We start from the raw sequence: 127,123 nt of genomic DNA, 5'->3' as shown, positions 1-127,123 counted from the left end.
CAGTGAGCTGAGATCCGGCCACTGCACTCCAGCCTGGGCGACAGAGCGAGACTCCGTCACCAAAATAATAATAATAATAATAATAATAATAATAATAATAAATAAATAATAAAATAAAAATAAATAAATACAGGTTGGGTATCACGGCTCATGTCTGTACCCCTAGAACTTTGAGAGGCTTAGACGAGAGGATCTCTTGAGGCCAGGAGTTCAAGACCAGCCTGGGCAACGTAGTGAGAACCCCTCTCCATCTCTACAAAAAATACAAGAAAAATTATCCAGGTGTGATGGCATGCCCCTGTAGTCCCAGCTGGAGGCTAAGTCAGGAGGATCACTTCAGCCCAGGAGTTTGAGGTTGCAGTGAGCTATGATCACCCCATTGAACCGAAGCCTGGGCAGCAGAGTGAGACCCTGTCTCTATAACAACTAAAATAAATAGGCCGGGCACAGTGGCTCACGCCTGTAATCCCAGCACTTTGGGAGGCCAAAGTGGGTGGATCACCTGAGGTCAGGAGTTCAAGACTAGCCTGGCCAACATGTAGTGAAACGCCATCTCTACTAAAAATACAAAAATTAGCTGGGCGTGGTGGCACACGCCTGTAGTCCCAGCTACTTGGGAAGCTGAGGCAGGAGAATTGCTCAAACCCAAGAGGTAGAGGTTGCAGTGAGGCGAGATTGTGCCACTGCACTCCAGCCTGGGCGACAGAGCGAGAGTTCATCTCTCAAAAAAATAAAAATAAAAAATAAAATAAAATAAATGAAACACAAGTTATAACATGACACAATTGTATTTAATTGATACAGTATCAATTTAGGGCGTTAGTGCTTGCTTGCCACATTGTCCTTTGAGTGACACATGGATTATGGGATTGAGAAACAATGTTCATGTGGCCATAATAATATAAATATCCTTGACTGGATTTCAACTTTCAGAGTCAACCTGTAGAAAAATCCAGAAGACTCAATGGCAGCAAAGACTGCAAAGACCCACAATTTTAACTTTTTTTTTTTTTTGAAATGGAGTCTCATTCTGTCACCCAGGCTGGAGTGCAATGGCATAATCTCGGCTCACTACAACCTCTGCCTCCCAGGTTCAAGTGATTCTCCTGCCTCAGCCTCCCGAGTAGCTGGGATTACAGATGCACACCACCATGCCTGGCTAATTTTTGTATTCTTAGTAGAGACAGGGTTTCACCATGTTGGTCAGGCTGGTCTCAAGCTCTTGACCTCGTGATCCACCTGCCTCGGCCTCCCAAAGTGCTGGGATTACAGGCATGAGCCACCGTGCCCTGCCTTTGACTTTTGTCAACATGAAGCTGAGTAAAGGTCACATGTGGAAGTGAGGAAAGAAAGAGGAATTGCAAGCTGTTTCTCTCACCAGAGAAATGATAAAAATAGGTGGAATAGGCCGGGTGCGGTGGCTCACACCTGTAATCCCAGCACTTTGGGAGGCTGAGGCAGGCAAATCACGAGGTCAGTAGCTCGAGACCAGTCTGGCCCACATGGTAAAACCTGTCTCTACTAAAAATACAAAAATTCACCAGGCGTGGTGGCACACATCTGTAATCCCAGCTAGTCAGGAGGCTGAGGCATGAGAATCCCTTGACCTGGGAGGCGGAGGTTGCAGTGAACTGAGGTCATGCCATTGTACTCCAGCCTGGGCAACAGAGCAAAACTCTGTCTCAAAAAAAAAAAAAAGATGGAAGAACAGAGGTTTACTGATATATAACCAAAATAATTAATATTAAGGTAATATAGTCATCACTGGGGAGAGAAATGAAAGAGACAACGTGGCCGGGCGCGGTGGCTCAAGCCTGTAATCCCAGCACTTTGGGAGGCCGAGACGGGCGGATCACGAGGTCAGGAGATCAAGACCATCCTGGCTAACACGGTGAAACCCCGTCTCTACTAAAAATACAAAAAACTAGCCGGGCGAGGTGGCGGGCGCCTGTAGTCCCAGCTACTCCGGAGGCTGAGGCAGGAGAATGGCGTGAACCCGGGAGGCAGAGCTTGCAGTGAGCTGAGATCCGGCCACTGCACTCCAGCCTGGGTGACAGAGCAAGACTCCGTCTCAAAAAAAAAAAAAAAAAGAAAAAAAGAAAAAAAGAAAGAGACAACGTGAGTTTAAAAATTCATGTTTTTGGCTGGACGTAGTGGCTCACCTGTAATCCCAGCACTTTGGGAGGCCGAGGCAGGTGGATCACGAGGTCAGGAGTTTGAGACCAGCCTGAGCAACATGGTGAAACCCCGTCTCTACTAAAAATATAAAAATTAGCCAGACATGGTGGTGCATACCTAATCCCAGCTATTCAGGAGGCTGAGACAGGAGAATGGCTTGAACCTGGGAGGCAGAGGTTGCAGTGAGCCGAGATGGCGCCACTGCACTCCGGTCTGGGTGACAGAGCAAGACTCTGTCTCAAAAAATATCAACAACAACAAAATTCACCTTTTTTATACACATTCTGCTTATGTAACATTTCATGTTTTATATTAGAAAGTCAGTATTAACTAAACTTTATATATAAAGAAATAGAGGCCAGGCATAGTGGCTCACACCTATAATCCCAGCACTTCTGGACGCTGAGGTAGGCAGATGGCTTGAGCTCAGGAGTTAGAAATCAGCAATGAGGTGGGCTGGACGCGGTGGCTCAAGCATGTAATCCCAGCACTTTGGGAGGCCAAGGCGGGTGGATTATGAGGTCAGGAGATCAAGACCATCCTGGCTAACACGGTGAAACCCTGTCTCTACTGAAAATACAAAAAACTAGCCGGGCGTGGTGGTGGGCGCCTGTAGTCCCAGCTACTCGGGAGGCTGAGGCAGGAGAATGGCGTGAACCCTGGAGGCAGAGCTTGCAGTGAGCAGAGATCGTGCCACTGCACTCTGGGCGACAGAGCGAGACTCCACCTGAAAAAAAAAAAGAAAAAGAAAAAAGAAGAAAGAAAAGAAAAGAAAAGATGGAATTTCACTCTTGTCACGCAGGCTGGAGTGCAATGGCGGATCTCAGCTCACTACAACCTCTGCCTCCTGGGTTCAAGCGACTCTCCTGTCTCAGCCTCCTGAGTAGCTGGGATTACAGGCACCTGCCACCACGCCAGGCTAATTTTTACATTTTTGGAAGAGATGGGGTTTCACCATGTTGGTCAGGCTGGTCTCGAAATCTCCACCTCAGGTGATCCACCCGCCTCAGCTTTCCAAAGTGCTGGGATTACAGGCATGAGCCACCACGCCTGGCCTCTACTTGATTTTTATTATCAGGTGAATGTGGCATTTTAATTTGTAAAAAGAAAAAATTGTACAGCAGGAAGCCTGCTGAGGATAGGGAAAGTCATTACCCACCTTGGCCAGCGTGTGATCACACCTGCTAAAGGAAAAAAACAGAGATTGGAGCCTTGGAGACAGCAGATCATCCTCAGATCCTTTAACTTTGGCTTGAAAAATTAATTCAATACAGTTAACCTTTTTGTTCTTGGTTTGCGGCCAAAGTTAAAATTAACTTGCATTTTTTAGGACACTGATAGGAAGTAACTTGGGAAACATGTAGGAAAAATACTGAAAGGAAACCTGCCAATATTTTTTATTCCTGCCTTTTTACACTTTTCTTACTTTTCACATTTTTAACCATGATTCTAAAGGAAAAAAAAGGCTTTATCATTTTGTTTTTTGTTTTTCTTTTTGGATATCCAGCTTGATTAATATCCCTTAAATGTAAGGCCATGTGTGGTGGCTCACGCCTGTAATCCTAGCACTTTGGGAGACTGAGGCGGGTGGATCACTTGAGGTCAGGAGTTTGAGACCAGCCTGGCCAACATGGTGAAATCCCGTCTCTACTAAAACTACAAAAATTATTCGGGTGTGGTGGCGCACGCCTGTAATCCCACTTAGGAGGCTGAGTCAAGAGAATAGCTTGAAGCCAAGAGGCGGAGGTTGCAGCAAGCCGAGATCCCAGCTACTTGGGAGACTGAAGCAGGAGAATCGCTTGAACGGGGGAGGCAGAGGTTGCAGTGATCTGAGATCATGCAATTGCACTTTAGCCTGGGCAACAAGAGTGAAACTCCATCTCAAAAACATCACTTAAATGCAAATAAAGAATTTCACGGCCGGGCGCGGTGGCTCACGCCTGTAATCCCAGCACTTTGGGAGGCCGAGACGGGCGGATCACGAGGTCAGGAGATCGAGACCATCCTGGCTAACATGGTGAAACCCCGTCTCTACTAAAAATACAAAAAACTAGCCGGGCGAGGTGGCGGGCGCCTGTAGTCCCAGCTACTCGGGAGGCTGAGGCAGGAGAATGGCGTGAACCCGGGAGGCAGAGCTTGCAGTGAGCCGAGATTGCGCCACTGCACTCCAGTCTGGGCGACAGAGCGAGACTCCGCCTAAAAAGAAAAAAAAAAAAAAAAAAAGAATTTCACGTAGTCTGTAAGGGTAGGGACTGTGTATGTTTTGCAGGCATTGTATTTCCAGGGCCAGCAAAAGTTTGTTGAATGAATAAATATGGCCTAGCCTCCCCAGTCTGGCAGTGACTACTGAATATGGTGATACTAGCAAACCTGAGAGTGGACAATGACCATCCTAGTTTGCCAGGGACTGAGGAGGTTCCCAGGATGAGGGACTTTCAATGCTAAAACCAGGACAGTTCTGGAAAAAACCAGGATGAGTTGCTATGTGCCACCATCCTGGGCTCTTCCCCAGACTTCACCTACCATCTCTTCACTGATGACCCTTCTGTCCTCTTCTCCCCACTTCCTCAGTGAACATGGACTCCACGTGGTTGGCCATCACCACAGGTCTCTCTTGTACTAAATCCAGCAGATGCACCTTGGCCCTCATCTTACTTACTTGCAGCCTCTACGATTATTTCCCGCTCTCACTCTGAAACCCTCCTTCCTTGGCCTCTTACCATTCTGGCTTCTAGTTTCCTTCACTGGTTATTTTAAGAACATAAATGTGCTATATTTAAGCTGGTTCATTCATTATATTACCAAGTTTGGTATCACAAACAGACTTCATATAGAAATGTTATCATCCTTCCTTCCCCTCCTTCCCTGCCTCCCTCTGTTCCTTCCGTTCCTTTCTTTCATAATAAGATATTCCAGCTGCACCTTGTACTTCCTCAGCACCAGCCCTGAGATCAGAAGCCATTTCTTCAAGGAATGGTGCCCTTTCACGGAAAAGGATATTTAGCCACTAAGATCTGGGCACTGGGTAAACTCAGCATTCCTGGAAGTGACGCCTTTCAGCAGACAAAGATAGGATAGATACATATTGCATAAGTTCACAAGGACAGTCTCATTTTGGTCCAACATCACAATATTCTGCCTCACATCCCCTGTCCCATGTACGTATCCCCTGTGTTAGTCTCGATGACAGTGCTATGTTTCCATCATTGCATTTCTCACAACTCACACTTCTGGTCTCCCTCCCTCACTCAACCGTGAAGTTCCACTGGTTCACGGGCCAAGTCTGTCATGTAGACCGTTGTTTCTCTGGTGTCTTGCTTAGTGCCTGACGCACAGTAGGCACTTTATGTATTTGTTGAATGAATGGGTGATCCCAGGGAATTCCCCAAAAGACTCTACCTGGGCCTTCTCTCCCTGGTTAGGGGCTCCCTCTGATCCACAGATGCCTGTTTTTGCCCTAACCACACCACTATCTCATAATGTTACCATCTGTGCTCATCTGACTCTCCTACTGTCATGTCATGGGGGTGGGGACTGTGGTTTACTCATCTTCGTTCCCTAGAACCTGGCTAATGCCTTACCATAGTAGTTGTTCAATAAATATTTGTTGCACGGAAGAGTGAATGATTTTGCTCAAATGCCACAGCCAAGATATGGAGGCACCAGAATTCAAACCTGGGTCTCCAAAATGACCTCCTGTCTCCCCACATGTTCCATTCCCCTCTGGACGAGGGAAGAGAAGACCCAGCCTGATGACAGGGCAGGGCTTGGCGGGCAATTCTGAGCCTGACCTTTTTTTTTTTTTTTTGAGATGAAGTTTTGCTCTTGGGATTTTTTGTTTTTTTTTTTTTTTTTTTTTTTTTTTGAGACGGATTTTCACCCTTGTTGCTCAGGCTGGAGTGCAGTATTTTGATCTCTACTCACTGCAAACTCCACCTCCCAGGTTCAAGCCATTCTCCTGCCTCAGCATCCCAAGTAGCTGGGATTACAGGCATGCGCCACCATGCCTGGCTAATTTTGTATTTTGTATTTTCAGTAGAGACAGGGTTTCACCATGTTGGTCAGGCTGGTCTCAAACTCCTGATCTCAAGTGATCCCCCCGCCTCGGCCTCCCAAGGTGCTGGGATTACAGGCGTGAGCCACTGCAACTGGCCTGAGCCTGACTTTCATCAGCTCCTTTGCCTTTGTACCTTCTCTGACTATTCCAGTTTCCTGGGACACAAGTTTCCTACCTTTATCCTCAGCTCTCCATCCATTTCTTTTTGTTTGTTTATTTTTTGGAGATGGAGTCTTGCTCTGTCACCTAGGCTAGATGACAGAGCGATTTCGGCTCACTGCAACCTCCGCCTCCCACATTTAAGCGATTCTCGTGCCTCAGCCTCCCTAGTGGCTGGGATTACAGGCATGCGCCATTACGCCTGGCTACTTTTTCTATTTTTAGTAGAGATGGGGTTTCGCCATGTTGGCCAGGTTGGTCTCAAACACCTGACCTCAGATGATCCACCCACCTCGGCCTCCCAAAGTGCTGGGATTATAGGCGTGAGCCACCACGCCCGGCCTCTCCATCCATTTCATATCTGCCTCCAGGTAAGATTCAGCCCAGCGCCAGGGCTGAGTATCAGAAGGGGCCATATTCTGGGGACTGGGAGGGGGGTGTACCCTGAACACTCTGCTTGACCTGGCTCTTGGGCCTGTAGCTCACACCTGGCCGTGGTGGTGACTTGGTGCTTGGCCTGATGGCAAATGTGATCTATCTGGTTTGGCCCCTGGCTCTTGGTGCCTCCCTTGGCTTCGGCCCTGGGCTGCAGCTTGACTCCATTCTAGCCTGGCTGTGTTGGCTTGGACTGTCTGGCTTCCCTCCAAGCGGGAGTGTGGTAAAAGCAAATACAAGTCCTGATAGCTCAATGACAGTTGCCTCAGACCCTTTTGGGAAGTCAAATGTAAACACACAAATCAATAAAAAACAAAAACATTGTGTCTGCCAACAGCCATTAACCCTTTGGCCAGTGGTGGATGAGAAATGGGTAATCTGGGTTCTGGTCCGCACTGGCTTCTGGCTTTTGGCAAGGCCTTGATTGGGCACCCCAGCTCTCTGGGTCTCACATGGAAAAACGGCCTAAAAGGAAATCCAAGGCTGAGCACAGTAACTCACGCCTATAATCACAGCATGTTGGGGCCGGACGCGGTGGCTCACGCCTGTAATCCCAGCACTTTGAGAGGCCGAGGCGGGCAGATCACGAGGTCAGGAGATCAAGACCATTCTGGCTAACACGGTGAAACCCCGTCTCTATTACAAAAAATTAGCCAGGTGTGGTGGCAGGTGCCTGTAGTCCCAGCTAATCGGGAGGCTGAGGCAGGAGAATGGCGTGAGCTCGGGAGGCGGAGCTTGCAGTGAGCCAAGATCGGGCCACTGCACTCCAGTCGGGGTGACAGAGCAAGACTCCATCTCAAAAACAAAACAAAACGAAACAAAAACAACATGTTGGGAGGCCGAGGCAGGAAGATTGCTTAAAGCCCAGGCATTCAAGACCAGCTATCTGGAGCAACATAGCCAGAACATGTCTCTACAAACAGTTTAAAAATTAGCCAGACACAGTGGCCTGTCCCTGTAGTCCCAGCTACTTAGCAGGCTGAGGTGGGAGGATCCTGTGATCTCATGACTGCACTCTAGTCCGGGCAACAGAGCAAGACTTTGTCTCAAAAAAAAAAAAAAAAGAAAAGAAAAAGAAATAAAGGAAGGAAGGAAGGAGAGAGAAAGGAAGGAAGGAAGGAAGGGAGAGGCTGGGCGCGGTGGCTCACACCTGTAATCCCAGCACTTTGGGAGGCCGAGGTGGGTAGATCACCTGAGGTCAGGAGTTTGAGACCAACATGACCAACATGGAGAAACCCCATCTCTACTAAATATACAAAAATTAGCTGGGCATGGTCACGCATGCCTGTAATCCCAGCTACTTGGGAGGCTGAGGTAGGAGGATCGCTGGAACCTGGGAGGCAGAGGTTGCAGTGAGCTGAGATCGAGCCATTGCACTCTAGCCTAGGCAACAGAGGGAGATTCTAAAATATATTATATATCATATATATCATATATGCCATATATACAATATGTCATATGTAATATAAATGTCATATATAACATATATCATATGATATAATATATACTATATAACATATTATATGATATGTAATATGTCATACATGTCATATATCTGTCATATATTATATATTTATATCACATATATAATATATATATGACAAAACCAAATGCATACATGCAGCTATGAAAGAAACAAGCTCTGAGGCTGGGCGTGGTGGCTCAAGCCTGTAATCCCAGCACTTTGGGAGGCCGAGACAGGTGGATCACGAGGTCAGGAGATCGAGACCATCCTGGCGAACACGGTGAAACCCCGTCTCTACTAAAAAATACAAAAAACTAGCCGGGCGAGGTGGTGGGCGCCTGTATTCCCAGCTACTTGGGAGGCTGAGGCAGGAGAATGGCGTAAACCCGGGGGGCGGAGCTTGCAGTGAGCCGAGATCCGGCCACTGCACTCCAGCCTGGGAGACAGAGCGAGACTCTGTCTCAAAAAAAAAAAAAGAAACAAGCTCTGAGATATATTGTTAAGCAAATAAAGCAAGAATACAAAGACACATGTAAACATACACTCATAGAGCTCTTATTTGCACGGCCTATGTTTCTGGAAGAAGACACAGAAACTGGCCTCTGTGGAAGAGAAATTGGGTATGTGGGGTCTGGTGAGAGAGAATTTTCACCATACACTCTTATTCCCATATGTATGTCTCATTCATTGTAAATAAACAAATAATTAATGTTTTGCAAAGAAGAAGGGAAAAATCATTTTTGGAACCTCGGAGGCGGAGGATGCAATGAGCCGAGATCGTGCCATAGCACTCCAGCCTGGGCAACAGAGCAAGACTCCGTCTCAAAAAAATAAAAAAGAAAAGAAAAGAAATCTGGCTGGGCCTAGGCCAAGCTAACTATGGGAGGAATTTAGTTTATAGTTTAACGTTGAACAAGGATGACAGCAGTCCCTTCCCAGAGCTGACCCCTCTGGGGACTAAAACCACCTTTTGTAAGACTAATGGAAGGCCACAATGATAGGATTATGGGAGGGGCATGAATTCTGCTAAACGTAGGCATAGTTAAATGATAACCAGCCATTCTTCTATCATTCCTTGGTGTTCAGGGGTCATGTAGCCAGACAGAGGTCACAAGATTTGTAACTTCCCCAGTTGTTTCTATAAATAACATCACTATTATCAAAACCTAAGATTGGTCTTTTTCAGATATTTTTCAGACATTTACATGTGGGCAGACCAACGGAAGCCACCTGGATTGTGACTTATACCAAGAAGCCAACTCAGCCCATCCTGATGAGGTGGGATAGTTCCCTTGACCCCCCTCACAGGCAGGAACTGGAGTGGCTCCTTTAACTCAGCCTGCCGCTGGTCACTCCTCGTAGGAGGGGAGCACGTGAGCAAGTGAGTGCGGTAACTGGAACGAACAAATGCTGGAACCAGCCAGTCACTCCTTTCTGGTGGGAGCAGGCTCTGTACCACCCCACAACAGCATCCAAGAGTGTTACAACCAATGCTTTTTCAACTCTGCCATCCAGGGACAGCCAAATACCAACCAGTTCGGTGGAGGGTCAAGGTGGCAGCCCCTGCCCGCTCAGCACTCAGGTTCTGTCCATCCAGCAGCCAGGAAGAATCAGGCCACTTCCTGAAGTTAGCCGCGTCTGTCTGTAGTCTCTGGTGCTCAGATGCTGCTCTGCTCGCCACTCAGCTGCTTGTATCCTCAATACTTAGTTGTTTGTGTTGCTCTGCCAGCTGAAGTCTGTTATGGGCACAGGATAGGGGCGGAGCAGGCCAAAAAGGCAACATTTGGGTGGGAAAATAGGGTCAGCTGTTTTCATTTAGGGCCAGAGTTCCAGGCTTAAGGGTGGGGTTTATCTGGGAGCCCAGCCCTTCTGTATCACTGTGACCCCCACCCAGAAAGTGACTCAATGCGGAGAAGACAGTTTGGACACTTCCATTATTTCATACCCAACCAGCAGCGCCCATTCCCTAGCTCCCAACACCACATTATTCTTAAAAACCCTAACTGCCAACTTCTTGGGGAGGTGGATTTGAGAAAAATCTCCTGTCCTTCCACTTGGCTGCCTCATGATAAACTCTCTGCTGCAACACCACTGTCTCAGTGAATTGACTTAATCTGTGCAGCAAACAAGAAGACTCTGTTAGGCTGTAACACTGAGACAAGTAGGACTGAAGCCTCCACCTCTGTCCTTGTCTGTGCCTGAATTGTTAGGCTTTTCAGTTGAAATCAACAAAAAGTATCCCTAGACTTAAACAGAAAAGGAGGTTATTGAAAGGCCACAGGTGCCTCCCAGAACTATCAGGAAGGCAGGATAACCAGGCTCAGGAAAAAAGCTGGGTTAAGGCAACTGCAGCATGAACAGGGGCCAAAGCTCACTGTAGAGCTGGTCTGGTGAGGACATAGCCTCTTCAGGCCCTGCAGGACAAACACTCATGCCAGGACAGCCAGCATCACTGGCCCTGCATGCTGGAGTCCGCTGCCACCCCTAGGATTGAAGATCTTCTTGTTATTTCCTTGTTGGCCTCACCTGCCCCCAAATCGAGGTCTGAGGGGCTTGGTTTCCCAGTTTATCCTTGGTCACAGGCTCCCCATCAGCTGCAAGGAATGCTGGGAAAGTACAGTTCTGGCTTTGGGGCCCCTGCAGAGGGTGGAAGCCTCTACCCCCTGAAAACATGCATATGACAGTCTAGGGACCAAGGGAAACTAAAATCAGCTCACAAAAGGTAGATTAATTGGAGAAAAGGCATATAAATGTTATTAAAGTGTACATGGGGAAGGACCACAGAGTGATTGCCCACCTCCCAGGGTGGTTGTGAAGCTTACATACCGTACTGGCAAAACAGGTTATGGGAGGAGGGAGAAGAGGAGTTCTGTTGAGGGGAATACTAGGAAGAATGAATGGATCGGGGAACAGAGATGAACTCGTACATTATTTTGTGAAAGAGTTTGTTCCCGTTAGGTTACATTCTTGGTTTACAGAGAAGGGAAGAAAAAAACAATTGTTCCTTCTGGTGGGTCTGGATTTTAGGCAGATAAAGGAACTCCACTTTGGGAGAGATAGTGGTGAGCGGGGAAGGTCAGAGAGATCTTGCAGCTCCTTGAGTTCTGTGTGTCAAAGCACCATATGCTGGTCTAAGTGCACTGGTGTTTACAACTAATCGATCACAACCAGTTGCAGATTTATTTGGACCTCCTCCACTCCCACTGCTTCACTGACCAGCCTTAAAAAATAAAAAATAGGCTGGACACTGGGCTCATGCCTGTAATCCCAGCACTTTGTGGGGCCGAGGCGGGTGGATCACCCGAGGTCAGGAGTTGGAGAGACCAGCCTGACCAACATGGAGAGACCCCATCTCTACTAAAATTACAAAATTAGCCGGGCGTGGTGGCACATGCCTGTAATCCCAACTACTCAGGAGGCTGAGGCAGGAGAATTGCTTGAACTGGGGAGGTGGAGGTTGCGGTGAGCCGTGATCACACCATTGCACTCCAGCCTGGGCAACAAGAGTGAAACTCCATCTCAAAAATAAAATAAAAATAAATAAATAAGTAAATAAATAAAAAATAGGCCAAGTGCTGTAGCTTATGCCTGTAATCCTAACACTTTGAGAACCCAAGGAGGGTGGATCGCTTGAGCTCAGGAGTTCAAGACCAGCCTCAGCAACATGGCGAAATCCAGTCTCTACAACAAATACAAAAACTAGCTGGGCATGGTGACACATGCCTGTGATCCCAGCTATTTGGGAGGTTGGGAGGTAGAGGTTGCAGTGAGGCAAGATCGCACCACTGCAGTGTAGCCTGGGTGACAGAGCGAGACCTTGTCTCAAAAAAAGAAATTTAAAAAGCCATTTAAAGTAATTGTCCTAAGAGGATACTGCAAATTAAGAAACATTTATTCAAGAAGACTGAATAAAGGCCAGGTGTGGTGGCTCACGCCTGTAATCCCAGCACTTTGGGAGGCCGAGGTGGGTGGATCACCTGAAGTCAGGAGTTCGAGACCAGCCTGGTCAATGTGGTGAAACCCCGTCTCTCCAAACACACAAAAAGTAGCCGGGCATAATGGTGGACAATGCCTGTAATTGTAACTGCTCAGGAAGCTGAGGCAGGAGAATTGCTTGAACTCGGGAGGCGGAGGTTGCGGTGAGCAGAGATTGCACCATTGCTCTCCAGCCTGGGTGACAAAGTGAGACTCTGTCTCAAATATAAATAAATAAATTAAGAATAAAAATAAATTTAAAATAAATTTTAAAAAATTTAAAAAGCATCACATGCTGGGGTGTTGGTTTCTGGCGTCAACAATAGGAAATTCCCTAGATATTTGGATCAGATTCAGGGCAGCCAGATGACACTGGTACCCACACTAGTGGCAGCTTTGTATTTGGGCTTCTGGTGGATGCCAAGGCTTGTTTGCACTTTGTATGTTTGTTTGTTTGTTTTTTGAGACAGAGTTTTATTCTGTTACCCAGGCTGGAGTGTAGTGGTATGATCACAGCTCACTGCAGCCTTAGACACTCAGGCTAAGTGATCCTCCGACCTCAGCCTCCTGAGTAGCTGAGATTATAGGCATGCACCACCATGCCTAGCTAACTTCACTTGTTTTTTTTTTTTTTTCTGAGATGGAGTCTTGCTCTGTCACCCAGGCTGGAGTGCAGTGGTGCCATCTTGGCTCACTGCAACCTCTGCCTCCTGGGTTCAGGCCATTCTCCTGCCTCAGCCTCCCGAGTAGCTGAGATTACAGGTGCATGCCACCACACCCAGCTTTTTTTTTTTTTTTTTTTTTTTTTGAGACAGAGTTTCACTTTTGTTGCCCAGGCTGGAGTGCAATGGTGTGATCTTGTCTCACTGCAACCTCTGCCTCCTGGGTTCAAGTGATTCTCCTGCCTCAGCCTCCCGAGTAGCTGGGATTACAGGCGTCCACCACCACGCCTGGCTAATTTTTGTATTTTTAGTAGAGACAGGGTTTTGCCATGTTAGCCAGGCTGGTCTCGAATTACTGACCTCAGGTTATCTGCCTGCCTCAGCCTCCAAAGTGCTGGGATTACAGGTGTGAGCCATTGCACACGGCCTGATTTTTGTATTTTTAGTAAAGACAGGGTTTAGCCATGTTGGCCAGGCTGGTCTCAAACTCCTGACCTCAAGTGATCTGCCCACCTTGGCCTCCCAAACTGCTGGGACTATAGGCGTGAGCCACCGAGGCGGCCCTAGGCCATCTTAATTACAATAGTTTGAAAATAAATCTTGGCCGGGGGTGGTGGCTCACGCCTGTAATCCCAGCAGTTTGGCAGGCCGAGGTGGGCGGATCACCTGAGGTCAGGAGTTCAAGACCAGCCTGGCCAACATGGTGAAACCCCGTCTCTACTAAAAATACAAAAAATTAGCCGGGCGGGGTGGCGGGCGCCTGTATTTCCCGATACAGGCCTGTAACCTCAGCACTTTGGGAGGCTGAGGCGGGGGGATCACGAGCTCAGGAGATTGAGACCATCTTGGCTAACACGGTAAAACCCCATCTTTACTAAAAATACAAAACATTAGCCGGGTGTGGTGGTGGGCGCCTGTAGTCGCAGCTACTCGGGAGGCTGAGGCAGGAGAATGGCGTGGACCCTGGAGGCGGGGCTTGCACTGAGCCAGATCGCACCACTGCACTCCAGCCTGGGTGATAGAGTGAGACTCCGTCTAAAAAAAAAAAAAAAAGAAAGAAAGAAAAACTGAATAAAATTTGTTAAGAACAATGAGAGGCTGAAACTTGCTCCATAAGTTACTCTCTATCCACACCCCACACTCCCACTAAGCTCTGTCTGAGGGAAGTGCCAGTCTGCACAGGTGTGAGCAAAAAGATACGGGTGCCTCTCCCCTCAACTCCCAATCAGGGGATACGGTGGACAGAGGCCACCTATGGTGGCCAAGAATACTGGAACCCTGGCTGGGCGCGGTGGCTCAAGCCTGTAATCCCAGCACTTTGGGAGGCCGAGACGGGCGGATCATGAGGTCAGGAGATCCAGACCATCCTGGCTAACACGGTGAAACCCCGTCTCTACTAAAAATACAAAAAAAAAAAAAAAAAAAACTAGCCGGGCGAGGTGGCGGGCGCCTGTAGTCCCAGCTACTCAGGAGGCCGACGCAGGAGAATGGCGTAAACCCGGGAGGCGGAGCTTGCAGTGAGCTGAGATCCGGTCACTGCACTCCAGCCTGCGCGACAGAGCGAGACTCCGCCTCAAAAAAAAAAAAAAAGAATACTGGAACCCTGATTGTCCTTGCCCCAGCTCACTCACTGGGCAGAGGCTCTGTGCCAAGGAAAGGCAAGCTAAGAAGATCATGGCTACCACCCCTGCCCAACATCCAGAGTAGTGGCTCAGAAATTTTGCCTAGGGGGAGAGGCAGTTCATAAGAATGTGAAGATCTGATAGTGTCTACAAACAAACTGACTTTATTTGAAATAGAGTGGAGGGAAGATCAAGTCTATGGATGCATGCTAAAATAATGGAGATTTTGGTGATAAGCAGATAAGAGAAGGCTGGTACAATTGACCCTTGAACAACATGGATTTGAACTGTACAAGTCCACTTATATGTGGATTTTTTTTATTTTTGAGACGGAGTCTCACTGTGTCGCCCAGGCTAGAGTGCAGTGGCACAATCTTGGCTCACTGCAACCTCCACCTCCCGAGTTCAAGCGATTCTCCTGCCTCAGCCTCCTGAGTAGCTGGGATTACAGGTGTGCACTACCATGCCTGGCTAATTTTTTTTTTTTTTTGCATTTTTAGTAGAGACAGGGCTTCACCATGTTGGCCATGATGGTCTCGATGTTCTGACCTCGTGATCTGCCCACCTTGGCCTCCCAAAGTGCTGGGATTACAGGTGTAAACCACTGCACCCAGCTATATGTGGATATTCTTCTGCCTCTGCCACCCTAAGACAGCAAGATCAACCCTTCTTCTTCCTCCTCTTCCTCCTCAGCCTACTCAACGTGAAGATATGGATGAAGACCTTTGTGATGATCCACTTCCACTTGATGAATAGTAAATATATTTTCACTTTCTTATGATACCAGAGGGCTGGAGGAGATCCCCAAATGCTGGTGGGACCTTGACCCCAGCCAGTATCCAGGCTTTTGACATCATTGAATTCAAGGATGAGTTGGAAAATAGTGAAAGTGCGGAGATGTACATGCTCAAGAAAGGGGAAGACAGGTGTACTCATACAGAGTCTTGAGTAACCGAGTTGGGGACTGCTACCTTTATGGATTTCTTTAACCAAGGGGTGCAATATTCATGAATTTTCAAAAAAAGGTGGAGATTTCTCAGAAATGTGATGCTACCCATTTTTACACCAAATATGGGTGTTCTCAAAACTGTTCCAGCACTGGTAGGTGTGTGTTTAGTACGTTAATGAGCATATAATGAGGTCCTAGGTGAAACCTAGGTTGAACCCAGCACCATGTTGGGTCCAGTCTGTCTTAGCCAGCTTGGCCCACACCCTGTTTTTTAGGGTCTTATCAGCCCATAGCCGCTAGTCATCTGAAAATGCTGCCTGGAATTTTTTTTTTTTTTTTTTGAGATGGAGTCTCGCTCTGTCGCTCAGGCTGGAGTGCAGTGGCACAATCTCAGCTCACTGCAACCTCTACCTCCTGGGTTCAAGCAATTCCCTGCCTCAGCCTACCAAGTAGCTGGGATTACAGGCTCCCACCACCACATCCAGCAACTTTTTTTTTTTTTTTTTTAGTAGAGACGGGGTTTCAACATCTTGGCCAGGCTGGTCTTGAACTCCTGACCCCGTGATCCATCTACCTTGGACTCCCAAAGTGCTGGGATTACAGGTGTGAGCCACCATGCCCAGCCTGCCTGAAATTTTTGTTCTCCTGTGACCACATTGTATTATTCCTGTCTCTTATATTTTTCTTTTTTTTTTTTTTGAGAGGGAGTCTCGCTCTGTCGCCCAGGCTGGAGTGCAGTGGCCAGATCTCAGCTCACTGCAAGCTCCACCTCCCGGGTTTATGCCATTCTCCTGCCTCAGCCTCCCGAGTAGCTGGGACTACAGGCGCCCGCCACCTCGCCCAGCTAGTTTTTTTGTATTTTTTTTTTTTTAGTAGAGACAGGGTTTCACCGCGTTCGCCAGGATGGTCTCGATCTCCTGACCTCGTGATCCACCCATCTCGGCCTCCCAAAGTGCTGGGATTACAGGCTTGAGCCACCACACCCGGCCACATTTTTCTTTTTTTATTTATACACACACACATACACACACACGCACTTGCACACACACATGCACACACACGTATATATGTTTCGGTTTGTTTGTTTCAAGAGACAGGGTCTCACTATGTTACCAAAGCTGGTCTCAAACTTCTGGGCTCAAGCAATCCTTCTGCCTTAGCCTCTTGAGTAGCTGGGATTATAAGCACATACTATTGTTCCCAGACCAAACTGAGGGTTGGGCTGCTATTTCTCGTGGCCCAGTAATGAGATGCAGATGAACTGGGGAGGAAGAGAGTTTTTATTTGTGCAACCTGTTACAGGGAGAAGGCCTGGAAATTATCACCAGACAAACTCAAAATTACAAAGTTTTCCAGAGTTTATATACCTTCTGACCTATATGTCTACGTGTAAGTGTGCATTCATCTAAAGACATACGTGATTAACTTCTTTATGTATATATTTTTGAGACAGAGTTTCACTGTGTCGCCCAGGCTGGAGTGCAGTGGCATGATCTCGGCTCACTGCAACCTTCACCTCCTGGGTTCAAGTGATTCTCCTGCCTCAGCTTCCTGAGTAGCTGGGACTACAGGCATGCGCCACCATGACCGGCTAATTTTTTTTATTTTATTTTTTGTATTTTTAATAGAGACAGGGTTTCGCCATGTTAGTCAGGCTGGTCTCAAACTCCTGACCTCAAATGATTCGTCCATCTGGGCCTCCCAAAGTGCTGAGATTACAGGCATGAGCCACCATGCGGAGCCGGTTAACTTCTTTTAATCTGTAACTAAGGTCTGAGTCCTGAAGACACTCCTCTGGAGCCTAAGTAGATTTACTTAATCTAAATGGGTCCAGGTGCTGGGGCGATTAACCTTATCTTGTTTCCTGCTAAATCACGGAGGTTTGGGGAGTTCCTTCAGACCCCCAGTAAACTTTTTTGTGGAGGCCTGGAGAGTTTCTTCAGATCCACAATAAAATTTATTGAATCCTAAATGGGTCCTGTTAAGAATTCCTTCGTGATTTTGTCATGCTTTAAGACCCAGGAAAGGCCTAGGCAAAACTCTTGGTGGGCTTTTGTTACATTCCAGCCTTTGTATAAAGGCACTGGCTTTTAATATTTAACTTAACCACTCAATCAGTACAGAACCAGTTGTTATGGAGGCCTGCGTGAGTGAGACCCGGCTTGCCACAGTACCACCACGCCCAGCCCTTATGATTTTATCTGTCACACAGGCTGGAGCTTGGTGGCACCAACATATCCTACTGCGGCCTTGAACTCCTGGACTCAAGTGGTCCTCCTGCTTCAGCCTCCAGAGTAGCTGGGACTACAGGCACATGACACCATGCCTGGCAAATTTTTAAATTATTTGTAGAGATGGGGTCTTGCTATGTTGCCTAGGCTGTTCTCTAACTCCTGGGCTTGACCGATCCTCAAACCTTGACTTCCCAAAGTGTTGGGATTACAGGCATGATTTTCTTAATAGCATTTTCTTTTCTCTAGCTTAATTTTAAGAATATAGCATATATATAAAACACAAAAAATACATGTTAGTCTGCAATGTGATTGGTAAGGCTTCCAGTCAATAGGAAGCTATTAGTAGTTAAGTTTTTGGGGAGTCAAAAAACTTTCTTTTTCTTTCTTTTTTTTTTTTTTTTTTTTTTATTGAGACAGGGTCTCATTGGGTGCGGCGGCTCACACCTGTAATCCCAGCACTTTGGGAGGCCAAGGCAGGTGGATCACCTGAAGTCAGGAGTTTGAGACCAGCCTGACCAACATGGAGAAACCCCGCCTCTGTTAAAAGTACAAAATTAGCTGGGCATGGTGATGCATGCCTGTAATTCCAGCTACTCGGGAGGCTGAGGCAGGAGAATCACTTGAACCCAGGAGGCCGAGGTTGCCGTGAGCCGAGATCGTGCTATTGCACTCCAGCCTGGGCAATAAGAGTGAAACTCCATCTCAAAAAAAAAAAGAGAGAGACAAGGACTCACTCTGTCACCCAGGCTGGAGTACAGCGATGCGAACATGGCTCACTGCAGCCTTGACCACCTTGGCTCAAGCAATCTTCCTGCCTCAGCCTCCTGAGTAGTTGGGACCACAGGGGCATGCCACCACGCTGAGCTAATTTTGTATTTTTATGGAGATGGAGTCATGCCTTGTTGCCCAGGCTAGACTCAAACTGCTGAGATCAGGCAATACACTTGCCTCAACCTGCCAAAGTGCTAGGATTATAGGCACAGGCCACTATGCACACCCTTTTTTTTTCTTTCTTTGTTTTCTGTTTGGTTTTTTTTTTTTTTTTTTTGAGAAGAGGTCTGGCTCTGTTGCCCAGGCTGGAGTGCAGTGGTGCAATCTCGGCTCACTACAACCTCCACCTCCCAGGTTCAAGCAGTTCTCCTGCTTCAGCCTCCCGAGTAAGTGGGACTACAGGCACACACCACCATGCCTGGCTAATTTTTTTGTTTTTAGTAGAGACGGGGTTTCACTATGTTGGCCAGGCTGGTCTCGAACTCCTGACCTCATGATCCACCCACCTCGGCCTCCCAAAGTGCTGGGATTACAAGCATGAGCCCGGTTCTTTGTTTTTTCATTCTGTTTTGTTTTGTTTTGTTTGCAGGTGGGGAGAAGGAGTCAAAAAGTATACATGGGCTTTGTGCAGAGGGGTCAGTGTCTGTAACGTTAGACACTGGTTCTTCAAGGGTCAACTCTAGTTTCTCTTAAGAGCAACAAGTTAAGCCATAAGCCAGCTAGTTCACCAGAGAGAACCAAGGGGGAAAGATCCTAAGAAGAGCGGTCTTGGGGTCAGAACAAACCTCAAAGATTGGCCTCAGAAACCATCCCTGCCAGAATTTAATTGAATCAGACTATGGAGGAATTTATGCCCCAGGACATTGTCAAAAATAATAGAGCAATCAGCTTGCAATTAGTGGAGCTTAACAGCTGGGTGTGGGGAAAGAGACGAAGAGAGTCCTGCTAAAACCACTATTCTCTTACTGTGACTATAGGTACACTCAAGGCTACATCCTCTGAAGAATGACACCAAAGACTTCACAATATGGGGGAAATAGACTTCACTTCAATAATCTAGCCAAGTCACTAAGCAAACAAGCAAATAACAACAGAAACAAGCCCTACACAGAGGAAAGATAATTAGAGTTGCTAATATAATATTATTGTTATTATTTTGAGACAAAGTCTCACTCTGTTACCCAAGCTGGAGTGCAGTGATGTGATCTCAGCTCACTGCAACCTCTGCCTCCCAGGTTTCAGTGATTCTCCTGCCTCAGCCTCCCAAGTAGCTGGGATTACAGGTGCGCACCACCACACCCGGATAATTTTTGTGTTTTTAGTAGAGATGAGGTTTCCCCATGTTGGCCAGGCTAGTCTTTAACTCCTGACCTCAGGTGATCCGTCCACCGTGGCCTCCCAAAGTGCTGGGATTATAGGCATGAGCCACTGTGCCCAGCCTAATATATTATTTTAAATGTCCAGTTTTTGACCAAAAAAATTATAAGATTTGCAAAGAAAAAAGAAAGTGTGACCCATACATAGGCGCAAAAAAATAGGCAACAAATACTGCCTGTGAGAGAGTCCAGATATTTGATTTAATGGAAAAGATTTCAAAGCACTTATTATAAATATGTTCAAAGAACTAAGGAAACCATGCTTCAAAAAGTAATGAAGACCAGGCATGGTGGCTGATGCCTATATTCCCAGCACTTTGGGAGACCAACACAGGCAGATCACCTGAGGTCAGGAGTTTGAGACCAGCATGGCCAACATGGCAAAACCCCATCTCTACTAAAATACAAAAATTATCCAGGCGTGGTGGTGCATGCCTGTAATCCCAGCTACTAGAGAGGTTGAGGTGGGAGGATTGCTTGAACCCAGAAGATGGAGGTTGCAGTGAGCTGAGATCGCACCACTGCACTCCAGCCTGGGCGACAGAGTGAGACTCTGTCTCAAAAAAACAAAAAAACAAAAAGAAAAACAAAAAAGCCCAGAAATTCTATGTGTGAACATATTGACTAAATTCAAAAGGGTATTATATGGTTTTTCTGTAAATTGAGCATTGAAATAAAAGCACAACAAGGTACTCTTAGGGCACTAATCTGCTCTTTAACAAAATTTGTAAAAGGTTATAAAAGGTTTTTGCTTTTTTAAATTTCTGAGTCATTTTGGCAAAATAAATAACTTGTGGTAATTTGGAATTCTATTTCATAACATCAAGTGTTTAAACCTCTAACATATTTAACAGGCTTCCCAAAATTAAACTTCAGTTACAAAATTGCCTTTCCTGATGCCTGGCTTTTGAATGCTACAGAGAGCACCTGGAGTATCCAAAAGAGAGGTAAACAGAATTATTTGACATGTTTAGTTACATGAGATTGCCAAAATGGTGTTCAATCTTCTTTAGGTTATATTCTGGTGAATAATACTAATGTATGTTCCAAAATTGTGTGTGATTTCTAAAATTCTAATGTCTAAAGCATATGCTATCAGTCATAATTAAGGTTGTTAAGTTATTGTAAATATAACAGAGATAATCAAGCTTCTTTGTCAATTGTGTTTCTAACTGTAACTACCCTGGACATTTTGTTATTCACAGACAATTGTCTTGTTTTGATCCTTTTCATAAGATGGTTTAAGTTAAGCTATAGGACTCTGCAGCCATAAAAAAGAACGGGTTCATGTCCTTTGCAGGGACATGGATGAAGCTGGAAACCATCATTGTCAACAAACTAACACAGGAACAGAAAACCCAACACCACATGTTCTCACTTATAAGTGAGAGTGGAACAATGAGAACACATGGACACAGGGAGGGGAACATCACACACTAAGTCCTGTCAGGGGGTGGAGGACAAGGGGAGGGAGAGCATTAGGACAAATACCTAATGCATGCAGGGCTTAAAACCTAGATGATGGGCTGGGCACGGTGGCTCACGCCTGTAATCCCAGCATTTTGGGAGGCCGAGGCGGGCGGATCACGAGGTCAGGAGATCGAGACCACCCTGGCTAACATGGTGAAACCCCGTCTCTACTAAAAATACAAAAAATTATCAGGGTGTGGTGGCGGGTGCCTGTAGTCCCACCTACTGGGGAGGCTGAGGAAGGAGAATGGCGTGAACCCGGGAGGCGGAGCTTGCAGTGAGCTGAGACCACACCAGTGCACTCCAGTCTGGGCCACAAAGCGAGACTCCATCTCAAAAAAAAAAAAAAAAAAAAAAAAAAAAAAAAATTGAGTAGGGTATACTCCTGTGAACAAAATTTGGAGCATGTTTGTTTCTCTCTGCCTGGTTCCTCTAGAATTTAGAAACTATCTGTGAGTATTTGTAACCTATGACAATATAGTTGTTCGCATCAGTGCAATAAGAATCCATTTTCTTTTGCAACAGGATGCAATTGGAGAAACTGGTTGTTTCACCAAGGCTTTAACTGGAATGGTATGCTTCCCTTTAAGGGGTCAATCTCAACTTGCTTGAGGCACCGCACCTAGCCGTTCTTTTCTTTTCTTTTTTTTGAGACGGAGTCGTACTCTGTCACCCAGACTGGAGTGCAGTGGCCGGATCTCAGCTCACTGCAACCCTCTGCCTCCCGGGTTCAAGCAATTCTCCTGCTGGGATTACAGGCATGCGCCACTATGCCCAGTTAATTTTTGTATTTTTAGTAGAGACGGGGTTTCTCCATGTTGGCCAGGCTGGTCTTGAATTCCTGACCTCAGGTGATTCACCAGCCTCGGCCTCCCAAAATGCTGGGATTACAGGCGTGAGCCACCACTCCCAGCCAAGGCCTCAGAATTTTTGAGCTGTCCTTAACCCCACCTTATTTTGCCTTGATACAGGTTTTCTAATAACCTGGTTTGTCTCTTCTCGGCTTCAGGCCATCGAACTCCAGATGGTCATGGAACCGGAGCCTCAGATGATGGCGGCTCCTTTTGCTAGGGACCCTCAGATAGGCCTCTGAGGGAGCCATATTCCCCAAACAGCGCCTCCTGTCAGCAGGAAGTAGTTAAGATCTGTCTTGGTCTTTATCCTTGTTCTAACAGCAGTCAGATGGACTTCTTTAGAGCGGGGAACAATGATAGATGCAGGAGGCAGATGAGCGGGTGGGTCCCCAGACAATCTCCGACCGGCCTAGGTACTGGAAGAATGTGGTGGAGCCATGGAAGTTCAGGCCGTTTGCATCCGGGAGGAGCCTGGCCTCTTCAGTTCCTGTGTGGTGGCCTGGGATTAAATCTGTAAGGTGGGGGCCTCCTAGCAGGACCGCCCTCTTACTTTGCTGAGAGTTTGTCTTTCTTTTTTTTCCTTTTCACCCCATAAACCCTGCTCTACCCACCGTTCAATGTGTCCGTGTGCGCACATTTTCCTGATCGTGTGATAAGAACCTGTTTTTTCTGCAACAATATCACCTAATAGAAGAAAGAATTACAATTAAAGAGAGAGCATAATATTATGCAATCCAAAGAATAGAAATAAAAATAATGAAGAAAAGGCTGGGCGCGGTGGCTCACGCCTGTAATCCCAGCACTTTGTGAAGCCAAGGTGGGCGGATCATCTGAGGTCCGGAGTTCCAGACCAGCCTGTCCAATATGATGAAGTCCCATCTCTACTAAAAATACAAAAAAAAACAAAAACAAAAACAAACAACAACAACAACAAAAAAAAACTGGGCACGGTGGCATGCCCGGTGGCATCTGTAATCCCAGCTACTCAGGAGGTTGAGACCGGAGAATTGCTTGAACCCAGGAGGCAGAGGTTGCAGTGAGCCGAGATGGCGCCACTAAACTCCAGCCTGGGCAACAGAGTGAGACTCTGTCTCAAAAGAAAAAAAAAGAAAGAAAAATAAACAGAGCCTTAAAGAAACGTGAGACACCATTAAGTACACCACCATACATGTAAGGGAAATACCAGAAACAGAGGAGAGAACGAGCAGAATAAAAGTCAAAGAAATAATTGGCTTGAAACTTCCCTAACTTACTGAAAAACATTAATGTACAAATCCAGAGTTCAACAAATTATGCAGAATAGACACAAAGAGATCCACACTTATACATATTAGTTTAAAAATAAATAAATAAATAAATAAATAAAACTAGGCTAGGCACAGTGGCTCACGCCTGTAATTCCAGAACTTTGGGAAGGCTGAGGCAGGTGGATCAGCTGAAGTCAGGAGTTCGAGACCAGCCTGGCCAACATGGTGAAACCCCATCTCTGCTAAAAATACAAAAAATGAGCCAGGCGGGGTGGCGCATGCCTGTAATCCCAGCTACTCGGAGGCTGAAACAGGAGAATTGCTTGAACATGGGAGGCCGAGGTTGCAGTGAGCTGAAATCACACCACTACACTCCAGTCTGGGTGACAGAGTGAGACTGTCTCAAAAAAAAAAAAGAGGAAACAACCCAAAGTCCATCAACCCCTGAATGAATAAAGAAAATACAGCATATTCATATACAATGGAATACATGACAACAAAAAGTGGTGAATTGCTGATATAGGCTACAAAATGTATGAATGTTGAAATTATATAAGTGAAAGAAGCCAATCACAAAATACCACATATTCTACAATTCCATTAATACGAAGTGACCAGAATAAGCAAATATAAAGAGACAGAACATGTTCATGATTGCTTAGTGCAGGGCTTGGGGGCTAAACAAAATGAAGCGTTACTGCTAATGTATACGGCTTTTTTCTTTTTTTTTTTTTCTTGAGATGGAGTCTTGCTCTCTCACCCAGGCTGGAGTGCAGTGGTGCCATCTCGGCTCACTGCAACCTCCGCCTCCCGGGTTCAAGCAATTCTCCTACCTCAGCCTCCCAAGTAGCTGGGATTACAAGCGCCCACTGCCAAGCCCGGCTAATTTTTGTATTTTTAGTAGAGGTGGGGTTTCACCATGTTGGCCGGGCTGATCTCGAACTCCTGACCTCGTGATCCATCCACCTCAGCCTCCCAAAGTGCTGGGATTACAGGCATGAGCCACCGTGCCCGGCTTCTTTTTTCTTTTTTTTTTTTGAGATGAAGTTTCACTCTTGCTGCCCAGCCTGAAGTGCAGTGACGCGATCTTAGCTCACTGCAACCTCCACCTTCCAGTTCAAGGGATTCTCCTGCCTCAGCCTCCTGAATAGCTGGGATTACAGGCGCCTGCCACCACACCCAGCTAATTTTTGTATTTTTAGTAGAGATGGGGTTTCACCATGTTGGCCAGGCTGGTGTCGAACTCTGACCTCGTGATCTGTCTGCCTCAGTCTCCCAAAGTGGTGGGAGGATTACAGGCGTGAGCCACAAAGTGGGGCCAGTATATGGGGTTTCTTTTGGGGTGATTAAGCTGCTGTAAAACTGATGGTGGTGGTCATACAAGTCTGAATATATTAAAAACCATTGAAATCTACACTTTAAATAGGTGAATTGTATCATGTATTAATTATATCTGAAGAAAGCTGTTATGTAAAGAGAATGAGTGCAATAAATGTATCATCAGATAAACAAAAGCTGAAAAAGATTAAGACCAACACAACTCATTACAGGAAATTGTGGGACATGCATCAGACAGAAGAAACATGATCCCAGATGAAAGAAAATTTGAGATGCAAGAAGGAATCATGAGAAAAGATACTGAGGCCAGGCAAGGTGGCTCATGCCTATAATCCCAGCACTTTGGGAGGCCGAGGCAGGCACATCACCCGAGGTCGGGAGTTTGAGACCAGCCTGACCAACATGGAGAAACCCCGTCTCTACTAAAAAATACAAAATTAGCTGGGCGTGGAGGCACATGCCTGTAATCCCAGCTACTTGGGAGGCTGAGGCAGGAGAATTGCTTGAACCTGGGAGGCAGAGGTCGCGATGAGCCAAGATCTCGCCACTGCACTCCAGCCTGGGCAACAAGAGTGAAACTCCATCTCAAAAAAAAAAAGAAAAAAGAAAAAATAGATATTGACAGATATCTAAGGAAATCTAAACAAACTTTAATAGTAAAATATAATGTCTTATTTATGAGAATTGTCACAGTACAAATACTAGACAGTAGTTGCATTTAAAGTGTTCAGAATTGAAGCATTATAAGATCTTAGTATGACTGAGCAAGAGAGTAACTGTATTTTTAAACTATATTTTATCTTATTTTTATTTATTTATTTGATTTGATTGTGATTGATTAGAGACAGGGTTCACCCTGTCACCCAGGCTGGAGTGCAGTGCCATTATCTTGGCTCATGGCAGCCTCGACCTCCTGGACTCAAGTGATCCTCCTGCCTCAACCTCCTAAAGTGCTGGGATTACAGGCATGAGCCACTGCATCCAGCCTGTATTTCTGACTTTAGACTTTAACTTATACAGCTTAAAATAATTTTGATAAAAATTTTAAAAATAAAACACAAAAAATAAAATAATAATTTGGGTAGTCACACACAAAAAACAGATATAAAGCATAGATTTTAAACATATAGTGAGAAAATAATGAGAAAAAATATTAACCCTCTGGAAGGCAAGAGAGGAAAGGAGAAAAAGTGAGAAAGATAACTATGAAGTAAATAAGAGAGTAGAAACAAAATCCAAATGTATTAGTCGTCATACTAAATGCAAGTAGACTAAATTCTCCAATAAAAGGACAAATGGTTGTAAGAAGGTATAAAAAACAAAAGTCCATGATACACTATTTATAAGAGGCTTAAATGTAAGGATACAGAAATATGGAAGAATAATATGCTTGAAAAATACCAACTGAAAGAAAAACTGGTGTAGCTATCTTGGATAAAATTGACCCTAAGTTGACCAGGTACGGTGGCTCACGCCTATAATCCCAGCACTTTGGGAGGCCGAGGCGGGTGGATCATCTGAAGTCAGGAGTTCGAGACCAGCCTGGCCAACATGGTGAAACCCTGTCTCCACTAAATACACAAAAATTAGCTGGGCATGGTGGCAGGTGCCTGTAATCCCAGTACTTGGGAGGCTGAGGCAGGAGAATTGCTTGAACCCGACAGACGGAGGTTGCAGTGAGCTGAGATTGCACCACCACACTCCAGCCTGGGCAACAGAGCGAGACTCTGTCTCAAAACAAAAACAAACAAACAAAAATTGACCCCTAAGTTAAAAAGTACTTCTTGAGATAAAGAGGATTGCTACAATGACAAAAGATTCAATTCACCAGGAAAGTATTAGTTTTAAGCTGGAATGAACTAAAAACATTAAGCATACAAAGTAAGACAAGTAAGATGAAATTGAACAATTGGCCAGGCCCAGTGGTTCATGCCTGTAATCCCAGCACTTTGGGAGGCAGAGGTGGGTTTATCACCCTGAGGTCAGGAGTTCAAGACCAGCCTGGCCAACATGGTAAAACCCCATCTTTACTAAAAATACAAAAAAAAATTAGCTCGGTGTGGTGGCGCACACCTGTAGGAGGCTGAGGCAGTAGAAGTTGTAGAATCATGGGAACCCAGGAGGTGAAGGTTGAGGTGAGCCGAGATTGTGCCGTTGCACTCCTTGGCGACAGGAGCGAAACTCCACCTCAAATAATAATAATAATAATAAAAACAAAGGCCGGGCGCGGTGGCTCAGGCCTGTAATCCCAGCACTTTGGGAGGCCGAGACGGGTGGGTCACGAGGTCAGGAGATCGAGACCATCCTGGTCTACACGGTGAAACCCCGTCTCTACTAAAAAATACAAAAAACTAGCCGGGCGAGATGGCGGGCGCCTGTAGTCCCAGCTACTCGGGAGGCTGAGGCAGGAGAATGGCGTGAACCCGGGAGGCGGAGCTTGCAGTGAGCCGAGATCGTGCCACTGCACTCCAGCCTGGGCTACAGAGCGAGACTCCGTCTCAAAATAATAATAATAATAATAATAATAATAATAATAATAATAAAAACAAAAATGAACAACCTAGCTGGGCGCAGTGACACATGCCTATAATTCCAGCACTTTGGGAGGCCAAGGAGGGAGGATTGCTTGAGTTCAGGAGTTCAAGACCAGCCTGGGCAACATAGTGACACCTTGTCTTTACAAAAAATGAGATCAGCCAGGCATGGTGACTCACACCTGTAGTTCTGCCTACTCAGGAGCCTGAGTGGGAGGATCGCTTGAGCCTGGGAGGTTAAGGCTGCAGTGAGCCGAGATTTTACCACTGCACTCCAGCCTGGGCAACAGAGTGAAAACCTGTCTCAAAAAAATTATATATATATTCTCAGGATGAATGAAAAAATGGAGAGAGGGAGAGAAAGAGAAAAAGAGAAGATACATACATACAGTTGATTTTTTTTTTTTTGAGACGGAGTCTTACTCTGTTGCCCAGGCTGGAGTGCGGTGGCCGGATCTCAGCTCACTGCAAGCTCCGCCTCCCGGGTTTAGCCATTCTCCTGCCTCAGCCTCCCGAGTAGCTGGGACTACAGGCGCCCGCCACCTTGCCCGGCTAGTTTTTTGTATTTTTAGTAGAGACGGGGTTTCACCGTGTTAGCCAGGATGGTCTCGATCTCCTGACCTCGTGATCCGCCCGTCTCGGCCTCTCAAAGTGCTGGGATTACAGGCTTGAGCCACCTGCGCCCGGCCATACAGTTGATTCTTATTGTTTGTGGATTTAATATTTGCAAATTCACCTACTTCCTAAAATTTATTTATAACTTTAAAATCAATATTTGTGGCCATTTGCAGACAGGAGCAAACTGGTGAAAAATTTGAGTCATCCAACGCACATGTTCACCACTGAGGTTTGACAAGGCAGTGCTCTGCCTTCTAGTTTTCTATTTTCAATCTACTTAATGACATGTTTTTCATAGTTTTAAGGTTTTTGTTGATGATTTTGCTGATTAAAATGTGCCCCCCAGACCGGGTGCAGTGGCTCACACCTGTAATCCCAGCACTTTGGGAGGCCGAGGTGGGTGGATCACCTGAGGTCCGGAGTTCAAGACCAGCCTGACCAACATAGGTGAAACCCCGTCTCTACAAAACAAAAAAACAAAAAAAACAAAACAAAACAAAAAAAACGAAATTAGCTGGGTGTGGTGGCGCATGCCTGTAATCCCAGCTAGTCGGGAGGCTGAGGCAGGAGACTTGCTTGAACCCAGGAGGCGGAGGTTGCAGTGAGCCAAGATCGCGCCATCGCACTCCAGCCTGGGCAACAAAAGTGAAACTCCATCTCAAAAAAAAAAGAATGAGAGAAAAATTTGCAAAAATGATTAAGAACCTCAAAAATCTGTGGGGGTAAAATCAAAAAGTCTAGTAGGCATGCTACTGAATTCTTAGAAGGAAAGACTAGGACAGAAAAAAATATTTGAAAGAATGTCTAAAAACTTCCCAAATATGCTAGAAGACAATTTTACAGAATCAAAAAATCTCAGGGAAACCCAAACAGGATAAATGAGAAAACTATGCCTGGGCACACGGTGATGGTTAATGTTATGCGTCAACTTGACTGAGTTAAGGAACGCCCAGAGAGCTGGAAAAACATTGTTTCTGGGTGTGTCGGTGAGAGTGTTTCTTGAAGAGATCGGCATTTGAATCGGTAGACTGAGTAAGGTTCTCTTGCACCAGTGTAGTTGTGTATTGTCCAATCAAGTGAGGGCTTGGAAAGAACAAAAAGATAAGAGGAAGGGTGAGTCCTCTTCTTGAGTTCAGACATCCAACTTCTCCTGCCTTTGGACCTAGGAGCTCCCGATTCTTGGGTCTTTAGACTCTAGGACTTACACCAGCACCACCACTGCCACTGCCACCACTACCACCACCACCCCACCTCCAGTTCTCAGGCCTTTGGACTCAGACTGAATTACACCACCAGCTTCCTGGTTCTCCAGATTACAGATGGTAGATTGTGAAACTTCTTGGTCCCTGTAATCGTTTGAGCCAATTCCCATGACAAAACCCCTCATTTTTGCTGTGGGGAAGCTCAATAAATAGAAAAACAAAAACATATGTATATATATGTATCTATATAATCACATATAAAAGTAATGTTATTTGCACAGAAGAGACATATCTGTCTCCCCCAGTGGTTCTGCTTCTCTGGAGAACTCCAATACACACACCAAAGCCAAACTGTCAAAAACCAAAGAACCAAAGATAAAAAGAAAATCTTGAAAGCATTTAGAGAAAAATAACAGGAAATAATGATCCCAAAGACTGTGAACTTCTCACTAGAAACTGTGAGGGCCGGAAGACTGGACATCTTAGGGACTTCCCTTTCAGAAGCCCCTCTCCCACAAGGGAGAGAGCTGTTCTCCTTTATCTTTTGCATATTAAACCTCTGCTCCTAAACTAAAAAAAAAATTTTTAAGTGCTAAAAGAAAAAAATAAACCTGTCACACCAGAAGCTTATCTCCAGCGAAGATATTCTTTAGGAATGAAGGCAAAATAGACATTTCCAGACAAAAAGAAAACTAAGATCATTTATCACCAGCAATGCTGCTCTATAAGAAATACTGAAAGTTCTTGAGGCAGAAGGGGAATGATGTCACGGGGGACTCACTTTCAGGAGTGAGAGCAAAGGCTAAATAGGCCAGGCGCAGTGGCTCACGCCTGTTATCCCAGAACTTTGGGAGGCCGAGGTGGGCGGTTCACCTGAAATCAGGAGTTTGAGACCAGCCTGGCCAACAGGGTGAAATCTCATCTCTATTAAAAATACAAAAAGTAGCTGGGCATGGTGGTGGGCGCCTGTAATCCCAGCTACTTGGGAGGCTGAGGTAGAATTGCTTGAACCTGGGAGGCAGAGGTTGCAGTGAGCCGAGACTGCGCCACTGCACTCCAGCCTGGGCAACAGAGCAAGACTCTGTCTCAAAAATAAATAAAAATACCTAAAATAAACCAGAAATGACTTGCAGAAGATGTAGAACATTGATACCCACATTAAGGTGCTAATGAAAGGGGAAAGATGGCCAGCTAAACCAGCATATTACCCCCAAATCCTTTAACTTCAGCTTCTGTATTACAGCATCTGTAGCATCTTTTCATTCTTGGTTTCAGGCCAAAATAAAAGTACATTTTGGTTCATTTGTTAGTGACTCAAGAATTAAGTGTAGGAAAAAATACCAAAAGAAAGTATGCCTCCTAGTGGTGGGATTAAGGGTGATCATTTTTCTCCCTCTGCATTATACCTTTCTATACTTTTCCAAATTATTTATGACAATCAGTAATACAGGTTGAAAAGCTGTTATAGCTAATATCACCTTAATGCAGGACAAGAGCTGCATCTGTTGTGACTACAACAAACTCAGCACAGAGCAGGGGCTGTGCGCAGGCTCAGTGACTGGAAGGTCCCCTCCCCTTAACAGATAAGCAGCAGCCCAGGCAGAAGGCAGGAGGCAGGGCCTGTGGGTCCCCTGAATCCCAACGAAACACTCCATGGTCATACTTTTGGTCAAAATTAGTAAACTTTATTTAAACTTCAAAAAAATAAAATAACAGACAAAAGGCAGCTTTAGCTTTGTTCTTCTCGAGGATCAGCTGTAACCACTCAGAGCAGGAACTACCCCTAAGTTAAAATGCCCTTACCCGCCCCCACATCAAGTCACAGGCAAGGAAGGATCTTCAATTTGGGGACAGGCAGGGGGTGGGTGGGGTAGGAATGAGAACACCACTGGGCCAGTGGGTTCTGACAGCATGAGTGGAGAACGAGACAAGAGTCTGCATCAGAAACGGGATCCAGAAGTTCACCAACAGCTCTGCCACAAGGCGTTTATGTACAAGGGAGCTGGGCTGGGGGTGACACCCCACGAGGGAAACAAGAACTGCACAGCAGCATGGGCAAGTTGCCCTGGACCCTAGCCTGCTGCCGCACCCCACGAGCCTTCAGTTCTCCTCATCACTGTCATCCGGGCTGATGGCCGGGCTGGTGAGGCTGTAGGTGGGGCTGGTGGGCGAGTAACCAGGGGAAGTGGGAGAGTAAGTCGAGCCTTTGGGAGAGGTGGGGGAGTAGGTGGGGCTGGTGGGTGAGTACTTGGGAGAAGTGGGCGAGTAAGTGGGACTAGTAGGTGAGTACTTGGGAGAGGTTGGGGTGTAGACTGGAGAGGTTGGGGAGTAAGTAGGGGATGTTGGCGAGTATTTCGGGGTGGTGGGTGAATAGGTGGGACTGGTAGGAGAGTACTTGGGAGAGGTGGGTGAATATTTGGGACTGGTAGGTGAGTACTTGGGGGAGGTTGGGGTATACTCTGGGGAGCTGGGACTGTAGGAAGGACTGGTTGGGGTGTACTTGGGTGAGGTTGGGCTGTAGCTGGGCGAGCTGGGGCTGTAGCTGGGTGAGCTTGGGGTATAGGTTGGAGACTGTGGTGTGTATCGTGGGCTGGAAGGGGAGTAACTTGGTGAGGTCGGGGAATAACTGGGTGATGTTGGAGAGTAGCTTGGAGAGGTTGGACTGTAGTTAGGGCTGGTAGGCGTGTAGTTGGGACTAGTAGGTGAATAGCTGGGTGATGTCGGGCTGTAGCTGGGTGACTGTTGGGGTATAATTGGGACTGGTTGGAGAATAGTTCGGGCTGGTGGGTGAGTAACTTGGGGAAGTGGGTGAGTAGCTGGGGGAGGTGGGTGAATAGCTTGGAGAGGTTGGTGAGTAGCTGGGGGAAGTGGGAGAATAGCTGGGTGAAGTTGGCGAGTAGCTGGGAGACGTCGGCGAGTAGCTGGGAGACGTCGGCGAGTAGCTGGGAGAGGTGGGTGAGTAGCTAGGGGAGGTGGGCGAGTAGCTGGGAGAGGTGGGCGAGTAGCTGGGAGAGGTGGGTGAGTAGCTGGGAGAGGTGGGTGAGTAGCTGGGAGAGGTGGGTGAGTAGCTGGGAGAGGTCGGTGAGTAGCTGGGTGATGTGGGACTATAGTTGGGACTGGTTGGAGAATATGATGGAGAGGTAGGGGAGTAGGAGGGTGAAGTGGGGGAATAAGAGGGACTCTGGGGTGTGTAGCCCCCAGGAGAGCGGGGCTCATAGGCAGGTGACGTTGGCGAGTAGCTGGGAGACATGGCACCACCTGTGGGGAAACAGCCAACAAAGGAGATGAGCAACGGACAGACTCACCCAGAACTGAGAAGAAAACAAACCTGGCCCGACAGATGGCGACAACTCACCTGGTGAAGGGATGTAAGGGCTTGAGGGACCTGGGGACCCCGGAGAGCCCGGTGTGGGAGACCAGGCAGGGGAGTAACCTGGGCTGAAGCCACTGGCATCTGATGCAGCACTGGGAGAGAAGCCAGCTGCCCCTGGGGTCATTCCACTCCCTACAGAGTGGGAAAAGCAAGTTAAGGCCAGAGCTGAAGATCAAATGCCCCCAATTCTTCCTGCCCACCTTTCACTAGCCCTCTGCGGCCTTCAAGAGTTCCAACAACGGCTGCCGTTCGTGATCCCAGCTCACCCACCTCTGAACCACCTGGAGGGCTCTCTTCCTGGATCAGGTTACTCACCAACACTGGGGGACCAGGCGCCGTAGGCAGGGGTTGCACCCTGGTTCCAAGGCGTCATGGCAGGAGAGATTCCACCCATGGGACTGGGTGCTGAGCCAAAGAACATGCCGGTGGCTGCAAAGAGGCACACAGGAAATCGTGAGGAGCAAGAACAGCAACAACAGACTAGCGACACCCTCCCACCCACAGCCTGCCCCACCGCTTCGCCAACGCAGGCAGGTACCGGGCAGCTAGGGCCTCATACTCACGTCCAGCAGCCCCCAGGCCGGGGATATTGGTGGGGATCTCCATGCCATACTTGCACTTCTCTGCATCAAGCAGTAGGTCAAAGCAGCCAGTGCCGGCTGGAGCCAGCTGGCCCAGCATGATATTCTCAGAGACCCCCTTCATGGGGTCGCTCTCGCCGTGTGCAGCTGCTTCCATAAGCACGTCCACCTTAACAGAGCAGACAGGCCCCATGAGACCCCCACCACACACCACACACAGCACCTGGCTGTCCCATCACCACAGCCCAGCCGCCCAAAGTGGGTGCCCTTCTTCCCACACTGCTCCCTCCTTCTGCCCTATTCAGAAATTCCACTGTTACCGTTTCCTCAAAGGAACACTTCATGAGTGGTCCTGTGTCCTGGCGGTTGACTCCATGTCGGGTGATGGCCATTAAATGGCCACGACAGGTCATGGTATCACACAAGAGAGCCAAGTGTCGGTAATTGACATAGGAGCCATCAAACGAGATGACGTGGTACAGCTCCCGCTCCAGGGCCTTCCGCACAGCTTCAATGCCCAGCACCTGGCACAGGGGAGGGAAGCAGAGGGGAGGGTCAGGACTGAGGAACTCTGCTCTCTTTCCTGTTTCTGCCACGACCCAGATCCAGGGAGGGGGTCAGGAGCCAGGATATCCCACACTCAGAAATGGATCAGGCAGAAAAAGTCTGAGCCTGAGGAAATCCTGTGAGTGGACAGCACAGAATGAGGGGCCCGAGAGCCACAGATCCATGAAAGGCCGCTGGGCAGCACACTAGGGCTCACCGTGAAGATCTCCACGATGTCATTGGACGTGGTGCGCACGGGGTCCACATCCTTCTCACTCAACACCCGCATCAAGCTCACGCCGTCTGTCTCCAGGATCCACTCCTGCAGGGCCTTGAATTCCCCGTCCTCCGTGATGATGATTTTCTTCTTGTTGTCTGTCTGTGGCAAGTGCATGTACACCTGTGGGAAAGACAGCATGCTCAGGGTGGGCAGGGCGGGGAGTTGGGGAGCAGGAGGAGGAAGGCGGTGGCGGAGGGGACGGCTGACCTTGCTGATCTGCTCAATGCCCTGCAGGGTCATATCTGTCAGCATGTTGGACTCAATGCAGCGCAGGAAGACATCATCATCCATCTTATCCACCACCTCTTCCTCCTGCAGCGAGAGTGAGGTCAGCACTCAGCATCCTCTGGTCTCTTCCCCGGCTCTCACCTCCAACTACAGCCTCCTTGAGGGCCTAACAAGTCAGTCACCAAGCTCTGCCCCTCACAGTTCCAGTGAGACAGGTTTTTTTTTTTTTTTTTGAGACGGAGTCTCGCTGTTATCAGCCTGGGCTGGAGTGCAATGGCATGATCTCGGCTCACTACAACCTCTACCTCCCAGGTTCCAGCAATTCTCCAGTGAGACTTTTTATCCTGATTTTACAATATTAAAAGCAGCCTAAGGAAAGGCACCCAAATCCCACCAACCTATCACAACTTCCACTCTGGTGCAGTCCTGCCTAGCGAGAGGCGGGCTCCATGAAAGTGTCAAGTCCTCCAACCGCTGTACCCAAACACACACCATTCCCTGCTCTAGCACTTAACCGCGTGTTCACCTAGGCTGCCGCTGGCATGACAGTGATCTCTTTTAATGGCCATATACTGTATTCCATCAAGACCTATCAATGCTTTTGTAACTGTTTTCTGACAGCAGTTCAGTAGTTAGTGAGTTCTTCAGTTTTTTTTTTTTTTTTTTTTGAGATGGAGTCTCACTCTTGTTGCCCAGGCTGGAGTGCAATGGCACCATCTTGCCTCACTGCAACCTCCGCCTCCCAGGTTCAAGTGATTCTCCTGCCTCAGCCTCCCGAGTAGCTGGGATTACAGGCATGCGCTACCACACCCGGCTAATTTTGTATTTTCAGTAGAGACAGGGTTTCTCCATATTGATCAAGCTGGTCTCCAACTCCTGACCTCAGGTAATCTGCCCGCCTCGGCCTCCCAAAGTGCTGGGATTACAAGTCTGAGCCACCACGCCCGGCCTGAGTTCTTCAGTTTTTATTACTAAAGCACCAGGCACCAACATGTGCTAAACAAGTATCTCAGGAGACATGCCCAGGAGTGAAGTCACTGATCCAGCCTTTTCATGAGTCTTGTTATGCCTGTCACACGACTTCCCCTAGGACATAGCAATTCCTACTATGCAACCTGCCCCCAAGTCTGGCCCCTGCCTCAGGGCTGGGGTTTGTATTCCCTAAGCAAAGCAAGCTGCAGGAGGCTCGGGGGAGGAAAGCCAGGTGACAGGGCAACAGGGAGGCACTCCTATCTCCTATTTCAACACCATCTGTTTTATCTACTCAGTCGGTGCTGTGGGTTTTGAAAATCGTTGCTCATCACCATTCCCTATCCCGAAATTAGATGGGTACGATCCATCCCTCAATGTTTATTGTTTGAGACGGAGTTTCACTCTTGTTGCCCACGCTGGAGTGCAATGGCATGATCTTGGCTCACCTCAACCTCCGCCTCCCGGGTTCAAGCCATTCTCCTGCCTCAGTCTCCCGAGTAGCTGGGATTACAGGCACGCACCACCATGGCTAATTTTGTATTTTTAGTAACACGAGATGGGGTTTCTCCATGTCGGTCAGGCTGGTCTTGAACTCCTGACCTCAGGTGATCTGCCCGCCTCAGCCTCCCACAGTACTGGGATTACAGGCCTGGGCCCCGTGCCCGACCGACCCTCAGTGCTGGGATTACAGGCCCGGGGTCCCGCACCCGGTCCCACTCAGTGCTGGGATTACAGGCCTGGCCCCCGCACCTGGCCCCCCTCAGTGCTGGGATTACAGGCCTGGCCCCCGCGCCCAGCCCCCGTCAGTGCTGACTGCATCTTCTTTTCTTTGGTCCCTAACACGATTCATGAGTTTTACACACGTGACACATCAACTTCTTCCTGGATCCCTATTACCTCCTGCATCTTGTTCTCATCGCTGTTCATGATGCGAATACGGAGCACCAGCTTCTCTGCGTTGTCATCATTAAAGATGCAATTCAAGTCATCACCAAAACCTGGTGGGGCAAGGAGCCATGAGAAAGGCTGCAGCTAACAGGACTGGCCCCAGGCACTGTCCATTCGCAGCTCCCTCTGAGCAAGGCTATTTTGGCTCCCCACTCCTCCTCACAGAAACTTCCTTTTTCATAGAACCCCTCGGAAAGAGGAAGGGGGAACACTGAGAAGAGAAAGGGAGTGCAGAGGGGACCTGGAGAGTTGGAGGATGCCTTGGATGGGCGGAACTGGTACGTGGACGGGGTGAGGGTGGGTAGCTCATCAGGGGCTCAAGTGCAGTGAACACGACAGGTGGTAGCACAGACAGTGGGGCTCCTGAGCCAGGCCTGCCCTCCTAGGCTTACCAGCATTGATCTTTTCAGCAATCTGCTCCATGGTCAGCTTCCGATCAGTCATGTGCTTCCGATCCAGCTCCACCCGCAAGAGCCAGGGGGAGATTCGGGCCACGTCAAAGTCAGGCATTTCATAGTAGACATTCACCCACTCCTGATCCTCTGCCACCACCGTGCTCTGGGGGTTGGGGTCATAGTAGATGGCTGTGTTGGCAGTCACCTTCCTCAACGTTGTATGCTCCAGGCGGCACAGAATATCCTGGGAACAGACAAAAGTCCAAGTCCATGACACAGGGAACCGAGTAGCTCTAAAGGCCTCTTCTAACTCTCCTTATCAAGGGAATCCAAAACCCTTTATTCAACGGGAAGAGTTCTCCTTTTGTTTTTTTTTTTTTGAGATGGAGTCTCGCTCTTGTTAAGGCTAGAGGGTAGTGGCACAATCTCAGCTCACTGCAAACTCTGCCTCCCAGGTTCAAGCGATCCTCCTGCCTCAGCCCCTACTAGTAGCTGGGATTACAGGCACGCGCCACCACGCCCAGCTAAATTTTATATTTTTAGTAGAGACGGGGTTTCACCACGTTGGCCAAGTTGGTCTTGAACTCCTGACCTCAGGTGATCCACCCGCCTTGGCCTCCCAAAGTGCTGGGATTACAGGCGTGAGCCACCATGCCCAGTTGAGTTGTTCTTTTCTTCCTGCCAAGAAGCCCAGCACCCCTGGATCCCCACCTTGGCTCTCTCAGCATCTCGAGCAGACTGGCCCAACAAGAAGACAGTAAGTGAAGGGGTCTTTGGCTTCTTGGAAATGTTGATGAGCTCCTTAAGTCGGGGCACACCCAGCGTCACATTCTTGGCAGACACACCAGCATAGTGGAAGGTATTCAAGGTCATCTGGGTGGCAGGTTCTCCAAGGGACTGTGCAGCCAGAGCTCCCACCATTTCCCCAGGATGGGCCTAAGGAAAAGAGGAAATGCTAGCATCAGACAAAGCCAACGCCTCTCTTTCGGTTAATGAGAGCAGGATGTGGATCCGCATCTGGCTTATCACAGTCAGGGCTAGAACTGTAACCTTAAAGGACATGGGTAGATGAGTTTGGAAAAGGCAGACAAACTCTAAAAGAAAAAAAAGAAACTCCTATTTGATCACCCCCTTCCTCACACAAGAGGTTCTATTTATAGGATACCATTTGGCACCTGGTATGCAGCACATCCAAAGAAAGCTACTATACCATCTGAGATCCAAATTTCTTTTTTTTTTTTTTTTCCTGAGATGGAGTCTCACCCTGTCCCCCAGGATGGAGTGCAATGGCGCAATCTTGGCTCACTGCAACTTCTGCCTCCCAGGTTCAAGCAATTCGCCTGCCTCAGCCTCCCAAGTAGCTGGGATTACAGATGTGTGCCACCACACCCAGCTAATATTTTTTTGTTATCTTTAGTAGAGACAGGGTTTCACCATGTTGGTCAGGCTGGTCTCAAACTCCCGACCTCAAGTGATCCACCCGCCCGGCCTCCCAAAGTGCTAGGATTACAGGTGTGAGCCTCTGCGCCTGACCAAGATCCAAATTTCTAAACCTATATTAAAATTACCGGGTAAATATTCATTCTATAACAGCTAAATAGGAAGCTCCCCATGTTTTATGAGATAGTCACATATGAAATTAAACTGTAATCACACAGTATCTAACTTTTTCAGACTTCTTCCACTAAGTACATATACATTTAAGGTTCATCACTGGTAGAAATAAGATTTCGTTAAATGTTGCCCAGGCTGGTCTCCAACTCCTGGGCCCTGGTGAACCTCCTGCCTCGGCCTCCCAAAGTGTTAAGATTATAGTTACGAGCCACCGCATCTGGTTTATCACTGTCTTTCTGTGGCTTGACAGCTCATTACTTTTTTTTTCTTAGAGTCTCACTCTGTTGCCCAGGCTAAAGTACAGTAGCATGATCTCAGCTCACTAATGCAGCCTCAACCTCCTGGCCTCAGGTGATCCTCCCACCTCAGCCTCCCAAGTAGCTGTGATTACAGGTGCACTCCACCACACCTGGCTAAATTTTTTTGTAGAGATGGGGTTTTGCCATGTTGCCCAAGGGTGGTCTTGAACTTCTGGTCTCAAGCAATCTTCCTACCTCAGCCTCCCAAAGAGCTAGGATTATAGACATCAGCCACTGTGCTTGGCTGTTATTTTTTTTTTTTGAGATGGTCTCCCTCTGTTGCCCAGGCTGGAGTACAGTGATGCAATCTCACTCAGCTCACTGCAACCTCTGCTGCCCAGGTTCAAGTGATCCTCCTGCCTTAGCCTCCCAAGTAGCTGGGATAACAAGCGTGTACCACCACACCTGGCTAATTTTCCTATTTTTGGTAGAGATGAGGTTTCACCATGTTGGGCAGGCTGTTCTAGAACTCCTGACCTCAAGTGATCTGCCTGCCTCGGCCTCCCAAAGTGCTGGGATTACAGGCATGAGCCACCACATCCAGCCTGTTCATTACTTTTTATTGCTGAATGATGTTCCCTTGAATGGATATACGATCTACCACATTTTACTTATACATTCATCAGTGGACACTTAAGTTGTTTTCACTGCTTAACTACAGTAACACTGATATGAACATTTGTGTATAAATGTTTGTGTGGCCATATGCTTTCTGTTCTCTTGAGAGAGAGAGAGTGTGTGTGTGTATATATATATATCTAGGAATGAAACTGCTGGGCCATATGGTAACTCTATGTTTAACTTCCTAAAGCAGTTGTCCCTTTTCTACTAGCAATGTATGAGGGTTCTAATTTTTCCACATCCTTGTCAACACTTGTTATTATCTGTGTGTGGATTACAGTCACCCTAGTGGATGTGAAGCGGCACATCACTCTGGTTTCATGTGCATTATCCCTGATGGCTAATGATGCTGAGGATCTTTTCAGGCACTTACTGATCATTTACATTGAGTAGTACTCTTCTTCGGGGAAACATGTTTTTAAATTTTATTATTATATTATTATTTTTTTGAGACAGAGTCTTGCTCTGTCGCCCAGGCTGGAGTGCAGTGGCGCGGTCTCGGCTCACTGCAACTTCCGCCTCCTGGGTTCACACCATTCTCCTGCCTCAGCCTCCCGAGTAGCTGGGACTACAGGCACCTGCCACCATGCCCGGCTAATTTTTTGTATTTTTTTTTTTTAGTAGAGACGGGGTTTCACCATGTTAGCCAGGATGGTCTCTTCTCTCCTGACCTCGTGGATCCACCCCCTTTGGCCTCACAAAGCTGGGATTACAGGCGTGAGCCACCGTGCCTGGCCTTTTATTATTATTTTTGAGATGAAGTCTCACTCTTGTTGCCCAGGCTGGAGTGCAATGGCACGATCTTGGCTGACCGCAACCTCCACCTCCCAGGTTCAAGCAATTCTCCTGCCTCAGCCTCCCGAGTAACTCGGATTACAGGCATGCGCCACCATGCCCGGCTAATTTGGTATTTTTAGTAGAGATGGGGTTTCTCCATGTTGGTCAGGCTGGTCTCAAACTCCCGACCTCAGGTGATCCACCCGCCTCAGCCTCCCAAAGTACTGGGATTACAGGCGTGAGCCACCGCGCCCACCCAGGAAACAAGTATTGAAATCCATTGAGACTTTTTATTGTTGACTTGCTATATAGTCCTTTACATATTCTGTATGTATGGCTCTTATCAGATGACTTCCAAATATTTTCTCCCATTCTCTGTGTTATCTTTTTACTTTCTTGATAGTGTACTATGAACCGTGAAGTTTTAAAGTTTGATGAAGTCCAATTCATGTATTTTTTCCTTTGGATGCTTATGCTTTTGGTGTCATACCTAAGAATTCACTGCCTAAGCCACAGTCATGAAGACTTATTCAAGTTTCCTTTTAAGAGTTTTATAGTGTCAGCTCTTGAATTTAGGCATTTTGCGATAGCTTTTGTACATGGTATGAGGTAGGAATCCAACTTCATTCTTCTGCATGTGGATATCTAGTTGCCCTAGCAGCATTTGCTAAAAAGAGTATTCTCACCCCATCTAATTAAATTGGGACTCTTGCAAAAAATCAAGTGACCATAAATGTGAGGGTTTATTTCTGGACTCTCAATTCTACTCTATCAGTCTTTATATGTATCTTTATGACAGAAGCACACTGTCTTGCTTACTGTAGCTCTGTTGTAAGTTTTGAAATCAGGGAATGTGAGTTGTCCAACTTTTGTTACTTTTAAATAATTGTCTTGGCTATACTATATCCTTTGCATTTCCATATGAATTTTAACATCAACTTGTAAATGTGAAAAAAACCAGTTGGAATTTTGATAGGGATTATATTGAATCTATACAGCTCGCTTTGGGAAGTAGTGCTATTCAACAATATTAAGTCTTCCAATCCATGAACACGAGAGGTCTTTCATTTAGGGTTTTTTTTTTTTTTTTTTTTTTTAAATACAGTCTCACTCTTGTTGCCCAGGCTGGAGTGCAACGGCGCAATCTTGGGTCACTGCAACCTCCACCCCCAGGTTCAGGTGATTCTACTGTCTCAGCCTCCCGAGGAGCTGGGATTACAGGCATATGCCACCACTCCCAGCTAATTTTGTATTTTTAGTAAAGGTGGGGTTTCTTCCTGTTGGTCAGGCTGTTTCGAATTCCTGACCTCAGGTGATCTGCCCACCTCAGTCTCCCAAAATGCTGGGATTACAGGGGTAGGCCACTGCACCCATCTTCATTTAGGTCTTTTTAAATTTCTTTCAGCCATGTTCTATGGTGTTCCCTAATACATTTTTAATTATTTAATTTATAAAAATTGACTTACAATAAACAGGTTCAGAGGTACACCTATGACAGTGCTTTACCCTCTTATTATCCTATAAAATCCTTAAAGCCAGTGAAAGCATATTCCAATATCTATAAATCTTTTTTTCTATTTATTCCTTTTTTTTTTTTTTTTTTTTGAGATGGAGTCTCGCTCTGTTGCCCAGGCTGGAGTGCAAAGGCGCAATCTCGGCTCACTGCAACCTCCACCTCCTGGGTTCAAGCGATTCTCCTGCCTCAGCGTCCCAAGTAGCTGGGATTACAGGTGCGTGCCACCACATCTGGCTAATTTTTGTATTTCACCATGTTTGTGTTTCACCATTGTCTTACCATGTTGGTTAGGCTGGTCTCGAACTCCTGACCCACCCACTTCGGCCTCCCAAAGTGCTGGGATTCTGGGCGTGAGCCATTACACCAGCCCTAATTTCCTATCTTTATCTAAATTAGACTCTGCACACAGCAAGGAGTGTAGGGAAGAAAAAAAAAAAAAGAATTCTATGTCATATCCCAGTCATGCCACTTACTTCCTATATGACCATCATACAATCCAGTCTCTCTCTCCAAGCATTTTTTTTTTTTTTGACGGAGCCTTGCTCTGTCACCAGCGGAGTGCAGTGGCATGATCTCAGCTCACTGCAACCTCCGCCTCCAAGAGTTCAAGTGATTCTCCTGCCTCAGCCTCCCGAGAGTAGCTGGGACTACAGGCGCACGCCACTATACCCAGCTAATTTTTGTATTTTTCGTAGAGATGGGGTTTCACCATATTGGCCAGGGTGGTCTCCATCTCTTGACTTTGTGATCCGCCCACCTCGGCCTCCCAAAGTGCTGGGATTACAGGCGTGAGCCACCGCGTCCAGCCCAAGTCTCAGTTTTTCTCTGCAACGTGGGACTAACAAACCCTCCCCCGCTAGGAGTGTTTTAAAGCCACGATGGTACAAAGGGATAATGGCCCAAACACAGGACTTGGTAAGGTACACAGTAGTCTCTCCATGAATGACAACTATTATTACGTGATTGTGGACAAAGTGGGCTCTTCTTGGAAACCACAGAAGTCAACAGGTAAAAGGAGGAAAACAACACTCACAATAGCTTGGTTGAACTTGGACTCAATCTCCCCAAGCAGCCAGTCGAAGGCCTCCCCACTGAGCCGAAACTCCTCCGCCATGCGGCGGGAACACAACGTGGACCGCAGGTGGATGTTGAAGAGCAGCGTGGCATTTTCCTGGGCCTGCCGACTTAGTGGGTCATCCCCATTCACAATCACCAGCTTCTTGCTCAATTCCTTGACTCCTGGGGACCAATTAGAGGTGAGATCATCAGACCAGGGCCCAGCAGTCTCCTATCCCCTAGCCTGGCTGGGAGACCCCTAAGCAGGTACTCACCCTCCACCACTTTGATGGGGTGCAGGTCAGAGGGAAGGCGTGGGTTGATGTGGAAGATTTTCTGAGCGTTCCAGATCATCCGCAGCAGGTTACAGGGGAGGACAACCTGAGGGATGAGGGAATGGAGGGAGGGTTGTGTCTGGGGACAACCATCCAGGGAGGCACATCGCTAGTGTTAGCACTTCCCACCCACACGCACCTTGCTATCTCCAGTTGGGAAGATGACCCTGAGCACCTCCCGATCCTCCCGCATCCGCTCAAATTCCCGCTCCAACTCGTTCTGTATGTGTGCATTGCTCAGCACGTCCTTCACCAGGTCCTCCTGCAGAGTGCGCCGCAGGGCCCTCTCATTGGTATAATCAAAGCGGAACCTGGAAGTGCAAGGGGTAGCCAGTGGGCAGGTAGGCTCTGGGACTTTGGTCCCCACAAAACGCGCGCTAAGGTTCCCAAACGTGCACAGCCGACCAGGTACAGTGGTTTGGAGGTAAGAATCTTGGACAGAGAAAAATTCAGGCCCAAGGACTGCCAGTGGGACCTGAGTACAGGCCCACCCCTCTGCATTTTCTTTATAATATCGGCAGGGACAAAATGGGGACTGATCTTAAATCCACCTCCATCTACCTCCTCCCCTGTGTCACACAGCTGTTTCAGATAGGTGGGAAAAGGATGCTGAAAGGTAAGCTCTAGTGCAAGACACATACCAGGCTATCTCTCTGGAATAGGTATGGGAATCCTACTACTCAGGCCCTGAGCCCCAGGGGCGAGAACCACCCGCCTGCCCGCCTCCTCACTTCTTCTCAAAAGCCTTGTTGGAAGGTTTCAGCGTAGCCAGGTTCTGGAACTCAACGCTCTCGCCTGCCAGGCCGTCTTCACCGTAGCGCAGCTGCACCACCTGGTTGATGGAGTTCCGCACAGTTGCATCATACTTCACCATCACTGACTCCATGGACTTGATCAGTCGCCGCTGGATGTATCCTGGAGGGAAGTAATCAGTTGTAGGACCCAAGGCAAAAAGGGGATGACAAAGCCCAAAGACCCAGGCTGGGGCCATAACCTACCTGACTCTCTAAAGAGTCAGCTAGTACTCCCTTGTCTAAGGCCTTTGAATGAAAACTCAGTGTCTACCACTAGATGGACAAAAAGCCCTGCAGGGACCACCCCCATGGGACAGGCCAGCAAAGCCCCGGAAAGCTCTATCCCTGTACTGCGCAATGCTGCACAGCAATCCAAACAAGGGTGTTTGCCTAGTCTTGAGTCTCTACTCTTTCCACAAGGGCCAGAATTATACCCTGGGAATAGGAGCCTGAGCATTTCCACTCCCCACCTATCAGGGGTTTCTCAGCCTGCAGCAGTCCCTGGTAACAGCCCAAGGAAAACCTCTAAGGAAAGCCTCACCAGTCTCAGCAGTCTTGACAGCCGTGTCAATGAGCCCCTCACGACCCCCCATGGCGTGGAAAAAGAACTCGGTGGGTGTGAGGCCAGCTAGGTAGGAGTTCTCCACAAAGCCACGGCTCTCGGGCCCGTAGTCATCCTTGATGAAGTGAGGCAGAGTCCGGTGCTTGAAGCCAAATGGAATCCGCTTTCCCTCCACGTTCTGCTGCCCGACAACAGCAATGACCTGGGAACAGAAAGTTGGGGTGTACTGAATTCCCTCTGCCTTAAGAATAACAGTTCCCAAGATTTCTTCCCAACTCCCGTGATCCTCCTGACTCTAATACATACAAACACCTTCCTTCCTCCTCCCAAACTTCAGTGTGGCCCCGTATGTGGAAAGACAAGGCTCCTCACCTGGGAGATGTTAATCTTGGAACCTTTAGCTCCAGACACGACCATAGACTTGAAGTTGTTGTATTCAGACAGGGATTTCTGAGCAGAGGAGCCAGTCTTGTCTCGGGCATCATTAAGAATGCGGTTCACCTGATTCTCAAAGGTCTGCCGCAGAGTGTTCCCTGGGGTGGGCTCCAGCTCGTTGTTGTGTGCCTTCTCGATGACCTGGAGGCAGAGCTCTTGGTGAGACATCTATCCCTACTCCCCGCCCCTTCCCTCTAACTTTACACTCCCTTTGCTCTTGAGGATGCTAACTTCAAAGTCCCTGGAAACCCCTTATTCCGTCTCTGGTGGCCTTCCCTCTCACCTCTATTACATCCTGCTTAGCCTTCTTAATAGTGTTCTGAATGTCCTGGTAAGTCTTAGAATCAGCAATGGAGTCCCCAATGCCAATGGTATGACCTAGAGACAGGGAAAGGCATCAGCATATCCCTTTGGACCTCTAAGAAACATGGAATGGAATTATAGCCAACAGTAGAAGCAGGGGACACCAAATCCAAGGAGGAAAGAAAGGGATGGAAGGACAGTAAGAAGTTAGAGAATTCACAGAAAGGTCCTGGTACTACGCCTCCATGCTCACCCTCGATGAGGAGCCAGTTGTTAATGACAGTCTGAATGTTGGAGTAGAAGAGGCGAGTGATGTCATGGCCCATCTCTAGGTAGGATATGTGGACCAGGGAGCCAGCTGACGTGCCCAGAGACTTCTTACACAGGATGCCCATGATCAGCTCCCCGTTCTCCACCACCACCTAAGGACAAAGCACCCACTCAGGTCCCCCGCGCTGGTGCTGGCTCCCATGTCCAGATTCTGTCCTCACACAGCCACAAGCAGGGCCCTACCTTGGTGTCCCCAGGAGAGATGTGCTTGTAAGGGCCACTGTCTTCATCATCGGGATGGGTGCTGTGGGTACGGATACAATTGATGTGACCAGGTATGATGAGGGAGAAGATCTGCTTGCCTGTCCACAGGGGCCGGGGCTTCAGGATGGCCGGCTGTGGCACCTTCCCGTCCCACGTTGACAGGAACATCAGGAGGTTCATCACTTCACCCTGTGAGACAAACAGTAACGCAGACAGGAAGTCAGACTGCAGGCTCCACATCTCAGGGATGAGAGAGAAATGTTGGGGAGGTTTCCCTGCCCAAGGGAGAAAGCCAGATTTTGGAGGCAAAGATGACAGGAGAAGTTTTTTCCAAACTTTTATTTTTTTTGAGACAGGGTCTTGCACTCTGTTGCCCAGGCTGGAGGGCAATGGTGCAATCAGGGCTCACTGCAACCTCCGCCTCCTGGGGTCACGCAATTCTCCTGCCACAGCCTCTCGAGTAGCTGGGGTTACAGGCAACTGCCACCAGTCCGGCTAATTTTTGTATTGTTGGTAGAGATGAGGTTTCTCCATGTTGGTCAGGGCTGTCTCCAACTCCTGGCCTCAAATGATGTGCCTGCCTTGGCCTCCCAAAGTGCTAGAATTACAGGTATGAGTCACCACGCCCAGTTGCAAAAACTTTTAGTTAAAAATTCATTGTAATAGTGAAATTTTTGTTTTTGTTCTTTAACAATAAGCATAAATTTCTTTTAATAATTAGAAAATAAGTGAAAGTTACAATGGAAAATCAAATTTTAACAAGGTCCTACTTATTTTTCCATTTACCTTTCCTTTACAGACAATACCAGGTATTACATGAAATTTTAAAGAATTAGCCAGGCGCAATAGCTCATGCCCATAATCCCAGCACTTTGGGAGGCCGAGGCAGGTGGATCACGAGGTCAGGAGATCGAGACCATCCTGGCTAACACGGTGAAACCCCGTCTCCACTAAAAAATACAGAAGATTAGCCAGGCGTGGTGGCGGATACCTGTAGTCCCAGCTACTCGGGAGGCTGAGGCAGGAGAATGGTGGGAACCCAGGAGATGGAGCCTGCAGTGAGCTGAGATCACGCCACTGCACTCCAGCCTGGGTAACAGAGCAAGACTCTGTCTCAAAAAAGAAAAAAAAAGAAAAAAAAAAAAAGAAATTTTAAGCAATTAAATGGGGGAATTAATGCCTTACACCTTTTTGGCCTCTGAGTTTTCCTAACCCAGAGGTTCGCCCATCAGAAAAGGCAATCTCACAGACCACTGCTGGCTAAGTCAGGAAAAAAAACACAGCTCTTCCTCCCAGCCTCCACCTTGCATCCAGGAGCCCCACCGCCCACTTGAGCCAGGTTTCCATCTGGACCACACACCCGCTCCAGGAAGACGTCTCTCTTGGTGAATTTGCGCACTGCTGTGAGTGTGTCCTGCACAATACCCATGACAGGCCGGTTGCTCTGGGGGGTGACAATCATGCGAGGAACCATGGCCAGCTCCTGGATCTCCGCCCGCGTCTCCAGAGACTGTGGCAGGTGCAAGTTCATCTCATCCCCATCAAAGTCTGCATTGTACGGAGTTGTCACACTACAGTGAAAGAGAAAAGTCAGGGTTGGGAAGATGTCTGCAGCAAAACCTCGAGGAGCCACCTGGCCTGGCACCCCCCACCGGCCTCCTCCCAGTTCCAACCTGCTTCCCTCAGCCAGGGACTGACCTCAGATTCAAGCGAAAGGTAGACCAGGGGAGGATGCGGACCCGATGCCCCATCATGGACATTTTGTGCAGAGTTGGCTGCCGGTTGAAGATAACAATGTCCCCATCACACATGTGCCGCTCCACCTAGGGAGGTGAGGTAAGGAAAAGGTCTCAGTGAAGGAGGTGTCTCAGAATGAAAGGACAATGGACCTAAAATACTTTGCAGGCCGGGCGCGGTGGCTCACGCCTAGAATCCAAGCACTCTGGGAGGCTGAGGCAGGCACGTCACTTAAAATCAGGAGTTTGAGACCAGCCTGGTCAACATGGTGAAACCCCGTCTCCACTAAAAATACAAAAACTAGCTGGGCGTGGTGGCACGCGCCTGTAATCCCAGCTACTCGGGAGGCTGGGGCAGGAGAATCGCTGGAGCCTGGGAGGTGGAGGTTGCAGTGAGCCGAGATCACAGCACCGCACTCTGCACTCCAACCTGGGTGATGGAGCGAGGCTGTCCTCTTCTTAAATAAAGTCCCTTGCAAACTGAGAGATGACACCATGGTGCTAATTCACTTGAAACACTTAATAACACTCCTCTGGACAAGGCCCTGGGCCAAACACCAGGTTATCACGGATGAATGATACACAGCATCCACCAATCTCAAGGAACTCAGTCGGGGAAAAAAAAAGAGACATTTCGAACATAAAGCCTTCTGCACTGTTGCTCCACAGACCCCTCTTCCCTGCCATGTGCACGCTGCCCCTGGGTTTATGCCACCCCCACCCTGAATGCCAGAGGCCAGCAGCTCCCTGTACACCTAGGCAGCAGTAGCCTTTAACAAGACAGTCAGGCTGGGCGCGGTGGCTCAAGCCTGTAATCCCAGCACTTTGGGAGGCCGAGACGGGCAGATCACAAGGTCAGGAGATCGAGACCATCCTGGCTAACACAGTGAAACCCCATCTCTACTAAAAAATACAAAAAACTAGCCGGGCGAGGTGATGGGCGCCTATAGTCCCAGCTACTCCGGAGGCTGAGGCAGGGGAATGGCGTGAACCCGGGAGGCGGAGCTTGCAGTGAGCTGAGATCCGGCCACTGCACTCCAGCCCGGGCGACAGAGCTAGACTCCGTCTCCAAAAAAAAACAAAACAAAAAAAACAAGACAGTCAAGTCTGGATCCCAATGAACAAGACAGACTCAGATGGCCTATCCCAACCTGCCCCATTTCGAAAAGCTTTCTGTTCAGGTGGCTGAGAGAGGCCCTGTCCTGCTACGTGCCTTATAGCCGGTCTGCAGGTGAAGATCACTAGGCTTGGGGTGGAAACGCAAGTCAATGCGATCGCCATTGTCTCGGATGATGTACTTGGCCCCTGGGTACTGGCTGTTCCCCCTGCGCACTAGTTCTTGAAGTCTAGGAAGGAAAGAGGTGCAATGAACTCAATGCTTCCTAAAAAGCCCCTGCAGCCACCCTCACCCCAGAGCCCTGAGTGGAAGTTAAACTTCAGAACTTCAACTCCTCCTCGCTCCAAGCCCACGCCCGAGGTAGGATGAGCAGACTCTTGAAGCCTTGTCACTGAGGCCATGTCTTCCCTAGCCATTCTGGGAAGGGCTTTCCAACAGAGACACACCTGTCAATGTTGAAAGGGGTGACAATCTCCGCAAAGGTCATGTTGGCGGCAATGGAGCGGGGCACGCCGACCTGGTCAATGGAGAGGTTGGGGTCGGGGGTGATGACAGTGCGGGCCGAGAAGTCCACTCGTTTGCCCATCAGGTTCCCTCGCACCCGGCCTTCCTTGCCCTTCAACCGCTGTTTCAGGGACTTGAGGGGACGCCCAGACTTCTGCATGGCCTGTGAGGAAAAAACACAGGGTGGGGGCAACCCAGAAAGTCAGCACTGGGCCCGCTTCCAGAGCTCTGAGGCCTCATGCTAGCCCCCACCCTGGCTCCAATCCACAGAGGGGTGGGGAGCATGCTGACTCACACGGGGCAAGCCAGGCAACTCATTGTCCACCATGGTGGCCACATGGAACTGGAGGAGCTTCACATCCTCTGCGATGACATGGGCCGCAGCGCCGTTCTGCTCATTGCGCCGTAGCTGATTGTTGATCTTCACGATGTCAGCCAGTTTGTGAGTCAGGTCATCCTGAGGCAGGAAGTCAGAATCATCATGGTCCAGCCACCACTGCCAGCGCTTGGCAGGCATGTGCCAGGCACACAGCACAGCTCTCATCCTCACATGCCGCGGGAGGCAGGACTGCCCACTATCATTTATAGACTCAGAAACACCTTTGTGGCCTTTAACCACGTGAAGGGACTCATTAAAGGTCATACAGCTAGTAAGTGGCAGGGGATTTTCAAACCCGGATCCATCCATCCATCCCGCAGGCACACCCCAGCCCCACCTACAGCGCTTCCTCCCTTTAGATACCTCACCCTCCAGCTAACAGGTAGAGCCCTGGAGCCACTGACCTGGTTACGGGCAGAGCCCTGCATCACAACAGCAGGCCGCACGGAGAGTGGGGGCACAGGCAGCACTGTGACAATCATCCACTCTGGCCGTGCATAGCGGGGCTCCATGCCCAGCACAAAACACTCCTCATCTGAGATGCGTTTGAAGATCTCATGCACTCGCTCTGGACTCAGCAGGATCTTCTTCTCCTGAGAGTCCTCATTAACGTGCTTCCATTCCGCATACAGCTCTAGGCCGGAACGCCGGATCCTGGGCTGGTACCGCCCACAGCCACCATGGCCCTTCCAAGGAGAGACAGGGACCATCAGAGTCCAGAGCTTGGGTCATTTCCCTCCACACCAGGCCAGCCCCTCCTGTTCCGCCGCATCCTTCCCTTCCAGTTTCCTCCCTCCAGGCCTCGGACCCCTCCTTCCCAAAAGTCTCTGCCAGTCCCAGCCACCTTTTCTTTGGTCAGATCCTCGTCACCCTCAGGTTGTTCCACACCAAACTTGTTATCCATCTCCTCCCCACCCTCGCAGATGTTTTTGCCCTTGCAAAGGTCGTAGACATGTGTGAGCCGCTTCTTGGGCTGTCCCTTGGACTTAGACAGGATGTCCTTGATCTTTGGGTTGTTCTGGGGACAGGGCAGAGCAGGGTCAGTTGAAGCTGTCCCCCCTGCCCCCTACCAAGCAGCCCCCCACCCAGACCAGAGCCTGTTCCCCACTCACAGAGTCCACAAGCAGTTTGGAGCAGAAGAAGCAGACACAGCGCAAAACCTTCATTGTCTTCACCAGGAAGCCCACGTGAAACACAGGCTTGGCCAGTTCAATGTGGCCAAAGTGGCCAGGACACTCTGTCATGTTTCCTGTGGGACACACACCCAGTGCTTTCCTCCCAGCTCCCACTCATCTCAGAGGCCTCCAGGTGTTGACCCTAGTTTTCTTTGAGGACCCAACCCACCTCCCCTCTGGGATCCCACCCAGTCCCCAGCACTTACCTGCACATGTCTGACAGCGGCCAGTCCGCTCAATCACCCCTTGCCTCGGGTCCATCAGCCCCCCAAGCTTGGGGCGGCCTCCCTCAGTCGTCTCTGGGTACTTGATGCCACCCTCCGTCACAGACATTCGCTTCTGCAAACAAAGGCCAACAACTACACAGCGCTCCTAGTTTCCAGCCTTTGTGGCTGGGGAGCTCCGGACTGAGGTCTGGGAAAACCCTGAACTACTTACAGAAGAACTAAGTTTCGCCTGGAGTGAGGGGAATGGGGGATTGGTGTGTATACGCTTCTGAAAAGGCCAAAGTTGAATATTCCAAGTCAGAGGCTTATTCCAGTCACTGAGGCAGGAAAAGCACTCACACTAGATAATGGTCGACCCAGGGTTCCATACAAATCACCTGCCACTAGGACATGAACCCCAGACTTCAATCTGGGTTGAATTCTAGGTCTCTGACATTCACAGGATTTAGCCACAAAAAGAAATAAAAGTTGTTTCACGGAAAACAAAAAAAAAGACAATGCTTTATTTGTTCCTCCCAAGTAGAAATCAAGCTCATGAATCTGAGATCCTGGCAGGAGCCTCTCTGTACCTGTATCCTTGCCATGACAGCCCAGGTGTTCTGCACCAACACATGCCCCACCAACTCAAGCCCCTGATAAGAAATGAGGCACTCAGAGATGCAGTCCTATCTCTTTACCCTCATCTTTGTCATGCCCTCCTTCTCAAGGCCAGACCTGCTTGAACCTTTTCGTGTCCAAATGGAGATTTTATTTGTTTTGTTTTGAGATGGAGTCTCGCTCTGTCGCCAGGCTGGAGTGCAGTGGCTCAATCTCTGCTCACTGCAACCTCCGACTCTGGGGTTCAAGCAACTCTCCTGCCTCAGCCTCCCAAGTAGCTGGGATTACAGGTGAGCGCCACCACATCCAGCCAATTTTTGTATTTTTAGCAGAGACAGGGTTTCACCAGGTTGGCCAGGATGGTCTCTTGACTTTGTGATCCGCCTGCTTCCGCCTCCCAAAGTGCTAGGATTACACGCGTGAGCCACCATGCCTGGCCAGAGATTTTATTAAAAGACTGGAGAAACAGGTGCTAGTCTTTTGAAGACAGGTTGGTGGAAATGATTTGAAGCAAAAGTGAATAGCTGGAATCCCAAGAAAGGTAGAGCCAGGACTTGATGGGGACATTTCAGTGGAGGAAACAGAAGAACTCAGAAGCAGATACACTGGGTGTGGCAGCTCACACCCATAATCCCAGCCCTCTGGGAGGCTGAGATGGGTGGGTCACCTGAGGTCAGGAGTTCAAGACCAGCCTGGCCAACATAGTAAAACCCCATCTCTACTAAAAATACAAAAAAACTAGCCGGGCGTGGTGGTGGGCACCTGTAATCCCAGCTACTAGGGAGGCTGAGGCAGGAGAATCGCTTGAACCCGGGAGGCAGAGGTTACAGTGAGCCAAGATCACGCCACTGCATTCCAGCCTGGGTGACAGAGCAAGACTCTGTCTCAAACAAACAAACAAACAAACAAAAAAAGGTGTAACGTTATCGCACACTTACACTTAGTAAAAACTACAGCATAGTATAAACATAACTTATATGCACAGGGCAACCAAAAAACTTCATGTGACTTGCTTCATCGCGGTGGGCTGGAACCAAACTCACGGTATCTCCAACGTATACTTGGATACTCATTCTCAACTCTCTAACTCCAGCCAGGCCTCACTTTTCTTCTGGACTTTGGGTTCACATATTTAACTACCTACTGAACTCCCTGCAAACATTCCACCAAAAAATCAAATTAAACATGTCTAAAAGCCAACTCCCTTTTCCACAAAAGCCTCTCTTTCAGTCTCCACCCCAGATTCAGAAACCTATGCTCACTTTTCCTTACCTTCAAGCATAAAACAGTTCAAAGAACATGGACTTAGCTCTCAGGGACCCTTGATTTGGAATTCTGACTCTACTACTTATTAACTATGTAACCATTAAGGACTTAATTAGCTAGCTTAAGTCCAGGATGTAATTGGTGCTTTTTGAATGGACATTATTATTATTCAGTCATTCACCAGGTACTGGTCACTTTTACCTCCTTTATTTATTTATTTGTTTATTTATTTATTTATTTTTGAGAAGTCTCGCTCTGTCACCCAGGCTGGAGCACAGTGGCGGGATTTTAGCTGGGATTACACGCTTAAGCCATCACGCCTGGCCTCCTAAGTGTTTCTTGAATCTTGCCTCTCTTCTCCATCCCCACCACCACTGCCCTAGTTCAGGCCTTTCCTTTGTAGTCTACAACAGAGCGTTCGTATAGGTCACCAGCCTGTCTCTCTCCAATCCTTCTATACGACAACTGGGGTGCTCATTCTAAAATGAAAATGTGTGCCAAAAATAAATAAAATAAAAATAAATAATAAAACAAAATAAAAATGTAATCATGCATACCCTTTTGTCCTCAGACTCACATCCAAACTCAGCAGGGCAGCTTACCAAAGGATTTTATGATGTTCTCAACCTTCATTTCCCTGATGCTCCACACCTTCCTGTTCACTCCTCAGTACCAATCCCTTGGAGTTCCCTATCACCCAGCACAACCCGTGCTGCACTCCTCTGGGTTTTTTTTTTTTTTTTTTTTTTTTTTTGACAGAATCTCGCTCTGTCGCCCAGGCTGGAGTGCAGTGGCACGATCTCGGCTCACTGCAAGCTCCGCCTCCTGGGTTCATGCCATTCTGCTGCCTCAGCCTCCTGAGTAACTGGGACTACAGGTGTCTGCCACCACGACCAGCTAATTTTTTGTAGTTTTTAGTAGAGACAGGGTTTCACCGTGTTAGCCAGGACGGTCTTGATCTCCTGACCTCATGATCCACCCGCCTCGGCCTCCCAAAGTGCTGGGATTACAGGCTTGAGCCACCGCGCCCGGCCTCCTCTGGGGTTTTCATACGCTAGCGCCTCTCTCTGCTTGGAATGCTTTTCCCACTGCAAAACTCCTATTTCAAGACTTGGCTCAGGCACTGCTTCCTCCAGGAAGCCTTTCCACAGCCTCCCCAAAACAGACAGGCACCCCCCCTCCTCTGTGCTTCCACAGCCCCTCTGTCACTGTACATACAACAATGCAATAAAATGACCTATAGGTGTCTGTCTTTCCTATAACTATAAGCACCTCTACGGCAGGCAGAATCCCTCAACCTGAAACATGGCAGGCTCCTGATAAATGTCTGTTAAATTGACCTGCTGCTTAGGACTCTCCACTGCAGGGAGGTAACCTCAAAAAACCTGGAAAAAGAGAGGTTACCTTCTGACAGTCAAACCAGTAATCCCCTCATATCAGATATGATTGGCCACTGCTGGGTAGAAACCAAAATGGTCTACAGATGCAAAGCTGAAGAAGTTCTGAACACCTCTCAGCCTCACACAGGTTCAAAACTCTCATCAACATGACCTGACGAAATCTCAGGGAGACGTCCTCGTGTATGACTACATTTGCAAAGCTGGAACCTCATCAGCTGCTTTGTGTCTGGTAAGAAACATGAAGGCGATTGCTCACCTTGAATGAGACCAAAAGAAAAAAAAAAAAAAAAGCAGGTACAAATCTGGCCTGGCCTCCAGAACAGACACTGCAAAGGGGCCTAAGAGAAATCACGCTCAACATTTTCAACCTCTGTCTGCTCAAAGTCTAGGCCGACCAAGCCAACCACCCTTCTAATAACTAATTCTGCTTCCAGGCTTTCTGAGACTGGGTCAGGGGGTGACAGCAGACACGCATATCCTGGTTAACGAGAAGAGCTATCCTTCCACCACCAAGTTCATGAACTCTCATTTATTTATTTATTTATTTATTTATTTATTTATTTATTTTTGAGAGAGGGTCTTGCTCTGTCACCCCGGCTGGAGTGCAGTGGCGCAATCTTGGCTCACTGAAACCTCTGACTCTCGGGTTAAGTGATTCTTGTGCCTCAGCCTCCCAAGTAGCTGGGATTACAGGTGCCCACCACCACGCCTGGCTAATTTTTGTATTTTTAGTAGAGATAAGGTTTCACCATGTTGGCCAGGATAGTCTCAAACTCCTGGCCTCAAGTGATCCACTCACCTTAGCCTCCCAAAGTGCTGGGATTACAGTCATGAGCTACTGCACCTAGTCTCAAACTGTCATTTTAAATTATATACGAACTGCTTTAGCTCCAAATCCTTCAGCCAACACTGGTTCTCACTGCCTACAGAATAAAGGCTAAACACTTGAGGGGGTGGCCAGTCAGGCTGGGTTCTCTTTGGGTTCTGCCCCTGAGGTCACAGAACAAAAGGGCTGTCATTGAATCTCAGTAAATACTCATTCTCTTTCCTCTGCCTTTAGCAAAGCTAACAAGGTCCTTATTATAACTTGGCTTCAAGTCTCTTTTACAGCTTTACTTGGTACCACATTCTCCTACCCACCTCCCACATTTATGTTCTAAATACAATAGATTTCTCAAAATTCCTTTTGCTTCACACGCCCCCTTGGGAGTAAACTTCCATTTATTCTTTAAGACCCAGTTCAGAGGTCACCTCCTTATGAGTCTTCTCTTACTCTTCCTAGCCTTATGCATACCCCAGCAAGGTTCTCAGCCCAATTTTAATTACTTGGTGACACATCTGTCTCTCCCATTGGACTGTAATCCTTGAGGGCAAGGGTCATGTTTTCTCTTCATATCCTCAGCACCTAGCACAGTAACCAACATACGGTGAGGGCTCAGCAACTATTTGCTGCATACATAGGAAATCCCTCACAAGAAATAATTTGAACACAAGGATCATCTTCTGACTCATCAATGTAGCCCATACTCTACCTAAAAGAATACATTACTGGCCAGGTGCAGTGGCTCAAGCCTATAATCCCAGCACTGTGGGAGGCCAATGCAGGCAGATCAACTGAGGTCAGGAGTTCGAGACCAGCCTGGCCAACATGGTAAAACCCTGTCTCTAATAAAAATACAAAAATCAGGCCGGGTCCAGTGGCTCACGCCTGTAATCCCAGCACTTTGGGAGGCCAAGGCAGGCGGATCATGAGGTCAGGAGTTCGAGACCAGTCTGGACAACACGGTAAAATTCCATCTCTACTAAAAATACAAAAAAAAAAAAAAAAAAAAAAAAAAATTAGCTGGGTGTGGTGGCACACTCCTGTAGTCCCTGCTACTCAGGAGGCTGAGGCAGAAGAATCTGAGTCTGGGAGTCAGAGGCTGCAGTGTGCAGAGACTGTGCCACTGTATTCCAGCCTGGGCAACAGAGCTACACTCCATATCAAAAAAAAAAAAAAAAAAAAAGGAAAAAGAATACTGCTTTAAATCCTTACTTAAATAAGTCAGGATACAAATCAGTTATGCATTCCATGGTAGACAGCCGTTTTTATTTATTTTATTTATTTATTTTTTTGAGACGGAGTCTTGCTCTGTCGCCCAGGCTGCTCCAGTGGTGCGATCTTGGCTCACTGCAAGCTCCGCCTCCTGGGTTCACGCCTTTCTCCTGCATCAGCCTCCTGAGTAGCTGGGGCTACAGGTGCTCTCCACAGCGCCTGGCTAATTTTTTGTATTTTTAGTAGAGCCGGGGTTTCACCATATCAGCCAGAATGGTCTCTATCTCCTGACCTTGTGATCTGCCCGCCTCGGCCTCCCAAAGTGCTGGGATTACAGGCGTGAGCCACCGCGCCTGGCCAGACAGTTGTTTTTAATAAATAGGGGTCAACTACTGCGAATGAAATCCAGCACCGTCTTTTCCCAAAATTTTGTGCACAGCTGTACAAAGCTCTAGTACCTCCTTGCAACCTTACCCTCACCTAGCAACATCTAAATCCATCTTCTGATAGCAAGGACTACAGCTCTATCTCAAAGCCAATTCAAAGAGCCCTCTGTACCTCCACATACTCTGACCCCCAAGACTTCTGTAAAACATTTTAGCCTAAAATACCACCTATTTCACAACAGGAGGCCCCTTACCCTCACCCATCCTTCTAAAATGCCACCTGTTTCACAACAGGAGGCCCCTCACTCACCCTCACCCATCCTTCTACCCAAAACTGAACCATCTGTTGGTCCCTCAAAATACAGACATCATATGAACCACAGACATGCAGAGCACTATCAAAGCCCAACAATCCTACACCCCAGAAATGACTCTGGTAGACCTTCGTCAACAGTGTCCCATACTTTTATTTGTCATTATTCAATCTCGGGTCAGTACAACCTCTGCCTACCAGGTTTCAGTGGTTCATACGCCTCAGCCTCCCAAGTAGCTGGGATTACAGGTGCCCGCCACTACACCCAGCGAATTTTTGTTATTTTTAGTAGAGATGGGGTTTCACTATGCTGGACAGGATGGTCTTGAACTCCTGACCCTCAGGGATCTGCCCACCTTGGTCTCCCGAAGATTACAGGTATGAGCCACTGTGCTCAGCTCATTTGTTATCATTATTTTTTAATTGAGATAGGGTTTTGCTCTGTTGCCCAGGCTGGTCTTGAACTCCAGGCCTCAAGTGATCCTCCTGCCTCAGGCTCCCAAAGTGCTAGGATTATAGGCATGAGTCACAGCACCCATTTTTTTTCCACGCTTTAAGAAAAATGTAAATATGTTCCCATTTTTACATAAGGCCTTCACTCTGCACACTTTTTTTTTTTTTTTTTTTTTTTTTTTTTGAGGCGGAGTCTCGCTCTGTCGCCCGGACTGCAGTGCAGTGGCCAGATCTCAGCTCACTGCAAGCTCTGCCTCCCGGGTTTACGCCATTCTCCTGCCTCAGCCTCCTGAGTAGCTGGGACTACAGGCGCCCGCCACCTCGCCCGGCTAGTTTTTTTGTATTTTTAGTAGAGACGGGGTTTCACCGCTCTGCACACTCTTGAGTAACTTTTTCATTTATCCATAGATTCCCTAACATGATCAGCCCACAGTGCCCTTCCATTTCAGTAACTCTCACAGCACTCACTAGGTCAAACGAGAGCCACGGCCGAGTGTGGTGGCTCACGCCTGTAATCCCAGCACTTTGGGAGGCCAAGGTGGGCAGATCACTTGAGGTCAGAAGTTTGAGACTGGTGTGGCCAATGTGGCGAAATCCTATCTCTACCAAAAATACAAAAATTGCCAGGTGTGGTGGCGGGTGCCTGTGATCCCAGCTGCTTGAGAGGCTGAGGCAGGAGAATAGCTTGAATCCAGAAGGCAGAGGTTACAGTGAGCTGAGATCTCACCTCTGCACTCCAGCCTAGGCAACAGAGCAAGACTCCATCTCAAAGAAAAGACAGCGACTTATTAAGCACCTAGGCGCAAACAACTTAAGCATTTATGTCCTAGAAACTTAATTAGCCACAAAAAATTAGCCAGGCGTGGTGACAGGCGCCTACAGTCCCAACTACTCAGGAGGCTGAAGCAGGAGAATGGCATGAAACCAGGAGGCGGAGCTTGCAGTGAGCTGAGATCATGCCACTGCCTGGGCGAGAGAGCCATACTCCATCTCAAAAACAAACAAACAAACAAACAAAAAAGAAACTTAACTAGCCATTTCAAAAAATACACATAAGTTGAAAATACCATTTTAATATATTAAAACAAAATAACATTTTTCTTTCTTTCCCAAATAACCATCTCACTCACTTATGGCGACTGTTAGGCACTGCAACTCTCAAACCTTGGAATCGGACTAAACAGCACCACCTTTATTTCTTCTACAAACTGATTTTTGCCTGTACTTAGCAACTGCAAAAAACTCAGCTTCACAAAAATATGACATCATAGACAGGGATTTGGCACCATCTAATGTTGAAATGGAACTACCACGAACTAGGAGTTCCAGGGTATCTGACAAATGTACCTGTGCTTCTCTTGGAAATTTAAAATACTTCACTGTACCCACTGTGAACGTGTGCCACAGTGTCTCAGGGCATCAGCACGGTGTGGGACCCTATTGGGAAGTTCTTCTCTTACATGGTAATAATACATCCTAAGTTATTCACCAAGATTCCTATTAGTAGGGCCGGGCGCGGTGGCTCAAGCCTGTAATCCCAGCACTTTGGGAGGCCGAGACGGGCGGATCACGAGGTCAGGAGATCGAGACCATCCTGGCTAACACGGTGAAACCCAGTCTCTACTAAAAAATGCAAAAAATTAGCCGGGCGTGGTGGCGGGCGCCTGTAGTCCCAGCTACTCGAGAGGCGGAGGCAGGAGAATGGCGTAAACCCGGGAAGCGGAGCTTGCAGTGAGCTAAGATCCGGCCACTGCACTCCAGCCTGGGCGACAGAGCGAGACTCCGTCTCAAAAAAAAAAAAAAAAGGATTTCTATTAGTAAATACTGATTTATAATTGTCACTTTCAAACAATGTTGCAGTAAAAGTCCTTCTACGTTATCTATGCATATTTGTCCCATTATTTCATTCACTTGTTTATTCAACTCATTTTTATTACATGTCTATCATGTGCCAGGCACTACTTGAGATACTGAGGGAACATGAATAACACAAAGTCCCTCATGAAATCCATTCTCTAGCAAGGAAGCAAAAAACAGAAAAACGAATCCTTTCTGAAGTGACAGGCTGTGAAGGAAAATATAGCAGAGAATGATCAGAGAAAGCAAGGGCAGGGCAGGGGATGCTATTTAAACAGAGTGGTCAGGGAAGCGCTCCTAAAGATATGACATCAGCCAGGCGCAGTGGCTCATTCCTGGAATCCCAGCACTTTGGGAGGCCAAGCAGGGGGATCACTTGAGCCCAGTTCACCAGCCTAGGTAACACAGTGAGAACCCATCTCTACAACAAATTTAAAAATTAGACAGGCATGGGGGTACAAGCCTATAGTCCCAGCTACTGAGATGGGGCTTGGGGGTCTGAGGTGGGGGCATCTTTTTTTTTTTTGAGACCAAGTCTCACTCTGTCGCCCAGGCTGGAGTGCAATGGCACAGCCTCGGCTCACTGCAACCTCCGCCTCCCAGGTTAAAGCGATTCTCCTGCCTCAGCCTCCTGAGTAGCTGGGATTACAGGGGTATGCCAACACACCCAGCTAATTTTTGTATTTTTAGTAAAGACAGAGTTTCACTATTTTGGCCAGGCTGGTCTCAAACTCCTGACCTCGTGATCTGCCCACCTCGGCCTCCCAAAGTGCTGGGGTTACAGACGTGAGCCACTGTACCTGGCCTGGGAGCATCTATTGAGCCCAAGACCAAGAGGCTGCAGTGAGCTGTGATCGAGCCACTGCACTGCAGCCTGGGGGACAGAGGGAGACCCTGTGTCAAAAAAAAAAAAAAATTCCATTTCAACAGAGAACAGACATAAAGAAACAGGCATGCAGAGCAGCGGTCTGAGCAAGGTGGTTCCAAGCAGGAGGAATAGTGAATAATAAAGTCCTTGAGGTGGGAATAAGCTTGCAGTGTTAGAGGAGCAAGCCGTCAGCGTGGTTCAAGAAAAGCAAAGAGGAGACTAGTAATGAGATGGAGAGGCAAGCAGGAGCCAGATAAAACAGCACTTTATAGGTCAGAATAAGGAGTCCTGAAACCTCTGGAGAGGATTCCATGCACGGAAGGGAAGGCATGAAGAGCTCTCTCTAGCCTGCTCTAGCTGTTCTTGGAAACTGTAGGAAGACCAACTAGGGCTACTATAGCACTCCACAGGAAAGATGACAGTAGGGTGGAATATGGTGGGACACAGTGGTGGAGATGGTCATAAATGGCTGGATTCCAGGCATATTTTGAAAAGTAGAACTGACACTCTGGCAGATGGACTAAGTGGAGATCGTGAGAAAGAGAATCAAAGATGGCTTTCAGGTTTTTGGCCTGAGCAAATGGATGGAGAAACATTTACTAAACTATGCAAAACTGGGAAAGGGAGAATTAAGCTTTTTTAACCTAAGGATGAATTTTTATAAGTGGTAATGCTTGATCAAACGATTCATATACTAAAAGGTTGATGAAATTGTCAGACCAGAGGCTGGGCATGTTGGCTTAAGCCTGTAATCCCAGCACTTTGGGAGGCCAAGGTGGGCAGGTCCCCTGAGGTCAGGAGTTCAAGACCAGCCTGGGTAACATGATTTCCCATTCCAGAGTTACCGACGTTAAAGGCGATCAGACGAATCCTAGGGAGTCTTTACAAGTTTGGTTAAGAAGCCAAACCCCGGATAGCTACTAAATACAAAATACAAAAATACAAAAACATAAAAATACAAAAAATAGACAGACGTCGTGGCACACACCTGTAATCCCAGCTAATCGGGAGGCTGAGGCAGGAGACTCTCTTGAACCCAGAAGGTGGACGTTGCAGTGAGCCAAGATGGTGTCACTGCACTCCAGCCTGGGTGACAAGAGTGAGATTCCGTCTCAAAAAAAAAAAAAAAAAAAAGATTGTCAGACCATCCTCCAAAAAGGTTTTACCAGTCTATCTTTCTACCAACAATGTATAAGCATGTCTATTTCCCAATATTTTTGCAGCAGGGAAAAAAAGTTGGATAAGAGAAATAATTTTATTTTAATCTGGATTTTTTTTATTAGAAAGCCAACTCTTTGTTGGCCATTTGCACTACTTCTCTGAACTGCCGATTCATCTCCTTTACCCATTTTTCTAGTAGATAGGTACTTTCCTTACTGATTTGTAAGTGTTCCTTGTACATCGATAAATTTAACCTTGTCTGCATAATTGCAAGTATTGTTTCCTGATCTGTTTTTCAGCTTTGCCACAGTGCCTCTATAAACAGAAGTGGCTTTTATTTTTACGTAGTGAAATCTGCCTTGGTCTTCCTTATATATAACGTTTAGCTCATTTTAGGCATTCCATAAAACTTACCTATAATTAACTACTATTAAGGACTTCTGTCTCTGGTATGAGCCCTGCAAAAGCCTTCTATTTTTTTCTAGTATTTTATGGGTTTTTTTAGATTTAAGTCTTAACTTCATCTGGAACTGATTCTGTGGTATGGTGTGAGGTCAGGACGTTCTGACTCCTGACATAGCTGAATTTTCTTCCAGCAAAATGGTCTCTATCCACAAACAGCCACTTAACTCCATTCTTCCCAGCCAGTGGGCTCCCTCTACTTAGCTCCACAAGGGAAGAAGTCCAAGTCACCAATAGCTCTCCCCTAGGACTGCCCTCCTCTCTCTGGTCTCTCCACCTCCTGTATCAGTTCTTCATAGAGCAACTACAGCTGTATTTTTTCCAATGCGAGTTTGCTATCACTCTCCTGTTTATAACTGTCCAAGGACTACCTACTGAAAATAGAATTAAGTCCTGACTCCTTAACATAATATACAATATCCCATGCTTCTCCAGCCAATTTCTGTAACACTCTTCTTCTCTCATCCACTAAACCTCAGCCACACCGGCCGCCTTTCACCCTCTAGGACAAGCCCAAGTTCATTTCTCCCTCAGGCCCTTTGCACTTGCTATTTCCTGTGCCGGAAAAGCTCTCGCCATAGAAACTACGGCTTCGATGACTGGCTGCCTCTCATCATTCGGGTGAAATCTTCTCAGACAGGCCTTCCCAGACCCTGACACCATCCCATCTGAAGTAGCCCCACCTAGGCTGGGCGAGGTGGTTCACGCCTGTAATCCCAGCACTTTGAGAGACCGAGGCTGAAGTCAGAGTTCAGCCACTGCACTCCGGCCTGGGAAACAAGAGCGAAACTCCGTCTCAAAAAGACAAAAAACCAAAAACCAAAAACAAAAAAAGGGGGGGGATCACCTGAGGGCAGGCGTTCGAGACCAGCCTGGCCAACATGGCGAAACCCCTCCTCTACTAAAAATACAACAATTAACGGGGCATGGTGGCGCATGCCTGTAATCACAGCTAGTCAGGAGGCTGAGGCAGGAGAATCGCTTGAACCCGGGAGGCGGAGGTTGCAGTGAGCCGAGATCGTGCCATTGCACTCCAGCCTGGGCGACAGAGCAAGACCCAGTCTCAAAGAAACAAAACAAAACAATATAAAAATGAAAAAAATAAAGTAGCCCCAGCTCAGTGACTCTCCATGTCATTACCCCGTTTCACTCTATTCGAGACAATTGCCATTAACTGAATTACCTTGTTCATTTATTGTATTCGTGTTTACTGCCTGCCCTTTCCCACAGACAGTGCTCTTTAAGGTCCTGGTCTGTCGTGTTCACCTCTGTAACCCCAGAGTCTCTTCTGTCCACAACAGAGCAGGCACTCAATTAATATTTGTATTACAGAAGAGGAGGAAGCTATCCGGGGTTTGGCTTCTTAACCAAACTTGTAAAGACTCCCTAGGATTCGTCTGATAGCCTTTAACGTCGGTAACTCTGGAGTGGGAAATCAGTCACCCTTCTCTCTCTCCTTACCCTCCAGCCAGGCCCCCTGTCTCGGACAAAGCGCTAAGTTTGCTCAACTCTGCAAAATATAACTCTGGGAGGCCCGAGACTGGCGCCTGCACAGCCTTGGCGCGCTGAGCCATGCTCCTGGCCCGTCACCCACAGGCAGCGAGAAAGCGCCAAGTTTCCGCAGCCCCCGTTCGGCCCCGCCCGCCAGGGAAGGAGGGAGGAAGGGGAGGGCAGAGCCGCTTACCAGTTCATCCGGACTCAAGACTCCGAACTGGACTCTCTTGATGGTGCGCAGCGGGCATGCGCTGTCCCCCGAAGGGGGGCCACCCCCGTGCATGGCGGAGGCAGGCGCGCTGCGCAGGCGCAAACCTCACTACAAAAAGCCTGCGCCGCCTCCGCCTAGGTGCTCAGACCTCGTCAGGGCGGCCACCGGGAAGGACCTCCCCGAGTTGGGAGGAAAAAGCCGGAGGAGGGGAAGGTGGGGGAGGGAAGGAGGCGGGGAAATAAGGAGCGAAAGGAGCCCTTCTTTCCCTTACCGGAAATTGTTCAGCTCCCAAAAAGGAAAAAAAAAAAAGAAGGGGGAAAGGAAAAGGTTTTTGGGGGAGGAAGAAGAAAAAGGGTAACGAATAAATAAGTAACCAGGCTCCTGAACGGCAGAGGTTACGGCAGTTTGTCTCTCCCCCTTCCGGGAGCCGCCTTCTTCTCCAACCGTCCCGGCCGCGCTCTCGGCGCTTCTGAGCAGCGAACTCGCCGAACGACGCCTCTTATAGATTCGCCCTCCCGTCCCCGCCCCTTCCTTTCCCGCCCTCCCTTGCGCTACGGGGCCGCCTGCGCAGGCCCGCACGGGGTGCGAGCCAGAGTCGTGGGTCCTCCCCCTGCTCGCTGGTTGGGCGACGTTTTGAAGTGACTGGGAGAGAGGAATTTTTTTTCTGTAATCCCACCGCCTCTCCTCGCTGCCCCCTTCTGCACTGAGATTTAAGGTTTGAAGACTCGAGGGTAAAATTGGGCCGCTTTCATTCTAGTTTGGACAACGGTTTCATCTTCAGCAAAAGCCTCTCATTCGTAGCACCCCCCAGCTGGAAAATGGTCTGCTCTGCGAATCGGTAATGGAGGCGGGGCGGGGCGGGTCCTCCCGAGTGAGCTCCCGGGGGAGGGCGGTTGCTCATGAATATGCAGTTCTCTTGCTGAATATGCATGAACAAGCCAAGATGGCGGGACCAGTGGCTTGTCCGGAAGTAGCCGATGTTGGTCAAACGGCCCCCAGAGACGGGTGGGCATCTCCTGGCCTCTAATGCCGCGCCGTACCGAGCCATGGTCCTAGATCCATGGCCTGAGCCGCTCGAAGAGACTTCAGCTCCGAGGCCTGCTCTGGAAGGAGCCTGGCCACTGTCCGGGAGAGATCACGGGACCGCGACAATCCGAGAAAAGCAGATTAGCCATGGGGCGGGCCACGAAAGTCCTGGGGGATTTGGGGTCAAGGCATCTGAACATTAGGAAATCCTTCACTTTGTAGAATATTTCAGGAATAAAATGGGGGGGCGGGGATCCCAAGGGATCCTCCAATGAGAACGGTCGTAGGACTTCCACTCTCCCTTCAAAGCAGAGACGACACCACTGCACAGCCACATTCAGAGTAATCCTTGTTTGATGTCAATGTCACGTCACCACCCCAAGGAGGGGGCACAAGCACGAGAAAAGGAAACCTTAGCCGTGAGGGGAGGGGTGGGGAGGCACGCTCCCCTCCCCCAGCGCAGCTGCTGGCTCTGTCTTTGCCAGAACACTCCAGCCCCAATGCTCTTCTCTTTGCTGCTGAGTGAAGTCCTCCCCGTGGCCCACGGCCTGCCTGCCTCTGCCCCTTGGATCTGCTCCTCAGACTTTACCCCTTAGTTATGCCCTGATTCCCAGGACCCAGCTTGGACTCCACATCCCTTGGTCCCAGGCTGGCTCCAGGTCTTGAAGGTAGTCACTCTCCACCAAGTCCCCAAGTCACTCTTGACTCAGAGGTATCCCTCTCCCACACCAGTTCTTTTCCAGTCACTTGTCCTTCCATGTTCGTCTTCAGTCTTTGCCTCTATTTACCCCTGCCCCTCCCAACCCCCAGGCTCCCAAGTTCTATCTCACTCCTCCACCTTCCCTTCCCTCTCACAGCTGAGGTTCCGGGCTGTGATGATGGCAATGCTGCCCAGCACAACCCCTGCCCCCATGATGTCAGAAGGTGCCACAGTCTCATGGAGCATATAATACTGCAGTATAAGGGCCACCACCACCTCAGAATTCAGGACAGCGCACACCAGGGCAGGGTGGGCCTTGGTGACCGCATAGCTCACACATGTGAAGGAGACCAAGGCGAGGATCCCCACTGCCCCCACACAACTCCAACTCAGGAGGTCACTGGGCAGCACGGGGGTCTGCAGCACAAAAAGGCCTGGCACAGAGCCCAGCAGCCCCACCAAGCCAAACAGGAAGGCCACTGTTGGGAGGCAGGAGGGAAAGAGCAGAGAACAATAGACCCGAAGCCCCAGGGACAGCATCAGGCCTCCCAGGAAAGCCAGCACATAACCTACGGCGGTGTAGAGACCTGTGGTCCCCTCCTGCAGTGTCCCTAGTCCAGGTCCCACAATGATTATTAATCCTAGGATGCTGCCCAACAGTCCACACCAGTCGTAGCCACTGAGACCCTGGCTCTCAAGGCAGAGGGCGAGGAGGGCAGAGCAGACGGTGGAAGAACCTTTGCGAACAGTGGCAGCGTTGCCAGTGGGCACCATCTGAAATGCAGTGTAGGCACATCCAATGCTGAAGACGTTGAGCACGGCATGGAGGCAGGCCCGGCCTCGGATGTCAGGAGGTCCCAGAAGTGGGTCGCCACGCAGTTTAAGTAGCAGGGCAATAGGGAGGTGGAAGAGACATCGACAGACGAGCAGCTCCAGCGAGGGCAAGTTTGAAGCCTGGTAAGCCATACGAGAAAGGGGGCCCACAAAGCCAGCAGGCAGGCCCCCACCCAACAGGGCCACCAGCAGACCCTTGGTGGCATCAGAGGGCTGGCAGCGCTGGTGTGAGGGGAGGCTGGGTGGAGTGGAGGGCGGCGATGGCTGCGTGAAGTCCGGCAGGTTGAAGTAGGGGTGACTGCCAGCCTGTTAGGGAGAAAGGAGCTCAGGGTAGACAGCAGCCACAGCCCGGGTGACCTGGGGCAGGGCAGATGCGAGGATGGGGTCTGGGAGGAACTCTTGGGAGTTAGAAAGGGCCTAAAAGATGAGTGAGATGGTATAATGTGGGCCTGCAGCAGGAAGCAAGGAATGAGCAGTCCTGGAGTATCATTTCCCTGGGTAAGTTGTTCCTGGGAGGAGAAAAAGGAACCAGGATGCCCTCTTGGATTGAGGAAGGGGAGGAAGCCTCAGATGCTATGCATCTGTGTGATGCCACAAGTTCCAGAGACACCTGGATACACTATTATGAATTCTATTTGTGGGTATCTCTGAGACAGCTAAGTTTTGGGAAAGGAGGGGAAATGGAGCAACCAGGAGCTATAGGGAGGGAGTATTGGGCCCCTGGCCCCCATACTCACCATCTTTCCTTGGACTTTCTCCTCTCTCCTCCTGGCTCAGGGAGCCTGGGCCCCTCAGAGCTCCAGCCATTGTGACCTGGTTGGAGTGGGGGTGGGGTTCTTCCCTGGAACCCTCCTGAGGTGGTAGTGCGCCTATTTTCCCACTGAGTCTAACTCTGCTTCTTTTCTTTCTTTTTTTGTTTGAAATGAAGTTTCCACTCTTGTTGCCCAGGCTGGAGTGCAATGGTGTGATCTCAACTCACTGCAACCTCCACCTCTCAGATTCAAGCGATTCTCCTGCCTCAGCCTCCCAAGTAGCTGGGATTACAAGCGTGCGCCACCACACCTGGCTAATTTTTCTTTTTTTTTTTTTTTTTTGAGATGGAGTTTCGCTCTTGTTGCCCAGGCTGGGGTGCAGTGGTGCGATCTTGGCTCACCACAACCTCCGCCTCCCAGGTTCAAGCAATTCTACCTCATCCTCCCAAGTAGCTGGGATTACAGGCATGCACCACCACACCCGGCTAATTTTTTATTTTTAGTAGAGATGGTGTTTCTCTATGTTGGCCAGGCTGGTCTTGAACTCCTGACCTCAGGTGATCCGCCCACCTCGGCCTCTCAAAGTGCTGGGATTACAGGCGTGAGCCACTGCACCCAGCTAATTTTGTTTTTTGTTGTTTGTTTTTTTTTTGGTAGGGATGGGGTTTCACCATGTTGGTCAAGCTGTTCAGGAACTCCTGACCTCAAGTGAGCCACCCCGCCTCAGCCTCCCAAAGTGATGGGATTACAGGCATGAGCCACCCTGCCCAGCCCAGGCTGGAGTGCAGTGGCACCATCTCGCTATCTCAGCTCACTGCAAGCTCTGCCTCCTGCCTCAGCCTCCCAAGTAGCTGGGATTACAGGCGCCCGCCACCACGCAGTTCTCCTGCCTCAGCCTCCCAAGTAGCTGGGATTACAGGCGCCCGCCACCACGCCCGGCTAATTTTTTTGTATTTTTGGTACAGACGGGTTTCACCGTGTTAGCCAGGATGGTCTCCATTTCCTGACCTCGTGATCTGCCCGCCTCTGCCTCCCAAAGTGCTGGGATTACAGGCGTGAGCCACCGCACCCGGCCTCAGAGAGGTTTTAAGGCAAGGAGCTCTGAAGCCTGGCTCCTCCATCTCCTTAGTTTTTAATTTTCCAGAACCAGGGAGGAGTTCTTGGGATTGTCCCTGTGGAGTTTCAGGAATGTGTTTTTTTCTGTGTGTGCTTCCACCTGGTGTTTTGTTGATGCTGTCCCCAGAGGCCGACACCAAGGCTTCTGCATTTATGTTCAAGGATACAGATGTGGATCTATCTGCTGGTGGGGACAAAGTACCCAGCCAGCTTCGTGTGTTCATTTGCGCTGGTGGTCGTTAATGTGTGCCCCGTGTGCATGGCCAGGGCCTTCCTTTTCCGCGGCCTGCTGAGCGTTCCTGCGCATTCCTGGAGAGGGTGTGTGTGTGTGTGTGTGTGTGTGTGTGTGTGTGTGTGTCCAGGGCTGGCCCTCTTTGAGTGTGCTGACCCTGAGTCTGTGGGTCCCACTGGGCCTGATTATGAGACTGCCATGTCATGTCTGCACCCTGAGAGCCTGTGTGTTAAATGCTTTCAGGCAGTGTGCACCGCTGAGTGAAGGGCGTACAGGGGGAAGGGCGGAGGGAGCCCTTTCCCTGGGGGTCGGTGGTGGTGCGCCCCTGCCGGGGTGCTGCAATCCGGCCCGCGCCCGGCTCGGTGTCCACCCGCCCGGTGGCCCAGCGCGGCGCGGTGTCCTGCCGCGGGGATCAGTCCCGGGGAAGGCCGTTGGGCGCTCGGAGCTTTGTGTCGGTGTCGGCTGCGCTGCGCCGGCCTCCTCTCGGCGGCGACGGCGGCGGCGCTGGGGGGGGACTGTTTCCGGGGGTGGGGGTGGGGGTAGGACCGGGGCGGGGGGAGCCGATGATGTCAGCGGCGGCGGCGGCGGCGGCGGCAGCGGGGCCGGGCCGGGGCCAGGCGCTGGGGGGGCCGGGGCCGGAGCCTGAGCCGGAGCCGGAGCTGGAGGCGGGCGAAACCGGAGCGGCCGGGGGCGGCCACGGTGATGAGCCGGGCCTGGCGGACGCGGCGCCATCACAGTCAGGTGGGCCCCGGGGCGAACTGGGCAGGGCCAGGGCGGACCGGAGCCAACTGCCGGGCCCCCTCTCCGCTGCCCGGCGCCGCGGAGCCCCGGCCGCGCCCCGCGCCCAGACCGCTCTCCTTTGGGGTTGACCTGGGGGCGCAGGGGTCGGGGGCTGAGCCTGGCCCCGCCCCCGGGCGCACACGACGCTGGGGGGCGACTAAGGGGGCCCTGGTATGGCGTCCGAGCGAGCGGCGGCCGGGGGAAGCGATCGCCTGGGGCCGTGGAAGGGGCGGCGCTCACTCCCCCTTTGAAGGGTTAATTCTGCAGCCTAATGTCCCCCTCCCCCCGTGGGGCAGGTTGGGGGTGGGGTGGGGCGGGTGTGAGCCCGGGCAAGCGCTGCAAGCTGCTGGGAGGGCGATGGCGTAGGAGCCAGGCAGAGAGGGGGAGGGGTGGGCCGCCGAGCGCCCCAGAGTTGGGGTGTGCGGGGTGCGCAGGGCGAGCTGGGGCCCCGGAACCGCCGCGCCGTCGGGGCAGGGTTATGGCTGTGAGTCTTGGAGATCGTGTGTCTCCTGCTGTGTGGTGGGGCAAGGTAAACCTCTCCTGGGCACCACCGTTTGCTGGCAGCCAGGGGTCTGGGTAGGGCCCTCCCTGGGCCGTGGAGGTAGAAAGCCAGAAGGGGTGTCCAGTGTTGTGGGGCAGAGTTATAAGTCGAGCCCTGTGGCTTTGGGTGACAGATGGGCATTCTGAGCAGGGCACAGCATGCTGGGTGCAGAGTTTGTTCGATGTGGGGCTGTGTGTTTTCTACAGCATGTGTTTTCTCGCATGCACGTCTTGTGCTGCACCTATGACCTGTTTATGAACTGTTTTCTGCAGAGCTGGCATGCTGTATGTGTTGCGGAGGGTGTCAGGATGCAGTGTATGTGGCCTTTTGGAGGGGGCGGTTGTGGGCCTTTTAGTCAGAAGGCGTCACGTCTGGGTCCCATTTCTGTTGCTCTGCTGAGGTGTGGTCCAGTGGTAAAGAGGGCGATGGATGGGTTTGCGTGTCCGTGATGAGCGTGTTGCATGGGGGCTGCGCGTCTAGAACTCAGATCCGGAAGATCTGGAGTGAGGAACCCAGGGTGTGTCTCGGGCCCGTGGGTCAGCTGGCACTGGTGTGAGGGGTTCGGGGTGGAATGCGCCACTTGTGTTTGTGGGATCATGGGCAGCCAAGCAAGGGGAAGGTTGTGCGTTTGCAACATTCTCCACAGGATTCTTTTGTGACGTTGTTTGTAGGAGCCTGTCGGGGCTGCTGGGCTGGGAGGCAAGCTGGTCAGAAAACACATGTGGGGAGGGAGGTGGCGTGACAAGGGTGGTGTGGGCCTCAGACCCAAGAGGCCAGCCGCAAGCAGGCTGTGTATGCGTGCCTGCCGTCTGTGTGCTTAAGTGGTGGTGGGGCTGTGGAGGGGATTTGGTATGAGGAAGGCGGGAGATAAATGCAGGGTAGCGCATGGCGGCCGGCGGGAGGCATGGGTGTTGTCAGGCGGCCCAGCTAATCTTTGCAGGGTCTGTGTGTTTGCCCCTCATCAGCCTGCCCAGCATGTCAGGGTCACCCGGAGGAGAGGCTGGGCGGCCACAAGGGAAGTAAGCTTAGACAGAGCGGCTCCTTGGCCATGTTTATGTAAAGGCTGGGTGTGACTCTTGTCACTAAAATGGAAAAAAGAAACGTGAAGTTTTCAGCCTCCTCCTGCTTCACCCTCTCCCTCTCTCTGCCCCCCTTGTGGGTATCTCTGACGCACACTGGGCCCCACTCCTGCGACAGTGGAAGGGCCTCGGAACGGAATTCGCTCACTAGGCAGATTCCTCAGAACAGGTTTTCCTCACCTTTGGGGCCTGGGCCCTTCTACGGGTGTGTGTGCAAGTGCATTCCAAGCCTGCACACCGACTGTCTACTGTGCCTGGCCCCACTGGAAGGATGTGTGTAGGTAGGGGAAGGGAGGGTGCTGCGGACAGGCCCTCCGGCATGGGGGGCTGGGAGGGGTGGCCGCCTGGGGGAGCTTGCACAACAGGTGCACAGTGACAGCCTGGTGAAGAGAAAGGAGCCATGGCCCAGGGCTGAGGAGCTCTGGCGTCTTTACCATTCCCTCACTGGCACTTGATATGAAGGAAGCTCAGTTCTTCATCTGCGGAATGGGGCTGATTGCCTGCCCTGCATATCTTCCGAAAGCACGTGGGAAACGGACCCGAAAGTGGCTGCAGTCTGGGGGCTGTGCCTGTGCCAGCCCCTGTCAGCCCTCCGTCAGGACTGGGAATTCCCTTCTCGGGGCTTGGCTGATAATAATGGCAGCACACACTTGCTTAGTACTGACCGTGCACCAGCCACTGTCTTCAGGGCGCTTATGTGTGGCCACTCAGCCCTCTGACCAACACCGTGAAGTAGGCCCTGTAATTACCTCCCTTTTTCAAGTGAGGCAGCTGAGGGCCAGAGAAGTTAAGTAATTTGTCCAAAGTCACTTAGCTAGTTAGAGGTGAAGCTGTATTTGAACCTGAGCAATCAGGTTGCAGATCTTGTGCTCTTAACTACTGTACTCTGCTACCTTCTGGAACATTCAGTGGATGGTCCTTTCTGTGCAATTGCCTCCAACACTCTTCTCCCCAGCTCCTGCAGAATTTAGCATCTGTGCAGCAGTCCATTTCAGAAGACCCAGATGCTCAGGGAGCCCCTGCTGAGAACATGAGAACCTGAGTCTCTGCTGCTATATAAGGTGGATGGTGGCCATAGGGGCACAAAAGGTTGATGAGTCAGAGGAAGGAGAGATTGTCCTCATCCTGTCGGTCAGGGAGGGCCAAGAAGGAGGTGGCTTTGGAGTTAGATCTTAATGTTTTGGAGGGATTTTGACAAGCTTGGGGAAAGAGCATTTCTGGCAGGACAAGCCAGCACAGGCAAAGGCGTGCAGGTGTGGGTCATGCAGAAGCTGGAGGGCACACTGGGTGTCTGGGGTTTCATTCATTTGTTTAGAGATGGGGTCTCACTATGTTGCCCAGGCTGGACTCAAACTCCTGGGCTCAAGCAGTCCTCTAGCCTCAGCCTGCTGAGTAGCTGGGACTATGGGTACGTGCCACCACACCCGGCTCACACTGATTACTGTGTGTTTGAAGAGGATAACAAGGCAAGATTAAAAAGGAAGATTGGAGCTAGACTAGAGCCCTTGACTGCCTGGTAGAAGAATTTGAATTTTATTCTAGAGTCAGTGAGGACCAGTGGAGGTTTTGAGCCCAGGAGTGATATTCCTGAACTGTGGTTAGGGATGTTGACCCTCACTGGGAGGCGGGCTGGGTGTAGGAAGGGAAGCCTGGAGGCCAGGGGATAGCTGGGAGGCTATAGCCTTGGGACCATGTGAGTGTTAACAAGGACCTGAGCTATCGAAGGGAAGATTTCCAGAGCCATTCCCAAGCTCGGCCGCGGTTTCAGCCACACTTGATGACTGCTGGATGTGGGAGCGAGGGAAAGGGTGGAGTCAGACATGACACATTTAGCACTTAGCACGTGAGACCTTGTGCAGTGGTTTATGTAACCAGCTGGCGGGCCATAGGCCCCTTCAGGGCCAGGTCTAGCAGTATGGCAGAGGGAAAGATTGAACATCTGGGGTCAGCCGGGCCTGGATTCGAATCTTGACTGCTATTTACAAGCTATGCGATCTCGAGCAAGGTATATCCCTCTCTGAGCCTTGGTTTCCTCTTCTGTAAAATTAGAATAATATGACCGGGCGCGGTGGCACATGCCTGTAATCCCAGCACTTTGGGAAGCCAAGGCAGGGGGATCACCTGAGGTCAAGAGTTCAAGACCAGCCTGGCCAACATGGAGAAACCCTGTCTCTACTAAAAATACAAAAACTAGCTGGGCGTGGAATCCCCGCTACTCTGGAGGCTGAGGTGGAGAATTGCTTAAACCCGGGAGACGGAGGTTGCAGTGAGCCGAGATCATGCCACTGCACTCCAGCCTGGGCAACAGGATAATATAAATACCTACTGTGGGTGGCTGTACTGAGAATATCATTAAATGAGGCAGTGTGTGTGAGGTCCCAAGAAGAGTATGGGGCAAATTGTGAGGACTCCAGAGTGGTCAACTTATTTATGGTTTTTTAAATTTTTTTTGTTTTGTTTTTGAGACGAAATTTTGCTCTTGTTGCCCAGGCTGGAGTGTAATGGCATGATCTCGGCTCACTGCATCCTCCGCCTTCCAGGTTCAGGTGATTCTCCTGCTTCAGCCTCCCGGGTAGCTGGGATTACAGGCGCCCACCACCATGCCTAGCTAATGTTTTATTTTCGGTAGAGACCAAGTTTCACCATGTTGGCCAGGCTGGTCTCACCATGTTGGCCAGACAGGTGGTCAGTCTCTGACCTCAGGTGATCCACCTGCCTTGGCCTCCCAAAGTGCTGGGATTACAGGCGTGACCTGACCATGCCCGGCCTATATATATATATATTTTTTTTTTTTTTTTTTTTTTTGAGGCAGAGTCTCACTCTGTCACCCAGGGTGGAATGTAGTGGCGCAATCTCTGGCTCACTGCAACCACCACCTCCCCGGTTCAAGCAATTCTCCTGCCTCAGCCACCTGAGTAGCTGGGATTACAGGCGTGCACCACCACACCCTGCTAATTTTTGTATTTTTAGTACAAACGGGGTTTCATCATGTTGGCCAGGCTGGTCTGGAACTCCTGACCTCAAGTGATCTGCCCGCTTCAGCCTCCCAAAGTACTGGGATTACAGGCATGTGCCACTGTGCCTGGCCCAGAAGTGGTCAAGTTATAATTGTCATCCCTATCTCTGGGCCAACTTAGTCTGTCATGGATAATGGCTTCCTTCCTGGAAGATGGACTTTGAGGACAGGTTCATTCATTTACCTGTTTTTTTGTTTTGTTTTTAACCACCCATTATGTGCTAGGCCCTATTCTAAGGACTTGAGATACTGTAGTGAACAAAGCAGACAAAATTCCCTACCCTTGGCTGGGTGCTGTGGCTCACACCTGTAATTCCAACACTTTGGGTGTCCAAGGTGGTGAATTGCTTGATTCCAAGACCAACCTAGGCAACATGGTGAAACACCACTATCTCTACTAAAAATACAAAAAATTTGCTGGGCAGTGGCATATGCCTGTAGTCCCAGCTACTTGAGAGGCTGAAATGAGAGAATCACCTCATGAGCCTGGGGGAGGTCGAGGCTGCAGGGAGCTGTGGTAACACCACTGTACTCCAGCCTGGGTAACAAAGCAAGACCTCATGTCAAAAAAAAAAAGAAAAAGGGCTGACCACGGTGACTCACGCCTGTAATTACAGCACTTTGGGAGGCTGAGGCAGGTGGATCACCTGAGGTCAGGAATTCGAGACCAGCCTGGCTAACATGGTGAAACCCTGTCTCTACTACAAATACAAAAATTAGCCGGGTGTGGTAGCAGATGCCTAGATTCCAGGTTTTTGGGAAGCGGAGGTAGGACAATTGCTTGAACCCAGGAGGCGGAGGTTGCAGTGAGCCGAGAGAAGTCACACCACTGCACTCCAGCTTGGGCAACAGATCGAGACACCCTCTCAAAAACAAAACCAAACCCCAAAAAATCCTACCTTTTACCCCTTGGAGCTTACATTCCAGAGATAAATAAGAAATAGGAGCTGGGCGCAGTGGCTCTCCACTATAATCCCAGCACTTTGGGAGGCTGAGCTGGGTGGATTGCTTGAGCCCAGGAATTCAAGACCAGCCCTGGGGAACATGGTGAAACCTCATCTCTACAAAAAATACAAAAAGTAGCTGGGCATGGTGGCAGGTACCTGTAGTCCCAGCTACTCAGAAGGCTGAGAGGTAAAGGATCACTGGAGCCCAGGAGGTCAAGGCTGCAGTGAGCCTCAATCCCACCACTGTACTCCAGCCTGGGCAACAGAGCAAGATCCAGTCTCAAAAAAAGATAAACAGTTGGCCGGGCTCTGTAATCCCAGGACTTTGGGAGGCCGAGGCAGACAGATCATCTGAGGTCAGGAGTTCAAGACCAGTCAGGCCAACATGGTGAAACCCCATCTCTACTAAAAATACAAAAATTAGCCAGACCTGGCTGGGTATGGTGGCTCACGCCTGTAATCCCAGCCCTTTGGGAGGCCGAAGCGGGAGGATCACGAGGTCAGGAGATCGAGACCATCCTGGCTAACATAGTGAAACCCTGTCTCTACTAAAAACACACAAAAAAAAAGTTAGCTGGGAGTGGTGGTGGGCGCCTGTAGTCCCAGTTACTCGGGAGGCTGAAGCAGAATGGCGGGAACCCGGGAGGCGGAGCTTGCAGTGAGCTGAGATCATACCACTGCACTCCGGCCTGGGCGACAGAGCAAAACTCCGTCTCAAAAAAAAAAAAAAAAATGTGGTGGTGGGCGCCTGTAGTCCCAGTGACTTGGGAGGTTGAAGCAGGAGAATCCCTTGAACCCAGGAAGCGGAGGTTGCAGTGAGCCGAGATCGTGCCACTGCACTCCAGCCTGGGCAACAGAGCTAGACTGTGTCCCCCCTGAAAAAAAAAAAAAGGGAGAGAAGCAGCTGGGCCAGTTTCAGTGGCTCACGCATGTCATCCCAGCACCTTGGGAGGCTGAGGCAGAAGGATCACTTGAGCCCAGGAGTTCAAGAAAAGCCTGGCCAACATAGGGAGATCCAGTCTGTACTAAAAATAAAAAATAAATTAACTGGGCATTGTGGTGTGCACCTGTGGTGCCAGCTACTAGGGACACTGAGGTGGGAGGTCATGAAAGCCTGGGAGGTTGAGGCTGCAATGAACCGTGATTGTGCCACTGTGCTCCAGCGTGGGCAACGGAGTGAGACCTCGTCTCAAAAAAAAAAAAAAAGAATGGCCAGGTGCAGTGGCTCATGCCTGTAATCCTAGCACTTGGAGAGGCAGAAGAGGTGGGCATATCACTTGAGGTCAGGAGTTCAAAACCAGCCTGACCAACATGGTGAAATCCCACCTCTACTAAAAATACGAAAAAATTAGCCAGGCTGGGCGCAGTGGCTCACGCCTGTCATCCCAGAACTTTGGGAGGCCAAGGCGGGTGGATCACGAGGTCAGGAGTTCAAGACCAGCCTGGCCAAGATGGTGAAACCCCATCTCTACTAAAAATACAAAAATTAGCCGGGTATGGTGGCGGGTCTGTAATCCCAGCTACTCAGGAGGCTGAGGCAAAGAATTGGTTGAACTGGGGAGGCGGAGGCTGCAGTGAGCGGAGATTGTGCCGCTGCACTCCAGCCTGGGCGACAGAGTGAGACTGTGTCTCTAAAAAAAAGAAAAAATTAGCCAGATGTGGTGTTGGGCGCCTGTAATCCCAGCTACTCGGGAGGCTGAGGCGGGAGAATTGCTGGAACCTGGGAGGAGGAGGTTGCAGTGAGCCCAGATCACACCACTGCACTCCAGCCTGGGTGACAGAACTGGACTCTGTCTCAAAAAAAAAAAAAAAAAAAAAAGTGTTACTAAGTGCTAAGGAGTAAAATAAAGTAGGGTAGGGAGATAGGAAGTTTTAGGAGGTGGGGAGTGGCCAGGGAAGGCCTCAGGGGAAGGTGGCTTCTAAGTCAAGGCTTAAAGGAAGTTGGGCTTCACTGCTTGAGGTTATCTGGAGGAAAGAACATTCCAGCCAGAGGGAACCACAAGACGCAGGGCGTGTCTGGTGTCCATGCTCAGATCCCCACCTCAGTGGCACCTCTGAAGTCACACAGGCATTGAAGAGTAGAAATGGTAAGAACAAACAAAAAACTTGAAAACCACAGAACCACCAAACCTACCATGAAGCCCAATTTATGCCTTTTTTTCTTCACCACTTCTCCCCACCATTTTCCAGGACTGAGTTCTACGAACTAGATATTGCCACTTGTTGGCTCGCTTAATCTTTATGACAACCCCACAAGGTAGGAACTATTAATCGTCCCCACCGTACGGATAAGGAAACATACAGAGAGGTTAAGTAACCTGCCTGAGGTCACATAGCTAGTCTTTTCCACTTCCTGTAAGGCCTTGCAGGGCAGTAGCCAGTCACAGGGCAGTTGAACTCAAGTTGCGTCCAAACGCTGGGTTGGCTAGCTATAAAATCTGAGGCAGATAACCCCATCACTACCTTCCCTCTACCTCAAAGGGAGGAGTTTAGAGTATTTGATTTCTCTAAGCCTGTTGCCTCACTGTGGCCATTTTGAGTGTTGAAATGAGATGACACAGATAATATGCTTAGCATTATACTTTGCACATGGTAAGTATTTCAAACCTGGGCAACACGGCAAGACCCCATCTCTACAAAAGTAAATAAATAAATTAGCCACGCATTATGTCATATGCCTATGGTCCCAGATACTCAGGAGGCTGAGGCAGGAGGATCATTTGATTCCAGGAGGTTGAGGCTGCAGTGAGCCATGTTCACACCACTGCACTCCAGCTTGGGCAACAGAATGAGACCTTGTCTCAAAAAAAAAAAAAAAAAAAAAAAAAAAAAATTCACAAATGGCAGCTACAGAGACCATGATGACGATGATTGTGTGTGATCCCTAAGGGCCAGTCCAGCATTGGGTATCTGTGGTTCTTAGAAGCCCTGACAGGTCTCGTCCAAGTACTGTGGCAGTCAGCACACAGTCACACATGCATAGGCTCCAAGCCCACTAATACGGTTGTGCAGGTTGGCAGGCCCAGCCAATGGGGTGAATGAGGACTGGAGGCAAACCTTGACTTTGCTCACCTACACAGGGCTGCTGCCTCCTGGAGGAAAGAACCTTGCTTCTAATTTTCGGAAAGGCACCCAGGTAGGCTATTTGAGCCCTGGGGGGTGCCATAAACATGTCCTTCATTAATGTATGGTGAAGTCGTGAAGTCATCAGGAACATAGGCTTTGGAGCCAAACTTCCTGGGATCAGATCCCAGCTCTGCTACTAGCTGCTCCTATGTCCTTGGGCCAGCTACCTAACATCTATAAGGCATAATCTGACATTTATTATTTTTATTTATTTATTTATTTTGAGACGAAGTTTCATTCTTGTTGCCCAAGCTGGAGTGCAATGGCGCGATCTCGGCTCACTGCAACCTTCGCTTCCTGGGTTCGAGTGATTCTCCTGCCTCAGCCTCCTGAGTAGCTGCGATTACAGGTGCCTGCCTCCATGCCCTGCTAATTTTTTATATTTTAAGTAGAGACGGGATTTCACCATGTTGGCCAGGCTGGTCTCAAGCTTCTGAACTTCAGGTGATCCACCCACCTCGGCCTCCCGAAGTGCTGGGATTCCAGGCATGAGCCACCACGCCCAGCCTATTTTATTTTTTTGAGACAGGGTGTGGTTCCGTCACTCAGGCTGGAGTGCAGTGGCACAGTCATAGCTCACTGCAGCTTTGAACTGCTGGGCTTAAGGGATGCTCCCACCTCAGCCTCCTGATTAGCTGGGACTGCAGGCGCACGCCACCACACCTGGCTACTTTTTGTATTTTTTGTAGAGACCAGGTTTCTCCATCTTGCCCAAGCTGGTCTCGAACTCCTGAGCTCAAGAGATCCACCTGCCTCAGCCTTCCAAAGTGCTGGGATTACAAGTGTGAGCCACTGCACCCAGCCCATAGTCTGTCATTTTATTTATTTATTTATTTTTTTGAGAGAAAGTCTCGCTCTGTCACCAGGCTGGAGTGCAGTGACTCAATCTAGGCTCACTGCAACCTCCGCCTCCTGGATTCAAGTGATTCTCCTGCCTCAGCCTCCCCAGTAGCTGGGACTACAGGTGCCCGCCACCGTGTCCGGCTAATTTTTGTATTTTTAGTGGAGATGGGGTTTCACCATGTTGGCCAGGATGGTCTCAATCTCTTGACCTTGTGATCCACCCGCCTCAGCCTCCCAAACTGCTAGGATTACAGGCGTGAGCCACCATGCCCGGCCTATTTATTTATTTTTATTTTTATTTTTATTTATTTATTTATTTATTTATTTATTTTATTTTTTTTGAGACGGAGTCTCGCTCTGTCACCAGGCTGGAGTGCTGTGGCCGGATCTCAGCTCACTGCAAGCTCCGCCTCCCGGGTTCCTGCCATTCTCCCGCCTCAGCCTCCCGAGTAGCTGGGACTACAGGCGCCGCCACCTCGCCCGGCTAGTTTTTTGTATTTTTTAGTAGAGACGGGGTTTCACCGTGTTAGCCAGGATGGTCTCGATCTCCTGACCTCGTGATCCGCCCGTCTCGGCCTCCCAAAGTGCTGGGATTACAGGCTTGAGCCACCGCGCCCGGCCTTTTATTTTTATTGTTTGAGACAGAGTCTCACTCTGTCACCCAGGCTGGATCAATCTCCATCCAGAGCGATCTCGGCTCACTGCAGCCTCTACTTCCCGGGTTCAAGCAATTCTCCTGCCTTAGCCTCCCAAGTATCTGGGATTAGAGGCACCCACCACCATGCCTGTCTAATTTTTTTTTTTAATTTCTTTTTTTTTTTTTTTTTTTTGAGACGGAGTCTCGCTCTGTCGCCCAGGCTGGAGTGCAGTGGCCGGATCTCAGCTCACTACAAGCTCCGCCTCCCGGGTTCACGCCATTCTCCTGCCTCAGCCTCCCGAGTAGCTGGGACTATAGGCACCCGCCAGGTCGCCCGGCTAGTTTTTTGTATTTTTAGTAGAGACGGGGTTTCACCATGTTAGCCAGGATGGTCTTGATCTCCTGACCTCGTGATCCGCCCGTCTCGGCCTCCCAAAGTGCTGGGATTACAGGCTTGAGCCACCGCGCCCGGCCTTTTTTTTTAAATTTCTAGTAGAGATGGGGTTTCTCCACATTGGCCAGGCTGGTCTGGAACTCCTGACCTCAGATGATCCACCCACCTCGGCCTCCCAAAGCGTTGGGATTACAGGTGTGAGCCACAGTGTCTGGCCTTAAGGAGGGATAGTGGCCGGGTGTGGTGGCTCATGCCCGTAATCCCAACACTTTGGGAGGCCTAGGCGAGCGGGTCACAAGATCAGGAGATCGAGATTACCCTGGCTAACAGGGTGAAACCCTGTCTCTACTAAAAATACGAAAAATTAGCCAGGCATGGTGGTGAGTGCCTGTAATCCCAGCTACTCAGGAGGCTGAGGCCGGAGAATCGCTTGAACCCGGGAGGCAGAGATTGCAGTGAGCTGAGATTGTGCCACTGCACTCCAGCCTGGGTGCAGAGCGAGATTCCATCTCAAAATAAATAAATAAATAAAAATTTAAAAAGCAGGAAAGCTAACTGCTACCTTTCAGGGTAGTGATAAGGAACAAATGAGGTAATTCAAATAAAACACTGACTCTTGGGGTCCCAGTGGGCCAGTGGTTATCATGGAAGTGAGTGGCAGGCCTGAGCACTAGCCCACGAATGCAGTGAGGCCCCTTCCTCAGGATGCCTGACCTATCTGAAATTCACCAATTGACAGGGTAACACTTGACCTAGAACCTGATCTGTCCCTGGCAGACAGGGTTGTTAAAACTTTGGAATATCATCCCTGTTTACCATCTTCCTTCTTCCCATCCAGGAGAAGTGTCAGGAAAATATTTTGGGGAATGCGAAATGGGGTATATGTGGGGAAAAGGCCTTTGAGTCCAGATAGTATGAGTGATAAATGGGAAAGAACATTTTTCAGAGGATGGGAATTGTATGAGGAACTCCTGATGCCGAACGCCTCTGAAGACACGTGTGGCCCATGGCATATGGAAGGACACCCTCAAAGATGGGTGATGGCTCCCAGGCTTTGTGGAGGGCAGAGGAGAGGGTCTGGAGAGCTCTGCTCTCAATTCTGCAGGCCTGGATCTCTAAATAGGTGCCACCTGTCATTATCAACGCTGTGTGACTTTGGATAAGTCTGGCTTTCAAACTCAAACCTTCAACTGAAAAGAGTCCTCAAGGCCCTGATGGTGCCTGCAGGGGAAAGTGGCTGTGCGGTACTTTTTTTTTTTTTTGAGACGGAGTTTTGCTCTTGTTGCCCAGGCTGGAGTGCAGTGGCGTGACCTCATCTCACTGCAACCTCCACTTCCCAGGTTCAAGCGATTCTCCTGCCTCAGCCTCCCAAGCAGCTGGGATTACAGGCATGCACCACCACGCCCGGCTAATTTTTTGTATTTTTAGTGGAGATGGGGTTTCATCGTGTTAGCCTGGATGGTCTCGATCTCCTGAACTCGTGATCTGCTCACCTCCGCCTCCCAAAGTGCTGGGATTACAGGCATGAGCCACCGCGCCCGGCCTTGATTATGCTGCTTTTTCAGCCCAAATCCCTAGGGCATCAGGTCTCTGAGTGAGGTGTGGGACCAGGCCTCCTGGTCCTGTGGCCTTTCCAGTGCCCTCCAGAGACTGGAGCGAGCTGGCAGTTGTGTAGGGGTCAGTGGGCTTCAATGGTTGTCTGGCAGCTGGGCCAGAAACCCCCTCTGAGATTTATGGGGCTGGGAGGATATGAGGAGGGCCTCTCCTCATTTGAATATCTACCAGCTTAGGTCCCATTTTTAAAAACTCACAAAAAAAAAAAAAAACTCACAAATTATTTTGATATGTAAATGAGACCATCATGATAAATGACAACATGCAAATCTTTGACTTCCTCTGAGCCCTGGAGATTGGGCCAAAGGGACTTGAGAGTGCTGTGACAGGCTTCCCTGAACTATGGGCTGGACCTGTGCTACTATATTGTTTGGAGGTGAATTGGGAATATGCAAATTATCTTGTCACTGTACTTCTCTGGGCCTGCAGAACAAGATTCTGTAATAACCTGCGTGGCCTCCCAGGTTTGACCGGACGCAGCTAAACAAATAACCTGGCAGAGGCTCCGGGGAGGGGTCCGGGCTCACCTGGATGTCCTCTCTGGCCACAGTCCTGCACCCCTCCCCACTTCCTGGGGGCTTTTCCTCCCACTTCCCTCCCTGAGGACCCTCTCCTGCTCCTCCTCTAGGTTCCCCTGACATGGTTTCTGTTTCTCCACAGAAGGAAGAGGCCCAGCAGAAGGGACTCGCTGAGCCACCCCCCGCCCCACTCCATGTTGGCTGTGCTCTCAGGTGAGAAGGTACCCAGAGGTCTACAGTGAGGGAAAAGTAGACCCAAGGCAGCAGGCCAGCGGGGGCGGCCATTTTGTCTAGGCTGGGGAGTTCTGTGAAATGGCTATCAGGAGTTATGGCGCTTCCTCCTCCTTCCCATGAGAGAGGTTTCCCTCGCTTACCTCTCTAGTCTGTGACTTCAGAGATCATGACCCCTTGACCTTCACCATGACCTGAGGTATCTCTGGCCTTTTCCAGCCACAGAAGTGAGTTAGACATACTGGTCTTGGATGCTGGCCAGACTTGGGTGGCTAAGGGCCAAGCCCTGGCTTCTGTGGCCTGAAGTGATTCAGCCTTCCACTGGCTTCTGACCAGCAGCTCCTGACCCTCTCTTTGCCTGACCTGAGAAGCCTCTGCCCTCTGCCCAGCCTCCGAGACTCTACCTGGCCTCCTCTCCCACTGTCTAGGCTGGCACCATGCCCCCCCCTGCAGAGGTGACGGACCCGTCTCATGCCCCCGCCGTCCTGCGCCAGCTCAATGAACAGCGGCTCCGTGGCCTCTTCTGTGACGTCACCCTCATAGCCGGAGACACCAAGTTCCCTGCTCACCGCAGCGTCCTGGCTGCTTCGAGTCCCTTCTTCAGAGAGGCCCTGCTCACTTCGGCCCCACTGCCCCTCCCACCAGCTACAGGGGGCTCCGCACCCAACCCTGCCACCACCACAGCTGCCTCTTCCTCCTCCTCCTCTTCCTCGTCTTCTTCCTCTTCCTCCTCCTCTGCTTCCTCTTCTTCCTCCTCTTCCTCTTCCTCTCCCCCTCCAGCCTCTCCCCCTGCTTCTTCCCCGCCCCGGGTCCTGGAGTTGCCAGGGGTCCCAGCAGCTGCGTTTTCTGATGTCCTCAACTTCATCTATAGCGCCCGGCTCGCACTGCCTGGTGGTGGAGGGGACGGGGCAGCTGTAGCAGAGATCGGAGCTTTGGGGCGCCGTCTGGGCATCTCCCGCCTTCAGGGCCTGGGAGAGGGAGGTGATGCCTGGGTACCTCCTACCCCAGCCCCCATGGCCACCTCGCAGCCTGAAGAGGACAGCTTCGGGCCCCGGCCCAGGCCAGCTGGGGAGTGGGAGGGTGACAGGGCTGAGGCCCAGGCCCCTGACTTGCAGTGCTCCCTACCCCGGCGGCCCCTCCCCTGCCCCCAGTGTGGAAAAAGCTTCATCCATCCTAAACGGCTGCAGACCCATGAGGCCCAGTGCCGACGAGGGGCCAGCACTCGGGGATCTACAGGGCTGGGAGCCGGGGGCGCTGGCCCTGGTGGTCCTGCAGGGGTGGACGCCTCAGCCCTGCCTCCACCGGCGGGCTTCCGAGGAGGCCCCGAGCACGTGGTGAAGGTGGTGGGCGGCCACGTGCTGTATGTGTGCGCAGCTTGTGAGCGTTCCTATGTGACCCTGTCCAGTCTGAAGAGACACAGCAATGTACACTCGTGGCGGAGGAAGTACCCCTGCCGCTATTGCGAGAAAGTGTTCGCCCTGGCGGAGTACCGCACGAAGCATGAGGTGTGGCACACGGGGGAGCGCAGGTGAGTGGTCCAGGCTGGCAGGGGGAGCGGCCGGAGGCCAGCACTCAGAGATCACAGGGACAAGGGCAGCAATGGGTGGGGCTTGGGGCCTAGAAAGTTATCCTGAGACTAGGCTAGCTGCAGTAATCCCAGCACTTTGTGGGGTTGAGGTGGGAGGATCGATTGAGGCCAGGAGTTTGAGACGAGCCTGGACAACATAGAGGCCCCATCTCTACAATTTTTTTTTCTTTTCTTTTTCTTTCTTTTTTTTTGAGACAGAGTCTTCCTCTATAGCCCAGGCTGGAGTGCAGTGGTGCGATGTCGGCTCACTGCCACCTCCGCCTCCCAGGTCCCAGTTTAAGCAATTCTGCCTCAGCCTCCCAAGTAGCTGGGATTACAGGCATGCATCACCATGCCCAGCTAATTTTTTTTTATTGTATTTTTAGTAGAGTCGGGGTTTCACCACGTTGGTCAGGATGGTCTTGAACTACTGACCTCGTGATCTGCCTGCCTTGGCCTCCCAAAGTTCTGGGATACAGGCGTGAGCCACCACACCTGGCTTTTTTTTCTTTTTTTTTAAGACTGGGTCTCGCTCTGTCCCCCAGGCTGGAGTGCAGTGGTTCAATCTCAGCTCACTGCAACCTTTGCCTCCTGGGTTCAAGTGATTCTCCTGCCTCAGCTTCGTGAGTATCTGGGATTACAGGTGCACACCACCATGCCCAGCTAATTTTTGTATTTTTAGTAGAGACAAGGTTTCACCATGTTGGCCAGGCTGTTCTCGAACTCCTGACCTCAGGTGATCCGCCAACCTCGGCCTCCCAAAGTGCTGGGAGTACAGGGATGAGCCACTGCACCCAGCCTCTACAAATAATTTGAAAAGAAAAAAAAAAGCCATCCTGAGGCCCCTGCTCACCACCACTCACCTGTCTGCCTCCCTCCAGCCCCAGTTCCTTCAGCTGAGGTTTTTTTTTTGTTTTTTTGTTTTTTTGAGACGGAGTCTTGCTCTGTCACCCAGGCGAGAGTGCAGTGGAGCAATCTTGGCTCACTGCAGCCTCGCCTCCAGGGTTCATCAGCTGAGGTTTATTAAGTCTCTTTGTGCCATGTCCTGGCTTGCTGCTCTGGGGAAGGGCTAGAGGGAAAGAGAAAGCTCCCTTCACCGGAAAGGACTGCGGCGGCACAGGCATGTCCAGGAATCATTACACTATTCTGAGCAGGGCCTTGTGTTTCCACGCGGTGTCCCTGTTCATAAGTCGTTTCCCCATTCTGTCATCCGGGCTTGAGAAGAAGGCTCTGTGAGTTAGGCGGGGTCCCAAGTGGAACAGCCGAGGCCTAGAGTCTCACAGCCTGTTGGGGCACTGAGCTCAGATGGGCGCCCCGCACTGAGGCTGGCTGGGTGAGGGAGGCAGCGCAAGGCTGCGGGAGTCACAGGTTTGAGTGCAGGGTGCAGGAGGACCTGGGAGACTTCAGGGCCCTTGACTCAAGTGGCTGTGTTCCTGCCCTATTCCCTGCTATGCGGACCCAGGTACCAGTGCATCTTCTGCTGGGAGACCTTTGTCACTTATTATAACCTGAAGACCCACCAGCGAGCCTTCCACGGTATTAGCCCGGGCCTCCTCGCCAGTGAGAAGACACCCAATGGAGGCTACAAGCCCAAGCTCAATACACTCAAGCTCTACCGCCTGCTCCCCATGCGGGCAGCCAAGCGGCCCTACAAGACCTACAGCCAGGGAGCCCCAGAGGCCCCCCTTTCTCCAAGCCTCAACACACCGGCCTCTGTGGCCATGCCAGCCAGCCCACCGCCTGGGCCCCCACCTGCCCCAGAGCCTGGCCCTCCACCCTCTGTCATCACTTTTGCCCACCCAGCCCCCTCTGTCATTGTCCATGGGGGCAGTAGCAGTGGTGGAGGGGGGAGTGGGACGGCCAGCACAGGAGGGTCCCAAGCCGCCTCGGTTATCACTTACACTGCTCCCCCGAGGCCACCCAAGAAACGAGAATACCCACCTCCTCCCCCTGAGCCTGCAGCCACACCCACCAGCCCAGCCACAGCAGCCAGCCCAGCCACCGCTGCAGGGCCAGCCACGGCCACCACCACGGAGGAGGCCAAGGGCCGGAATCCACGGGCCGGAAGGACTCTGACTTACACAGCCAAGCCAGTGGGCGGGATTGGTGGAGGTGGGGGTGCTCCCGCAGGGGCTGGCCGGGGCCCTTCTCAGCTGCAGGCTCCACCTCCACTGTGTCAGATCACTGTGCGAATCGGGGAGGAGGCCATTGTCAAGCGCCGCATCTCAGAGACTGACCTGCGTCCTGGGGAGCTGAGCGGAGAGGAGATGGAGGAGAGTGAGGATGATGAGGAGGAGGAGGATGAAGAGGAGGAGGAGGATGAGGAGGAATCAAAGGCTGGTGGGGAGGACCAGCTCTGGAGGCCCTACTACTCCTACAAGCCTAAACGCAAGGCTGGAGCTGCTGGAGGTGCCAGTGTGGGGGGCAGTGGGCCGCCCCGAGGCCGCCGGCCACCACGCTGGAGGCAGAAGCTGGAACGGAGGAGCTGGGAGGAAACCCCAGCAGCCGAGAGCCCAGCGGGACGTGCCCGCACAGAGCGGAGGCACCGCTGTGGGGACTGTGCCCAGACCTTTGCCACCCTGAGAAAGCTGCGAAAGCACCAAGAGGCCCATGGTGGGGGCTCCCACAGCTCCCGGGCCGGACGGAGGCCCTCCACCCGCTTTACCTGCCCCCAGTGCGCCAAGGTGTGCAAGACCGCAGCTGCCCTGAGCCGTCACGGGCAGAGGCATGCTGCTGAGCGGCCCGGGGGCACCCCAACTCCTGTCATTGCCTATTCCAAGGGCAGCGCTGGCACCCGGCCCGGGGATGTCAAGGAGGAAGCCCCCCAAGAGATGCAAGTCTCCTCATCCAGCGGTGAGGCAGGCGGCGGGAGCACTGCTGCTGAGGAAGCTTCCGAGACCGCCTCACTCCAGGACCCTGTCATCTCAGGGGGTGAGGAACCCCCAGTGGTGGCAGGCGGGGGCAGCTATGCATACCCACCTGTGCAGGAATTTCCACTGGCCCTGATTGGGGGCGGCCGGGAACCTGGTGGTGGCAGGGGAAAATCTGGGAGTGAAGGGCCAGTGGGAGCTGGTGAGGGGGACCGGATGGAGGGGATAGGGGCTGCCAAAGTCACTTTCTACCCTGAGCCCTACCCGCTCGTCTACGGCCCCCAGCTCCTTGCCGCCTACCCTTACAACTTCAGTAACTTGGCCGCTCTCCCAGTTGCTCTCAACATGGTCCTACCTGATGAGAAGGGTGGGGGGGCCCTTCCCTTCCTACCAGGGGTCTTTGGCTACGCAGTGAATCCTCAAGCAGCACCCCCTACCCCGCCAACACCACCTCCCCCAACTCTTCCTCCACCAATTCCCCCTAAGGGAGAAGGTGAAAGGGCAGGGGTTGAGAGAACCCAGAAGGGTGATGTGGGGTGAACCTTGGGGCTCAATCCCCCTTTCACCAGATGCCACCCTCCCTGAACTCCCCACCACTACCAGCTCCCTGGCCTCCCTGCCCCTTGGGAGCCCCTCCACACTCTTGTGCAGGGACTTGGGGGCCCCTGGAGCTCAGGGGTCAGGCTGCTTTGTGTGAGATTGTAGTTTTCCCATCTCCTGGGAAGGGATCTTTCGAGGTTCCCCTCTCAATCTTCCTCCAGGGAATGGCCTCCATGAGGGGCAGGGCCAGCTTCCATCCCTTCTCCAGCCCTTGGGGCAACTGAGCAATATACTTAACCTGAATCTCTACTCACGGCCCCCACCAGCTCTGAATGTCTAACCTGCTCCCCTGATTCGTAAACCCAGGGGGAAACCATCTCTCTCTCCTAATGACCCCCCTTGTTCTGAAGCTTTCTCTAAGCCCTTCCCAGATGCTTCCTAGCACATTCCATTCATTGTGGCCCAGGGCCTGGACCAGACCATTGTGATACCTGACCCCACCCGCCTGGGAGTGTGGCTTTGGGTTCCATCCTTCCCAAGCGTGGGTCTCTACGTCCGTGTTTCCCTTGCATCAAGACGCCTTCCTTGGTTTCCATACCTTTGGATCTTCCATGTTCCTCCCCATATTCCTGGACTTCGGAGATGGCCTCTCCCAAGCCAGGTCAAGGAGGTTTGGGGGAGGGCTGCCCCTCTGTTCTGTGGCTGAGCACTTTCCCAGTCCAGGGCAGGGAAGTATTGGCCCTATCTTGACCCCCAAATCCAGTGAGCTCCAGATTCTTCCAAGGCAAAAGAGGTGAGCAGATCACACCTCTTTCTGCCTCTACATATGGCCTATTCTGGGCTAAACCAGATTTGGGGGCCAGGAGGGAAGAACTCCAAATGGGATGGAGAAGGGAATCTACTTTCTCCCTGTTTTTTTTCCTGATGGTTTCTCCCAGACTAGACCAAATAGCCAGAAAAATGATAGGGGTGGGATGGGTGGGTAAGCCCAGGATTTGCACATGACCTTCCATCCTTACCTGTATTCCCATCTCCCCAGTGTCACTCCCCTCACCAGTCACTCCAGATGGTTTTGGGGGAACCATTCTACTCTTCTGGTGGGCTTTGGGGTATCCCCACCAGCTTTCCCTTCAAAATAGCACCTTACACCCCATCTTTGACTCAGTTCCCCTCACCCAAAGATCCCAGCCTAGGGATGGGGTACAGGGACTTTAAATAGTCCCTAATCCCTAATTTGCACTAGTTAACCCTGGTCAGGGGTCCCTGTATTTCCTTCCAGTGGGGGAGATGAAGAAATGTTTGCTCCTAATTCTCTTTGAAAACTGGGTCTCCCTGCTCTGTGATTGGATAAACGTTTCCCATCCCACCCACCTCCTCCCAGAAAATAGCTCGCAAGGGGAGAGCCAGTTTGGGGGAGCAAATTTGACAAATGGGAATTAGAGGAGTGCAGTTTTAAAAGGAAAAGTTGTTGTCATCAAAATGGCAGCCTTTTCCCCAGCTACTGTTTTTGGGGCCAAGATGGCTGCCCTAGCAGCAATCACTGCCAAGGGCAAGATCATGGCTTTTGGAGGGAGGTGAGTTTAGGGAGGGCCAGGACCATCCTCCTACCCCTCATACCCTCCCAGCATATACAAAGGGGGAGGTTTTAGACAGGCTCCCTGAATGTTAACCACAGAGGAGTCACTCCTTCATTCCTCCTCTGTCTCTTTGCACTTTTCTTGGTCTTGGCCACAGCCTGAGTGATGAATTTCCTACTGAATGTACCAAGTTCCAATTTTAAGGGGGGGGGGAGTTTCAAATGGGGGAAAAATGCAAAAAAAAAAAAAAATCACTAAAAATTCCCACAAATCTTGTTTCTGGCACTTTAGAAAAACTGCAAAAAAAATACATAATAAAGAATACATATATATATATCTACACACAAATTATATATCTATCTATCTATACAGCGGAACCACAAGAGAGACTGAGGAAGGCCTGGAGGCAAGGGCAGAGGTTATGACAGTGCCCCTATATCCTTAACCCGTACTCCTCTGAGGCAAACAGGCATGGGAAAATGGAAGGGTTGAGGATGGACCAGAGAATTGGAACTTCAGAATAGGTCAAAATTCCAAAACCATGGACTTTTTTTTTGGGAGAATTGAGATTGTAGACATTTATTTTTTTTTAAATATGATTAAGGAAAATAGCTTCCAGAATGTGGTGGTTCTGGGCAACAAATGAGATTGTGGCGACGTGGAGATTAAAATATATGTATTTGAACTGGGGAATTTGAATATTGTGAGTTTCAGATGTTGGAAATTTGGGATTTTGCAGTTTTGTCTTTTGAAAATGATCAAGTCTTGTTAGTTCGTACCCTCTTTCCCCATGTTCCCTGGGAAGAAGGGTGGTGGCAGAGTGGGAAGGCCACTGGTTCTGTGCCACAGCACGCAAGATTTAGAATTCTACAGACTCTAGCTCTCTACGTAGTGAGGACCCAGATTTAGAGAAACTGACCAATATTTATCTCCGCATTTGTGTGTGTGTCCAACTCTGTAGGCCAATAAACCAACAAGACAAATGAACTGTGCTCCACAGTGGGATGCCAGGTGCAATTATTTGCGTGGCTGTTGGGTCTGGGGAAAAGGAACATGCTAACTTTGTCCCACAGGGATCCCTGCGAGTTGTGGCCCAATGCTCTCTCTTTGGACAACAATTTCCAGCAGTTGAATAGTTGAGTGAGGGCTTGTTGACTGTTAGCTCAAGCTGACTTTGGCCCAACCTCCAGCCAGAAATGTTAACAGTCTAGTTCATACAACCTGCTGAGCGCAAGATCTCTATGTCCAAAATGGCCCTGACTTAAACCAGGTCTAACCTTCCTTCCAAATTGAAAGAAAACTGAGGCACAAAATGTGTGACGCCCATAAGAGACACAACCTTTCTTTTCCCACTTGTAGTTTCCCCGCTTCAACTCCTTGCCCCTATATCTTTTCTAGTGTTATGGAAGAATGGGCAGGTAAACTAAGTGACGTGGGTCAGGCGTATAGGGGCTTTGAGGAACTGTGGTATGAATAACTTGACCAGACGGAGTGGGCAGCCACTAAGCTCTAGCCAAGTTGTTGCCAACAGGGGAATCAGGCCTGGTGTTACTATATTTATTTATTTATTTATTTTTGAGACACAGTCTTGCTCTGTTGGCCAGGCTGGAGTGCAGTGGCGCAATCTCGGTTCACTGCAACCTCCACCTCCCGGGTTCAAGCGATTCTCCTGCCTCAGGCTCCTGAGTAGCTGGGATTACAGGTGCATGCAACCAAGTCCAGCTGATTTTTGTATTTTTAGTAGAGACGAGGTTTCGGTATGTTGGTCAGGCTGGTCTCGAACTCCTGACTTTGTGATCTGCCCGCCTCAGCCTCCTAAAATGCTGGGATTACAGGAGTGAGCCACCGTGCCTGGCTTACTATAGTTTTTAAAATTATTTTTGGGCCTGGGTGTGATGGCTCACACCTGTAATCCCAGCATTTTGGGAGGCCGAGGCAGGTGGATCACTTGAGCACAGAAGTTCAAGACCAGCCTGGGCAACATAGTGAGATCCTGTCTCTATAGTTTTTTTTTTTTTTTTTTCATAAAATTATTTTCAAGAGAAGACAGGAAGTCAAATTTCTCATGAAATAGCCACATTTTAAAAGCTGCTGGGTGTGGTGGCTCACGCCTGTAATCCCAGCACTTTGGGAGACTGAGGCAGGCGGATGACCTGAGGTTCGGAGTTCCAGACCAGCCTGACCAAGAGAAACCCTGTGTCTACTAAAAATACAAAATTAGCTGGGTGTGGTGGCGCATGCCTGTAATCCCAGCTACTTGGGAGGCTGAGGCAGGAGAATTGCTTGAACCCGGGCGGGGGCGGAGGTTGCAGTGAGCAGAGGTCATGCCATTGCACTCCAGCCTGGGCAACGAGTGAAACTCCCATCTCCAATAAATAAATAAATAAATAAATGGCGGTGAACTAGTGGCTTGGCACAGTGGCTCACGCTTGTAATCCCAGCATTTTGGGAGGCCGAGGCGGGCAGATCACGAGGTCAGGAGTTCGAGACCAGCCTGGCCAACATAGTGAAACCCCATCTCTACTAAAAATACAAAAATTAGCTGGGCATGGTGGTGTGTGTCTGTAGTCCCAGGTACACGGGAGGCTGAGCCAGAAGAATCACTTGAACCCGGGAGGCGGAGGTTGGGGTGAGCCGAGATCGCACCACTGCACTCAGCCTGGGCAACAGAGACTCTGTCTCAAAAATAAAAAATAAAATCAGTGAACTAGTGCAAATTTAAGACTCTGCAGGCCAAACAAAAAACACACCGTTGCAACCTCTGATACACACCGCATAGTGCTTTTTTCCCATCTTCTCGTGTGATCCCCAGACAGTCCTATAGGGCATATGCTATCATTAGTTTCATTTTACAGATGTGGAAACAAGTACAGAGCAGTCTAGTGGCTTGTGTGAGCACCAAGGCTGGAACTTGAATGAAGGTCTTTAAAATGCTTCTTTTTCTCATTACCAATGCATGCTTGTAGAAATAATTTTTTTTTATCCTAAAGATAGTACACATTACAAAACATAATAAATTACAGAAAGTTAAAAAGAAAATGACCACAAGACCCAACATGCAAACAATAAGCTACTTTATTTCTATTTTTATTTTTTTAGAGACAGAGTCTCACTATGTTGCCCAGGCTGGTGTCCAACTGTGGGGTTCAAGTAATCCTCCCACCTCAGCCTCCCAAGTCACTGGGATTACTGGCCTGAGCGACCATGCCCAGCTTATAAACATTACTAATTGCTGTATTTACTTCCAGAAATTTATTTCCCCTATTCAACAAATGTTAAGCACTTACCTATGTTACAGTGAGCAAGACACATTTCTTGACCTCATAAGGCTTACAATCTAGTTCCTGTTCTTTGTTCTATTTCACTGGCAACCTAGGTGTTGATACCCAAAAGAGCTTCTTCAAGATCCCAAAGAGTAAATCAGATGATAGTGCATTTCAGATGGGTCCAAGACACCTGCCTACCCAGCCCTCAGTCCAGTGCAGTCCCCAGAAACGAAATAAGAGGCCCGGATTCCTAGTGAAGGAGTTAAGAGGCAGAGAAGGATATGGCATGACAGTATCACCAGACTCTCACTTCAACTGGTACAGGGCCTGGGTCTCGACCCTCCAGTCTTCAAGGAAAGGGATCTGGAGGGGGCAAGTGGTATGTGGCGTCCAGGAAAATGACTAGGGTTCCAACGCTGGTGAAGATGATGAAAGTCCACAGGAAGAGGCGGTCCACTACCATGGCCACAAACTGCCAGTCCTCCTTCAGCTGTGGGTAGGCAAAGGAAAGTTCCCGAGCTCTGGGCCCAGACCCCGAGGGAAACCCATTTCCCCAACCGGTACCCTCCTGGGTCCTCCTACCATCGGTTTGAGGCAAGAGCCAGCAGAGCAACAGCGGAGCAAGACTGCAAGCAATGCATGGGCATAAAGAACCAGTAGGTAAGCAGGGGGTGGGACCAAATTAGGAAGATGTCCAATCAGAAACGAAAGCAAGGCCCGGCGCGGTGGCTCACGCCTGTAATCCCAGCACTTTGGGAGGCCTAGGCGGCCGGATCACGAGGTCCGGAGATGGAGACCATCCTGGCTAACACAGTGAAACCCCGCCTCTACTAAAAATAGCAAAAAAAAAAAAAAAAAAAAAAAAAACAGGCGTGGTGGCGGGCGCCTGTAGTCCCAGCTACTCGGGAGGCTGAAGCAGGAGAATGGCGTGAACCCGGCAGGAGGAGCTTGCGGTAAGCCGAGATCGCACCACTACACTCCAGCCTGGGTGACAGAGCGAGACTGTCTAAAAAAAAAAAAAAATTAGCCGGGCGTGGTGGCGCGCGCCTGTGTCCCAGCTACTTGGGAGGCTGAGGCAGGATAATCCGCTTGAACCCGAAAGGCGGAGGTTGCAGTGAGCCGATATACCGCGCCACTGCACTCCAGTCTGGGCGACAGAGTGAGAGTGTCTAAAAAAAAAAAAAAAAAACAAAAAACGACAGAAACGAAAGCGAGTGCTGATGCGGAATTTGGGGGTGGGGCCAAGGTCGCCTACGCCTGGCCTTGTTCCATTCCCGTTGGACATACCGCATCGTGGTCCTCCTGTTCCTGCAGCTGTCGAGCGATGTAGCTGATAGAGGAGACGACCTCCCGTAGCTCCGGAGGCAGGGCCACAGGCCGGTTTGGACCATCGATAAATCGCCGCAGATCAGGGACAGACAGTTCAGGCTGGAACCTGGAAGAGGAGTGACTGGCCACGCCCAGATGCAAAGACAGCCAATGCCAACGACCCAGGCCCCGCTCCAGCTGCCTCCAACAACTTGCCAGTTCTCAAAACCCGAGAGTGCCCTTCACGCTCTCCCCGACAGCAGTGATCTCTCTAACCTTGTGCAACTTCTTCCACCGCCTCCGTTTTAGTTCCCACCTCCCCTCAATGTGAGCAGCAGGGGTACTACAACTCCCATGATGCTCAACCACAGCATCTTCCGGGAGCATGGGCCGCTTCTTCCGCACATTCTTCTGGGAACTGTAGTTCTCCCTCTCCCTTTTATGTGGGTAATGGGCGTGGTCCTACCTGTTGGGTTTGGGGAAGAGAAAATCACTTGGCGGCTTCCGGATGAAATATTCATCTGTTCCTCGACCCCAGCCACTTCCTGGAGAAGAACAGTGAGGGGGCTCCGGCATCAGTTCTCTCTCGGGCTTGGGCCTTTTTAAACCCAGGTACGGCGGCAGTTTGTGAATGAATATCTGCAGAATAGAAGAGGCGTATTGGTGGGGGCTTTCATGCTTTCAGACCAGAAGGAAAACAGCCAACCACGCCACTCCACATGCCCATTCCCGCGCGTATGTGCGTGCACCTTCTTCCACAAACGAGCTACGCAAAGAAATGCAGCCTCACAGACCTAAGAGCTCTTTAGTGGGTTGGGTCAGTCGCGGTGGCTCACGCCTGCAATCCCAGCACTTTGGGAGGCTGAGGCGGGAGGATCACCTGAGGTCAGGAGTTCGAGACCAGCCTGGCCAACATGGTGCCACCCTCTCTCTACTAAAAATACAAAAATTAGCTTGGCGTGGTGGCGGGTGCCTATAATCCCAGCTACTCGGGAAGATCAGAAGCTCAGGCAGGAGAATCAATTGAACCTGGGAGGTGAAGGTTGCAGTGAGCTGAGATTATGCCATTGCGTTCCAGCCTGGGCAACAACAGCAAAACTCCATCTCAAAAAAAAAAAAAAAAAAAAAAAAAAGCTCTTCAGTGGGTTGGGAGGTATCCCAACTGAAAAGAGTGGGCTTCCAATCTGATAGTACCTAACCCTAAGAATATTTCCCTGGGACCTGAGATGAGCAGTACTGATGAAGAGAGGAAGGGATCTGTGAAATGATAATGATGGGGGCCAGCTTAACTGTGCAACATTTCAACACCTAACAGGCTTGGGCACTTCAACACTCTACCACATAGCTATAGTTCTCCCTATGGTCTGTAAAAGGAAAGTTGGGGTTGGAGGAGGAGATCTTTCTTACCTGACGGACCCAAAGGGGCATTTGGTGGGTGTGGGGTGAGCGGTGGTGCAGGTTGAGAACCACGACACTAAGGATGACTGAGAAGGTGACGAGGACCATGGTAAACATGAGGTACTTGATAATAATTGGTACCGACAGGGAGGTCTCAGGTACTTTGTCAGCCAGTAGCAGCAGGAACACAGTAAGGGTCAGCAGGGCAAAGATTGAGAGCCCCATCTTCTCTCCTTGGAGGGCAGAGAGGAAGAGAGAAGGATTAGACTTTGCCAGAAGGAAAGCTCTATGGTATAATCAGTGACCATGTTTCCAGGCCATTCAAAGACAGGTTTCTGCAGCCAGGCATAGTGGTTCACACCTATAGTCCTGGCACTTTGGGAGGCCAAGGTGGGAGGAGGGATTGCTTGAGCCCAGGAGTTTCAAACCAGCCTGAGCAACACAGGGAGAACTCATCTCTGCAAAAACAAATTTGAGGCTGGGTCTTGCTCTGTCACCCAGGCTGGAGTGCAGTGGCATGATAATGGCTCATCAAAACCTCCACCTCCCAGGCTCAAGTGGTCTTCCCACCTCAGCCTCCTGAGTAGCTGGGACTACAGGTGCACACCACCATGCCCAGCTAATTTTTGTATTTTTTTTTTTTTTTTTTTTTGAGACGGAGTCTCGCTCTGTCGCCCAGGCTGGAGTGCAGTGGCCGGATCTCAGCTCACTGCAAGCTCCGCCTCCCGGGTTCACGCCATTCTCCTGCCTCAGCCTCCTGAGTAGCTGGGACTACAGGCGCCCGCCACCTCGCCCGGCTAGTTTTTTTTTTTTGTATTTTTTAGTAGAGACGGGGTTTCACCGTGTTGGCCAGGATGGTCTCGATTTCCTGACCTCATGATCCGCCCATCTCGGCCTCCCAAAGTGCTGGGATTACAGGCTTGAGCCACCGCGCCCGGCCACACTTTTTGTACTTTTTGTAGAGACAGGATTTCACCATGTTGCCCAGGCTGGTCTCGAACTCCTGAGCTCAAGTGACCCACTCACCTTGGCCTCCCAAAGTGTTGGAATTACAGACGTGAGCCACTGTGCCCAGTCTCTACAAAAAGAAAAAATAAATAAAATTAGCCAGGCACAATGGCGCATGCTTGTGGTCCCAACTGTTTGGGAGGCTGAGTTGGGAGGACTGTTTGAGCATGGAAGATGGAGGTTGCAGTGAGCTGTGATTGCACCACTGCATTCCAGCCTGAGCAACAGAGCAAAACTCCGTCTGAAAAAAAAAAAAAAAAAAAGAAAGAAACAAGCTTTTGAAAGGGCCATCTGCATGCAAATCATTCCTACATTTGTATGTCCATCCTGGACTTCTCCCCTGAATGCCAGATATATATCCATCTGCCTACTCAACCTCTCCTGGATACTTGGATGTCTAATAAATATTTCAAGCTTAACATGTCCAAAACTGAGCCGGACACAATGGCTCACACCTGTAAGCCCAGCACTTTGAGAGTCCGAGGCGGTTGGATCACCTGAGGTCAGGGGTTCGAGACCAGCCTGGCCAACACAGTGAAACCCCGTCTCTACTAAAAATACAAAAAATACAAAAAATCAGCTGGGCATAGTCATGGGCACCTGTAATCCCAGCTACTAGGGTGGGTGAGGCAGGAGAATCACTTGAACCTGGGAGGCAGAGGTTGCAGTGAGTCGAGATTGTACCATTGCACTCCAGCCTGGGCATCAAGAGTGAAACTCCGTCTCAAAAAACAAAAACAAAAACAAAATAAAACAAAATTACCAAAACTAAATTCTCTTACTACCAAAGCTACTCCTCCCATAGTCTTCCCTATCTCTTATTTATTTATTTATTTTTAGACAGAGTCTCACTCTGTCACCCAGGCTGGAGTGCAGTAGCGTGATCGTGGCTCACTGCAACCTCTGCCTCTTGGGTTCAAACAATTCTCCTGTCTCAGCCTCCCGAGTAGCTGGTATTACAGGTGCATGCCACCACGCCTGGCTAATTTTTTGTATTTTTAGTAGAGACAGAGTTTCACCATGTTGGCCAAGTTGGTCTCGAACTCCTGACCTTAAGGGATCTGCCCGCCTAAGCCTCCCAAAGTGCTGGGATTACAGGCGTGAACCACCACGCCTGGCCTATACCTACTTTTAATTGCATGCAGATTAAGCGACAGATTAGGCAGAACTTTCTAGGGAAAGGGTAACTTCTGTGTCATCGGTTGATTGCCATGGAAAGGGGTGGTAACTCCAGGTGTTCCCATGGCAATGGTAAACTGACATGGCACACTCGTGGGTATGTCTTATGGAAAGCTGCATCTTCCCTGTTCCTGTTCTAGCTAGTCCTCAGTTTGGTCTGGAGTCGAGTCCCACCTCCTACATCACCACCTTGCTCCAAAGCACATTACCTTAGGTCTGAATTATTGTAAAGCCCTCCTAACTGGTCTCTTTGCTTCATCCTTTTCTCCCATGCTGACTGTTTCTCAACCGAGCAGCCAGACTGATTTTGTTAAAATATAAATCAAGCTGGGCATGGTGGCTCACGCCTGTAATCCTAGCACTTTGGGAGGCTGAGGTGGGCAGATCACCTGAGGTCAGAAGTTCGAGACCAGTCCAGTCAACATGGCAAAACCCCATCTCTACTTAAAGTACAAAAAATTTAGCGGGGCATAGTGGTGTGTGACTGGAATCCCAGCTACTCAGGAGGCTGAGGCAGAAGAATCACTTGAACCCAGGAGGCGGAGGTTGCAGCGAGCCAAGATCGCGCCACTGCACTCCAGCCTGGGCGACAGATCGGGACTACGTCTAAAAAAAGAAAGAAATATAATCAGATCATATTACTCCTCTTTCCAGAACCTTCCAGTGGCTCCCCATCTCCTGCATGAAAGCAAAGGCCTTATTAGGGTCTATAGGTCCTTCCCATGAGCTCCTGGACTTCATCTCCTACTGCTTTCCCCTCTGCTTACTTCATTCAGTTCCACTGGCCTCCTCTCTGTTTCTTGAGTACTCCTGACCTCAAGTGATCCGCCAGCCCCAGCCTTCCAAAGTCCTGGGATTACAGGTGTGAGCCACCGTGCCCGGCCCACTCTCCTTCTTTAGACAAAGGATTTGATGGCAGAGAGGAGGAAAACATGTTTTGAATACTAGAGTTAAGGATATCAGGTCTCTGAATCAGACTGCCACTGACCCAGGTTGGAACTGCAACACTTTCCCTCTCTGTGTAATGATTTCAGGCAAATGACTTAAACTCTTTCAGCCTCTTTATCCTCCACTGTAAAATGAGAATGACAATCTGTTACTTACCTCACAGGATTGTTGTAAAGATTAGAATTAGTACATGTACCATGTTAAATGAATTACCTTATAGCAAGTGTTCAAAAAAGAAAAACAAAAAACCCAAAACCCAATGCTTACATAGAACTTACTGGGTGCCAGGCGGAATTCTACTAACTCAGTCAATCCTCAAAATGATTCTATGCAGTACGGACAATGGTTGGCCCCCTTCTAGATCAGGAAACTGAGACACATAGAGATTAAGGAATTTGGCCAGGTGTGGTGGCTCATGCCTATATCCCAGTACTTTGGGAGGCCGAGGCAGGTGGATCACCTGAGGTCAGGAGTTCGAGACCAGCCTGGCCAACATGGTGAAACCCCCGCCTCTACTAAAACTACAAAAATTAGGCAGGCATGGTGGTGGGCATCTGTAATCCCAGCGACTCAGGAGGCTGAAGCAGAAGAATCGCTTGAACCCAGGAGGTGGAGGTTGCAGTGAGCCGAGATCACGCCACTGCACTCCAGCATGGGCAACAGGGCGAAACTCTGTCTCAAAAAAAAAAAAGATTAAGGAATTTGCCAAAAGTTATCCTATTATGCTGCCTCCTAAAGAAACGTTGGCTATTACTATTATATATTTCCCAGGGAGATAGGAGGTTAAAGGACTAGTGGGAGCCGGGCGCGGTGGCTCATGCCTATAAGCCCAGTACATTGGGAGGCTGAGGAGGACAGATCACTTGAGTTCAGGAGTTGCAGACCAGGCTGGGAAACATGGTGAAACCCCTTCTCTACCAAAAATACAAAAAAATCAGCTGGGCATGATTGTGGGCGCCTGTGGTCTCAGCTACACAGGAGGCTGAGGTGGGAGGATTGTTTAAGCCCAAGAGTTTGAGGCTGTAGCAAGCTATGATCACCCCACTGCACTCCAACCTGGGCAACAGAGCAAGACCCTGTCTCAAAAAAAAAAAAAAAAAAAAAAAAGGTCGGGCGCACGCCTATAATCCCAGCACTTTGGGAGGCCGAGGCGGGTGGATCATGAGGTCAGGAGATCGAGACCATCCTGGCTAACATGGTGAAACCCCGTCTCTACTAAAAATACAAAAAATTAGCCAGGTGTGGTGGCGGGCGCCTGTAGTCCCAGCTACTCGGGAGGCTGAGGCAGAAGAATGGCATGAACCCGGGAGGCAGAGCTTGCAGTGAGCCGAGATGGCGCCACTGCACTCCAGCCTGGGCGACAGAGCGAGACTCCATCTCAAAAAAAAAAAAAAAAAAAAAAAAAGGCGAGAAAAAAAATAAAGGAGTAGTGGGGTTCTGACAGTGGGGAGGGGATGTTAGGAATAGGGAAAGGCAATGGGAGAGTTATCTAAGCCTGGAGGTTTGTGGTTCAGAGGAGTAAATGCTTTATGGATTAGAGGCTAGGACTCCTATTGGGAAAGAATTCCAGTTTCACTGAGCGGAGGAAAGGTGGCAGTCAATGGGAGGCAGAGCCTGGGTGGGATTGCTGAAGCCCAATCTATGATGCTTTGGATTGGCAGGAAAACCTTGCCTGGATTAAGGGTGAAGAGGAAGAAGCTGAGCCAATGACAAAATGGTAGGAACCCCTTCCCCCATTACCTGCATCTGGTGGCAGGTAGAAGACGAAGATGGCCAGAAGAGTGATGAGGATGCATGGGGCGATGACGTTGACCAGGTAGAAGAGAGGCTTCCGGCGGATGATGAGGTAGAAGATGACTTCCTGGCGCTGTCCTTCCCTCCCTTCCCTAGGATCACCTGGAGGCTGGATTAGCCGAGACGGCTTGTGGATAATCTCCCACTGGCCATTCTCTGGGGAGGAGGAGAAGGAGGGGGACACAGATATGGGAGCTGTCCTCGTTAGTGCCAAGTATGGCTTGCTCTGCCACAGCCTAGATCTGAGAGGGTTGACTTGATGAGACTAGCTGTGGACACTGGGCTGAGTAGCCCATCTCAAATAAATTGGGGCAAGTCTCAATTTCCATATTTTTATTTATTTATTTTGAGACGGAGTTTCGCTCTTGTTGCCCAGGTTGAAATGCAGTGACGCAATCTCGGCTCACTGCAACCTCCACCTCGCAGGTTCAAGTGATTCTCCTGCCTCAGCCGCCCAGGTAGCTGGGATTACAGGCGTCCACCACCACACCCAGCTAATTTTTTGTATTTTTAGTAGCGGTGGGTTTTCACTATGTTTGGCCAGGGTGGTCTCAAACTCCTGACCTCAGGTGGTCCGCCCACCTCGGCCTCCCAAAATACTGAGATTAAGGCGTGAGCCACCTGTGCCAGGCCTATTTTGTTTTTTAATTTTTGTGTGTGTGTGTGTGTGAGACGGAGTCTCGCTCTGTTGCCCAGGCTGGAGTGCAGTGGCACCATCCCGGCTCACTGCAAGCTCCGCCTCCCAGGTTCACGCCATTCTCCTGCCTCAGCCTCCCAAGTAGCTGGGACTACAGGCGCCTGCCACCACACCTGGCTAATTTTTTGTATTTTTAGTAGAGACGGGGTTTCACTGTGTTAGCCAGGATGGTCTCGATTTCCTGACCTCGTGATCTGCCCGCCTCGGCCTCCCAAAGTGCTGGGATTACAGGCGCGAGCCACCGCACCCCGCCTTTTTAAAATCTTTTTGAGATGAACTTTCACTCTGTCACCCAAGCTGGAGTGCAGTGGTGCCATCTCAGCTCACTGCAGCCTCCACCTCCCCGGTTCAAGCAAATCTCCTGCCTCAGCCTCCCGAGTAACTGGGATTACAGGCGTCTGCCACCATGCACGGCTAATTTTTTGTTTTTAGTAGAGACAGGGTTTCACCATGTTAGTCAGGGTGGTCTTGAACTCCAGACCTCAAATGATCTGCCCGCCTCGGCTTCCCGAAGTACTGGGATTGCAGGCGTAAGTCACCGCCCCCGGCAATTTCCATACTTTTAAAATGTAGATAGTCCATACCCATCTTGCTGACCCCACAGGGCTGTATTGGGCGTCCCTGACAGGATATTTATGAGCCTGTTAGAAGCTGGAAATCATAGAGCCCATGTATGTAGGAGCCATGCCCACTCACCAATGAAAGTCCCTTCATGAATGTGGATTTCCTGCTGCTCTTGCCCGTCAGGACCCAGGCCTGTCTGCAGGCTGACCTCCGAGCTGTCGTAGCTGTAGGAACTGAACACCATAGTGCAGTTCTGCCAGTCGAAGGGGAAGTAGGTGACCTGGATGGAGGGGAGAGTCACTAGATCTGCCAGAGAATCAGTCAGCGCTGATGGAGTTTGGGAGGCCTTTGGGGAGGGCACAGGGAAGGGGAATCATGGAGGAATTGGAGGGTTATGAAGGGAATCCATAGAGAAAATGGGGGTGGGGAGAGAGGTCACTGAGTAAGACTAGAAGCCTAAAGAAAGTGTACAGAACACTCAATGGAAAACCAGGAGGGTAGACAAGAGGTGAGGGTCATGGGGATTAGATAACAGGGGAAGGATGAAGGATGGGAGTCGCTGGAGAGTCAGGATGTCTATGGAAAGGGAGGGTTTCTAAAAGCTCCTTCAGCTTCCAATGTAGAGCCGGGAAACCTGGATGCTGCAGCTGCTGCGGTAGATGCCCGGGGGTTGCCAACGCACGGAGCCGTCGGAGGACGCCACGACGTTAATGTCCAGAGCCACGTCAAAATTCCCATCATTGCTGCAGAGAAGAGATCTCATCTGGGATCAGGCCCCGCGCCCGGAGGCCCCGCCCCGCGAGGCCCCGCGCCACCTCCCGGGCTTTGGAAGATCTCCTACTTGTTCAGTAGCACCAAGTCAGGGAGCCACACGGATTCCGCCGTGATGCGCAGCAAATCGATGCCGTCGTGCTCCGCAGGGTCCCAGCTCAGCCTGTAGTCAGTCCACTCCTAGTGAAGCAGAGGCTGAGGGGCTGTCCCGGGTTGGAGGCCGGGAGGGGACGAGGGATTTCCAAAGGAAGCCCAGGAAGGGAGTGCAAGGAAGGGGAGCAGGGCAGGCATAAACTGTGGGTCAAAGGGGCCGGGGTTCTGGCTCTGGCTCCGCCTTCACTCGCTGGGATCCACATCAGCTAATTTCCCTTCCCCTGCACCGGGTTTCAATTTTTTACTCTGTAAAAATGAGGAGGCTGCACCAGCTAGCCTCTAAAACAGTGGTTTTCGAACTGCAGTTCGCAATCCTTTAGTGGATGGGAAATCAAATTAGTGGTCCCAAACCATTGTTTCAAAAATTAGAATGGGCCAGGTGCAGTGGCTCATGCCTGTACTCTCAGCACTTGGGGAGATTCCCCCTGAGGCTGGTGGATGGCTCAAGCTCCGGCGTTCAAGACCAGCCTGTGCAACACAGTGAGACCGCGTCACATACACACACACGCACACACACACACACACAATTAGAATAAAAAATGCATGGGGTGCAACTCCTGTAGTAAAGTTAAGTGTTGTTTCCTCGAAGTTTGGCTTCAGTTGTAAACGTGTTATCTAAAGTCATGATGTAAAAAATATTCTTACTGGGCTGGATATTCAAGGAAATTGTCAAGGCAGCGGGAGGCCCTTTCCCACCCTGCGGGGTCTCCATACCAGGTCTAAGTACACCTTTGTGCTCATCTCTTCATCCTTCTCGTTCTACAAGGGAAAAATTTAAGGAGTAAAGGTGAAGTAGGGTGGAGAGAAATGAGGGGGCTGGGAAGGCCAATCTCTCCTGGGAACCCCGCCCCCTTTTTCTGAGCCCCATCCCCTTGGGTCCAAGTCCACATCCCAGAAGGGGCGTTAGTTTAAGACCTGCCTCTATCTCAGAAACACCCTTTCCGGCCATCTACACTCCCAGCCTATCAACCTACCAGATCCGGTCCTGCCTAGTCCTCCGCCTTGCTCTGTCCCGGGCCCTGCCCTCAGCTCTTAATCCACCCAGCCGTGAATCTCCACCCGCTGCCATTTATTGACCCCTGAGTACCAAACACCCTGGGCACTCAGAACCCATATGGCCCTACCTCAATGTCCATCCCCCAGCCCCTGCCTCATCCCCAGCTCCACTTTAAGGTCCAGTCACAGGTCCCTCCATCACCCTACCCGGCTCTACTCCAGGCCTGTCCACCAGCCACGGCCAGAGTTTGTTCACTTGTCTGATTTCGACCCAGTCTTCACTGAAGGACTGGTCCCTCTCAGCCTGGTCTTGTCCCAGGCCCCGCCCCCAGTCAGTCCCTGGTCCGGCCTTGCCTAAAGTCACGCCCACCAGCCGGTCGGCAGGCCTGACCTCTATCCCCACCCCCGCAGGTGCGCCCTCACCAGGCTGATGAGTTGTGCCAGGATGAGACCAACGCTGACCCTGACATGGTCTCCCACCTCCCGCGCTGGCCGCACAGAGCTATCATAGCCAGAGAAAAGTTTCTCCCGGAGGCGGCCCTCTGCCTCCGAGCCGCGGACGCCTGGGGAAGGAGAGACTAAGTGCAGCCCTGGTGTCTGGCCACAACCGCTGGACCCGTCACTGCCCCTTCGGGGCCTACACTTACCTGGGGCGAGCGGCGCCCCCAGCGCCCCCAGCAGCATCAGTAGAGCCCCTGGGATCATAGCCTGGTGGCTTGTTCAGTGACTTCGCTCGGAGAGCCACTGGACTGGGACCGCCAGCACAGGGGAAGTGACGAGGAGCCCGAGAATGTGCACCTGTTGCTGGGGGCAGCCGCCAGCCCACCCGCCCCGCCCCTGGGACTTGATCCTGCTTCCAGCAACTGCCAAGCCCGCCACCAACAGATGACAGATAGCACTTTAGTTGTATACATCGTCTTTAATTGAGAAAGCGTGGAGTGGAGACCCAATCCCCTGGGAGCAGTTCCAGGAGTTGGGTGGAGCCTGAGCGGGGTTTGTGTGGGTGAGGGGACATCTACTTCTCTTGCAACAAGCCAGAAGTAGAACAGCCTAAGGAAAAGTGACCTGCCTTGGAGCCCTAATCCCTCCCTTAGGGCCCCCTCAGCCTACCCTATCCAAATCTGAGGCTATGGGAGTCTCCCTCCTAGTTCACTAGCAGGTTCCCAGTTTTTTCCAGGCTGCCCCTAGCGCTCCATGTTTTTCTGAAAAAATCTAGACAGGACCTTTTTGGGTATCTAAAACTTAGCTAAGGTTCTAAGCTGTAAGGTAAAGCAAGTTCTATCCAATTAGAAGCTGTCGGGGCATATGAGGTCTGGAGTGCAAGAGGCCTTCACCCTCCTTGGCCTGACCTATAGGGGAGAAGGGTGAGACTTATTGCTGAATTGGGGTCTCCTCACTGGGAGGGTCAAGGCTGTATCCATTTGTCCTTTTTATTCAGGACACATTACTTTAAGGACCTCAGCTTTAAAGGGGACCTGGAAGGAATTCCTGCTGAGGTAGCTAAGTATTCATATCCACCCAACACAGAGGCAGGTTCAATCATGCCATCATTTTGACCCCTCCCCCATCCCAGCTTTCCCTACTATGAGCCAGGGATCTTTCCAAAATTCCTCTGCCCTTCTCCAGACTCTGTCTCCCTGGCACGACCTCATCTGGTTGAAGTAGCTAGAAACTGCATGTAAAAATAAGCTTAGCATTCTATATGGAAGAATCATATTTTTAGAGAATTATCTAGGAAAAACAAGAAGTGGTTCTTGATTCATCCAGAACTGTTTTTATGAATCATAGCTGGGTCTTTTCCAGAACTCATCACTCAAGAAGGTGGGAGGGTGGGGCCAGAACTTACTGAGAGCAATAATATGGCTATACAGGCCCCCGCTCCATCCTGGGTAAAAGGGCTGAGAGTCATGATCTATGTCCTAGAGCTGGGATTCAGGAGGAAGTATAGCTCCATAAAGCACTAGAATTGGGTGTCTCTGGGATAAGAAGGTTAAACCCGTGGTCATCTGAGACTGGTTCCAGTTCAGGCCAAGGCCAACAGCTAGACAAGGCTCAAATCTAGCCTCTTTCTACTTGGAAACCAGGGATCCATCTGAGTCAAGGACAGAAGCCTGATGGATCCAGAGCAAAGGCTGGCAGCATGCCTGGGTTCCAGCACAGAGCCCTAGTGCAGAAGTGGCCCTGGCTAGGGTGTCCAGTGTTCCCGAATGTGTCCAGACCAAGGCAGAAGGTAGAGCAGGGAAAGAAGGACACATGAATCCTGAGCTTCAGTGAATCTAGAAATGGCTCAGTGGCAACGAAAATGGGCACGGGACTCCAGGAACTGGCTGAGCCGGCGTGGGAAATGTTTGCGCCCTGGCTGTCCATTTGGGAACTCCCAGCGCCATCTCAGGAAAAGGCAGTGGCGTTGTGTGAGTGTGGAAAGAAAGAAGTGATCAGCCAGGACCATCTTCAGACATCCCCCTCTCTGACTCCCTCCTAGGCCCAAGGATCTAAGGGTCTCAGCAGCCTCAGAAGTCACAGCCAGCCCCTAGGCTCCCTCAGGGTAGAGCACCTGGTGGGACCTGGCTGCTCAGGGCATGTGTGTGGCAGCAAGGGTGACAGCAGGACTGGGAGACAGGTTGTGGTGGTGGCTGGCTCACTGGGAGTGCAGGGAACCTCCAGTCCAGGGACTACATTTCAGGGGGCAGGGGGACTGGAAGGGGAGGCCTCGGGGACACTGTGGAGAGAAGGCTCCCGGTACACGGCCACTGTGAAGGGGAGAAAAAGAGGAGCAGGGAAGGAGAGTTAGGCACAGAGGGACCAGGCAGAACCAGTGCTCTGAAAGGGCTCCCTTCCCGTACATTCACCCTCCCAGAACCCCAACCCACAGGAGGAGAGCACCCCAAACCCCCAAAGGGCAAAGCCTTCCTGGCTTGATCTGTCATAACAGGGTCCTCTTATCACTTGTAGCCTGAGCTGTCTGCCCCTAAATATCTATATCAAGGTCAATACCCTCTCCTGTGGTCCACATTTTCTTGAGTCTATACCCACCCTCCATGAGCTTAGGCAGAAAGTGGGCAGCTGCCTTGGTCTTCTTAACTCGGTTTCCCTTCATGACCTGGCCCTCCTTGTCCAGGCCGAGGTACCAGGCCCGGCCAGAACGACGCTGGCGGTAGAGAGCAGAGGCGTACAGGACGTAGTAATTCTCAAAGACACACTCCTTAAAGCGACACTCAGCTGTGAAATGCGGCTAAGGAGACAAAGACCCAGAAAGGCACACAAAGACAGAGAGATAAAAAGACACATCACTGGGCAGAAGGGAGCTCATAGAAAGCACAAGCCAGGATAGATAGATATAATCCATATGTTTTTTGGGGGAGGGGGAGGGCAACTTCTGAGTCCATGTAGGACCTGGGAGCAAAGGGAGGACAAGGAAGAGGCCTGGTGGGCCCCTGAGGGACTAAGAACTAGGCTCTGGGCCAAGCGCAGTGGCTCATGCCTGTAATCCCAACACTTTGGCAGGCCGAGGCGGGTGGATCAGCTCAGGTCAGGAGTTCGAGACCAGCCTGGCCAGTACAGCAAGACCCTGTTACTATTTTTTTTTTTTTAAAGAACTAGACTTTTAGGGGTCTTGGAATAAGATTCCTTCTCTCCACTGTATTCCCAGTTTCTCACTATCCCCTATCCTGGATGACTCTAGGGAAGTGAGTAATGACAAAATCTGGAGGAGATGGGATGAGAAGTAGAGGCCCTAAAAGGCAGAAAGAGTTGGACATTCAAAGAGCCTGGGGCTGTGTTGGGGGTGTGCAAGGAGTGGGCATTGGAGAGACCCTAGAGGACTTGGTCCAGGACAGGCAGTGATGACAGGCCATGAGCAAAAGCTGGAGGGAGGAGTCCCGGGCAAAATGTCTGTAGTTGAGGAAGACTGTCATTCCCTCAAGGGACAAATTGAGGAAGGGGAGTTCCCAGTATTCCCCAGGCCACTCAGCCTCATTGTCTCACCGAACTATAGAGCAGTCCCTCAGCATTCATGGCCATGTAGTGACCCAGCTTGGCGCTCTGGATGGTGACCACACGGAGGCCTACAGGGATCAGGTTGAAGTGGGCTGGGGTGGAGAGAGGGAGCATCAATACCCAGGCCTTTGACCCTCACCTGAGCTCCCCTCATCCCAGCTCCGCTTTTTCCCTTAGGGGTCAGGAAGACGGACCAATGGCAACAGAAGCTGAAGAGGGAATAGGATTGTCATCTGCTGTCCCCATTCTCCCCCTTCCCACCCGGTGGCCAGCTTCCCCTCTCACTGAAGGAGCTGGTATCCTCTGGGGTGCCCTGGATACTTCCGTCGGGATTCGCCTGGAGGTAGAAACCCTGGCGGCAGAACAGTTTGGTGACGATGCCTTTGAGCTGAGGCTCTGGAGAGAGAGACATTCATCTTTGAAAATGACATCTCTGTTCCCAGAAACATTCCTACACTTGGCAGGATCAGAGGATGCAAGGAGAATGAAAGGAAGGAAGAGGGTCCCAGGGCCCTAGCTCTCTTACCCTCCAAGCACGCTCTCTCCCACCTCCCTTTCACTCCTGGGAAAGCTGGTGTGGGTCCCTTCTGTTTCCTATAACCAGGAGCTTTCAGTGTAATTTATTGAAATTTATTTAAATGGCTTAATTCCTACCCTACAGCTTAACCAGAAGCGGGGAGGAGTGGGGGAGGAGGGAGGGGAGAGATATATCAAAAGGTAGGGACAGAGGGAGACCAGCAGGGGTACTGAAGGGGCAGCGTGTTTGCGAAGGTGGGGGACGGTGGCAGCAGCAAATTGACCACAGGATAGGGGCTCTCCCTCAGGGGTGGGGGTGGGACTGGGTCTGACGCTGACTCAGCACCTGCTGCGGCTGCCGCTAGCTTGGCGAGAGCATTGCCTTGGCCCAGCGCCGGCCTGTCTGACACTGACCCGTCTGTTTGTCTGTCTGTCTGTCTGCTGGCTTGCGGGGGCCCAGCTCTCCCTGAGGCTCAGCCTCTCCCTTTCGGCCAGGTAACCCGCCTGGGGTAAGGGGGACATAACCAAGGATATGGGGGGGTGGGAGCTGAGGAGATGGAGAGGCAGGCTGAGTCACGTGGGGGCCCGGTCCCACTCAGAGGGTGGGCTGCGGATTGTACCACTATGGGCAGCCGGTGGCGCGGGGAGGAGGGCGCGAGGGGGCTACCCTTAAGGGAGTTGGGAGCGGGCGGGAGCAGGGCCAGAGGGACTCCCTGACTGTCGCACCTGGACGGGGACCACACTCTAACTCTCACAACTCTCCTCCCCCATCGCTTGCTCTCTGCCGACCTCCCTGTCCCCCCTTGTAGGTGGTACGACCCCCAAGAGTCTGCGCCCATCTCTAGCCGTGAACTGTATCTGAGTTCCTCCCAGCGTAGGGTCCCCTGAGCCTACGGGACCCGATTTCGGAGTGGCGCGGGGGTTAAGGGAGGGGGTGCCCAGCTCCGTTCTTGAAGCACAGGTCACGGGAGGAGGGCGCATAGAGGGCTGGCCGGCGAGGTAGCTGCAAGGACACCCGAGGGAGAGCTGGGGAGATTGGCTCGGAGCCAGGAGAGCTCGACCAGGAGGAACCGAGTCCAGGCGTGGAGGAGCGGGAGAACCGGGGCGGGCAGGTGCTGGGGGGGCGTGCTGCTGGAGCTTCAGAAACCCTTGGGGTGACCCAGGCGTCTGGAAACCCCCAGGCTTCTCCGCTCCAGATTGAAAGAATCGCGAGAACCTGCACGTAGGCGGAGGACGATGGGGGTGGGGACTGCTGTGTTAGGAAGGGGGGACGAGCAGGAACTCCGAGGCTTTCGGGGAGCTAGACTTAGCCCCTCAAGCCTTCCCCTTGACCTCGAAAATAAGGAGACTCCGGGTTATGGACTAAAGATAAGGGAAACTGAGGCACAGTCTGGCAGGGACTTTGTCGTCCTGGCCCACCCCCTTCCACTTCCGAGGAGCCCCTCAGCCAGGCCCTTTCCTTCAGAGTCCCTGGCCTCAATCTCCCAGGCAGAGAAACCTCTGGCCGGGAGACCCCGCCCCAGCCGCACTCACCCGGGCCGCGGTCCGGCCGCGCGGGCCGCCCCCCGCACAGTCGCACCTTGGACAGCAGGATGAGGAGCTGCTTCTGGCAAAGGGACTTGGTGCCGCGGGGACACACGCGCCGCTGTGCCGACACCGGCCGGCTGCCCCCGGGCTCGCGGACCTCCCGCTTCTGCCGGATCAGGCTACTGGCCAGCGCCGCCATGGCGCCCCGGGAGGAGACACCCCCAAACCGGCCGGCGCCAGGAGCGCGCTGGGCTCCAGCCCGCTCACTAGGGCATGCTCTTGACGCTCAGGCCCCGACTCGCTGCCCCACCCACAGGACCTGAGGATAAGCCCCAGAACCCCCCCCCCCACGTAAGCCCCTCCACAGCAGCCAGTTGCCACCCTTGGGCCCAGTACTGGCTCCACCAGATCCAGCAGCCTATGTACTACTCCTCAGTGGATCCCAGGCCCTCGAGTTTTGTCTCCTACTGAAAATGTCCCCTTTCCCTCCTCTCCAGTGTCTGTCCCCACTTCACCTATCCCAAAACCAAGACCACCCAAATTTCCAAGACGTGGTTAAAATATCTCCAGGCACCTTTCCACTGTATTTTGGGGCACACTCCTACCAAATCCACTCTTGTAATCTACAGGGTGTGGGACTTTCGCTTTGGGGATATTCGCTCATCCCACCCCTACTGGGGCACTGCCAGTGTCAGGAAGGAAGCCAACCTTGGTGTTTTTCCTTTGCTACACTCTAAATGGAGGGGATCCCCCACTTTTTTCACTGAACTCTCCCCAAAATATGTCTCAGAATATCCAGGTTGCCCAGATTCAGTAAGACGGGGCTCCCAGACCCTCTGGCTGGATAACAGCTTTTTCACCAAGTCACCCCCATGTCTAGTAGCATAGAATTCTAGCGGCCAAGACCCTTTCTTCACCTTCACACCCTCCGCTCCTTTTGAAGTCACCTCCAAATCCACCCTTCCTAGTAGATACACCAGGTAGTTGTCTGGAGGGCCTTCCGCCACCTCAACATGAGGAGCATCCGTGTTTGTTTTTTTTCTCCCCTGGCTGCCCCTTAAATTTTCTTGGGGACAGCTGGTGCTGTTTAGATCCCACGCCCTCCAATCTAACCAGTCCCCCCGAGAGAGGAGTGCACCCACGTTGTCACCAGTCCCCAAATGTGAACAGGCCCCCTACAAGTCAGAGCGGATCACAGCTTCCTGCGACAGGGCTTCCTCGTCCTCCCCGGGATTGCCTATAGCACCCCCTCTTCCTTTCCCCGACGCCCCTCAACCTGTCCTGTCCTGTTGATCCGGCGACGGGTGGCGCTGGCTTCGGCTCCAGGCTCCTCCCTCCCTGTCCCCCGCAAACGGAGCTTCCCCCCACGCCCGGCTAGGCGTCCCGGACCCTCGGGAAGGAGTGAGGGTGTCTCTGCAGAGCTCCCCGGTCCGGCGAAGTCAGAGCACTGGGCCGGTGGCTGGACCAGGCAGAGCGGCGGCAGCGGCGGCAGCGGCAGCGGCTGTGGGAAGCTGAGGCGGCGGCGGCGGCGACAGCAGTTCCCCCTCCTCGGAGAGCCGGCCCGGGGGCGGGGCAGGGGGCGGAGACGCTGGGAAATAGGAGGGTGAAGCCGGGCAGGAGGAACCCCGGGGTTCCTTGGAGGTAGAGAGTGCGGACTGTGTCTTACAAGCAGGCAAAGCCGAGGCAAGGCCGCACGTCTCAGCCTTCAGAAAAGGAGGGACAAGAAGGCCTCTCGAACGCACCTCTGGATAGGAAGGAGAGGTTGGGCCCAAGGGAGATGGAATGGCGGACGCTGGGAGAATGGAGAGGGACCCTACTGGCCGGGATGTTAGCGAGGACAGAACAGCACGAGGAAAGTGGGGGAAGAACTGGAGAGATGGAGGAGGGGTGGTGGTGAGATCCAGCCTCGGGCGAAATCCGGCCTCCTTCATATCTCTCTGCCTTTGTGTGTGAGCCAAATTGATCAGACCCTGGTCTCCATAACTCCTTTCCGCGTTTGGTCAGCAAATATGTTTTTCCCATTTCTATTGACCCTTAAGAGAAATGACCAAAAGAACTGGGGACAGACGGTTTCTGGAAGCTGCCCCTGGGCGGAGTGCTGGCCACAGATGTGGAGAGTAGCGAGGCTGGAATGCGGCAACCTGTGCCGCGGCAGGCGGGTGGTCCTAGAGGAGCAACCAACAGGGAGGCCTTCCAGAAGGGGGGCTTCAGGCCCAGGGCACACAGTTCCCCAGGCGAGGGGCAAGCTGTGCCCCCCACGTCTCGCTCGCCCTCAGAGGCACTTTCCACTGGTAGGAACAGCGTCTTTAATGGGCCCCGCCCCCCACGCCCGCCAAACCACCCCCTTTGCGGGCCACCTTGGCCTCCTCCACCGCGGCACGGAGGGCCCGGGCAGGGTCCCCACGGAGCCGGGCCAATTCTCCGAGCAGCGCAGCGGAGCAGTCCCCGGTACGGAGCTCTCGGCCGTTCAGAAAATAGTGAGGCAAAGTCCCGGCCTCGAGCACTCGGCTCAGCTCGTCTAGCAGCCCGAGGCAGCAGGCGCCCGCATTTTCTGGCCGCGCCAGGTAGAGCGCGGGCAGCCGCTCGCACGCCCAGTACAGCAGCGTCCTCAGGAGGTAGGGCGCCGCTGCCCGGGTCCCGGCCACCAGCGGGCGCAGTAGCGCCTGGGCCGCCGCGTGCGCCTGTAGCAGCGGCACTGGTATGCGCGCTTTGAGCGCCAGCTCCTGGCGGGCGAAACAGAGCTGCCAGGCGGAGGCGCACGGTCGCTCGGTGCCGCCACCGGGCACCAGGTAGAAGGAAGCCGACTCAGAGGCCAGAGGACCAGCCCATGAGTGGCTCCGAGCCCCCTCGGGCCAGCCGGCCACGGATACCACTGGGATCAGGTCGAAGAGCAGGAGGCGGCGAGGGGGATCAGGGGTAGCCAGGAGGACGGTGGTGAAACCCGCGTGGCGAGCTGCGTGCACCAGACGCGGAGCACCCGGGACAGGGATCAGAGACTCGGCGACCGCCGCCAGCGTAGCAAAGAACCAGGCAGCCACCTGGGAGGGACATAATGTGGGCCACGCTTCCCGAGCCTCGGACGGCTTTGGGACTGGGCTTTCGACGTCTGCCTTGGTGACGTCACTACTCAGTGTTTTCAAAGGCGCGGTAGAGCCAAGGTCGACTACGTCATGCTGAGGCAACTCGGACGATGAAACGTCACTAGGTGATTTTTCCAAAGACACTGGCGCCTCGTGCTCAGTGACGTAGCTGTGCGGCTGGTCTACAGAGCTTTGCCAGTCCTTGGAACTTTCTTCGCTCTCCGTTCGGTGGATCGAATCACGTGCTCCTGGGACTGGGGGTCCTAAGCAATCCTGCCACATTTCCCGGATGGGGGTTCCGCACACCAGCTCTGGGAGGCAGACCTGTGCGTAACAGGATTCCAGGTCCAGTTGCAGTTCAGTGCCGTCCAGTGAAAACATGGGCACTAGGAGTGTGAAGCCGGCATCGTAGTGAGGTCCTCGGGCGTAGGGACCCAGGGGTGCATGCCCCAGATCCAGGGAGCCCTCGCGAATCCCACCACGAAGCAGCAAGAGCTCTGCCTGGGGAGGAAAGCGAGGGTCCCGGCGGTGAACTAGACCTAAAAAAAGGGAACGGATCGTGAGGGTGTCGCCCAAAGCCGGGGCGGGGGCGGGGGCGTAGTGAGGCTGAGAGCTGTGAGTTCCCAAAGGCAAGTAGGGTTACTTACCAAGCAAAGAGAAGACAAAGTCCTTGGCCCGGAGGAGATCGGCTCCGGGCTTGGGCCCGTCACTCCAGCTCTCCTGCACACCCAGCTCCTGGATCAGCTGGGTCAATTCCTGCAGCTGCGCCCCGGAGCAGAAGTCGATGTCCGTGAGCGGCCGAGCTGGGGCCGGGGGCGGCGGGCCCCACCAGGGGGCACTCCCCCAGACCGCGGAAGCCATGCGGTTCTATCGTTTTGGGCTAGGGAAAACACGGAAGGGAGGTGGCCTAGACGGGCCTTTCCTTTGCTGCCAAAAAGTCGTCCCCGTTCTTCCCTCTTTCTGAGGCAGAGAGAGTGCCCCAGACACAAGCTACAAATGGGTCTGTAGATGATGGATTCTAAATTTAGTCCTCAAAATGAACAAATAAATACCTCCCCTATCCTGGCCCTTTTCTCATATGCAGTTCCCCGCCCGCATGAACTGGTTCACCGAACTCAGCAGGTAGAAAGTAACTGTTGCGCCTCCCACGGAACGCAGTAGCCAGGCTCCGCCACCGCCCCTTGTCTACCTCCCTTTACTTCTTTTTTGGAAGAGGCTTATTGGTCAGCGGCTTCCCCCTTATGGGAAGCAGTAAGGGTGGGGAGGAGAAATAGATTCAACAGGTTACTTCTTCCTGATGCCCACCTGGCCACGCCCCTACATTTTCGGCCACGCCCCTTTCTGGAGGCTGTCAGGGTGGTTTCTGCCGGGTCGGGTCGCCAGTCAGAGCTCAGTCACTCCTTTAGCCCTGCTGAGATCCCGCGTTATCCTGGGAGTTGTAGTTTCCCGCTCTACTAGGGCGTAGGAGCCACGCCCCCACATCCTTTCCTGTTCGGCTGAAGTAGTGCCTGATGGAAGTTGTAGTTCCTCTGGAGATAGATTATTCTGTCTCTTTTCATGCCCATGTCAACCCCACTCAAACATTCCTTGGGGTTTGAGACCGGTAATAGGATGGCTCTGAGTCGCAAACAATAATGAGGGATGGGCCGGGTGCGGTGGTTCACACCTGTAATCCCAGCACTTTGGCAGACTGAGGCAGGTGGATCACCTGAGGTCAGGAGTTCAAGGCCAGCCTGGCCAACGTGGCGAAACTCTGTCTCTACTAAAAATACAAAAGTTAACCGGGCGTGGTGGTGGATGCCTGTAATCTCAGCTACTCGGGAGGCTGAGGCAGGAGAATCACTTGAACCCAGGAGGCAGAGGGTACAGTGAGCTGAGATCGTGCCATTGCACTCCGGCCTGGGCGATAAGAGCAAAACTCCATCTCAAAAAAAAAAAAAAAAAAAGTAATGAGGGACACACTCTAGGGCCTGGGGAGAGATAGGGACCCCTGCATCCCTGTGTGATACAGGAGCCCTGGTCACTTAGATCTACTAGAGTTTTTCCATGTAATTATAACTTCCTCATTTTGGGGATGAGGAGAGTACCGCCTAGAAAAGTTGCACAGCTGAGCCAGGGAGGTGCTGGAAAGGGGTTCCCTGACTGGGTGGGGTGGGGGGTGCATCTTGGAATCCCAAAGGTGGTAGTGTTAGGCAGGAGCACACAGATAGTGACCCAGAAATGGACGTTTGACTCATAGAAGAGACATACATGTTAGTGATGCCCACCTCAGGTCACTGCTACCTGAGTCATGGCAGGGATCTCAAAGTCTTGTTTTGTTTTGTTTTTGAGACGGAGTCTCACACTGTCACCCAGACTGGAGTGCTGTGGCGTGATCTCCACTCACTGCAACCTCTGCCTCCCGGGTTCAAGCGATTCTCCTGCCTCAGCCTCCCGAGTAGCTGGGATTACAGGTGCCTGCCACCACACCTGACTAATTTTTTGTATTTTTAGTAGAGACAGAGTTTCACCATGTTGGCCTGGCTGGTCTCGAACTCCTGACCTCAGATGATCCTCCCGCCTCAGTCTGCCAAAGTGCTGGGATTACAGGCATGAGCCACTGTGCCCGGCCTGGACTTCTTACATTCTTTCTGCCCTTGGTCTGTCTCCAGGACGGGATAGGCCTAAGTCCATGGATAAGAAAATTAAGGAGGAGGGACACCTAGGAAAATTAGAGGCCTGTAAAAGAAGAGACTCCCCAACTCTAGAGATCAGTTTGGGAAGCCCAGACCTCAGGGGTTCCTAGCCACTGACAGAGAGCTTTTCTCCCTCAGCAACCAGAGCTGGGGTCCCTGGGAGAACCGAGAGCAGCAAAGCAGCCCAGAACTGCGCAAGTAGGTTCCCATACACACACATCTGGCTGTGACCCAAGAGACCAGATCAGGAGAACTGGAGACTGGGCTCTTTCTCATAGTCTGGAGTAACCAGGCATCAGACATCCCTGCATCTCACCTCCTCCCCAGAGGGTGGCTTCCGAGGCACTCTAAAAAGAACTAAGTTCTCTGGACTCATGGGAGCCTTGAAGATGTTAAGAATGGGTGACAAGGAATAGTTCATCTAGACTCTACTTTTTTTTTTTTGAGACGGAGTCTCGCTCTGTCCCCCTGGCTGGAGTGCAGGGCCTAGTTCCTCTAGACTCTAAAGCATGGCTCTCCAATATAATTTTCTGTGACGATAGCAAGGTCCTGAGTTGGTCCTGTCTAATACAGTAGCCACCAGCCACCTGTCGCTGTTGAGTACTTGAAACATAGATAATGTGGCCGGGCGCAGTGGCTCACGCCTGTAATCCCAGCACTTTGGGAGGCCGAGGCGGCGGATCACTCGAGGTCGGGAGTTCGAGACCAGCCTGGCCAACATGGTGAAACCCCCATCTCTACTAAAAATACAAAAATTAGTTGGGTGTGGTGGTGCACACATGTAATCCCAGCTACTCAGGAGGCTGAGGCAGGAGAATCGCTTGCTTGAACCTGGGAGGCGGAGGTTGCAGTGAACCAAGATCACGCCACTGCACTCCAGCCTGGGTGACAGAGCAAGACTCTGTCTCAAAAAAAAAAAAGAAAAAAAAGGAAATATAAATTAAAATTAAACAAAATTTAAAATTCTGTTCTGCAGAAACATCTACTATTTTTTTTTTTTTTTGAGACAGAGTCTTGCTGTGTCATGGAGGCTGGAGTGCAATGGCACAATCTCGGCTCACCACAACCTCCGCCTCCCAGGTTCAAGCGATTCTCCCTGCCTCAGCCTCCCGAGTAGCTGGGATTACATGCGTGCACCACCATGCCCGGCTAATTTTTGTATTTTTGATAGAGACGGGGTTTCACCATGTTGGCCAAGCTGGTCTCGAACTCCTGACCTTGTGATCCGCCCACCTCGGCCTCCCAAAGTGCTAGGATTACAGGTGTGAGCCACTGCACCAGGCCTAATATACATTTTAATAGCCACATTTGGCTAAAGGCTAGTGTATGGGACAGAGCAGCTCTAGGGCCTTGAGGATAATGGGCTTAGCTATGCAGCTACGGAGGAGAAACAGGGACCTGTTCTCATCAGCTCTGTGAGTGGCCAGCATCAGGGATGGGCTGGGGTGGATGTCCTCAAACAAACACAGAACATTTCTCTCGCCTTTTTATTCCTGATGCACTTTTGTCCCCTCTTTGTCCAAGGTTCTCATCACATTCTGATATCCCCACTCCTTGATGGTTTCCCCTGAGTTGCTGGGTGCCTCTTGACGAAGGCGCCTAGGAGACAGAGCTTCACACTTGTCATTGCCCACTGCCAACTGTCTCTCACGGGCATCAAAAACCACATGCCCTGCCCGGGTGCCTGGTCCGGGGCAGTGGGACTTCCAGTTGATTTGGGAAGGCATAGACATCTGACGATAGTTCTGGTAGCCTGAAGGAACTGGATCCACAGGGCGGTCCACCCCGTGCTGGCTGCCTGCCCGCCGGGAGGATGACTGCAGCTCAATTAATACAGGTACCTCTGAGAAGGTCTGCAGGTCACTGGAGACCACTTGGACCTTGGAAGAGAAGGAGTTCTGATTGAGTTGGACAGGAGCCCAGAGGACGTGCCGCTGTGCGTCCTCCTTCTGAGCAGCCTTCTCAGGCACAAATGACTTCATCAGGCACAGTGTGGACTTTGGGGTCTGAAGTGGGGATAAAAGCTGGACAGAATCAGAACCTAGAACAGGGCTTGGGTTCTTGTGGAGGCCAGGATCTGGGATGAGGCATGAGTTCTTGTAGGGGCCAGATTCCTGGGTAAGGCCTGAAATCTTGGGGAGGCCAGAGTCTTGGACAAGGGCTGGGTCTTTATGAGGGCCAGGATCTTGATTAATTCCTGGGCACTTGTGGAGATTAGAGTCTTGCCTATGTTCTGAGCTCCTGTAAACTCCAACATCTTGGGGAGGGCTAAATCTTCTTTCATCTTTAGTGGCTTGGGTAAGGCTTGGGAGGTTGGAATCTTGAGTAAGGCCTTTAACTTTGTGGCCACCCCAATCTTGGATAAGTCCTGGATTCTTGTAGTCTCCTGAGTCTTGGGTAAGGCCTGAGCACTTTGGGAGGCCAGAGGTTTGGACAAGGCCTGGGCTCTTGCGGAGACAAGATTCCTGGATAACTCCTGAGCTCTTGTTGACTTCAGAGTCTTGGGCAACATATGGACCCTTCCGTGATCCAGAATCTTCAGTAAGGCCTGGGGTACTACAGACTCCTGGATCTTGGACATTGCTTGTATCCTTGTGACCTCCAGAATCTTTAGAAGAGCCTAGGTTCTTTTGGTGATCAGTTGCTTGGGAGAGATCTTGATTTTTATAGACGACAGTCTCTTGGTTTGGTTCAGAATTCCTATAGACTCCAGAGTCTTCTGTAAAGCCTGAACTCCTCTGAAGATCAGAAGTTTGGGTAGATGGTGTTTTCTCGTGGAGGCCAGGGTGTTGGGTGAGACATGGGCTCCTAAGAATACCAGCTTCTTGAGTCAGACCTGTGTTCTTTTGGGGGTGGGTATCTTGAGTAATGCCTGAATTCTTGTGGAGGCCAAAGTCTTGAGAAGGGCTTGGATTCTGGCATAGATAAGAATCTTGGAGAAGGCCTGGGAAATCATGTAGGCCTTGATTTTGAGCAAGACCTGGGTTCTTGTGGAGGCCTGGATCTGGGGTAAGGCCTGGGTTCTTGTGGAGGTCTGGGTTTTGGGCAAGGTCCAGATTCCTGGGAACTCTGGAGTCTTTTGAAGGGCACGGGGTCCTTTGAAGGCCAGAATGTTGGGTAAGGCCTAGACTCTCACGACATTCAGGGCATTGGGGTTGGATCAGGGGTTGGGAAATGGTGGCGAACAGGGAAGGGATGGGGAAGTGGGAAGTGGGGATGGACTGAGGAGACTTGGAGGTTGCAAGAACAGTAGGGGTTTGTATTAAGGTGGAGGGCCTCTGATGGTTGGTGGGTTGAGGAGGAACAAAGGATCTGGGAGGAACGAGAGGCAGGGAAAGAGTGCACGGTGGAGGAAGGGTGCATACTGAGCTCTGGGCAGTGGTTTCAGAATGAAAGCAAGGCTTGACACATGCAGTATCCTGGGAGTAGACAAGGAATTTGGGGTAGACTGGAGGCTGGGAGTCTGTGTTCTTCTCAGAACTGCAAGGATGGAAGCTGCAATAAGGGGAAGTCTTGGTCTGGGGGAACTTGTCTTTGGCGTCATCTGAGATCTTCCATTCCATATTCCCTAACTCCAGGTAGCCCAGTATGGATCCTGCAGGAAGCTTGGCACTATCCCCACTGCATTGCTTTGTTTGCTCAGATATACCAGAACTCCCCAGGTCCTGACCCTCTTGGGGCCTGAAGAGGGTAGCCAAGTCTTTTCTTGAATACTCAGGGTTCTGGGGGCCGGACATATGGAAGAAGTTCTGCTTTGCCCTGCGGGCATCATAGACCACATGGCCAGTGGAGAGGTCATGGCCGAAGGCAGGTCGGGGAGAGGGTATAGGAGTTATGATAGGGGCAGGGGTGGTGCCAGGGACAGGATCAGGGACAGGAGTGGTAGTCAGGGCCATGACCAGTGCTGGGGCAGGGGCGGGGGCAGAGGCTGGGACAGGGGCTGGTGTAGGAGCTAGGACAGGAGTACTATGTGGGGCAAGAGTTCCGGGAGGAGCTGGGGCAGAGGTTGGGACAGGAACCGAGCTACAGACTAGATGAGAGTGGTCTGGGATATACGCTGGGGCATGGGCTGAGGTGTACTCAAGGGCATGGGTCTGGGGGTGGGCTGGGGCAGGCATAGGAGCATGGGCTGGGGGATGGGCTGGGGCATGGGCTGAGGTGTGTTCAGGGCTGTGGGCCTGCGAGTGAGTATGCTCAGGGGTGTGGAGTGGAGCGTGGGTTTGGGCCTGGGCTGACGTATGGGCTTCAGTGTGAGCTGAGGCCTGGGCTGGGGTAGGGGCTGAGGTGTGAGCTTGGATATGGGCTGGAGTCTGAGCTGGGGTAGGGGCCGAGGTATGGGCTTGGATGTGGGCTGGAGTCTCAGATGGGGTAGGGGCTGAGGTGTGGGCTTGGGCCTGGGCTGAGGTGTCCTGGGCCTGGGAGTGGGTGCCCTCGGGGGTGCGGGCTTTGGAGTGGGTCCAGGAGTGGGCAGTGGTGTGCACAGAGGTGTGGGCCGTGGCATGGATCCAGGGGTGGGTGAGGGTGTGCACAGGAATGTGGGTTGGGGAGTGGACCTGGGCCTGAGCTGGAGCCTGGGCTGGGGCACAGTCTGGGGTCTTAGTCTGGCTCTCTTGGGGCAGGCGGCATGGATCCATGTCCAACTTGCTCATCTTTGGGAACTGGGAAGATGTCTCTGGCGTGGAGAGCAAGGAGGCTTGAGCCTTTAAGGCTGTGACCTGAGGTGCCTCCCCAACTCCCATCATCTCCTCCTTGTACAGTCCCCATGGAGACTCCCTGGGAACCCTGGCATGTCCACATTTAGGTGGCATCCAGCAGCATGCAGAAACCTTCTCATCATTCGTGTCTGGTATCCAGGAGTCAAGATGGCTAACGTGCCTGGGCAGGAAGCCTGGGCGATGATGGACGCGGGAAGAGACTTTTGAGCACAGGTTCTTGGGATCCACGGAGGAGCGAATACATATGGGATGGCTGCCGCTGCTGTTGCTTGTCTGCAGGGAGAGGTAGGATGGGACAATGCTCTGGTTCCCTAGGGACTGAGAACTGGGCCAGGGATAGGAGAAAGGGGACAGGCCCATATCCCTGGGAGCCCATACAGGGGCCTACTCACCTTTGGGAAAAAAATGATGGAAAAGAATCCGCAAGGAGCTCTTCAGATGCTTCCAGAGCTGAGGGGAGCGGGAGGGCGGGTGAGTCCGGAAGCAGGGTGAGCCCCTAAGTCCAACTCTTGTCTGGCCACACCCCAACAGCCCTCCCATCTCAGCCCCTTCAAGACCCCAGGGCTCCCCCAACCCTGCTACCCAGATCCTGCCCTGACCAGAGTCACCACATTGATCCACACGTTGAGCAAGATGAAGCTGCCCAGAAGAAGAAGAATCGAGTCTCCTAAGTCTTGGCACTTCCTGGGGTTGGTGCCAGAGCACACCTGGGCCCCATGATAGGCTCGCTCACCCATGGCCTGGGGTCCCAGGACTGCCTGGGCCCCCGGCCCTCACACAGTCACTAGGAGGAAGACTCCTGTTGTTGGGGAGGGGGCGGACTGAGTCATAATGAGGCAGGTGGTCAGGATCACAATGAGGAAGGTCGAGGAAGAGGAGGGCCCAGGGTGGAACTCTCTGATAACCAGGTTTGAGTAACCAGGTGTAGACAGTCAAACAGGGTCTGGAGGCCAGTGACCCTCTCCTGTTTCTCCATCGTTCTCTACTGCTGGGTGACTCACTCACTCATTCACTCATTCCATCACTCCCTCCCTCCCTCCTTCCTTCCTTCCTCTCTCCCTCCCTCCCTCCCTCCTTTCCTTTCTTTTTTTTTTTTTTTTGAGATGGAGTCTCGATCTGTTGTCCAGGCTGGAGTGCAGTGGTGCGATTTCGGCTCACTGCAATCTCCACTTTCCAGGTTCAAGCGATTCTCTGGCTCAGCCTCCTGAGTGGCTATAGCTGGGACTACAGGCATGCACCACGACATCCAGCTAATCTTTGTATTTTTCGTAGAGATGGGGTTTCTTTCCTTCTTTTTTTTTTTTTTTTTGAGATGGAGTCTCACTCTGTCACCCAGGCTGGAGTGCAGTGGCGCGATCTCGGCTCACTGCAAGCTCCACCTCCCGGGTTGACGTCATTCTCCTGCCTCAGCCTCCTGAGTAGCTGCGACTACAGGCGCCCACCACCATGCCCGGCTAATTTTTTTGTATTTTTTAGTAGAGACGGGGTTTCACTGTGTTAGCCAGGATGGTCTCGATCTCCTGACCTCGTGATCCACCTACTTCGGCCTCCCAGAGTGCTGGGATTACAGGCGTGACCCACTGCGCCTGGCTGAGATGGGGTTTCTTTTTTTTGAGATAGATTCTCTGTCACCCAGGTTGGAGTGCAGTGGTGTGATCTCAGCTCACTGCAACCTCTGCCTCCTGGGCAAGCGATTCTCTTGTCTCAGCCTCCCCAGTAGCTGTGACTACAGGTGCGTGCCACCATACTTGGCTAATTTTTTTTATTTTTTTAGTAGAGACAGGGTTTCACCGTGTTAGCCAGGATGGTCTCAATCTCCTGACCTCATAATCTGCCCGCCTCAGCCTCCCAAAGTGCTGGGATTATAGGCATGCGCCACTGTGCCCAACCAAGACGGGGTTTCATCATGTTGGCCAGGCTGGTCCCGAACTCCTGGCCTCAAGTGATCTGCCTCCTCGGCCTTCCAAAGTGCTGTACAGATGTGAGCCATGTGCCCAGCCACTCCTGCAGTTTCATTTCAGAATCCTAAACACTTCACCCCTTGACTACACCAGAGACTGGGAAGACCTCCGCCTCAGAGCCCTGGGGGAGGCCTGGCTGGAATCCAGAGCCTCGGCCTGGTCCTGTACCATGAGCTAAGTAAATCCCAAAGAGCCCCACTTGAGACACTGACTTCAGAATCCAGACCTGATCCTTTCTGGGAACAGGGAGAATAGAGAGCCTGGGTGGTTGTCATCAGCCAGTGCAGGATCTATGTAGTCCATGGTGCAGACCAGGAGGGCCTGCTCGCAGCCGCATGGCCACTAAACCAAGGGGTGCCTCGCACCAAGAAGGGGACACTGGTTTCTCATTTCAGGAAGCCAAGGGCAGGGACCCAGGCTGGCCGAAGGAGTGGCACTCCCATGCAACAGACCACCACAGTGTTTCCGGGACTCTGTTTCCCTTTATTCTTCTCTCTCCACGCCCTTCCCCGCGCCCCATATCCGCCTGCTGGTCAGTTGAGTTTCCCCGTCTGGCTCCTGTGCAGAGAGGGCCTTGAGGAGGAGGTGGAAGCCAGTGGCAGTGAGCTGGACCTGGCTCCGCTCTCCTGCACCTGCCGCTTCAGCTCCAGGCTGTCGTACACCTGATAGTTGGCGTTGCCCCCTGGATTCCGGCTGAGTGGGACGAACGTGGTCGGGGTTGGGACAGGATCTGCAACCTGGACTTTGGGCCGGGGCTGGGAGGAATGGGGGATTCGTACTGAGCCTGGAGCTGGGGTCCGTTGGTGGGAGGCCTCGCCCAACACCGTGAGGGAGGCAGAGGTAGTCAGAGGACGCCGGGCGGGCAGAGCCTCAGCCCAGTCGGCTGCCCAGCGCTGCACTTCATGGGGGTCCCGGGAGCTGTAGCCCAAGGGTTCCGTGGATGGCTGGGGGCTGCGGTGGGACTGGCCGTGAGTGTGACCAAGCAGACTCCGCCGGTGGGACTGTGGGGAGTGGTGCTCCCGGCAGCCCTGGGCCTCGGGCCGGGCGTTCCGGGACACCAAGGTAGGGGGGCGCTCAAAGCCCTCCATGCCACGCCGCCACTGATCCCAGGAGTCATACAGTATCCGGCCCACTGAGGGGTAAGGGCTGTGCCCCCTGGGGACCCAAGATGGGTTAGGGGGCAGCTGGCGGGGAGGTGGTGGAGACGAGACCCACTGCTCAGCCTCCACATTGCCCCATAGTCGGGACTGGGAACCGTGGGGCCCATAGGACTGCAGCCTCAGCTCAGACTTGGCCTCTACACGCTTGGGCATGCAGCGCAGCTCAGGTGACAGGTAGAGAGAGGGTGGTGGTGGCAGACTGGCCAGGATACCACCCTGGTGGCCCCACAGTCCCACATTGGAGGGCAGACCGGCTCTCTGATAAAACCCACCCCAGCCGCGACGTGGGTACTTGGGATACGGGAAGGGCAGGTCGTCCTGCTCCTCCAGGTAGGAATCCAGGTCCTCCCGATCAAAGAAGGGCACCCGGTGTCGTTGTGACATCTTTTGGCTGCGATGTGGGTGATGGAAGACTGAGCGGCTATGGGGGATTTGTCTGTAGTTCTGCGGCTGCTGCTGGTGGTTGCAGCAGCGACGGCAACCACGGCGGGGGTGGGGGCGGCGGCGGCGGCGATGAAGACAGCGAAGACTGCTGCTGTGATGGCTGGAGAAGCGGTGGCAGGAGAAAGCGGAGTACCGTGTGGGTCGGGCCATCTTCACCTGCACAGGGTCCAGGATGCAGTGGATGTGGACGTCCTGAGCCTTGTCTGGGGGACCACTGGGGGAACTTTCGCTGGCCTGAATTTCATCTGGGGAAGGCAAGAGTCTATGAAGTCAGGGCAATTGTCAGAAGAGCTCAAGGTTGGGAACACTGGGCCCTGGGTTTCTAGGGCCATTGTCAGGGGCGGGGATGGGGGTCCCCTACCTCTCCAGCAGCCACACTTACTTTTCCGAGTAGTCCAATCAATCATCTTGTCTAAGGCGTTCTGGAGTCCATGCCACATCTGGGGCAGAGTGGCAGAGAGTGAAGGCCAGGCCCTCCACGCCCAGCACCACCACCCCTGCCCCTGCCCCAGTCTAGACCGCACCTGCAGGTGGAGATGTAGGCTGCAGCTGGCTCCCACCCTCAGCCCTCTTCACCCCCAGAGATGGTCCACAATCATCACTGACCATAGTTGTCACATTGATGCCAATGTTGACAAGAACGATGAGGCCCAGCAGCAGGAATAAGACGTCCTCGGCATCGTGGGGGCTTTCTTGGTATTGATTGCAACATCCCAGGGTGTTATGCCATAGCTGGTTTTCCATGGGGGGGGGTCCTAGGGCCACCTGGGCCACCCCCCTCCACCCCCACCCCCGGCCCCAACCCACACTGCACTCATACCAATCCCCCGAGATCACTACAAGCTGGTAAGGGAGCCAGGTCACAATGAGGCAAGCTAGCGAGAGTCACAATGTGGAGGTGGCAGCTTTTATCCATTCTGCTGGTCCCTTCTACCACCATCTCCAGCCGTGGCTCCTACTTGGTGGAGCCCGGTCCCCAGATATCCCAGATCTTAGTCTGTTCCTCTGTCTCCATGAGGCTTGCTTAACCCCACACCTGGTTCCTGAGCTGAAGACAAGGTAGTTAGAGGATGACACCGTCATCACAGGGGTTGAAGCATGCATAAGATATGTCCTGTTTCATTGTTCTTTTGAGACATTATGGCAACTTACATAGCCTGTTGGTGTGCCTTCCCCCATGGTTACTTTGGGGCCAGCAGCTAGGGTGACTAGATGGGCGGGTGACACTAACAGTCCCCTCAGGCATCACCCTGCTGTACCAGTCCCTCCCTACTCTGCCGATTTCCCTGTCAAAATTCCTCTAGCTCCCATCTCTGCCCAACTCTTCCTGGCCAGAGACTCCAGCCCTAGGTGTTGGTGGTCCGTGAGCCCACCCGCCCCTTCGTCACACTGACATCTGCCTCACTGAGGTTACTGCCTCTGGCAGAACCAACCCCAGCCGTGGTTTCTCCATCCTGACCACCTGCACTCCCACCAACCCACCCTTACAAGGTGAAAAATAGTTAAGCTGCTACCTTAAGAAAACCCGGGCTGGGCACAGTGGCTCATGCCTGTAATCCCAGCACTTTGGGAGACTGAGGCAGGTGGATCACCTGAGGTCAGCAGTTCCAAACTGGCCAGCATAGTGAAACCCCATCTCTATTAAAAACACAAAAATTAGCTGGGTGTGGTGGTGCACGTCTGTAGTCCCAGCTACTCGGGAGGCTGAGGCAGGAGAATCACTTGAACCCAGGAGGTGGAGGCTGCAGCAAACTGAGATCTTGCCATTGCACTCTAGCCTGGGTGACACATCAAGACTCTGTCTGCGGAAGGAAGGAAGGGAGGGAGGGAGGGGAGGGAAGGAAGGAAGGAAGAAGGAAGGAAGGAAGGAAGGAAGGAAGGAAGGAAGGTGGGGACGGAAGAAAGAAAGAAGAACGAATAAAGAAAGAAAGAAGAAAGAAAGAAAGAACGAAAGAGAACGAAATACAGAAAGAAAGAAAAGAAAGAAAGAAAGAAGGACGGAACGAAGGAAAGACGCACTCCGGAACCAATTCACGCATTCACGACTCCATCCCGAAACGAAGCAATAAATCACAGAAAGGCCACTCACTAACGAAAACCTGCCGGCGCAGTGGCTCAGGCCTGTAATCCCAGGCAGGTGGATCACCTGAGGTCAGGAGTTGGCGACCAGCCTGGCCAACATGGAGAAACCTCTACTAAAAATACAAAAATTGCTGGGCATGGTGACAGGTGCCTGTAATCCCAGCTACTTGGGAGGCTGAGTCAGGAGAATCACTTGAACCTGGGAGGTGGAGGTTGCAGTGAGCTGAGATTGTGCCATTGCACTCCAGCCTGGGTGACAGAGCTTAATAGTCTCAAAACAAACAAACAAACAACCCAACAACAACAACAAAAAAAACACATGCAATAAACAAAGCACAAAATAGATGTAATTGTTAATAGGCCAAAAAGAGTGTTTGACTTAAAACAGGTGCATGACTGGGGTCTGTGGCACCCTGGAGACTGCAAGCCATTTGTTTACACAGTGAACCACTCAGCAGCAAGAAAGGCCAGTGAGCATTTCCCATCCAGCCTCCAAACACATAGTAGATGTTCAATATATATCCACTGAATGCAATCCATTGAAAATGATCAGTAACATTAGTTGAATGAGAGAAGCAGGGCCATTTGCAAACGGTCCATCTGCTCACATTCCAGGAATCTGTCTAGAGTGGAAGGTGAAGTCCAGTTCCCTCAGCCTGGGCTTATGCACCTGGCTGCTTGTTCCCAAGTGGTGTGTGTGTGCATGTGCTTGTGATCCCAGTTGTCTAGGAGAAGGGCAGGGCCTGAGTTTGAGTTTCTGAGTTCACACGGCGAACTGGGGAAGGTGGGAGATTCTGGTGGGTCACGCTGGCTCTGCAGCAATGGGATGGAGCATCTGAGGCCATGAGCCTGATCCTCAGTGTCTGTGTAACCATGCACAAGACATTTAGCTTCTTTGAACTTAGTCTCCTCACTGGTGACATAGTGAGTTAATCAAAGGAGTGAGGTCACAGAGGGCTGTGATGTCACAGTGAGGTACCTCTTGAGGGGGTCCCCAATACTTCTTTTTTTTTTTTTGAGATGGAGTCTTGCTCTGTCACTCAGGTTGGAGTGCAACGGTGCCATCTCGGCTCACTGCAAGCTCCACCTCCCAGGTTCACGCCATTCTCTTGCCTCAGCCTCCCTAGTAGCTGGGACTACAGGCGCCTGCCACTATGCCCGGCTAATTTTTTTTTTTTTTTTTTGTATTCTTTAGTAGAGACAGGGTTTCACCGTGTTAGCCAGGATGGTCTTGATCTCCAGACCTCATGATCCACCTGCCTTGGCTTCCCAAAGTGCTGGGATTATAGGCGTTAGCCACCGTGCCCAGCCAAGGGGCCTCCCAATATTTCATCCTCTGCTCCAGTCCTTCTTAAGGGTATAGGATCTTCAGTGTGAATGGGGAACTGTGAGGGACTAGATGCCCTCTCAGCCATCCCTCCCTAAATAAATAGGGCTTACGTGGGAACCAGGCCTCACCTGTGGCTGCAGCCTAACCCTGGGCTCTGGCAGGCACCAGCCTTCTAAGGAGCTAGGGCCATGGAGATGGAGATCTCTCCTGTAGTGCAGGACTGCACTACAGGACCTGGGGTAGAATTTAGGGGCTTCTCCGTGCACTAAAGAAAACAAGGTTTTTTGTTTGTTTGTTTGTTTGTTTGTTTTTTTGAGACAGAGTCTCGCTCTGTTGCCCAGGCTGGAGTGCAGTGGCTGGATCTCGGCTCACTGCAAGCTCCGCCTCCCGGGCTCCTGCCATTCTCCTGCTTCAGCCTCCCGAGTAGCTGGGACTACAGGCACCGCCACCTTGCCCGGCTACTGTTTTTGTTTTGTTTTTTTTTTTTTTTTTGAGGCGGAGTCTCGCTCTGTGGCCCAGGCTGGAGTGCAGTGGCCGGATCTCAGCTCACTGCAAGCTCCGCCCCCCGGGTTTACGCCATTCTCCTGCCTCAGCCTCCTGAGTAGCTGGGACTACATGCGCCTGCCACCGCGCCCGGCTAATGTTTTGTATTTTTAGTAGAGACGGGGTTTCACCATGGTCTCGATCTCCTGACCTTGTAATCCACCCGCCTCGGCCTCCCAAAGTGTATTTTTTTTTAGTAGAGATGGGGTTTCACCAGGTTAGCCAGGATGGTCTCGATCTCCTGACCTCATGATCCGCCTATCTCGGCCTCCCAAAGTGCTGGGATTACAGGCTTGAGCCACTGCACCCGGCCAAGAAAACAAGGTATTAACGGGGCATGGTGGTGCCTGTTGTCCCAGCTACTCAGGAGGCTGAGGCAGGAAGACTGCTTGAATTCAGGAGGTTGAGTCTCCAGTGAGCCATGATTGCACCACAGCCTGGGTGACAGATCAAGACCCTGTCTCAGAAGAGGGGTAGGAAACAGGCCCAGCACAGTGGCTCACGCCTGTAATCCCAGCACTTTCAGAGATTGAGGTAGGCGGATCGATTGAGCCCACGAGTTTGAGACCAGCCTAGGCAAAGTAGTGAAACCCAATCTCTACAAAAACTAGTGGCACGGCCAGGGAGGGGTGGCTTACACCTGTTATCCCAGCGCTTTGGGAGGCCGAGGAAGGCGGATCACCTGAGGTCAGGAGTTCAAGACCAGCCTGGCCAACACATGGCGAAACCCCATCTGCACTAAAAATACAAAAATTAACCAGGCATGGTGGTTCACACCTGTATTCCTAGCTACTTGGGAGGCTGAAGGCAGGAGAATTGGTTGAACCTGGGAGGCAGAGGTTGCAGTGAGCCAAGATTATGTCATTGTAGTCCAGCCTGGGTGACAAGAATAGGACTCTATCTTAAAAACAAAAACAACCACACACACACACACACACACACACACACACCAACCAAACAAAAAACAACAACAAAAACAAACAACTAGCGGCCCGTGCCTGTAGTCCTAGCTACTCAGGTGGCTGAGGTGGGAGGCAGTTGGGACTGCAGTGAGCTGTGATTGCACCACTGCACTCCAGCCTGGGCAACAGAGCAAGACTCTGTCTCAAAAAAAGA

At 51.1% G+C, this 127,123-nt stretch overlaps 8 protein-coding genes across 11 annotated transcripts; 1 reads left to right on the top strand and 7 right to left on the bottom strand.

Moving 5' to 3' along the window:
- Positions 1-30,809: 30,809 nt before the first annotated feature.
- Positions 30,810-63,423, bottom strand: POLR2A (RNA polymerase II subunit A). The gene is given in 30 exon segments (XM_010362353.2): positions 30,810-31,885; positions 31,887-32,404; positions 32,502-32,651; positions 32,835-32,948; positions 33,083-33,269; positions 33,421-33,624; positions 33,864-34,046; positions 34,134-34,238; positions 36,024-36,124; positions 36,467-36,713; positions 37,181-37,405; positions 42,330-42,535; positions 42,628-42,733; positions 42,827-42,998; positions 43,419-43,602; positions 44,023-44,245; positions 44,416-44,619; positions 44,762-44,856; positions 45,035-45,203; positions 45,295-45,504; positions 46,676-46,886; positions 47,014-47,138; positions 48,265-48,397; positions 48,615-48,835; positions 48,968-49,129; positions 49,456-49,737; positions 49,896-50,069; positions 50,164-50,300; positions 50,433-50,565; positions 62,936-63,423. Coding segments are annotated over 30 exon segments (5,913 nt in total). The 5' UTR covers positions 63,029-63,423; the 3' UTR covers positions 30,810-31,246.
- Positions 63,424-63,535: 112 nt separating this feature from the next.
- Positions 63,536-88,895, top strand: ZBTB4 (zinc finger and BTB domain containing 4). Of its 4 annotated transcripts, none has more exons than XM_030923181.1 (4): positions 63,536-63,794; positions 81,254-81,324; positions 81,771-82,870; positions 84,372-88,893. In XM_030923181.1, the coding sequence occupies exons 3-4, from the start codon at positions 81,780-81,782 to the stop codon at positions 86,317-86,319; spliced, it is 3,039 nt and encodes a 1,012-aa protein (XP_030779041.1). In that variant the 5' UTR covers positions 63,536-63,794; positions 81,254-81,324; positions 81,771-81,779; the 3' UTR covers positions 86,320-88,893. The 4 variants fall into 4 exon arrangements, with proteins under 4 accessions (XP_030779041.1, XP_030779039.1, XP_030779040.1 ...); XM_030923179.1 differs by lacking the exon at positions 63,536-63,794 and adding an exon at positions 68,176-68,357 and having other exon boundaries at positions 84,372-88,895; XM_030923180.1 differs by lacking the exon at positions 63,536-63,794 and adding an exon at positions 68,176-68,357 and having other exon boundaries at positions 81,682-82,870.
- SLC35G6 (solute carrier family 35 member G6) lies at positions 64,315-66,379 on the bottom strand. The gene is made up of 2 exons (XM_010362352.1): positions 66,254-66,379; positions 64,315-65,822 (listed from the first exon to the last, which is right to left on the bottom strand). The coding sequence occupies exons 1-2, from the start codon at positions 66,254-66,256 to the stop codon at positions 64,809-64,811; spliced, it is 1,017 nt and encodes a 338-aa protein (XP_010360654.1). The 5' UTR covers positions 66,257-66,379; the 3' UTR covers positions 64,315-64,808.
- A 2,058-nt stretch (positions 88,896-90,953) lies between the features above and the next one.
- On the bottom strand, positions 90,954-102,713 carry CHRNB1 (cholinergic receptor nicotinic beta 1 subunit). The gene is made up of 11 exons (XM_010362349.2): positions 102,626-102,713; positions 102,402-102,541; positions 101,697-101,741; positions 100,900-101,009; positions 100,693-100,801; positions 100,191-100,338; positions 98,744-98,953; positions 93,878-94,101; positions 92,937-93,109; positions 92,450-92,597; positions 90,954-91,652 (listed from the first exon to the last, which is right to left on the bottom strand). The coding sequence occupies exons 1-11, from the start codon at positions 102,681-102,683 to the stop codon at positions 91,512-91,514; spliced, it is 1,506 nt and encodes a 501-aa protein (XP_010360651.1). The 5' UTR covers positions 102,684-102,713; the 3' UTR covers positions 90,954-91,511.
- A 167-nt stretch (positions 102,714-102,880) lies between these two features.
- On the bottom strand, positions 102,881-109,528 carry FGF11 (fibroblast growth factor 11). The gene is made up of 5 exons (XM_010362348.2): positions 108,024-109,528; positions 106,260-106,370; positions 105,963-106,066; positions 105,012-105,210; positions 102,881-104,728 (listed from the first exon to the last, which is right to left on the bottom strand). Exons 1-5 carry the CDS (start codon positions 108,214-108,216, stop codon positions 104,658-104,660), a joined length of 678 nt encoding a protein of 225 aa, XP_010360650.1. The 5' UTR covers positions 108,217-109,528; the 3' UTR covers positions 102,881-104,657.
- Positions 109,529-110,299: 771 nt separating this feature from the next.
- On the bottom strand, positions 110,300-112,397 carry TMEM102 (transmembrane protein 102). Its single transcript, XM_010362347.2, has 2 exons — positions 111,745-112,397; positions 110,300-111,636 (listed from the first exon to the last, which is right to left on the bottom strand). The coding sequence occupies exons 1-2, from the start codon at positions 111,956-111,958 to the stop codon at positions 110,324-110,326; spliced, it is 1,527 nt and encodes a 508-aa protein (XP_010360649.1). The 5' UTR covers positions 111,959-112,397; the 3' UTR covers positions 110,300-110,323.
- Positions 112,398-115,303: 2,906 nt separating this feature from the next.
- Positions 115,304-119,224, bottom strand: SPEM3 (SPEM family member 3). Its single transcript, XM_030923967.1, is given in 4 exon segments — positions 115,304-115,339; positions 115,341-118,660; positions 118,880-118,937; positions 119,087-119,224. Coding segments are annotated over 4 exon segments (3,552 nt in total).
- Positions 119,225-120,910: 1,686 nt separating this feature from the next.
- Positions 120,911-122,861, bottom strand: SPEM2 (SPEM family member 2). The gene is made up of 3 exons (XM_010362345.2): positions 122,659-122,861; positions 122,435-122,492; positions 120,911-122,297 (listed from the first exon to the last, which is right to left on the bottom strand). The coding sequence occupies exons 1-3, from the start codon at positions 122,794-122,796 to the stop codon at positions 120,982-120,984; spliced, it is 1,512 nt and encodes a 503-aa protein (XP_010360647.1). The 5' UTR covers positions 122,797-122,861; the 3' UTR covers positions 120,911-120,981.
- Between the last annotated feature and the right edge of the window lie 4,262 nt (positions 122,862-127,123).

The sequence above is a fragment of the Rhinopithecus roxellana genome, chromosome 19, assembly GCF_007565055.1.
Source record: "Rhinopithecus roxellana isolate Shanxi Qingling chromosome 19, ASM756505v1, whole genome shotgun sequence".
Classification (NCBI taxonomy): Eukaryota; Metazoa; Chordata; class Mammalia; order Primates; family Cercopithecidae; genus Rhinopithecus; species Rhinopithecus roxellana.
The sequence above is the reverse complement of the archived record's forward strand: the minus strand, read 5'-3'. Positions and strand labels throughout refer to the sequence as shown.

Bases quoted from the DNA above. Each gene is read 5' to 3' on its own strand.
- ZBTB4 (XM_030923179.1), top strand. From the start codon at position 81,780: ATGCCCCCCCCTGCAGAGGTGACGGACCCGTCTCATGCCCCCGCCGTC. The intron at 82,871-84,371 runs GTGAGTGGTCCA...ATGCGGACCCAG, and splicing joins TGGCACACGGGGGAGCGCAG to GTACCAGTGCATCTTCTGCT.
- CHRNB1 (XM_010362349.2), bottom strand. From the start codon at position 102,683: ATGATCCCAGGGGCTCTACTGATGCTGCTGGGGGCGCTGGGGGCGCCG. The intron at 92,598-92,936 runs GTAGGACCACGC...CTCCTCTTCCAG, and splicing joins CTCTTCCCCAAACCCAACAG to GTTCCAGCCTGAACTGTCTG. The intron at 91,653-92,449 runs GTATGTCCAACG...GCCTACCCACAG, and splicing joins AACAGGAGGACCACGATGCG to CTGAAGGAGGACTGGCAGTT.
- FGF11 (XM_010362348.2), bottom strand. From the start codon at position 108,216: ATGGCGGCGCTGGCCAGTAGCCTGATCCGGCAGAAGCGGGAGGTCCGC. The intron at 106,371-108,023 runs GTGAGTGCGGCT...CTCTCTCTCCAG, and splicing joins GCGGCCGGACCGCGGCCCGG to AGCCTCAGCTCAAAGGCATC. The intron at 105,211-105,962 runs GTGAGACAATGA...TTGTCTCCTTAG, and splicing joins AGGGACTGCTCTATAGTTCG to CCGCATTTCACAGCTGAGTG.
- TMEM102 (XM_010362347.2), bottom strand. From the start codon at position 111,958: ATGGCTTCCGCGGTCTGGGGGAGTGCCCCCTGGTGGGGCCCGCCGCCC. The intron at 111,637-111,744 runs GTAAGTAACCCT...CCCTTTTTTTAG, and splicing joins CTTTGTCTTCTCTTTGCTTG to GTCTAGTTCACCGCCGGGAC.
- SPEM2 (XM_010362345.2), bottom strand. From the start codon at position 122,796: ATGGAAAACCAGCTATGGCATAACACCCTGGGATGTTGCAATCAATAC. The intron at 122,493-122,658 runs GTCAGTGATGAT...ACTCTGCCCCAG, and splicing joins GCATCAATGTGACAACTATG to ATGTGGCATGGACTCCAGAA. The intron at 122,298-122,434 runs GTAAGTGTGGCT...TGCCTTCCCCAG, and splicing joins TGATTGGACTACTCGGAAAA to ATGAAATTCAGGCCAGCGAA.